The sequence below is a fragment of the Rhinolophus sinicus genome, linkage group LG10, assembly GCF_036562045.2.
Source record: "Rhinolophus sinicus isolate RSC01 linkage group LG10, ASM3656204v1, whole genome shotgun sequence".
NCBI lineage: Eukaryota > Metazoa > Chordata > Mammalia > Chiroptera > Rhinolophidae > Rhinolophus > Rhinolophus sinicus.
The window spans coordinates 26915499-27055760 of record NC_133759.1 but is presented as its reverse complement, the minus strand read 5'-3'; the positions used below and the strand labels follow the sequence as shown (position 1 = coordinate 27055760).

At 38.9% G+C, this 140262-nt stretch overlaps 2 protein-coding genes across 3 annotated transcripts; one reads left to right on the top strand and one right to left on the bottom strand.

The window, feature by feature from the left end:
- Positions 1-21031: 21031 nt before the first annotated feature.
- On the top strand, positions 21032-112428 carry KAT2B (lysine acetyltransferase 2B). 2 transcript variants are annotated; one of them, XM_074312789.1, is made up of 18 exons: positions 21032-21442; positions 49868-49994; positions 64021-64166; positions 67925-68017; positions 69336-69517; positions 76209-76400; positions 81443-81549; positions 85489-85614; positions 87926-88062; positions 90384-90592; positions 91648-91774; positions 97766-97876; positions 100343-100486; positions 104429-104543; positions 106035-106071; positions 106327-106390; positions 106489-106573; positions 110149-112428. In XM_074312789.1, exons 1-18 carry the CDS (start codon positions 21143-21145, stop codon positions 110340-110342), a joined length of 2496 nt encoding a protein of 831 aa, XP_074168890.1. In that variant the 5' UTR covers positions 21032-21142; the 3' UTR covers positions 110343-112428. The 2 variants fall into 2 exon arrangements, with proteins under 2 accessions (XP_074168890.1, XP_074168891.1); XM_074312790.1 differs by lacking the exon at positions 106489-106573 and having other exon boundaries at positions 110149-110287.
- Positions 112429-120122: 7694 nt separating this feature from the next.
- Positions 120123-134566, bottom strand: SGO1 (shugoshin 1). Its single transcript, XM_019726039.2, has 8 exons — positions 134263-134566; positions 132234-132382; positions 131954-132150; positions 126815-126888; positions 125089-125147; positions 123278-124087; positions 121167-121356; positions 120123-121054 (listed from the first exon to the last, which is right to left on the bottom strand). Exons 2-8 carry the CDS (start codon positions 132373-132375, stop codon positions 120937-120939), a joined length of 1590 nt encoding a protein of 529 aa, XP_019581598.2. The 5' UTR covers positions 132376-132382; positions 134263-134566; the 3' UTR covers positions 120123-120936.
- Between the last annotated feature and the right edge of the window lie 5696 nt (positions 134567-140262).

Here is a 140262-nt window from a genome sequence, read left to right as displayed (position 1 = left end):
CTGAAGACACCAGGCGGGTAAGACCTCCACACGAGGGGAGGAATTTGTAGTGCCATCCATATGTTCATAAAAAGGATTAAACAGGTCAGATGGAGCCCAGGAGAGTCCCATTACAGTGCCCAACCAGGGACCTAACCCTTTATCTAGCTAGGAATGGCATCATGAAACCTGAGAAGCTGACCTAGAAAAACACGATTGAGCGATATCAGCAAGGGGTCCAAGGTAAGTCCAAGGGAATAACCAGTTAGCTGGCAGAAGGAGAAATAGGTCACAGCAAAGGAAATGGACAGGTAAGTAGAGAAGTTGGGGAAGAAAATGGGTACTGGCACGGCTTTGAAGTTCTTCCGACCAAAATATATATCAAATATTTTTCATTGCTATTATTTCATAACATGCAGGTAAAGGATACAGTTTTTCTGAGGATGGATGAACTGTTGGGACAATATGTAAGGCACTCTAGTACTATGTTTTGACATTGATTCAATCCCTTATATCAGAACTTTGTTTTTCAGCACATGGGGGATAACCAAATTACAGCTCTTTCACATGGAGCCATGCTTAGAATGTAATACATCACTCATATGTTCGTTCATTCATTCATTCAACAAATACTTGAGTCTCTGCAATATACCAGGTACTGTTTTATTTGCTGGGGACACAACAGTGAACAAAACAGGAATGGACTGCAGTGAAGCTCATCTTCTGATACAAAAGACAAGACAAAAAAAGGAAATGTAAACATATAATATCAGAGGTAAGTACTATTATGAAAAATATAGTAGTCTCAGAGTATAGAGAAGAATGGAAGCCCTCTTTTATATAAGGTAGTCAAAGGAATATATCACTCTTCCATGTACATAGTCTAACAGGGAGCTGTTTCATTTGGTTACTAAGAAAATGGAGGAAACAAATATTGCAGATACAATTGTTCACTGACTAAATTTGTTATCCAATAAAAATGAAAAGGGGCCGGCCCTGTGGCTCAGGTGGTTAGAGCTCCATGCTCCTAACTACGAAGGCTGCCGGTTCGATTCCCACATGGGCCAGTGGGCTCTCAACCACAAGGTTACGGGTTCAACTCCTCGATTCCGCAAGGGATGGTGGGCTCCGCCCCCTGCAACTAAGATTGAACACAGCACCTTGAGCTGAGCTGCTGCTGAGCTCTCAGATGGCTCAGTTGGTTGGAGCGCATCCTCTCAACCACAAGGTTGCCAGTTCGATTCCTCGACTCCTGCAAGGGATGGTGGGCAGCGCCCCCTGCAACTAGAGAAAACGGCAAATGGACCTGGAGCTGAGCTGCGCCCTCCACAACTAAGACTGAAAGGACAACAACTTGAAGTTGAACAGCACCCTCCACAGCTAAGATTGAAAGGACAACAACTTGACTTGGGAGGAAAAAAAGCCTGGGAGTAAACACTGTTCCCCAATAAAGTCCTGTTCCCCTTCCCCAATAAAATCTTTAAAAAAAGAAGAAAATTTACCTGAAGGCACTATTCGTTTTCATTCCTTTGAAACTGTTCTCTTCCATTGCTCTCTTTACCACCTTTCCCCAGACTCTGATTCTCCAACGTGGGGCGTGATGGTAATGGCAGTAGTGGGGAGGTGGTGGTGATGGTGGTGATGGCCTTGGTGGGGATTCCACTTACTTGATAGCACAGCTCTCTGTGTGGAATGTTTGCTACATCACCTGGAACCTCAGTCAGAACTCACTTTGTGATTCTGAAGGCCTGTTAAGCGGTAAGGTCACAAATTGTATTAAGTAACAAACTTGTCTTTGAAATTTTTAAAGAAGGCTTATTCATTAAATATAAGCCTTATGCCTGCGTAATAGGGTAAAAACAAAATAAGGGGAGTGACTATCAAGTAAGTTTGTTTGTTTGTTTGTTTGTTTATTAAGTGTAGCACTTTCAAAATAGTGATTCCAGGAGGCTATCCTTAACATACAGACCACTTGCCTTCCAACTGTCTGTCTGTATATCTCAGGCCATTTCTCTAGGACACCCTCTCCTACCTGCCCTGTAGAATCTGCCCCTTCCATCTTGCTGTTCCAAGTCACTGCCTGAAAGTTATAGGCCTTTTTTGGACTGTCATTTTGTTTCTTGAGCCTGCCTTCACTCCTGGCCATTATCTTTAGTTCATAGATTCTTCATCTACCGCGGCATTCCACTCTCTCACCCCAGGCTAGATTAGAACTAGAGTCCTGGAGCAGCTTGCTTGCACAGTGAAGACGTCTGGACAAGCCCAAATGCTTACTGGTCATCTCCATGGGGATGGATCACTACCAACTCAAAATCAACATGTCCAAAACAGAACTCACTACCTTTCCTCCAGAATCTTCTCCCACCATTAATTGGATTAGGCTGGAAACTATATTTCCCAGAATCCCTTGCCTGTATGGTTCCGCAAGAAAGGAATTTGAAAGTGCGACATCTGAATGTCATCATGGATCAATGAGATGACCCCCAGAGGCAGAGATGCCTAGGGGGTTCCAGCTTGTCTTTGATCCCTCCACGCTGCATTCAGCTCTTCCTCCAGGCTGCAGGCAGGCCCTGCTGACCAACAGCAGCCTCAGATCCATCAGCAGATGCCTGCCTTTGGACCCACCAAGGCAATGGCTTCCTTTAGACTTCCCTATCAGCCATCCCTTCGTGGGCCTATTCCGGTGGCTGGACATCCTTGGCTTTTCAGACTGACTGGTTGTTGATTTCTCTGGTTCATCAACTCCTCTCCCCAGATGTCCAATTGCCCACCCAGCTCCTCCTACAAACTATGCATGTAAGGTCTAATTTCAACAGTGAATTTTTTTATTCCATAATTGCTAGGGTTCGGCTATATTGATTGAACCCTCGCTGAAACAGGCACCCCCCCCACCCTGTCCTCCCTTTCAGGATGTATACATTAATCATTAAGGTCCATCAGAGCTCTCTCTTCAATGTCCCTCTAATCAGCATGCAGCCTTCAGGCCAGATGGTATTTCGGGTAGTAGGAAAACCCCCTTATAGAAGTTAACCAGTGACTTAATGTCAACTTCTTTCCAGAGAGACAAAAGTATAGAAAACATACTCCGTATGAAATTCTTCCCAAGGGAGAAGGTGGGTGTATCTTAACATGGGTTCTCAGGAGCTTGTCTTCCAAAGTGTATTCGTTGTTTACCTATTAATTATTTTATTTATATTATTTTATGGACTTAAAAACATGTTGCGATTTTGTTTATTTGATACCCAATTAACGCATTCTCCTTTTTTAAGATTCAAACAGTAAAGAAGTATGCAGAAGAAAAGCAGACATCTCTCTTTCCCCAAGGGAACCACTGCCAAAAATTGGGTATGTATTGTTCTAGACTGTCTTCTATGGATTTTCATATATACATGAAAACATAGACACAATCTATTTTTAGATTTAGGTTTAATTTGCATACAGTCAACTGCACAAATTCTAAATGTATACCTTGATGGATTTTTATATAAGAATATACTTGTAGACTTCATTAAGCCTCCTGTATTTTAAAAAATAACGTGGCAACATAATCATAATATTATTTTGTAAATGTTATCTGTCACTAGTTTGGGGTAGAGATTTTTCAGGTTAGTGCCTATCAACCTACCCCATTCTTTTAAACTGCTGTATTATATTCCATAGTGAATGTAGAGATGTAACATATAATAGATTATGTAACCATTTACGTATAATGATGGAAATTATTTTTGTTTTAATAATTAACATTACAGTGAACATGAACACGTGTACTGGCCTCTTTGTACACATGCTGGTGCTTGTTGGATGTCCAAACCACAGAAAGTCTGCACACCGAGTGGAAGGAGAAAGGCCTTAGGGGCAGGCAGGCTGGACTCAAATCCCACCTTGCTGCTGACTTGCTGGTACTTTTAAATTTGTTAGCCCAGTTTGGGCCACAGTTTTGTCCACTGTAAAGTAGAAATAATAGTTACCTTGCTAGGTGGGTGTGAAATGAGAAACGTCTATCAAATATTGAGCTCGGGCCGGCCCGGTGGCTCAGGCGGTTGGAGCTCCGTGCTCCTAACTCCGAAGGCTGACGGTTCGATTCCCATATGGGCCAGTGAGCTCTCAACCACAAGGTTTGCCAGTTCAACTCCTTGAGTCCCGCAAGGGATGGTGGGCTGCGCCCCCTCCAACTAGCAACGGCAACAGGACCTGGAGCTGAGCTGCGCCCTCCACAACTAAGACTGAAAGAACAACAACTTGAAGCTGAATGGCACCCTTCACAACTAAGATTGAAAGGACAACAACTTGACTTGGAAAAAAAAAGTCCTGGAAGTACACACTGTTCCCCAATAAAGGCCTGTTCCCTTTCCCCAATAAAATATTTTCAAAAAATGTATGAGGAAAAATATTATATGAAAAATCCATAAAACTCTACCAAGAACATAAAAAAATATATGAATAAGGGTAAAGACTTACCTTGTTTTTGGATCGGAAAACTCAGTATTAGATAGATGTCAGCATAAAAGGGGGGAAGCAAACCAGCCATAGGGCAAAGATCTTTACAACAACACATCAGCTTGACAGAGTTTTTAAATCCAGAATATGTAAAAATATAAACAATGCAAACAAATCAATAATAGAAAACATTCCCTTCCCCCCCAAAGGCAGAAGACTTGAGAGACATTTCATAAGAGGAAATATGATTAATAACTATGAAAAATTATTACTCTACCTCAATAATAATCAGGAAGATGAAGATTTAAATCATAATTAATATTTCATATGAAATAGGCTAGCAATGGAGAGAGTATGCAAGCAACGCTGGGTTTTATGTAATATAATCATGAGAGTCGCTTTCACCTTTGAATAATGGATGTCCCATCACCTTTGCCATATTCTAATGGTGAGAAGCAAGTCACAGGTCCCACCCACTATCAAAGGGAGAGGATTTCACAAGGATGTGAAGACCAGAAGATGTGTGGTCATTGAGGGTCACCTTCTGCCACAAGGAGAATGAATAAATAAATTGTCATATATTCATACAATGAAATATGCCTCAGTGGAAATAACCACTCCAACTACCCACAACGTAGAAGAATATCAGGAAGTATATATTGATGGTAAAGAACTGCCAGTCTCAGGAGTTCATAGAGGAAGATTCCATTCATGTGAAGTACATAAACTTGCAAACTAAACAATACATTTTTAGGATGCAAATATATGTGATATGATGAATAAAAACAAGGTAGTGATAAACCAATATTATCCAAAAAAGCATTTATCTCAGAGAGATCAGGGAAATAAATGGAATTGAGATCTTCAAGGTAATACTCACTAGAAGATGGATACGTTATTCTTCATAATATAATATTTTGTATATACATTTAAAATGTTACTTTGTGCCTATTCACTATTGTAAAAATGAATAAGGCAGCATTGTTTACAGTGCTCAAAAATAAGTGGTTAGTTTATCAAACGAGTCATAAACACAATAGAATACTATAAAACCTATACAAACAATCGAATTTATTCATAAAGAAGTTGACTAAATGTTTGATAAAAAAGCCAACTGCAGAACAGCATAAATAGGATGAGCCCATTTATGTAAGATTGTATAGATGCATAAAGAAATAGCTTAGAAATATGTTTACCAAATTGCTAACCTTAGTTTTATCTTTGTAAGAGATTTTTACTTTCTTATTTTTGCTTTTATATAAAGATTTTAAAATGAGAATGTATCATTTCCCCCAAGTAATTGAGATATTTTCAAATTAAATAAATCTATGCCCTTTTTATATTTTTACATAAAAACATTCATGCATTTTTAAATTTAAAAAAATAAATCAATTTAAAAGAAAAGTCATAAAAAATTGTACTTGCTTCTTTTTAAAGTGGAAAAAATTAAGCAAGTAAGTGAACTCTGAAGTGAAAGTGTTCTTTTCCTCCTTCCTCAATCCATCATCCAGAGGTGGATTCACTGGATGACATGAATCCTTCCAGGTTGGAAAACAAGTTGATTATATTTCACATATTCTTATATAGATACTGTTCTATAATTTGCTTTTTCACTTAGCAATAATATTGTTGACACTGTTTCATTATCAGTTCATACAGATCTACCTTATTCTTTTTTAATTTTTTGTTTTTCTTATTTTTTTGTTTTGTGCATGTGTGTGTTTTTTGGACTACCTTATTCTTTTTTATATCCCATTATATCAGTATACAAAACATTATTTAATGTTCTCTGTATTGATGGACCTTTAGTTTGCAACAACAAAATCCTTGTGCATATATCCATAAGCGAAATTCCTAGTAGTGGAATTCCTCTGTCAATGACTGAGTTCATTTTGAATTTTTCAAATTTATTCAACAAAACTTTATTGAGGACATTCTCTGTGCCAGGCACTGTTTTTACCACTGGGGATTCCATGTGAAGAAAACAAATTCCTTCCTTCAAGGAGCACACACTTGCTCAAAATATTGCCCCCTATACCTTTTATACCAATTTGCACCATTTTTGAGTTTTATTTCCTCTATCTTGATTAATAATGAGAATAAAAGAAAAAAAATGGACTTTAGTGCTATTTATTTTGCATTTTAAATTAAGAGAGATTGATATTTTTACAAATATTTATAGGGCATCAGACTTTCTTTTCCCCTGAAACTGATGAATCAGGTACCCTTTTTTCCCTATTATGTTGTTGATCTTTATTTCACTGGTTAGGAAGCAATCTTCTATAATAAAGTAAACTTTTAACATATGTGTTACTTTTTTGTATTGTTAATTTTTTTAAATATGTATGCATAATTTCTCTGAAATCAATGAAAGTACTTAAAAAATATAAGTAGCCAATACAATATTGAAGGAGAGGAACAAAGTTGGAGGACTGACACTACCCAACATCAAGACTTAGTATAAAACTACAGTAATCAAGACAATGTGGAATTGGGAAAAGAATAGACAAATGGGTCAGTGGGACAAAATATGGAGCCTAGAAATAAACCTACATAGGTATAGTCAACTAATCTTTGACAAAGGAGCAAAAACAATTCAATGGAGAAAGGGTAATCTTTTCAACAAATGATATTATAACAACCGGATATCTTTATGTTTAAAAAGAAAAGAATCTAGGCATAGATATTACACTTTTCACAAAATTAACTCAAAATGGTTCAAATAGTAAATGCAAACCAAAAAACTATAAAACTTCTGAAAGGCAATATAAGAAAAAAACCTAGGTGACCTTGGGTTTGGTCATGACTTTTTAGACATAAAAGCACAATCCATGGAAGAAAATTTGTTAAATTGAACTTCATTAAAATTAAAAGCTTCTGCTCTGCAAAAGGTACTAATGGAATGAAAAGACAAGCCACAATTTGGGAGAAAATATTTGCAAAACACATATCTGACAAATGACTAGTATTCAAAATATACAAAGATTCTTAGAATTCAACCAAAAATATCTGCAAACAACACAGATTAAAAATAGGTATAAAATACCGTGTTTCCCTGAAAATAAGACCTAGCTGGACCATCAGCTCTAATGTGTCTTTTGGAGCAAAAGTTAATATAGGACCCGGTCATATTTTACTATAAGACTGGATCTAATCTAATCTAATCTAATCTAATCTAATCTAATCTAATCTAATCTAAAATAGTATAATATCGGGTCTTATATTAATTTTTGCTCCAAAAGACACATTAGAGCTGATGGTCCCGTAGGTCTTATTTTTGGGGAAACAGTATGAACAGACATTTACCAAAGAAAACAAACAAATGGCAAATGAGCATATGAAACGATGCTCAACGTCATAAATCGTTAGAGAATTATAAATTAAAAGAACAATGAGATACCACTAATACCTATTAAAATGGCTGAAGTCCAGAACACTGACACCATCAGATGCTGGAAAAGATGAAGAGCAGCAGGAACTCTCATTGCTGGTGGGAATTTAAAACGGTACAGCCACTTTGGAAGACAGCTTGGCAGTTTCTTACAAAACTAAACGTGTTTACTGTATGATCCAGTAATTACCATCCTTGATATTTACCCAAATGAGTTGAAAACTTGTGTTGACACAAAAACCTGCACATGAATGTTTAAAGCAGCTTTATTCATAATTGCCAAAACTTGGAAGCAACCAAGATGTGCTTCAGTAGATGAATGGATAAATAAACTTGGTATATTCATACAATGGAATATTATTCAGTGATAAAAAGAAATAAGCTGTCAGGCCATGAAAAGACATGGATGAATCTTAAATGCATATTGCTAAATGAAAGAAGTCAACAATATTATAACTATATATGGTTCTAGGTGAGTACTAGACTTATTGGGGGAAATCACTTCGTAAGTTATATAAAGGTCTAACCACTAGGCTATACACCTGAAACTAATATAATATTGAATATCAACTGTAGTTGAAAAAATTTTTTTAATTAAAAAAAAGAGATATAACAATATAAACATAAAAAAAAAAGCCAACCTGGAAAGGCTACATGTTGTATGAATCCAGCTACATGACATTCTGAACAAAGCAAAATTATGGAGGTAATAAAAGGATCAGTGGTAACCAAGAGTTGGGGGAGAGAGGGATGAATGTATGGAGCATAGGGGATTTCAGAGCAGTAAAACTATCCTGTTGATGACGTAATGGTGGATCATATTATACATTTGTCAAAACTCCTAGAATGTACAACACAAAGAATGAACTGTAATGTAAACTATGAATTTAGGTAATAATGTATCAATACTGGCTCATCAATTATAACAAATGTGCCACACTCATGCAGGATATTAATAATATGGAGGCAGGAGAGTGCCCGGTTAGCTCAGTTGGTTAGAGAGTAGTGCTGGTAGCACCAGGGTTGCTGCTGGATCCCCGCATGGGCCACTGTGAGCTGCGCCCTTAAAAAAAAAAAAAAAAAGAAAATGAAAAAAATGATAATATGGAGGGAAGGGAGTGAGGGGGCATATGGGAAATCTGTACTTTCTGCTCAATTTTTCTGTAATTCAAAAACTGCTCAGAAATATTTTATTATTTTTATTAGTTTATTAATTAAAATATGTATTTGTGTGTGTAAGTAGAAATATTCCAGGAAAACATCTTTTTGGAAGTGTATCCAATAATTTTATTTTCCTAATTCATGTCTAAAGCAAATAAACAGTAAAGATTGTAGGAAATTAGAAGATTAAGTATATTGGGAAGGCTGATAGTACAAAAGAAGAATTCTTTTCCTGTAAGATGGCTATATCAATTATTTAATTTATATATTGAGGTACTACAGGAGTAGGCACTAGACCTAAAGGCCAATGGCAGGTCTCTACCTTGAGGAGCTCAGTGTGATGGGAAAAATAGACCTATGCCTACAGATGCATTACTAGATAATAACAATGTCAGTGCTTACTATGTGCAGGAAATGGTTTCTAAGCATTCCATCCACATTATCTCACATCCATACAATGCTGCAAACAGACACTATTAACCCATTTAACAGACAAGGACACTGAAGCTCCGGATGGTGAGTTAACTTGCCTAGAGGAAGTGGCAGAGTACGGAATCAAGCTCAAGTGTGCTGACCAGCAAAATGGGTAACTTCTAGTATGCCAGGAACAGAGGTAAAATCAATTCATTTTGGAAGACGAGGACAATCAGTGATTCATATTGCTTCAGGAAGTAGGATTCTTACTACTGGAAACTTTTGAAGTTCAAATACATTCACCAATCTTTCATTTTCGCTCTTTTTGCCTTTTTCCTGTGGGAAGACATTCTTTGGCTTGTCCTTCTCCCAACTAAAGGTCAATTGACCTCATGTGGCTCAATGGAAAGGTGGCCCAACTACAAAAGGCTGCAAGTCAACCTCTCTAGTGGGCTGCCCTTGTTCAGCTTAAACCTGACCGTGAAATTCAAGTTTACCAGATGTTCTACAACAACTATGATCATAAAAGTTAAGGCCAAAAAAAAAAAAGAAGTTAAGGCAGTAGACAGCAGTCCCGTGGAAGAGAGTTATATTTAGTAGTCCTTTAGGATCTGTCTCAGGATATCACTGAGATTCTAGTACAGGCTGTTACTGTTTGAGGGCTTCTCAGCCTGCGGCGGAGAAAATGGAGTGGGTGGTTTGCTGACAGTTTTTATAAATACCCCAGTATTTATTTAATGGCAGAAACACACAGAACACACAGAGCATTAGAGGAAAGAACACAGCTTAGCTCCATTCATCCTCTGGGCCCTGGACCAAGCACTTCTAGTCTGTTCTGAGGATCTGCCTCTGGAGCCAGCTGCAGCCCTGTGGCTGGGGAAGTCACCTGCCTGCCTGCTGGAGGAGGAAGGAAGGAAGGAACAGGGAACAATGAACCATTTGTTAAAAGCCCATTTTTTTTGTTTAGTTTTGTTTTTTAAGTTAATTTTCTGATCCTATCATTCCTCTGCTTAAAACCTTTTGGTAACTCATCACTGCTTTTAGGATAAAGGTCAAAAGCCCTAATAATGCTGATGAGGCTCTGCCGAGTTTGCCTCTTCCGTCTCATCCCTCCCCACTCTCTTTTTCACTGAAGTTCCTCAAACATGTCTGCACACTGCCCACCTCAGGCCTATACATGCTATTTCCTCCCCCTTGAATGCTTTTCCCTTCACTGTCACTAATTCTAACTCATTCTTCATTGTCCAGCTAATCACATCTCTTCTTCAAGCTGAGCTGTTGCACCATCAGAAAGATATTTCCCAGTGCCTCACACGAATCCTCCAACCTTATCAAATACCATCACAACTCATACTTTTCATTTATTCAACTTTCTAATGATGTATTTGTATAATTATGTAATTCATGTTTCTCTCTCCGGTTCTGTCTTGCTAGCCGTTATAAACATTTTAACCCTAGAGCCAAGGCATAGACTTAACAGTAGCTATGCCTGCTATGTAAGAAGAGTTCTATCAATAAATACTGATTAAATAAATAAATGAACAAATGACATAAGTGTTTGAGCCCTTCAATATTTAGTTTTTAATAAGTGGAGTAAGAAAGATCCCAATTCTTTACCCTCTTCCTTAGTTCATAGCAGTGCCCCAGTCTGAAGATACATGTTTCAGAAGCTGGCCAATAGTAGGGCGAAGAGAAAGGAGAGTGGAGAATCAGAAACTCTTAGACTCTGCTGGGAGCTTGGCCACCAAGCAATCTGATCTTCTACAACTGTACCGTCCAATATGGCAGCCACTGGCTACATGTGCTATTTAAATTTAAACTCGTTCAAATTAAATACAATTAAAATTTCAGTTCATCAGTCTCAATGACCACATTTCACATGCTCAATGGCCACATGTGGTCAGGAGCTTCCATACTGGACAGTACCGATGTAGACCAGTTCTATTATCACAGAAAGTTCTATTGAATGGTGCTGCTCTAGACTAAAACATCTCATCTGTACAGAACATAGGATTCTCAAAAGGGTGAAAGAAGAAAGCCCACTTTCCCTTCCACTTTCAAATCAGGTGGTGGGGGAGAGAGACTCTGCATCCATTACAGTTACTGCCTCGATCACAGGTAACTCCAGGTGCTACAGCTAAAGGTTCTTCATCTGTAAACAGGACTCCTAGGTGCTCCTTATTGGGGCTCTTAGGAAGATTTAGTTACAACACATGTTCAGGCCCTGAGCTCTCAATAAATGTTAGTCACTCTCATTACCGGCTGAGAGTTCAAGTAGTAAAGAGCAAGAGAGACACTGGTGCAAGCTACTTAACTTCTCTGAGCCTTAAGTTCCTTATTGTGAAAATGGGAATAGTAACGTCAACATCCTAGTAAGGATTACATAGGATATTTTGCCAAAAGGGCTTAGTACAGTGCCTGACATCTACTAAGTACCGGAAAATTGTTGGCTATCCTTATTTTGTTGTTGTTGAATGCTGTAACAAACATGAGTTTCTCAAGAATCATCTCAGAAATTGGATTCCAGCTGTAAAAACTTTCCAGGTATGGGCCTGAAGATGTGTGGTTGTGGCCAGTAGAGCTAACTTCCTGAAACTTTCATTTGGTTTTACTGAGGGCTGGCAGCCCACCCTGTGAGCCCAACTGTAAGTAAGAGTCAGTTACATTTCTGAGATGCCCGTGACTTCTCACCAGGCCATGAAGCGCCTGATACAGGCTATGTGTCAGAATTCTACTAAAAAGTATTGGTCGTCGTAAACAACTGAACTTATTTTTTTGTTTTGTTTTTTTTTGTTGTTGTTGTTGGGGCAGGGGAACAGGACTTTACTGGGGAACAGTGTGTACTTCCAAGACTTTTTTTTCCAAGTCAAGTTGTTGTCCTTTCAATCTTAGTTGTGGAGGGCGCAGTTCAGCTCCAGGTCCAGTTGCCATTGCTAGTTACAGGGGGTGCAGCCCACCATCCCTTGCGGGACTCGAGGGATTGAACTGGCAACCTTGTGGTTGACAGCCCACTGGCCCATATGGGAATCGAATCGGCAGCCTTTGGAGTTAGGAGCATGGAGCTCTAACCGCCTGAGCCACCAGGCCGGCCCCAACAACTGAACTTTTATCAAAGTTTTCTAGTTGGACTCAACCAAATTCCTTTAATATCTCCTGTCAATTGTGCTAGCTCCAATGTTTTCTTCCAAATTTTAGACTTGTTTCCATCAGGCAACCAAATTCCAAACAGGATATGAATAGTTTGTCTTTGGAGGGTGGAGAGTAGGAAAGAAGGGAGGGAAATGATGTGTAATCTGATGTCAAGTTAAAAGCAAGAGAAGGAAAGTGGGGGTGGCAAAAAGGGATCACTAATATTTATTGAATACCCACCATTTACCAAATTATTTTTATTCTTTTCTTATTGACTTTCTTTTTTCTTCTTTTTCTAATTTTTAAAGTAATACATGTACATGGTCAAATGTAATTGCATTTAAAGAACACAAATTTTGAGTGTATTTTCATTCAAAAAATGTGAATGACAGTAAACGTAAAACGATTCAAAAATTAAACTTATTTTTTATGTTTTAAAAAATGTTATTTTCTAAAATATTGAAAAGGACTTTTCATCAAAATGAAAAGGCAAAACGAAGTTCTAGTTAATCACTATCAAATTTTTAGCTAAAGATATTAAAATAAGCTAAATATTTTATCATTTTGGAAAATTCAGTAAGGCTTTTAAGATAATTTTTAAAAACTGTTCACAGTCTTTACAGTCAATGTTCATCAATTTGCCAATGGAAAAAAAATAGTCACACTTCCCATATGCAATGTTTAGATCTATGTACATATAAATTTAAGGGTAAAATGAATTGTTTAATATTACAAAATGTTCCTCAGACCCTGTGCATGTCAGTGACTACTGTGCTAATTTATGAGGATCTTTAAAAGCATGAATTGGAACACAAAGAAAAGCAGGAAAATGGCTGCTTGGCACTCTGGGAAACAATACTTTGTTATGCAAGAATCTTTTGCATTCATGCTAAGAAGGAGTGTTTGACAAGTTAATTAATTTGTCTTTTCTCTTACCTAAGCATTCCTGCCACTCAAATCCTGCTCGCCTAAACGGTGCCTCTCTCAAATGCAAAACTTCTCTGTATTCTGATGCAGGCGCCTTCTGTTTTGAGGAACTAGGACCAGATACAAGGAAGTATGTCTCCCTAGGGCTTGAGACAGTTAAGCAGAAGGGTGAATGTCTAGGTGCACAGAATTGCCTTGTCTGTAGCTCATACCAAATGACAAGTGACGGAGATGCCCCCCTCACCCTGACTCTGCCTGTGAGTTTTTCTGACGTGAGTAACTTTCTAAACTATGGGTCCCAGAGTAAGGCCTCCTCTTACTCTGAGGCTAAGGGTAATAGTGCTTTAATAACTAAGTAAAGAACATGCAATCTTAAACTGGGTAAAAGACGTTTTAAAAGCATTGCCGTGATCTTCCAGTAGATTGAGGTATAAGGTCATGCTACAAGGCACTCCTTCTCCAAACGCTTAACACTGATGTTTTAAAAATGAAATACAAAGAGAAAATTTTAGTAAGATGGTGACTGCTGACTCACATTATCTCAGCAATTGGTTGAGATGTAACAGGGACTTAATTGTGAATGATAAGGACAATAGAACTGAAAAATCACATAGGACACTAGTATCTTCACAAACATGGGTTAGGCAAAGTGGTTTTAAATGGGACAAAAGAGTACTTAATGTTAATTGATAAATCAGACCAATAAAAGAGCTTCTGTTCATCAAAGGACAGTATTAGGAAAGTAAAGGTCAAGCTGCCCGCTAAGAAAATATTTGCAACACATATATCCATTATTGAAGGATTCAAATCCAAAATATAAATTGAAAATTTATCACAAATCAATAAGAAAAAGACCAGCTAATTTTAAAATGGGCAAAAGATTTAAACAGGCATTTATTTCACAAAAGAAGATATCCAAAATGCCAATAGGTAAATGAAAAAGAAAACCTTATTATGCATGTTGTAAATACTAATTAAAACCATAAAGAGATACCACTATACAACCACAAAAATGGTGAAAATTAAAGAGATTGACGATATCAGAGTTTGAGGAAGGTGTTCAGCACTGTCATTTTCATTCCTTGCAGATAGGTATAAAAGTTGGCACAATCACTTTGCAAAACTGGCACTGTGTATTGAATCGCAACATACACTTTTCCTATGATCCAGCACCTATACTCCTAGGTATATACACGGGAGAAATGAGTGCATATAACCATCAAAAGGCATCATAGTCATATTCATAGCAACTTTATTCACAGTAGTGAAAAACTGGAAATATTCATCAGTAAGAGAATGAATAAACTGTGGTATAGTCATATAATGCACTACTACACAACAATACAAGTAAGTGACATGGCTACATAGAACATGATGGATGTCATAAACTTAATGGTATTCAACAAGGGTCCATGCTGTATGAAGAACAGGCAAGACTAATTTATGATGAGAAAGCCAGAATAACAATTACCTTAGGGTACTGTCTAGAAAGGGGCAGAAGAAGCCCTCTTGGGTGTTGGTCATATTCTATGTATTGATCTGAATGTTGAATAGCTAAGTATATGCATATAAAAATTCATTGACCTGGACAATTAAAATTAGTGCACTTAACTAAACATTGTATCTTGGGGAAAAAAAAGTCTCTAAAGAAAAAAAAAGGATAAATATCCCAGAACAGGGAGACAAAGGAGTAAAAGCAGCTGAAAATACAAGCATGATGGACTCTGATTCTTATTCTTTTCTTTCTTTCCTTTTTTCTTTTGGTGTGAAAGAAACACAAATGTCTATTTTTTTAATTGACATAAAATACTATTTCAATGTAGTCATCATTTTTCTTTATAGATTTTCAAATAATATTAAACTCATCCTGACTAGATATTACACATTTGTTGCAAATGTTTCATTTTTGTAGGTTTAAGGCTTTTCCTAAATGGAAGACTAGGTAAGTAATGAATTAGATCTTCTCTGAAAGAACTACATACGAAAAGGCACGTTCAGCAAGAAAAAAGAAGCAAACCTAGATTGAAGGAGTATAGTACAAGAAATGGTGAGCATGGGAATTGTTCAAATATATTGGCAGAAGTGTTAAATATGTTAATTCACTATTTATTGCATGTTATGGACTGAATTGTGTCCCCTACCCCAAATTCAAACGTTGAATTCCTAAACCTTAGTACCTCAGATGTGATTATACTTGGAGATAGGGTCTTTAAAGAGGTAATTAAAATTAAATGAGGTCATATATAATTGGTGTCATTATATGAAGAGGCCATTAGGTCACAGGGACACACAGAGGGAAGACCACGTGAAGACATTGGAGGAAAATGGCCAACCCCACCAATACCTTGATCTTGGACTTGTAACATTCCAACTGTGAGGAAATAAATTTCTGCTACTTAAGCCATCCAGTTTCTGGTACTTTGTTATGGCATCCCCAGCAAACTAATATATTACAGTTACATAAGAAGTTGGTTTGTGTCATAAACAAAATGTAGAGTGAAACAGCAATAACAAGCAAGATGGGAGTGTTTGGTGGGTAGTTATAACAGGCTAATATCCTCTTGGTTTCCAGCCATGTAAGAGAAAGAAGTGTTCTTTTCCAGAACACTATACCTTGGCAAAGCTGAGTAGTTGCAATAGAGACTATGACCCACAAAGCCTAATCTACAATCTAGCCCTTTACAGTAAAGGTTCACCCAACCCTTCTCTACAGGGTTTATTTTTAAATGTTAAAAAACACGAGGAAGGAGGATACAAGGATACTTGGGAAATGAGATAAAGAGAGATATGAAGGAGGATTTCTTAACCTGATAATATATATATGAGATAAAGGGAGATATGAAGGATTTCTTAAACTAATTAATTACTAGTACATATAGCATATCTGGCTAATGATAACGAGAAAATTTGGTTAGTGAATATAGACATTATATCACTCACTGAACTTTTCTATGTGTTTGAAATATAACAATATACAGATTTTTGTGTGTTGGGAAAATATGTTACTATACACAAATATGTTTGTGCTTTGGGAAGATATCACGTTACTATAGTATAGTTCCCACGACAACTCATTCCTCTCGCCGTGCCTAACAACTGTACCGTACTACTTTTCATTTTTCTTCTTTGAGTTCTTTCCCCAAAGTGGTTGCTGATGTATAACACCTGTTTCATAAGTTGAAAACCCTGCTCTGAGCTTTGATTTTAGACCTAGAAGGTCAGCTGCTGCACTCAGCCAACCAGGATTTAAGATTAAGGATTGGAGGTAGTTGGCTTGCCCATCTAAGGGAACCCTAAACTTAGAAAACCTGTGCTGATAACATTTTTTTTCTAAATTTGTGAAATTATGTGTATGACCATTTTCACGGAGTTAGGGAATTAGAATCCCTCTTAGGATTTTTTAATAAAAACAATTATCTGGCACTAACAAGAATAAAATTCATGCTATTCAGATTGTTACAGAAAATCTAGGTCATATCAAAGTTTGGTTCTTTAGAAATTTTATTTTCTTCCATAATTTTCAAGATGCTTGAAGAGCTGGATACTCAGATATTGCTTTAGAAAAGCTGTCAGCCATTTAGCCTGAGTTCAGAAGAAAGGAGACTTCATTTCTTCTACTTACTTTCTACCTTCATTGTAAATGGTAGGTAGGCTGGTAAAACAAGTACATATGTTAGTATTTAAAACAAAACAATGGGGAAAAACCCTCTCTCTCTACAAGAGCAATGCTCAGCCAACACATTTAGGCCTATTATTTTTCTATTTTCCATGTTAAATATGGAAAATTGTTATTAACATGTTGCGTACGGATCACGAGAATCTTCGTTTTTCTGAGCGGATTTTTATGAGGGATTTAAACCCCGCCGTATGCAATGTGTTAACTGAAAATAAAAATGAATAAAGTAGCACTAAAGGTATTTTGGGCCAGCCATGCTGTTTGGGGGAGGGTTTCAGGCAGCAAAGCAAATGCAGAGGCCCTAAGGCTGGAAAGAGCTTCCTGAGTCTGGCAGGAGTATGTACTACCACATGGGGAGAAGGCCCAGGAGAGGTGGATCTTGCTAATCAGGTTATAGAGTTGAGATTGTATTTTAAGTGTTATGAGAAACCACTGGAAGGTTTCAAGCAGGGAATTATGGAATAAGCTTTGCATTTACAGTTTGAAACCTCTGTACAACTATGAAGGGGGGATTGTGGAAGAGCAAGTGTAAAATCACGGAGACCAGTTAGGAAGTCGCTGTCAGGAGTCAGGGCAAGAGATGATGGCCACGGAGACAGGTATGAAAAGATTGAAGATAGAGTTTACAGGTAGAAATGATGACTAGTGTTTATTGAAAACTTTCTTTGAGTGAGGAACTGGGGAATACAAAGTGAGAAAATAAGTTTTATTCTCAAGGGTGCCCAGTGGAAGGGAACTACTTTTAAGAATTTGCTGTACCAGAGAGTAAGGGGGGTGGGGGGTGGGAGATGAGGGTAAGGGGGATCAAATATATGGTGATGGAAGGAGAACTGACTCTGGGTGGTGAACACACAATGGGATTTATAGATGATGTAATACAGAATTGTACACCTGAAATCTATGTAATTTTACTAACAATTGTCACCCCAATAAATTTAAAAAATAAATTATAAAAAAAAAAAGAAAAAAAAGAATTTGCTGTGTGTCTCTAAATCTTTCTCTTGCGTTTGCATTTGTATATGCATTATTGAACACATACAGAATTGTGCTTATATGCCAATGAGTTTGTTTTTAACATAAATGATATTACACTGTACAGGGGTTCATTCAACAGTATTTCTTGGAGATCTAGCTATGCTGTTACATTTATATAAAGGTCATTCTTTGTAATCTCGTAATAGTATTAATACGCCAAAAGTAACCGCCAGTGGTCAACCTGACCCGTATAATTCCTACTCCCCATGCCCTTTATTTTGTAATTGTGGCTTCTCTTTACCTCAGTAACTTGTAAATACTTTGTAAATTAAAACATTGACTTTTATTTTCTGGGTACCCATTTCCTAAAAGGGCTCTGTACACAGGAGCTAAATACTCACAACAGCCTTGTTAGGAAGTCTCCGGAATCCTTTGCCCTTGAAATGTCCCTGCCTGGTGCTCATAACACACTTTGAATAAATAGCCCTGGAAACTCTAGGCCTTCAGCCTAAGGCAGTGTGTCATTTGGGTGCCCTGAGCAAGAAAATAATGAAAAACAATGTTCAGTAGATGTCACAAGCCATTCACTATTCAGACAGTGATGGTTTTCAGGGTGTATTGAAATGAGGTTGTTTTCTTCTTCAAACATTCTGCAAATAGCCTGCAATTTGAATTCTGGGAGTGGCTTTGGGAGAGGGAGGTGATGGGTGAGTTAATAGTAAAGCTGGGTTCCTCCCCGCCCCCAACATTTTATTATGGAAAATTTCAAACATACTGAAAATTTGGAAGAATTGCGCCGTGTGAACACTTCTATACCCACTATCTAAATACACTTAACATTTGACACTTCTTTATCATATATATGCTCATCTGTTTATTTGCCCATTCATAGATACATCGATCCATCTGATTTTCTTGATGCATTACAAAGTACATAGCAGATATCAGGGCACTGCATACCTAAACTTTCAGCATGAGAAACATTAAGTAGAAGTCAATATTTATGATGTTAAAAACATATTTGAGGGAAATTTATATCCAGAGAAATGCACAAATATCAAGTGGACCAGTCCATCAGTTTGACAAATGGCTTCATGTGGAACCCAAACCCCTATCAATATCTGCTAACATCACGATGTTAGATTTTGACCAGAGGATCACAGCCTTTAACACTCCCATCCTGCTTTGGCAAGAATGGCCAAAAAAAGAAAAGAAAACAAAACTGTAAAACACCTCAGCAGAGTAAGGCTAGAATAACAGTGGTAAAGTGAAGCACAGCAAGCTGGGAAAGGAAGCACCCAACCAACTCTTCTAATGGCACGGACCTGACAAGAGTTTGCCATTTCAGACCTTCAGATTGGACTCAGGGTGGGAGAGGATATTTCCTTTTGCCTTGTCTAATGTCACTGGTTAGATGTACAAACTTTGAAAACTTTTCCATTTTTACATATCACTCTGCATTAAAAATCAAAAGAATGTAGAGAATCTATAAAAAAGATAGAGAAAATTAACCGGCAAAAACAGGAATGGGAAGTGGGATATTTCCAGGGAAAAGCACATTCCTTAATATTTCTGGCTGGATTTGGGTGAGAATTATACAGCATGCAAAGAATTTGATAATATGCACATTATGACCCATATTACATAAAAATTATCACATTATGAAAGCAGGGCACTTGTGGAGGGTCCTGAGGAATAGCCCTGGGCTTTAAAAAACTGTTTTAGAAAGGCTGACCAAGGGTGCACAACGTTCAAATGAAAAAATGCAATGTTCATTCCACATTACTAAACACAACCCTCATTGTCATGGACAAGGAAAACGATAGTTTTCAACAGTTTAAACGGAGTTGATTTTTTTTTTTTTTTTAACTTTGAGGCCAAAATCAATACTCATTTTTCGGTGTGCTTAATTTTTTTCATGGTTAATATGCCTGCTGGTGGTATCAATTTTGAAAACTATGGAACATTATAGAAAAGAATATAGCAAGATTATCACCACACCATACCGAGATGAGCCCTAGTAACAAACTTGTTGTATTCAAACTTTCCCCACTGCGCAGTTTTCATTTTGACAGTGCTTTTAGATAACCGTGTGTGTGTGTGTGTGTGTTTTAACAACCAGCACTTTCAAACAAAAATTACAGAAATATTAAGTCTTTTTCTTCCTCTGGCCGATTGGACCCAGAATTTACTGCAGGAAGAAAGCGTTCTTAATTAAAAAGAAAAAAGTTGGACAGAAAAGTATTTAAAAAGAGAAACAGAAAACATTACGCCCTTATTTTGGTGAATTAGCAACAAAGAAAAGGATTAGCATAGACGGGTACTTTTTAAAAATATTTATTTTCCTCTGGCTCCCGCTAGGGTGGAGGAAGTTCTCTGTTCCGAGCGAGGGTGGAACAGAGTGGAAGAACAAATGACTGGGAGTCCCCCCCGCACCCTCGGCTTGGGAGTGCGGGGGTCAGCAACGGGGGCTGCTGAGAGAGGCGGCCAGCAGGTGCCTGGGCTCCAGCCCCCTACCTCCCCGCCCCCATCCATCACCCCCTCCCGAGCTTGGCCTCGCCCCCTGGCGGGTGAGCGCTAGGAGTAGAGGCGCGGGGGTGGGGGGTGCAAAACCCGCGGGCAGCGGGAAAGAGGCCGAGGGTGGGGGTGCTTCCCGGCTCTGGCATCGCCGAGAGGTTGGCACCGCCTGCTCGCACCCTCAGTCCGCAGCCCCGAGGAACATGTCCGCGGCCAGGGCTCACAGTAGAGCCCCGGGGAGGAGAACCGGGGGAGGGCGTGTGCAGTGGCGGCGGCGGCCGCGGAGCCGCTAGTCCCCTCCCTCCTGGGGGAGCAGCTGCCGCCGCCGCCACCATCAGCGCGCGGGCCGCGGCCGGAGCTAGCCGGGCGAGCGGCGCGCGCGGGGGCGGGCGGGGGCGGGGAGGGGGGTGGGCAAAGGGGGCGGGAGGGCGTGGGGGGAGGGTCTCGCTCTCCCTGAGACCAGAGCCCGAGAGGGAGACCCTGGCGGCGGCGGCGGCGCCTGACACTCGGCGCCTCCTGCGGTGCTGCGGGGCGGCATGTCCGAGGCTGGCGGGGCCGGGCCGGGTGGCGGTGGGGCAGGAGCCGGGGCTGGGCTCGGGGCGCTGCCCCCACAACCCCCCGCGCCACCCCCCGTGCCGCCGCAGGGCTCCCCGTTCGCCGCCGCCGCCGCCGGGGGCTCGGGCGCCTGCGGACCGGCGACGGCAGTGGCGGCGGCGGGCACGGCCGAAGGACCAGGAGGCGGCGGCTCGGCCCGAATCGCGGTGAAGAAGGCGCAACTGCGCTCCGCTCCGCGGGCCAAGAAACTGGAGAAACTCGGAGTGTACTCCGCCTGCAAGGTATTCGCTCGCCGCTCCCGGACCGCCGAAGGGGACTAGGGCCCAGCTCACGGGACCCCCGCCCCCTCCCCCTCCCGCCCGCGCCTCCCGCCTCCCGCCTCCCGCCTGGGGCCGCTGCACCGCGGAAGTGCTGTTGTCGCCCGCGCCCAATTAGCTGCTTCTCGGACAAGAGCGCTTTTGGGTTGGAAGAAGGGGGATCACCAAGACCGAGAGCTTTTCTTTCCTCCCATTTGGAAGGAGTAGCCTCTGTATCTGCGCTGCTGTGCTGCCCTGGGGCTTTGTTGCTCTGTAGGAGCTCGCCAGGGGTGCCTTCCCGGGAGTGGAGCAGTGCTCACTGTGTAACGAGCGCCCCAGGGCTAAGGAAACATCTTTTGGGGGAATCTGAGCACCCCCCTCTTCGCGCATCGTCTCCCTGTGCCCCATTGGGAGGAGCTGGAAGAAGGAGTGAGGGTGGAATGCGCTGCGGGACTCCCGGAGCGTTGGGAGATCGAAGGGGTGGAACGCACCGGGTGAGAAGGTGGGCACATCTCACGGCGAGGGTGCTGTAGCTTTGGGCTCCTTCCACTGAGGGTGGAGGCGCTGCGGCGTGAGGCGACAGCCCCATCATTATTGTGTTATTACTTGTTTAGTTAAAACGCTGTCCCAGCTGCTCGGGGTGTAAACAGGATTTGGCAAGGTGACAGCCCAGCGCGGCAGGCGCTGCTGCTCAGTTTGAGTACACACATTTCTTGCCATCCCCTCTCCGTCCTAGCTTTCGGCACCCCATAGTCCCTCAGCTGCAGATCCAGATGTGGGCGCCGTGCTCCCGCGGTGGCAGGATTGCCCGAGGCCGCAGGGCAGCCTGGCCCAGCGCTGTCAGCAGCGGCTTTGTTTTGACAGGGTGACAGCTGAAGGGGGCGGGGACTTGGCCTTGTCAGCTCCTGCGGCCTGTGGCTGAGGCAAGGAAGAGACACCCTCACACACTCACACACCTCTTATGTATTCCTCCCGCCTGCTGCAAACAGGGTCAAGTTCCCAGATTCCCACAACCGAGCTGCAGTGGCCAGTTCTGAATTTTGGTGTAAAGATTATTAATCCTGCCAGAACCTCTCTCCCCTGGTGATGTTGTTTTTAGTATTTACAGGAGCTTCTCAGCAGCGTTGGAGCGTCTGTGCTTACTGTTTTCCCACACCATTCACATCCTCTTGTACACGTTGAACGCCTGTTGAGTACCTGACACTGGTTCAATAAATACTTGTTGAGTGGATGTAGGATCTAGCCCAGTGTTTCTCGAACTTTAATGTGCATAGGACTCACCTGGGGAGCTGGTTGAAAATGATGATTCTAAATTAGTGGAATTGGGGTGGGGCTGAGAATCTGCATTTCTAACACATTCTTAGGTGGCTTGATGCTAGTTCACTGACGTCACTCCAAGTAGCAAGTCCCAAGTTCAGAACTGGACAGTATATTGGACTCTTTTGAATTCTGAAACTGTGAAATAATAATGCCATGTGGTTGGTATTTCTGAAGACGGAATGCAAAAAAGATAAAATGTGGAGTGTGCTTCTTAAGAAAGGTGAAGGGCCAGGAGTTGGTTATTAAGGGCTTTAGAGTAATGAAGAACAAAGTCAGTTACTCAGTGGGCTCGGAGTTTTGCAGCCAGAGTGGGCCCATATAGGGACTGTGTCCGCTTAGTGTTTCTGCCCTGCCTTTTTATTGGTTTTTCCATCATGAGCACCTTCTCTCCCTGTTGCCCGCTGTTGCTTTAATATCCAAAAACTTGCCTGAAGTTTTGGTCCTTTCTAAAACTTTGAGCCTTGCATTGATATTTTGGATCCTTTCAAATTTCCAAGAGTGAGATGTAGCACCTTTTGTAAGGTTTGTGACTTGAGTGTTTCATGTTCACATTCACAATCAAACTTATACGAAGCGAGAACCTCTTAATAAAGACCTCCCTTCCTGCTCCTGGGAGACTCTGAAAGTGTCACTTTGTATTTACTCATTTATTCAATAAATATTTAGAGAGGTCCCAACTGGGTGCCAGGCATTGTGCTGGATGCTGGGGCTATGACACCCAGAATTTATCCTTCTGGAGTTTGTGTGTGTGTGTGTGTGTGTGTGTGTGTGTGTATGTGTATGTCCCGTGCACACACATGTGTTGGGGGCCTGGGGAGGTGTGGGCAGGGAACCAATTACAATGAATTTAAAAAAGGAACTGCTTTCTTAGAGTGGTGTTGGAACTCAGAGCTGGCAATTCCTGGGCTGGAGCACTGTTGGGGTAGGAATGGCTTCCTGGAGGAAGTGTCAGTGGGTGCCAGGGAATCTTGGCAGAGCAGGGTGGGGTGAGGTGAAGCTTCTTGTAATGGAGAAACTGAAAGCAGATATGAAAACTTGGAGCTGTGCCAACAGGAGCTAGCGCTCCACTGGCTGGGGCAACCAGATTAGGGTGTGTGTGTGGCCAAGAGGGCATTGGGGAATCTAGGAATCTTAACACCTGGGGAGTGACATTATCTCAGATATGCTTTTTTTTTTTTTTTATACTGTGCTTGATTGGGTATGTGGGGTGCAAGAGAACAGAATCTGTGGTTCTTTCTTAGCTTGTCCGTACACTTCATGTAAGAAAGCCCAAAAGAACAGATTGCCCTTCCTTTTGGTACTGACCGGCCCCTTGACAAGTCGGAGAGAGTAGAGAGGTTAGGGAATGAAGAGCAACCTGGAAAGATGGGAAGTACTTTACTGGGCGCTATTGAAAGAAGAACAGGTCCCAGACCTGATAAAAGATCTGGCCTTTAAACTTCACAGGTGAAGCAGAAAACGAAGGGAGCTAGTTCACAGCCAGGGTGGTGCGCCACACCCTGGAGAGAAGAAAAAAAAAGAAACAAACTTGTTTTGCAGGATCCAGGGTAGAGTTCTTTGAACTGTGTGCTGGCAAAGATTGCTTCAGAGAGTCACTTGGCTGGCCTGTGACACAGCTAGAGTGATCATTAAAACTGTAGTCTGACCATGATTAACCTGTACTTAGGACCCTTTTGCTATCTCTGGCTCCTTTTCAGGGCCTTGGGTGCATGCTTCCTTTCTGCCTCAGGGCCTTTGCACACACTGTTCACTGTCACTGCTCTTCTCATCTCACTTTCAAATTAACTCCCCAGTCTTCTTGCAAATCTCAGACTCCTTGAATTTCCTTTACCAGCCTTACCATTATGTTTTCTAAACCCCTCTGTACTTACTTTTCCTTCTTGGTGCTTTTATCATAGTTTTAAATTGTGTGATTATTTGGTATGTGTTTGTCTCTTCGAATCTTCGACTAGATTCTAAGTGAAGTGGTTATTGAGTGAATGAGTGAATTGGAGAAGAAAGAAACTGAGGAAATGATTAGCTGTTAGGAGAGCAGTAGTGAGATTTTAGCTTGACTACTTCTTGACAATTGGTAGAGGGGATTTTTCAGTGAGGACAGTTTTAGGTATCTCACAGGTTTCCATAGGACTGGGTTTCAGTGTTAGAAAAGAAACCCGAAGTGAATGGATGAGTAGCCCAAATCCAAATCTCCTTGAATTAAAGTGTAATTTATCTATTAAAAAATCCCCCAAATCATTGGCTGACTCTTCTTAATGAAATAGGCTGTTTATACATGAGGGGAGGAAGTAGGTTGTAGTGGCCAAGAATACGTGCTTCAGCGTTCAGACTCACCGGAGTTCAAATTTCAGGATATCGAGCTGTGTGACCTTGGACAAGGACTTCACCTAAGCCTCCATTTCCTTGTCTGTAAAGTAGGAATAATAATGCTCCCCTCAGGGCAAAGCAGTGAGGATTTAAAATGGGCTAATGTGTATGCGGCATCCAGCAGGGTGTCTGGCCCCTGGTGAGCCCTCACAGCAGCTCAGAGTGGGGGATATACTTTTAACTTGGAAGTCAAGAACGTGGGACTTAGAGAGTGTCAAATCCCAGCCCTGCCACTTGTGTGATCTTGGACACAAGTCACTTAGTTATTCTTTGAGCCTTGATTAGTTCATTTATAAAATGGGGACCATGACTTGAACCTTGAAGTTAAAGGAGAGAAGATCCCCCAGAGTTTCTAGAACCTAAGAGTGCTGGCTGAACTGAATTGCCTGGTGCTTTACTCATTCATTGCCTGTCAGAGTCATTGGCCACGAAGCATTTATAGAAAACCCAGTTGCTTCGATTCTGGGCTGAGTGCCATACCTAGAGAGTTACATGGGCACAGGGCTATACAATTAGCCTTAATTTTAAAAAGAATGGTTTATAGTCTAGAAGTTAACACTGTAGAAATGTGCAGAATGTGGAGGCAGCAATGCCACCATGGGAGACAAAGTGTCCTGTGTTGGCCAAGGGCTGGTGAGTGGGGCACTAGAGCAAGGCTTAGAGTTGGGGAGTGCCCCCTACACCTTTGTATTTGTCATGTTACGCCTTCAGAGAGCAAATTTCTGTTTCAACTGTCAGCCTCTGGAGTAGTGACGCTCCCCTGAGCTGTTTTGCTCCCCCAGGGGGTATTTGGCAATGTCTGGAGACATGTTTGGTCCTTGTAATTGGGAGGAGGAGTGTGCTACTGGCAACTAGTGATTAGAGGCCAGGGATGTTGCTAAATATCCCATGATGCATAGGACAGCCCCCCACAACAAAGAATCATCTGGCCCGGAATGACAGCAGTGCCAAATTTAAGAAACCCTGCTTCAGAGGAAAATTGTGTTGTCCCATAATGCCATAAATAAATACATTGGCAGTAAAGGAAAAATTAATGCTTTTAATGTTAATTTGAATCTGAACACTCAAAATCTGAAGCATCTCACTTTGTGAAGCATGGGCATATTTTTAAACAGCTTTATTGTGGTATAAATTATAGATCATGAAACTGACAAACTTAAATGTATACTCAGTTGCTTTTGAGAAATGTATACAGTTGTGCATCCATTACCACAGTCCGGTTTTGTAACTCTTTTATCTCCTGCAGTGGGCACCATTTTTTTAAGGTGAGATTTTTGTATCAGTGAATTGTGGATTTGCAAACAGAAACAAAATTTTAAAAAATATCTTTTTGGAGATTCTTTAGATAAGTAGTATTGTTATAGCAAAGCACAAAACATGAAGGGGGTAAATAAAATGTTTTAAGAAAATCAGTCTTTAGCTACATAAGTCTTGTAGCATACAGTTATTTCAGTCATGTGTGGTGACTTCTCTAAAAGGCGGTATCATGGAGCCAACACACACAGGAAAAATGTTTCATTTGGCAGGCACAATACAAAAAGCCTGAGAGAAAGAGGAACAAATTTAATTCTGTTTCCTCATAAACTTTCAGGGAAGATGGAAATTCAAGCCTGCAAAAGCCTTCAGATTGCAATTTGCAGTTTTATGTAACTGAGAAAATAGTTTATAGGGCAAAATGGAACAAAATCTGCTGAGGACTGTTTTGTTTTAGAAACATGTGCTTGCAAATGACATTTGTGATGCAGAGCTGGTGGCTTTTGTTGTTGTTTTTTACCACTAAGATTTAAACCTAGTTACCACATTCTCAGGATTTATTCTGTGCCCATCAGGTAAATCCGTAGTGTTGGACCTGTTATAGGGAGTCTTGAGAGTAAAATACACAGTTTAATGTGAGGTACCTTGGAACAATCAGAACATCTGCTTCTCAGATGAAAGATCTGGAGACGCAGTACAGTGCCAAGATGGATTTCCAAAGCTCAGTGGCTTCTGATTGAGTTCATTTGTCTCTTCATGAGAGACAGGTAGCTATTTAGGAATAGTTGTCAGTGGTTTCCTACTCTTAATGGTTTCCTACTCCTAATCTGATTCAAACCCGAAGGTATCTGTGGCAGAATATCAAGCATGTGGACTACCTGGCAACCTGGTGAAAAACCTGGAGCATCCGCCCTCCTCTCTGCACCGGGTGCCTTGGGCACCGACTTAACTGCTTTGTGTTTCGGTTTCCTCTTTGGTGGAGTCAAGGCGTCACCTCATTGACCTCCTGTAAAGATGAAATAGTTTAGCTTCTGTGAAAGTTTTTGGAAGATAGGCATTTCACAGATGTCTATTTTATTTTTAACAACTTTCCATTGGTCTTAGCAGTTCGTATTTTGCTAAAGTGTTAGGCCTCATGTCACTTGATTCTTCTACCTGGGGCAAGAGAGAGGTAAGGAAGGTCATTTTACTAGCAGGGAACTGAGACCCAAAGGTTAAGCAATTTCCTCGAGCTGCAGTGGTTGCTCAGGGAGTCTCTTTCCAGTGCACCATTTTACATCCTCTTCCCAAAGTTTCTCATGCAGTGGAGGGGTTGCTGTTCCTCCAAATGGTTTACAGAGAGGATTTCATTTGTTTCAGACATTCTACTACTCTCACTTGATGTCTATTGTCCCCCTATTGAGAGGTATGTTCAAAGGCTTTTCTAGTTCATTGAAACCGTGCAGGCCATAAAGCAGACAAAATAAGCGTTCTTTATTACTGGCCCAGGGCAGACAGATGCATGCCCTCGATTGTTTTAAAGCTAACAATCTAGAGTGGTAACTATGCTGGCCCAGCACAATTTCCTGTAGGAAGGAAAGAAGATGAAAGAGATACCAAGTCAGGCTGAGAAGGTGCCAGATATGCCAGAGAGGGAAGGATTGACTGTCCGGGATGTTTAGAAGTCCCCAAACAGAGGACTGCATACATACCATAGCAGTATTTCAGCACGATCCAGAGGAAAGTCACTTCTTAACTTTTAATTGTATGAACAGAAAGTAAAGTGCTGAAATCCTAAATACTGTATATATAGCCCAATGATTTTTTCCCATATGCATGTATCCATGCACCTGCCACCCAGGGACAGCTATAGCGCCTTTGCAGCACCTCAGAGGGCTCCCTGGTGCCCCCTTCCCACCTCTGGTAACCCTTATTCTGACTTTATCACCAGAGGTTGGTTTTTGCCTTTCTTAAAGTTCCCGTAAATGGACTCACACCATATGAACTCTCTTGCATCTGGCTTCTGTCACTCAACGTGATGTCTGCGAGCCGCATCTCTGTTGTGGCGTATAGCAGTCGTGTGTAAAGATGCATTTTTTAAACTAAAAAACAAGTTCAAAGTTGTCACCCATTTTCACGATGGAAAGCATTGGATATGGACAGCTTTATAAAATGAACTTTAATTAGGCTTTTGAAAGAAAAGATGGGAATTTGAAATTCAGGTATACTGGGAAGAACCCACGGGGGCAGGAACGTGGACTAGAAATCAGGGAATGTGTACCTGGCCACGCAGATGCAGTCAAGGATTGTAATGGAGGCGAGGTGGACTGTTGGGGAGGTGGGTGCAGGAGGCCTGTGATGTCACAGACGGTGGAATGCCCGGTTTGCACAGTTCCTCTCCCATGGCGTCTGTATCGGTGAGTCCTTACTGGGAAATATGGGTGGGAAGTCCTGCTGTCACCCATCCTGGTTCTGAAAGAGGACTAGAGTTATACCCTGTGCCTTCGAGGCCACATAGAACCATACGTGTTGGGGGCTGTGGCAGGGTTCCTAGAAGACTGGCCAGAACCCAGTACATAAAGCTCCAGCGGACATTGATATTGGCAGCAATTCATCCATGAAACCTTGTACTAAATATATAAGATAAACATTGTTTAATGGAATCATATGGACCATCCACTTATAAATTAATCTTCATATATACATATATATGAAGGGATTTTAATCTTATTTACTCGTGGGTATCCATACACAGGGGTGTTATACCTATTGCCATGTATTCATTTAACATTTATTTCCATGGGCTGCTTTAGAAGATGTCTACTCAGGTAGCGCCTGTCCAAACTCTTTATGACAATTTGTCACCTAGTGGTAATTGAAATAGAAGTGAATCCTTTCTAATATTGAATTGCTTTCATCTCTGGCATCTCATTGGGCACACTGGTACCCCCTGCACTATACCTTTTCTTTTCCAAGTATTGGTGTGGCTTGTTGTTAAACCTTATTCCAATTTGTTTCCAAAGGCCCATTTCTCAGAGAAGCTTTCCTGACATCCCCTACCTCTTGGTCTAAAATAGCAGCACTCCATCACTCTATAATCTTACCTTGTTCTGCATTTGTCAGTACTTGGAAATGACATGTATATTTTAAATCATTTCTCGTCTGTTTCCTTTATGATAACAGAAGCTCCATGAAGCAGAGCCTTTTGGTTAATTCCCTGTCCCACAGGGGCCATGTCTTGCACATAGTAGGTACATATTTGTTGAGTAAATGGGCCATTTCATATTCACAGTGAATTTCATATTCGCTTTGTGAGATTGGAGGGAACAAAATCGTGTCTTAAAGATGAGGAAACCGAACCTCAGAGAGGTTGAGTAACTTACCCAAAGCCACGTGGTCAGCAGCAGGGAAGCCCTGAGCTGGGGGTGGAATAACATGGCCTGACTCTTACGAGATGTGTGGTTCTACTCAGGTCATGAGTACTTGTCTGATGGCGTGGACTTTTGCTATAAGATGGAGCAAGGAGAAGTCACACCCACTTTTAATCCTCTGAACAAATGATGTGAACTTCTGTGGCCACCATTTCCTGTTCCTCAAATGAGAATTACTAATAAATTCTCACAAGAGTATCATGAGCATTGTGCGACCAGTGAGTTGAAACCTATGAGCTGAGAAAAAGGCCCTACGATATATTCTAAAAGTCAGTTATGTCAGTGAACTAGAAACAAAAATCATCTATACAGTCAATTTTCTAGCTACTGTTTATGATTTTTGTTGCTTTGCTGCCTGCTTTAAACTAAGGGCTATGATAGGCTTTAATTTGTTCTTCGGTTTGCATCCAGAGGCCCAGACACAGGGCTTGTTTTTTAAATCAGGAGATGAATGCATTTATTTTGGAAAATAGTGTGAACAACATCTTGAATGATCCACTTGGAATGTTGTTTTGTTGTTGTTACACTGCCTAACCTTAGGAGAAGGCTTTGAGTCATCTCTTAAGTGACCTCAGGGAAAGACGTGTGGGACAGTTCCATGAATTCCACACCATCCTAACCAGTCCACATGCATTGTGTGCTCTCGGCCTGTGCAGAGGCTTCTGTTATGCAGCAGATTCTAGAAGTACAGAGATGAGACCTGAGTAATATAGTGCCTGATGGCAGCAGCTCTAATTTGCATCAGCTCTAACAAGCTGGTGTTGAAACTGGATGGCAGGATGCCACAGAAGTCAAGGTCAGCATACTTTGAAATAACGAAGTGAGTCATGTAACTCAGGATTTGCACGTACCCACAGGGCTACCTGACTAACCCCACCTCCAGTGAACACATCCACAAGTATTGGTTAAGGGTCTGTGCCCAGTTCTCTCCTAGGTGTGTGGTGAGTGACAAAGGGAAACAGAACTTCGCTAGAAGCCCCTCATCTTGCTGGAAGACAGATACAGAGGGAAAGAAAAATTAAAATGAATAATCAAGCATGAAGTCAATATACAGAGAAGCCCTTATGAGCTAGGGACAGGTAGAAGCGTAGGAGAGAGGCCTGGCCCGGTGGAGTGAACAGTACATGACAAAGCAGAGAAGCAAAACTGAAGGGAGCAAAACTTCAGAGTGGTTTAAATGTGGACCTGGGCAACAGATGGACCTGAGTTTGAATCCTGATGTGCTGCTTTCTTGCTGTGTGACCATGAGAGAGATTATTTAACCCTTTATGAGCCTCAGATTTCATAGCTGTAAAATGGAGATCGTGACGTTGTCAACTTTTCCCATTCATTCAGCAAATTTGTTACTGAACGTGCCAGGCGCTGATTTAGATCTGGGGATACAGTGACAGATGGGTCCTTACTCTTGCAGAGCTTGCTTTCTGGTAGCAGAAGCAGACAGTAAACAACAAAATAACAGAAAATGGTAAGTGCCACACAGAGAATGTAAACAGAGAAGTAAATGAGAGTGCCTGGGGAGCTCCTTCAGATGTGTGCCCAGAAAGGTCTTTCTGTGGAAGGGACAGTCTGGGGCCTGAATGATAATGAGAAGCCAAGGGGGAGGGTGCCAGGTGGGGATTGCAAAGACTTGGCCAGAGATGGCTTGGCATGTTCAAAGGCTGCCAGGCAACCATTGTGGCTAGATGGGGGTGTGCTGGGGGGTGAGTTTAGGAGATGAGGTGGAAGAGATCGATGGCGCCCAGATTGCCGAAGTGGAATTTTCACAATGAAATGATCTGACCTTCAGTTCTCATCAGTTCTGACAAATGCATATCATGATAGTACATTTTCATTGCCCCACAAAGTTCCTAACTGCTCCTTGCCATTCAAATCCCTCTCCTCTAGAAGCAACCACTGAGCTAAATGTGTGTCACCACAGGTTAGTTTTGACATGCTAGAGTTTCATATAAATGATACTACATGGTACATACTCCTCTTCTTTCAATCAGGATCGTAGTTTTGAGATTCATCCTGTTGTTGCATGTATCAGTAGTAAATTTCTTTTTATTGCTGAGTATTCCACTGTATGGATGTACCACAGTTTGTTTATCCGTTCATCTGTTCTGGATGTCGGTGTTCTTTCTAATGGATTCAGATTTGATTTGCATTTTAAAGCATTCCCTTTGGCTATTCTGGGAAAAACAAAGTGTACAATCAGAAAGAGTAGAAAAAGAGGGCCAATGGGAGTTACTGCTATCTAGGTGTAAGTGTATAGTGGTCGCTTGGCTGAGGGTGGTGGCAGTGGAAGGTTATCTTATGAGTGTAGCGGCAGCAGGGCTTGGTGTGTCGTGGGGTGAGGGTGGCATGTGAGAGAAGACAGAAATGAACCTAAGGTCTAGGTTGTTGGTCTGAGGAACTGAGAGGATCCTGGTTCCATTTTCCTAGTTGGGGAAGACCATGGGAGAGGCAGGTGTGGGGTGGATGAGAACCAAGAGTCCTTTTGGGGATGTGTTAAATTAGGTATGCCTCTTCGTAGTCATGTGTTGTTTTGATAATAAAATGAGGTCATCCATTTAGCCGTTTGCTATAGTATCTGGAACATTCTAAATGCTCAACAAGTGGTAGCTACTGTTACAGTTAAAAGCAGTGCTGAGTCATAATTATGAAGCTTACTAAAGAGACTAGCTAAATTGGAGAAAAAGGAAGAATGAGTAAACAGGAATAGTAGGAGATAGGACCCACTGGATAAGGAAGAAATCAGTTTCTAGGTCTTGAATTTCAGGTAGAAAATTTTGAACTGAATCCACTTGGTAATAGTGACTCTTTGCGTTTTAAGGAGGAGGAGACACAAGACATTTTGAGTGCTAGCAGGAGCTCTAGGGTTTGGCTACTTGCTCTTTTGCTAGCTGGGTGAACTCAGGCAAGCTACACACCCCTCCTCTCTAACCCTTGAATTACTTGTCCTGTTGGGTCGTGGGGAGGGGAAAATAAGATGATGTAGGCTAAAAAATTGTGTTGGAAAGTATCAGACAGAAATGCTCCACATTTATTAAATGGCTTCAGAGTGTAGGGTGATGTGTTAGACAGTGGGTGTTAGGTGCAGGGTTGGGAGTGGGAGTGTATTGCAAGTGGGGAGGAAGCTGTTTTCATTTAACTGGCCATTAAGGGCCGGACCTGGGGCCCTGATAGGGAGAATGGACAGGGTATAAATCTGTGGGAGACTTTGAAAGAAGAATCAGATGGCCTAGGGTGAGAGCATTGAATGCAGATGAATTGAGCCCCAGGATCTGGGAAAAAGGTAATGGCGGTGGAGAGAATAGGATAGTTGAAGTGGGGGTGGTGGAGTTGAAGGCAAGCCTTCATGTAAAACTCATTGGGTAGACATGCCAGACGTAGGCCGTTGGGAATGTGGGCTGGAAGTTCTGTTTTGCAGGTTGGGCTGGTTATGTGGATTTACAAGTCATCAGCCCAGATAATGACCGATACCACGTGATCCTGAGCTGTCCAAGGAAGCAACATACATGGTGCTGTTTATTTTGCTCATCCTGGTTGACCTGATGCCAAAACAACAGGCTGAAGAGTGAAAAATTCTGTCAGTCAGCGGGTTGTCTGGGCTGCTCAGTGCCAGCCAGTTTGACAAATCTTTCCACTGTGCCGAAGACTGAGCTGACTGCTCTGGCAAGTTCACCGATCAAGTCTTGAGGTTGGATGTGTACATTAAAAGAGATTCCAGAAATTGTGTTGGATTTAGGGTTCTGGGACACCAGTTTCCTGGCCTGGTATCACTCAGGACCTCTTGAGGCCCTTTCAGGGGTGGTTCATGTGTTTGGGTTTCGTCCTGAAGAGGTGACTCAGACGTAATGAAGGGTCTGGCCCACATTTAGGGCATTTGGTAGCACTGGAGTCATTCTAGCATCTTCTGAGACAATGTCTGAGGGTCCTGGGCCTTTACTTCAGTCAGACCTGATTATTTAGCACAAAGAGGGCAGCAGTTCCTTATTCAACTTGAGCACAGGCTTCTTCCAGACGCTGATGTCCTGATGGGTTTCTGTTGATTTTGAGGTTGGGCTAATCTTGGAGAGGGTAGAAGAAAAGCCCTTGAATAGGGTGTTTATCCCTGGGTTATTTCTTCATGATATGGTTCCAATCTCCTTCAGTGTCCTTGACCACTCCTTCAGCATTTGTTTTTGCGGTTCCTTGTGGCTTTCCAGACCAAAATGGCACTCTTAATTGAGGTGTTCAGAGACTCCTGCTACTGAATTACCTTACCGGTTATCTTTTTTCCCCTTGTAGTTCTGTTTTCACTTTCAATTCCAGGCAAATTTGATCTCCTGAGGTAAGGCCCCCTCTCTCACTCCCACTTTCTTCTTTTTCACTTGTGCCCAAAGTTCCCAGATTTTTAAAGTCCCAGTTTCAACTCATAGCTTTATGATTGATGTCTGCTCGCCTTCCATATACAACTTAACTGTGTGACCTGAAGTGTTATCACACTGTGGAGAAGGAAAAAGGGGTTTTGTCCCTGCAAGGATTACTTAACCGTTTCCGTTTAAGTGGTATGTGGAAAGCTAAAGCTAATGTAGGGAGGGGAGAGCAGTATTGGCACCCACATCCGTCAGACCATTTTTTTCCCCTTCAAATCTTTGCTACTTAAAAGTGTGGTCCTCACGTGAGAGCTTGTTAGAAATACAGAATCTCAGGCCTGGACCTACTGATTCAGAATCTTCATTTTCACAAGATTTCCTAGGTGATTCCTGCGTGGATTAAAATTGAGCAGCAGCCCCGCTCCAAATCACAAGAGCAGTAGTCAGACTGCTTCCAAAGCAGTTCACTTCCAAAGGGAAAATTGGTTAGGATCACAACTCCACACAGCAGACTCCAGGTGGTGGTGTGGTTTGAAAAGAGGATTCAAAGATTTTTTTTCCCTTCCCCTGCATAATATATGCGCACCATCAAGAGGGAAGTTCAGACAGTCCATAGCAGTAGCAAATGAAAATGTCAACCCTTTTACTCTCCTCCTCCCCATCCCCAGCCTTTTTAATCATTTCCAGAAATTGTCCTTCTCCCCTCCCTCACCCTCCCGATCTGTAGCTTACATTTTACGCTACAGCTCAAGGAGGGGAACTAGAGTCATGGCACAGAAATCCACTTTAGATTTCAAGTAGGCTCCGATGAATTTGTGAATGTGCCAGAAAGTTGGATGTCATCAAGCCAAAGGTGTTGAGAGAGCGAGACCAAAAGCAACACCCTCAACAGGGCCTTATTATTAGCAAGTTTTAATTGTTTCAAACTCCACCAATTTTAAAAACAGGGCAACCTACTTAGTGACTCACTTATTCTTGTCATTTGCTGTTTCTCTTTCATGGAGACAAATTCTGATAGCGGAGGTGTGGACACCTAAACACTGTAACTTCTTTTACTCTTTTAGATCAGAAAAGGACAGGTGGTGCCTGCCATGTGCCCGTCTTTTTTTTTTTTTAAATTCCCCCAAATGTAACTTTTTAATCTCTTTAATTTTAAGGAGAAAATAACTCAATTTTGGGATACGCTTTGGGACCACTTTACAGAAAACCCATATTTGTAGTGATATTTAGTTACTTGCTGTTCTTGCTGTTTTAAAGAAAAGCTTTATTGAGCTGTAATTTGTATGTCATAAAATTCTCTGTTTTTAAGGGTACAATTCAATATTTTTTTAGGAAATCGACTGAGTTGTACAATCATCATTGCAATTTGTCTTTAGAAGTTTCCCATCGCCCCAAAAAGATCCTTGTGTCTGTTCATGGTCAACCCCATTTGCTCCCCCAGCCTGTTAATCTTTCTATCTCTATAAATCTGCCTTTTCTGGACATTGATATAAATGGAATTATACAATATGTGGTCTTTTGTGACTGGCTTCTTACACTTACATTCTGTTTTTGAGGTTCATCCAAGTTGTAGCGTACATCAGCATCTCATTCTTTTTTATTGCCAAGTAATATTCCAGTGTAAGGTTATGCCACATTTTGTTTATGTATTCAGCAGTTGATGGAAATTTGGGTTATTTCCCTGGTTAGCTAACATGAATAATGTTGCTGTGGATATTTGTGTGCAATCTTTGTGTGGATATACGTATGAGGTCTGACAATTAAGTTCGTGAACTAATCCTAGAAAAAGTGCTACATACCTCATTGCTGAATATCACTGCGGTCACCTTCGAAGTACTCCCCTTGGGAAGCTGTGCACCGATGCCAGTGTCTAGTTCACCTTTCAAAGCAATTTTAGAACCCTTTTTCTGGAATGGCCATCAGAGCTGTCATTGCATTACTCTTCATGTCCTGAATGTCATCAAAATATCTTCCTTTCAATATTTCCTTTATCTTTGGGTAAAGAAAGAAGTCATTGGGGGTCAGATCAGGTGAGTAGGGAGGGTGTTCCAATACAGTTATTTGTTTACTGGCTAAAAACTCCCTCACAGACAGTGCCGTGTGAGCTGGTGCATTGTCGTGATGCAAGAGCCATGAATTGTTGGCAAAAAGTTCAGGTCGTCAACTTTTTCACGCAGCCTTTTCAGCACTTGCAAATAGTAAGCTTGGTTAACTGTTTGTCCAGTTGGTACAAATTCATAATGCATAATCCCTCATATCAAAGAAAGGTTGAGAACATCATTACAAGAAGTTCTCAAACTTATTAATAATTGTCAGACTTCATGTTACCATTTCTCTAGGAATGTTAGATACTAGGAATGGGTTTGATGAGTCATGTGGTAAATTTATGTTTAATTTTGAAAAACATTTTTTATTTTTAATTGTGGTAAAATACATATCACATAAAATTTACCATCTTAACTATTTTTTAAGGGTACAGTTCAGTAGCATTAAGTAATTCATATTGTTGTGTAATCATTACCACCATCTATCCACAGAACTCTTTTCGTTTTGCAAAACTAAAACTATCCATTCACCAGTATCTCCCCATTTCTCTCTGCTCTCAACTCCTGCAACCACCATTCTATTATCCTTGGGTTTCTTTATTTTAACTTAAAAAAATTTTTTTAAAAGTCAAAGTTGACGATCAGTATTATTTTCTACTAGTTTCAGGTGTGCAGCATAGTAGTTAGTCATGATTCTACTTTCTCTATGATTTGACTACCCTAGGTACTTAATATAAGTAATCTCATACAGTATTTGTCCTTTTGTGACTGGTTTATTTCACTTAGCATAATGTCCTCATGGTTCATCGATGTTGTAGCATGTGTCAGAATTTCCTTTCTTTTTAAGTGTGAATAATATTCCATTGTATGCATATACTACGTTTTGTTTATCCATTCATCTGTTGATGGCCCCTTGGGTTACTTCTACCTTTTGGTTGTTGTAAAAAATGTTTCTGTTAACATGTGTGTGCAACTATCTCTTCAAGTTCCTGCTTTCAATTCTTTTGGTTGTATACCCAGAAGAGGATCATATTACTAGATCATATGGTAATTCTATTTAAAAAATTTTGAGGAACCATCGTATACTGTCTTCTACAGTGACTGCGCCATTTTGCATTCCCACCAAGATTGCACAAGGATCCCAATTTCTCCACATCCTCACCAACACTTGTTTTCTGTGTTTGATAATAGCCATCCTATTTGTGTGAGTGGTGTCTCATTGTGGTTTCGATTTGCATTTCCCTAGTGATTAGGGATGTTGAACATCTTTTCCTGTGCTTATTGGCCATTTGTATGTCTTTGAAGAAGTGCCTGTTCATCAATTGCCTGTTACTTTACCAGGTTGTTTATTTTTTCTTAAGTTGTAGGAGTTATTTATTGATTCCGGATCTTAACCCCTTATCAGATAGTTGATTTGTAAATATTTTCTCTCATTTTGTATGTTGCTTTTTCACTCTGTTGATTGTGTTCTTTGATGCACAGAAGTTTTTAATTTTGATTGTCCAGTTTACATATTTTTTCTTTTGTTGTTTGTCATTTTGGTGTCATACACCAAGAAATCATCGCCAGATCAATGCCATGAAGCTTTCCCCCCCATGTTTTCTTCTAAGAGTTTTATAGTTTTATGTTTTATGTTTAAGGCTTTGATCTATTTGGAGTTAATTTTTGTATACGATATTAAGGCAAGGCTCCAGCATCTTAATTCTTTTGCCTGCGAATATCCAGTTTCTCCAGCATTGTTTGTTGAAAAGACTCCCCTTCCTCCATCGAATGGTCTTGGCACCCTTGTGGAAAATCATTTGACCATATGTGTTAGGGTTTATTTTGGGGCTGTGTATTCTATTCCACTGGTCTATATTTAACTTTTTGAGGCACTGCCAAACTGTTTATTAAAGTGTCTGCGCCATTTTACACCCTGTCCAGCAACTTACAAGGATTCCCATTCCTCCACATCCTTGACAGCACTTGTTACTGCCGTGTTTCCCTGAAAATAAGACCTAGCCGGACCATCAGCTCTAACGTGTCTTTTGGAGCAAAAATTAATATAAGACCCAGTATTATATTATATTATACTATACCGGTTTTATTTTACCAGAGTAAGACCGGGTCTTATATAAATTTTTGTTCCAAAAGACACATTAGAGCTGATGGTCTGGCTAGGTCTTGTTTTCGGGGAAACATGGTATCTGCTGTTTTGATTATAGCCATCCTCATGGGTGTGAAGTTGTATCTCATGGTTTTGGTCTTTGACTTTTAAACATTCTGCCTCTGTCCAACCTGGAGCAGAGAGGTAGTAAAAGAGAGTGAGGACCTCCCCTCACACAACCACAGGACCAATTATCTGCCTACATTCAGTCCTGCCGTGTAGACTGAATATGCTCAGGCAAGTCTCTTCCCATCTTAGATCCTCAGAATCTTAGGTCTTCTGAATAATGGACATAATTAATAGTTTCCTCACACAGGGTAAGATAAGAACAAGTAGACAGTGTCTTTTTCATTTTAGGTGCTTAATAAATGTTGAATTCAGTTTTATTCCTTGCATTTCTAATCAGTGTGTTCTTGCTATGGGACATTCCTGTCACTGATTGAAGTTTTTTAGCAAATAGGACTTTCCAGTATTTTAAGCATTGACAATCTTGTTAGACAGCTTGGCTGTCTTTCTCCTGTTCCTTTGGATGTCACCCAAACATCTTCACACCCGTCTTACTCATCAACACTGAGTGAACTGCGAGCGCCCTCCTCCCTCGTTTGTCATCTGGGTCATGATCACTGTTTCTCCAGTTTAGCTTCCTTCTCCTCATCCATCCTGGCTGTTGCGTCCTATGACAAAGTTGATTGCGTTCTCTTGACCTCTAACCTTGGATTCTGTTGGGGCATAAACATTTTTATCGTAGCCCCATCAAAAGCAATGCAGTGGCCTTTTTTTTTTGTGGTTCTGCCACGTCTGCAGAGACTTGCTCTTGGGGGAGATGAAGTCATCTGGGCAGCTTTCTCCTTGTGCCTGGGTTGCTAGTTTCTGCAGTAATTAGCTTGGCAGCGCCCTCCCTAAAAGGCTGTCCTTCCGCTGGTACTTTGTTAAAGCTGCAAGACCAATCCCCTTGGGTGTTCCCTTAGGCAGCAGCTGTCTTGCCTAATTAAGGCCCGAAGTGGGAAAGGTGTTTTGAAGGAGACCTCTTTATCTCAGAGAACAGTGGAGGAGTCTGAGCATCTGGAAGGGAGATATGAAGGCCAAGGCAGAGGGCATGGTGGCAGCAGCTTGGAACACTTGGCAGAAAATGCTTTGCTGGCAGTCAGGATACTGTTTGAATGCTTTCTAAAGGACTAAGTATGTCCTCTTTAGTCAATAGGATAATAAGTCCCACACACATTAAGAATTTAACTCAGGTTTTGATGTGTCCCATTGGTGCAGGTACACACTTAGGAAGTACTTTTCATATCCTACCCCCAAAACATTCTAAAACTAGCAATCAGAGCCGAAAGGACTTCCAGATATCTCAATGGGTGTAACTTGAACGACTTACAATCACTCAGAAACTGTTGGGACTATGCTGTGCCTAAGCTGTTAGGGTCCATAGTGAAGACTTGGGTTTTGGGGGTGGGTTCCTTTTAAACTCTAGTGCAGCAAAGACCAATAGAAATACAGTGTGAGCCACATATATAACTTAACATTTTCTGATAGCCACACGTGTTAGTTTCCTAGGGCAACCATAACAGATATTCACAAACAGTTTTTCCAGGACCCATCTGATTAAGCCACAGAAAGTTCCTGTATTCACAGTTTTGGAGGCCAGAGGTCTGCAATCCAGGTGTCATGCTCCCTCTGAAGGCTCTGGGAAGACTCCTTCCTGGCCAGTTCCCAGCATCTGGTGGTTCCTGGCAGTCGTGGTGTTCCTTGGTTTGTAGATGTATCATATCACCCCAGTCTCTGCTGCTGTGTTTACATGGCTGTCTCCCTGTGTGTCTGTGACTTGGTGTCCAAATCTCCCACTCCTTTCTCTTATAAAAGCACCAGTTATTGGTTTTAGGGCCCAGTCTAAATCTAGGATAATTTTATCTGAAGAAGCCTAAATAATCATATCTATTTCCAAATAAGGCCCCAGATGGACATTCTGAGGTTTCAGGTAGACATGAAAATTGGGGGACACTATTCAACCCACTACACATTATAAAACATGAGAAAAAACAATAATTTCATTAATTTTGATGTTTTGTTTAACCTAATGTCATTATAACATGTAATCACTGTAAAAGAATTTTTATTTATTTTTTTAATTGGGGAATATTGAGGAACAGGGTGTTTTTCCAGGACCCATCAGCTTCAAGTCAAATCATTGTTTTCTATTTATTTATTTATTTACTTATTTATTTATTTATTTATTTATTTATTTTTTATTATTTTTTAAATTTTATTAGTTTCAGGTGCACAAGACAAAGCAATACTTAGACATTTATCATTTATATCCCTCACACTGTGTGAATCCCCCTCCCCCCATCTACTATCCCTCTGACATGACACAGAGCCATTACATTTCCACTGTCTCTATTCCTAATGCTGTACTCTGCTTCTTGTAAGTATATACATAATATATATGCATAGATATATATAGAGATACATATATAGATAGAGATATAAAATTATAGTTGGCATTCATTATTGTTCAGCTTCAGGTGTACAGTGCAGAGATCAGGCATCTACATCATCCCTGAGGTGGAAAATCATTGTTTTCAATCTAGTTGTGGAGGGCACAGCTCACTGGCCCATGTGAGACTTGAACCGGCGACCTTGGTGTTATGAGCTCTGCTCTCTAACCATGGAGCCAACCGGCTTCCCCCAAGAATTTTTAATGAGATATTTTAATTTAATGTGTTTTATTTTGGTACGAAGTCTTTGAAATCTAGTGTGTATTTTACACTTACAACGCATCTCAACCTGGATGTGCCACCTTTCAAAGATGCGATATCCACATGTGGCTGTCTGCCATGTATTTGCCAGCACAGCTGGAATCCTGTGTGGGTGACAACGCTTTTATACTTCTCAGTATTTTGCCCTATGTTTTCTTCCTCTGTCCCTTCCTCCCTTCCTTCATCCTCCTCTTTGCTTTCAGGGCATTTCCTATTTATTTGGGTAAAGTCTCAGTCATTCTGAGAAAAAGAAATAAAAATCTACTTTGTAAAAGCTACCAGGGTCCCAAGACTCATTGGAGGAAGCAAAGTTAGCCAGTTTTGAAAGAAAAGTTCTTTATTCAGTTACGTTTTGAAGCAGCAGTGTTATTGTTGGTAGAATTCATCAAGCACTTCAATCACAAGTGGCTTAAATAAGTGTGTTTAATATTTGGGATGCAATATTTTTATTGAGTAAGGGAAATGCAAGACTTTATTATTACAAATCTCCCTGCCATGAGATTTGTGGCCCACTGATTTATCCGTCCCCATGAATACTGCCATTATTTTAAGTTAAGACAAGAAGTGACAAACTTCTTTCTGGGCCAGTTGCTGTTAAGTCTGTTGCAATGATGAAGTTAAGCTTATATCTTTAAAAATCTGTATTGTGTCTCCAAGAATTGCAAGCTTGTTATTTTTTGGCTTGAACCTCAATGAGGGGTAGGGGGCTTTATAAGCAGACCCACAGGGAGAAACGTTTTGTATCCTTGAATTCTTAAATGTGGTTTGTGATAAGGATGAGGTTTCCACCATCCATTCCACTAACTGATTTAGCTGAGCCTCTGTTGCTGTCATTGGAATTTTGCTGGAATTTTCCCCTCAGATGAATTAATGTTAAAGAAAATTAGCAAGCAACCCATGCATATGAAGATCATAGAGAAGGACATATAAAGTACAATGTGAATGTCCCTTCCCCTACCCCACCCTTGCTTGCCATAAGAATGTGTCTATCCAGTTTCTCTACATAACCACATACTTATATATGTAAATTACTTATTCACGTACTTAAAAAACAATTAGATTATGCTGTGTATTTCTGCAGTTTGCTTTTCTGCCGTTCACTGAGACCTAGAGAGGCTGCATGTCTGTACAAATAGCCTTATTCTTGATAAAGTTGACATAATATTCTGTGGCACCAATCTACATAATTTAATACATTCTCTTATTGATAAAATTTTAGATTACTTTTTTCTTTTGCGCTAATAAATGTTGCACAAATATCATTGAGCACATGTGATTATTTCTATAGAAGAGCTTCTTAGTAGTACAATGGGACCAAAGGGCCTGAACATTCCAGTCTGGCTTCCGAAAGGCTGTACCAGTGTCTCTTCCCACACATGGGAGGTATATGAGGGTGTGTGTTTCTTTAGATCGTGGTCAACATTAGATATTATCAGTGTCAACCTTTCATTTTTATTTTTGCCCATCTAATTAGTATAAGAAAATATCTCACAGGACTTCTAATTTTTCATTTCTCCATTACTAGTTATTCTGACCATTTTGTATAGGTTTATTTGCCATTAGCATTCATTTTTCTTTGAATCACCTGGATTTGCCTTTTTTTTCTGTTACACTATTCCTTTTTCTTATTGTCTCATAGATGATTTTTAAATATTCCAGGTATTGATATATATGTCGTAAGTATATATTCACTCAACTGATCTGATTTACAAAATTTATAGATTAATTTGAGAATTGATACCTTTACAATGTGAAGTCTTCCTATCGAGAACAATGCTTATTTTTAATTTATTCAGTCTTTAGTAGAAAGTTGTGGTTTTCTGTACATAGGTCTTACTCATCTTCTTCAAGATTTAAGTATTTATGACTTTTGCTATTAGGATTTTTTTTTTTCCCCTGTTACATTTTGTAGGTGGTTATTGCTGGTACGGAGAAAAAACAGTTTTGTATGTTGATCTTATATGCAACCGATTGATTTCTTTGTTAGTTTTGACAATCTCTAAGAACTGCTTACCAATTTTTATACTTAGCATGAAAAACTCTGTAAAATGCTTTATGAATATTTTTTATACCAATTACATGTTGAAATGACACTTTGGACATTTTATGTTACATAAATTACTGAAATGATTTCACCTGTTTCTTTTTTAAAATTTGGCTGCTAGAAAAGTGAAAATATTATATGTGGTCCACATTATATTTATGTTGGACAGTATGATCCAGTTCTTCAGAGTTAACTAGAACTTTCCTATAAAACCATCTTGACCTGAGACCTTTTAGGAGTAGAGTTTTTACTACTTTTTCATTTTCTTCTAGGGTTGTTAGAAAACTTTACTACTTACTAAATCAGTTTTGATAATTTTTATTATCTTGGGATATCATTTGTTTCACCCAGTTTTTCAAATTTATTGTCATAAAGTTCTAGAGTGCTATTCGTAAAATATAATAAATGTATAGTTTTCTCTGCCTTTTCACTCTTTTTGCCTGTGATTTCTTTTTTCCTTGTTAGACTTGTCAAGAGTTTGTTTATTTTAATGGTCTTTTCGAAAACCAACCATTGGTTATAGTGGCTGGGTATATAATTTTGTTTGTTATTTATTTCCTTAATTTTTACAGTAATTCCTTTTGTCTATTTTCCTTGAGTTTATCTTATTCTTTTTCTATACTATTGAGTTGAATGATTAGTTCATTTATTTTTAATCTTTCTGTTTTTCCCATAAATCTTTCAGGGGTGTATGTTTTCCTTTAAGTGTTGCTTTGATCGTATCCCATATTGGATATATTTTGTTCTCACTGGATGATTGTGTATTTGTAACTTGGCTGTCTCTTTTTCATTCTTCTTTGTTACAAAAATCTCCACTGAGATCACTCGGTGAGCCTTTTGAGTGACTTCCCACTGCTATCACCTATAGTGGGAATGGAGCCAATTCTTTCTGTCAGTAGCATAACTTTAAATTTTGTTAGCTACCCAGTCATTTGTTTAATAAGTGCTGTGGCCTGTTTCATACTGATTGGGGCCAGGTGTATCCTCCGGCTATTTCAGTGTCTGTATCCTTTTCAAGTCCTTGCTTTAAAGTAGTCACTGGCATAGTTCATCATGACTTATAAAGCCCTTCTCCCCTGCTCACCCTTTACCTAACAGGGCAGTCCTAGCATATTATCAATGCCATCATCATCTTTATCACTACTTCCATTTATGCAGCACCTACCCACATTCATTATTTAATGCTCCAGCAGTCTTGTGTGACGGTTATTTTTATACCCATTTTATAGATTGGGAAGCTTGGAGAAGTTAAGCGATTCATCCAGGGTTCACATAGTTAGGAAATGTTGGAGCTAAGATTTGAAACTATGTGTGTATAACTGCAAGGCCTACTCTCTTGTCCGTGTCACTGGTACTGTATACTGTCACCTGCGTCCCTACTACCAACTTCCACCTAAGCTGAGACATTTTGCTGACCATGACTTTGCTTCCATTCCTTCTCCTGTTGCTGCTATGGGTTGAGGGCAAGGTGTTGAAGGAAAGTAGAGAAAGGGAACAAGCCTTTGCATGTGTGCTCAGAAAGGACCCCTTTCCCAGAGTCTCTTGCCAGTCTCTTGTGAGGGAGGATCGCCTCCGGCTTCGTATCTCCCTGTCCTCCTGCCCCTTTTCTCTACCCTGGCTTCTTTGCTTCTTCAGAGTCTGAGGAAGGCAGTATATTCTGAAAGAACATTCTAGTTCTTAGGCTTCGCTGCAAGAAAATCTGGTCTCTTTCCACAAAGTTATTTGGGAAAATTTCCAGGAATGTATTTGCTAAGCGGAGCTTCAGGAGGAATAGGTATGCCTCACCTCTTTGATTCAATTCCAAAGTCTTATCTATTCTAGGCCAAAGGTTCTCAACCTTTTGTTTTTAACTTAGGTTGAATTTTTAAGATAAATATCATAGCTAAAAAAGGCATAACTAAATTTTATTTATAATACAATGGTTTAGTGATAATTTTAGAATTTTAAACTACACGTATTCTTCTATCCCCTTCACAAAAATCCTAGAAAAGTCGGACATAGGGAAGGAGTTAGCTCCCTTCTTTTCCCCGCTGTCATACTGCTTCCGGTGAGCACCACCAGTCTCATCACATAAAAATACTCTAAAGGAAGTACATGCCTACATATTTAACTGTACGTGAGGCAAGTGGTAAAAGGTGTGTTCAGAAGCGTGCACATACTACTTTCTTCTGAAATGAACTGCTTTTCCCCCCCTCTCATGACCCTCATATGTTTAGATCTTCCCGACATGCCCGTTAGCATGTTTATTTATTTATGTATTTATTTTTTATTGGGGAATATTGGGGAACAGTGTTTTCTCCAGGACCCATCAGCTCCAAGTCTTTGTCCTTCAGTCTAGTTGTGGAGGGAGCAGTGCAGTTGCCGTTTTCAATCTTTAGTTGTAGGGGGTGCAGCCCAGTATCCCATGCGGGAATTGAACCTGCAATCTTGATGTTGAGAGCTCGCCCTCTAACCAACTGAGCCACCTGCCATCCATGGTTTTTTTTGTTTTTTTAATTGCAGTAATATTGGTTTATAACATTATGTAAGTTTCAGGTGTACAACATAATTTGTATCTGTGTACACTATAGTGTGCTCACCACCAAAAGTCTATAGTGTCCACCCATCACCATAGGTTTGACCCCCTTTACGCATTTTGTCCTCCCCCTTCCAGCAATCTCTTGTTCCTGTCTGTAAGTTTATTTTTGTTTTATTTTCTTTTTTGTTTGTTTGGTTTATATTCCACAATGAGTGAAATCATATGATTTTTATCCTTTTCCACCTGACTTGTTTTACTTAGCATAATACCTTCTGTCCATCCTATTGTTGCAAATGGCAATATTTCATCTTTTTTATGGCCGAGTAGTATTCCATTGTTTAGCTATGCTACATCTTCTTTATTCATCAGTTGGTAAGACACTAAGGTTCTTCCCATGTCTTGGCTGTTGTAAATAGTGCTGCAGTGAACATAAGCATGCATACCTTTTTGAATTAGTGTTTTCATGTTTTTTCGGATAAATACCCAGAGGGTGGAAACAAAACAAAAAGGCAACCAACCAAATGGGAAAAGAAGATATTTGCAAATGCTATTTCCAGTAAGGGCTAATATCCAAAATATATTTAAAAAAACTCCTACAACTCAACAACAAAAATCAAACAACTTGATTATAAAAATGGGCAGAGGATCTAAATAGACATTTTTCCCGGGAAGACATACATATGGCCAATGGACACGTGAAAAGATGTTCAATATGTTTAATTATTAGGGAAATGCAAATTGAAGCCACAGTGAGATGTCACCTCATGCCTGTTAGAGTGGCTACGGTATTATCAAAAACACAAGGAAAAAATAAATGTTGGAGAGCATTGGAGAAAACGGAACCCTTATACACTGTTGGTGGGATTGTAAATTGGTGTAGCCACTGTGGAAAACAGTATGTAAGTTCCTCAAAATATTGAGAATAAAACTACCATATGATCCAGCACATTGTTTTTATAATGGATCCATTATTAGTATCCTTCTTTCAGATCAGAGATACGCAACTGTGGCTACACATTGGAATCACTAACTTAAAAAAAAAATGCTGGTGCCTGTGACCTGTCCTCAGAGATTCTGATATAATTGGTCTGGGGTCAGGTGTGTGTATTGAGCTTTAACGAGCTCCCTAGTAATTCCAGTGTGTCTCTAAGGTTGAGAATCACTGGGGTAGATTTTCATTTCTGCACAGATTTCTTGTGTCCTCCATACCTGGTCCTCTAATTGACATGTAGTAGGTGCTCAGTTAGTGTTTTAAGAATAAGTAGGTAGATGAGATGAGAAGTGCATGAGATAGTAGGAGAAATTCATGTTTTGTTTATTATTTTCTGTTTCTTCCCTATGCATTCTTCCCACCCACCCTCCCAATGCAGAGAAAACACTCCCCATTAGCATTGTCTTCTGAGATAATACAGTCCTTACACTGAAAAGCAGTGGTTTGGTTCCATAAGTATCCACTCCAACCAAGCACAGTACTGAGAGATTTCTTAGTTGTGGATGCAGACCTTTGAACCAAAAATGGTGTTTTCTCAAGGTTGGTGGCCATTCCTATAGAAGAACAGTAAGTATATAGGCCAGCTTTTGGATTCATTCAGAGCAAGTTGGCTTCTTCCACTTCCCTGTAATGAAGGAACTTCATACTTAACTAGGTCACTGTCTCTGTGAGAAACTGGAATTACAGTGCTGGCTATGGTTGATGTTATTCTAGTCCATACAGAGTTCCTGACGGTTTTACTTCCTGCCTATAGACAGCCTGCCACAGGAGACTTGAGCTGTGGTTGCTAATGTGCCAGAAGCAAAATCCATTACATTTGTCAAAAGCTAAAGTAGTTACCGAGGCAAATGAGGACAGACTCCTAAACCACATGATTCTTTGGAGTTTTGAACTTTAGTCGTTACCCACTTGACCACTAACCCTCAAGTAAATCTTGGGCCTTAATAAGTAATGAAACCCTTGACTTGGCATCTTGATGGTAATTTTAAGGAGACTCCTGTGTTCTTTTGGTGGGCCTTGGTGAAGGTATTCCTGTTCCTTTTCATCTATATATCAAAAAGATTGGAAAGTTCTGGATTGTATTAGTCATTGTTGTACTTTGCTGTGTAATAGAATGCATAGTTTCTCTTTCTCTAACCAAAGGCCTTTTTGGAAAGGGCAGCTGGATCAGAACAACTGCTCAGAAAAGCCAGCAAGAAGCTTTAGAAGTCCCTTGAAGTAGCTGTTCCAATATTAGGAGAGGAGTAGCCCACAATGGGGCTGGTTTCCTCCAACCCTACAAGTATTTTAGGGATGCTTTCTTGGGTGCAAGTTCTCATGAGTGTCTTTTCTCAAGAACGTGTCCTCTGAAACCTTTCCAATCTCTGAAGAGGTGGGTGGCTTATTGCAGAGAATTTTAAGGCCTGGTTCAGTTTTGTAACAGAGCAGTGGGAGGGTAATAGGTCCTGCCTGATGTCTGGCTAAACAAGAGGGTCACTTGAGCTACTCACTAGGGTTGTGCTGTTGTGGATGCTGATGTAAGTTCCTTCTTTTGGTTCTGTCTTTTCCATGTTCACTGTGATGAAATATGAAATGCAGTCAGGTTGGGCTTGCCAGACTCATAGGGCCCTCTGTAAAGGACTTAGGTTCTAAAACAGATTTTTCTTCCTCCACCTTGACCCTTCTTGCCTTGACAGTTATTGTTTCTTCTCTTACTTTTTGTACATGCACACACACTTCAGAAATTGTCCCTGTTGTGAAGAATTTTTGGTATGCGGTTACGGCAGCAGCCATTCTGGTGTGTTCTAGAAATCAGGTTTCTCCTAACTTCCGCCATCTGGTACATGGCAGAGCTTGGGGGATTGGGTTGTAGGTGTGGGGAAGCCTAAGCAGGGAGAAAAGACCTATGAGGGAACCGAAGATCTAACACAAAGCCCAAGCACAAAAATCTGTGCAATTTGTTTTATAGACAAGTGCTGTCCAGTAGAAGTATAATGTGAACCATATGTGTAATTAAATGTTCTGGTTGCCACGTTAAAAAAGTAAAAAGATACAGGTCAAATGAATTTTAATATCTTTTATTTAACTCTATATATCTAAAATACTAACGTTGCCGCATGTAATTATGGAAATTATTGAGATTTTATTTTTGCACTAGTCTAATAAATCTGGTATGTATTTTACAGCTACAGTACATTTTAGTTTGAACTAGCCACGTTTCAAGTGCTCAATAGCCATATGTGGTAGTGGCTGCCATATTGGACAGTGTATATGGAAGACTCTCACCCCGAATAAATCAGGTTATGTTACATGTTATTCTAATGATTTTCTGGTTTCCCAGCCATGGCAGATTTGAAGCAATAAATAAATGGCGAGAGTAGTTGAGTGGTAAAGGATACCAGGGAATGGGCAGAAGAATTGTAAGTGGCTGGTGTCATTCAGTGCAAGCATGATAGCCTCCCAATCCTTGTGACCCCAGAAGTATGCAACGTAGTAGCTTGGCAGAGTGAAAATAATCGGTATCTTTGCATGCGTGTGCTCTACTTCATAATCTGAGTCACCACAAAAAGGCTACATAATAGTCATGGTTCTCTAAGAAGGCAGGGAAATGTGAAGAGTTTGTGGAAAAAGTAGGAAGATTTCTAGCAAGTGTTGCTAAAATAACAGTGTTCTAGTCCAGGAAACTTGGGAAGTAGACACAGGTATAAATCCCAGACTACAAGACGAGGCCCTCTTCATTTCTAAAGCTGGGAGGCCACAAAGGAGGAGCCTGCAAGTGTGGCTTCAACTGGGAGTGTTCTTTTTCGTGTCCTTAAGATTACTAACTTCTTCATTTCTGCGGCTTTCCCTTCTGGTCCACGGACGGGCAAGGCTCACCTGTGGCCTGGGCCCCAGCTGTGTTCCAGGGACCTCGGGAGTCTGACTTGCCGCTTTGGGGAGCTTTCTGGACGGACATTCCTCTCCATGGACATTTACGTGGGGCAGCGGGACCAAAGTGTGTGGGCCTGCATTACTCAGATTCCAGCCAGCAGAACAAACAACATAACAGAAACCCAAATGGCCAAATCAGACACCCTCTTGGCCTTTTCTCTGTTGTTGTTTCGTCTGCATATGTAGAAAATTATAAAGTCAGGAGCAGGGAGAGTAATGGCCATAGAACTAGTGTGTATTGTTCTCATGTAAAACATTCAGTCCATTGATGCCTGTTACATAATTTTGTCTCTCTCTTTATTTCTTTTTTAGGCCGAGGAGTCTTGTAAATGTAATGGCTGGAAAAACCCCAACCCTTCTCCCACTCCCCCCAGAGCTGATCTGCAGCAAATAATTGTCAGTCTGACAGAATCCTGCCGGAGTTGTAGCCATGCCCTAGGTGAGTTCCTAAATCTTCAAGGCAACTCCAATGATGTCATTATTGCCTGAAAGTTCTAACTTACATGAATTCCGTGGGTTAAACCAATTTGCACACTATTTACCTCTATATGAGGCAACAACAAAAGAGTCTCTTTACTTTCATGAATTTGCTGGGGAGGGCTTCATTTGAGAGACAAACCCTATGCTGTTTGCACTGACTCCCCCCTTTCCCCAAGAGCTGGGTTGAACTGGGGGATTTCTAACTAAGATGAACCATGGACAGCTGAGCTAGTTAGAATAATGTGTAACATGTCCTGATTCATTTTGATGGGGGCCTAAGGGTCTGTGAACCCCCCAAACCCCGAAGGTTGAAACCTCAACCAACTGATTCATTGTCTTATTTTTATTATTATTTTATTATGCCTTGAACTTTTTCGAAATGCTTCATTTTATTTTCATACTCTTTAGTTTCTTGCATCTGGTAGCTCTTTCTTCATGGGGGTCATGTTCAGTAAATGTTTGCTTATGTTTTCTCTTTCAACTTTATCTGTCCCTGCAAGATAATCATTGTCACTCTGGCAGGATAGACTGCCAGAGTTACTCAACTCAACTATGCTCATGTGTTCTTGTCCTGATAGTAGTTTTAAGATAAATATTTTTTTAAAAATTGTGTTTTGTTTGAGTAGATAAACGTTAATGGGTAATTAGTTCCCCTAGATATTAAAATTCTATATATTTATAAAAAGTTCATAAAGGATCTTGGGAAGATTATACTTAATTTTTTGCCTTTATCCAGTCTCCCAGAGAATGTCTTTATGTCCCGTATTGCAAGGGCATCATACTTAACTGGGCAGAATATTTTAACTAAAGTGGCTTTTTCCATCTGACCATTTATTAAGTGGGTGTCTTCGTTTTGCCATCGTCTTGCTCACAGGCTTCCAGCTGACATCAGATGGTGTAGCATCAGCCTTCAAGGTCAGCATGGTGTTAGGCTGAGTCTGAGGTTTCATTTTGTACTCAGCTGGAGAGTATTTCAATACTTCAGAGCAAAAAAAAATAGTGTGATCTTCCCAGGAAGTTACTGTACTGGAGTAACCTTCTGAAAAAGGAAATAGAGAACGTTGATCTCACAAAAGAAATAAACACACTGATGATTACATCATGGTGTTGATTTTAACTGGTATGTAAAGTAATGTAAGTTCTGATTTTTGAAGCAGCCAGTGTAAGGCAAAGATTTTGAAAGTTACAGAAACACCTTTGCTTGTAAGTTACTTTTTTCCCACTTGATCCCTTTATGATTGCCTCAGGAAATATGATGCAATAAAAGGTACAAGCACTCCTTAAGCACTGGGCTTGAACTGTATTGGGTATTGATTTGGAAAATCCAATTATCCTACACAGTTAACATTTAAAAACAGCCTTCTTAGCTGAGCAGCATGTCTCCATTCTGAGCATGTAAACACACATGAATACCCAAAGGCAGAAACAGCCTTTTACAAAGAAAAGCCAACTTTCTTCCCTTTTATATTTCTTAACAGGCTTTGAAAACATATGCCTTTATTGGACGATACATAATTGAGAATGGGGAAAGAAGGTACCTACCGTTGATCTGGCAAATCTATCCCAAAAATTTAGCCTTATATAGAAGTTAAGTGCCTTCAAATGAGCTAATAGAACAGTTATTATAGACTTACTTATTCATGATATTAAAAACCTGGAAACTCCTCTTAAACTTCCCAATGTAAGAGATAATTGGTTGAATTATGAAAATCTACGTTGAAATTTAATACGGCCATTAAAAAAGATATGTTTTCCAACATGGAAAGATACTTCATGTGAAAAAGCAGCTCATAAAGCAGCTTAATTGGAGGTTTTATAATTTAGGAATTACAGTACCTGCCAGCCCAAGTTCAAATCCTGGCTCTACAAATGGTAGCTCAGAGTTGGAGCGTCTTATTTAATTTGCCTGGACCTCAGTATTCTCCATTCAAAAATGGAGTTAATAGTATCTACCTCTTAGGATTGTTGTGAGGATGAAATGAGATAACACACGTAAAAATTTTAGAACAGTGCCTGGCAAATCAATGCATTATTATGAGCTCTTCTTGTTGTTAGTATTACCTACTCTTCTGGTTCTTTCACTTCGAACAACAGATACGAATTCCGTGTAGTTTAACTAAGAAAACTGTGTTTATAAGAAGGGTACTGCTAGCTCCCAGAAACAGAAAACAAATGGAAACCCAGTTTCAGTCTGATCTGAGGATCAGCTGCAGGAATTCATGGGCCTTCTGTCCTGGACATGGCCGCCCGATGAATCTGTTTTAATGGCCTCCGTCCCTGTGAGTATTGATTCAGGATTTAAATCCCCCGAGAAGGGGATCTGATTGTCCTGTCACATGCCCAACCTCTCAGCATGTCACCTTCAAGGAGAACTACATGAAAGTTAATCATTCTCAAATGCAGGAACAGCATCAGGAGTATAATCTCATTTTCTTAGCTCAGAAAATATGGCATATTTTAAGATATATAAACAGAAGATCAGGAAGGATGTATTTAGAGTTTCTGACAGCGATTTTCTCAGGGTTTGGGGGTTTATAGGTGTTTTAAAAATATTTTTTCCCTTCTTTTCTCCCTCTTTCCCCCTCAAGCCCTCTTCATTCTGCTTTTTAAAAATTGAAATGTCTGCACCTTTTCAAGTACTCTTGGGATTATTTCCAGAATGCCATGATGTCTTAGTATCAAGGGTGTTGAGAACCATTTTTTTAGAGATTACGCTTGCTCCCACCTATCCCTTCACCCCCCTTTACTTATTTATTTATTGAAATGTCAAATGACATTTATTAAACGTTTAAGGTGATACTGAAAGGGAGAAAAGTTACGAGCGTTTCAAGTAAATTCGCTAAATAATAAAATCCATTTTTTATTCCAAAACTTAGTTACAGTGTAACTAAGATAAATGTTTTGAATATGATTTCAAACATTTCTTACCACTATCTCACGTTGTTGTGTTCATGTATATTATTTTTCTCAATTCTCTTTTTACACTTTATTTATTTTGGACATTCAGTATTATTTTGTGTGCACATAGTGGTTAGACATTTATATAATTATTTAAGAAGTGATCCCCCTGACTAAGTCTAGTACCCACCTGACCCCGCACCCCGTTTAAAAAATCTTTTTATTATAGAAAGTTTCAAATATATGTAAAGTGGAAAAAATAGTTTAATAAACCACCTTCTACCCATCACGTGGCTTTAACAATTATTAACATTTGCCACCCCCACCCCCCCTTTTATTTGCCAGAGTATTTTAAGCAAGTTCAGGCATCTTTCATGCAGATTACTTCTTAAGGATTACCAACAAAGTAGAGATTGGGGTCAAGGGAATTCTGTCAAGCTTCATTCAAGCCTGAGTTCTCCAGTACTTTTCAATTTGGGTCTGCTGGTCTGTTTTCACAGTTACTGTTCTGAACATGGTTAACTTAGTTACCAGTAATCATATACATGTGTCAATATGTAACATTGCTGGATTTGTCAAAATAAAACATTCAGACTTATCAATTGTGATGATATCTATTCTATTGACTTGTTGTTGAGCATCTTTTGGCTCAGTGGTACATGTTCTTTAGACAGTGAACTCTGGTTTCCTGTGGTCTCCTGACAGTTACTTCTATCCCAGGAGTCCTTGGCCTTCCATCATTTGATACTCTTCTGTGTCTCTTGGGTACAAAACACAGGACTGATGACAGTCTGATCAAGTGGAAAGACCATTCAACTGGGAGTTAGGAAATAAGAATTCTAGGCGTGGCTCATCAGTTTACCAAGTCCCTTAACCTCTTTGTAGTTCAATATCTTCATCCACAGAATGAAATGGTTAGTTTAGACCTATTGTCTAATGTTATAGCTGCTTGATACATGTGGCTAATGAGCACTTGAAATGTAGCCACTCCAAATTGAGATGTGCTATAGTGTAAAATACACGTGAGATTTTGAAACCTTAGTATGGAAAAAAACAGATACCGTATTAATATTGATTACATGCTGAAATATTTCGGATATATTGTGTCAATAAAATTTATTACAATTAATTTCACCTGGTTTTTAAACCTAAAATACATGTACGGCTTACATTGTATTTCTAGTGCATAGTGCTGGCCTAGAATATTCTAGTTCATTTTCTGAAATTATTTGACATTTGGGATTGGTACAGTTAAATTCATTTACAAAAATTTGACCAAACATTTCAAGAAAGCATTTCAGTTGGCCCAAATATTTCTCCTTATTTTTATTATTAATAAAAACTCCTTTTGCGACTGCTTATTTAACTAACAACCTGCTTTTATGACCAGGAAAGGAGTAAACACACCCTTGTGATCAAAACAGTTGGATTTTTATTGTAATTTTTTTGGGTCCATTGTTGTGAACTGTGCCAGAACTTACTGATTATTAAATTTGACTAGCGGTAATTTTTTTACAGTTTTATGTAGGTTTTTGATTATTTTTCAATGCCATCAGTTTTTTCTGACATATACAAATATATATATGATATATGTATTCTTTTTTTTTTTTTTTAAACATTTTATTGGGGAAGAGGAACAGGACTTTATTGGGGAATAGTGTGTACTTCCAGGACTTTTTTCCAAGTCAAGTTGTGTCTTTTCAATCTTAGTTGTGGAGGGTGCTGTTCAGCTTCAAGTTGTCCTTTCAGTCTTATTTGTGGAGGGCACAGCTCAGCTCCAGGTCCAGTTGCCGTTGCTAGTTGCAGGGGGCACAGCCCACCATCCCTTGTGGGAGTCAAACCGGCAACCTTGTGGTTGAGAGCCCACTGGCCCTGATATATGTATTCTTAATATACACATTATATATACACAGATATGATAGATAACATTACAAGAGTGGAAATTGCAATTCTTTATTATTATGGTTACTTCTGCTTGCTTACTTGCTTATTTACAGTAGAAACTTTCCAAGGAAAGTAAAGAGCTAGCATTGATTAGCTAGCATTGATTACACCGGACCTTATTTCTTGAATAGTATGAAGTATGAAGGGACTGCCGCTATTTTTCTCATGGACTGTTTCAAACATTTAGATCATAGGCAGATCATGTGACCCAACACCTTTTCTTTGGCCTTATCACGTTTGCATAGACCTCTGCCACTTAATCACCCCCTGGTTCCCATTTACGCATGTACTGTGCAGAAGCCAAATGACCTGGTACTCAGCCAGCACACTCACACAGCCACCTGAGTCAGCATATTTCTCTTGGCTGGGTGTCCTCTGTTCTCCTAATACCGCCTTTTATACACAGGTTTCAGAGTTGTCAGGAACTGTGAGCTTGGTACAGCAGCAGTTAAGGGGATAATAAACCTGTTAATATTTTTCCTGCTTGGTATACGTCGCTTTTCCCTACCTTCCTCTAGTCATGAAGTCCTGTTGGTTTTCCTTCCGTGAGCTTCCCTCAAGCACTGCCCCAATTCAGGCTTGTTCTCTGTATTTGGCTGTTTCTGCACCAGCTCCTGGAGAACCTCTCTCCATTCTGGTGTGCCCAGCTTCGCAAGGAAGTAGCGATCTAATCTGATCACATTCTCCTGCTTAACCTCTCTGAGCTTCCCATTCTCAGAATGAAGTCCGACGTTAGCTCAGTGTGAGGGATCCTTCAGGCCTCGACTGTCTAGCTTTATCCCCCACTTCCCTGCTCGACTGTCCAGCTTTGACCCCCACTTCCCCACTCTATGTCCTCTCTGAAGTTCTTTGCACTTTCTCCCATCTCTGCTTCAGATGTGGAGGCTCACACCACCTGCAATGCCTGTCCTTCATCTTCCGCCAGGGGAATCCTACTCACCTTCAAGGTTCTACTACTATAGAACTTGGTAGAGAGAATAAAGGCCTTCTTGGAGCTCGATTGCAGTGTTTCTTCTTGGATGAGTGTAATTGCCTATACCCTCGTTGGTTTTCTATATTGGACTGAGACGAATGCCTGACTTTCTCTAGTTCCTAATATGGTTAGCTCCTTGGGTTTATTTCTTCATTGATAAATATTCATTAAATGCAGTAGTACTAAAAAGGTGGCTGGTTTGCATTTATTTGCAGAGGAGCTTTCCTAGTTTGTCCTCTATACTGCACTGGCCAACACAGTAGCCACTAGCCACGTGTGGCTGCTGGGCACTGGAGATGTACTAGCTAGAACTGAAATGTGCTGCAAGTAGAAAATACATACAGGTGTTGAAGAGTTAGTATGACAAAAGAATGTTAAATGTTAGTATTTTTTTATATTGAATACATGTTGAAATGAATAATCTGATATATATGTACATATATATAAATAATTAGGTTAAATAAGATGTATTGATAAAATTTCACCTATATCTTTTACCTTTTTTTAAAGTGGCTGCTAGAATATTTAAATGGATGTAGGTGGCTTGCATTGTATTTCCATTGGACTGCACTCATCTAAAGGGCTCTTGCTCTTCAGTTCCTCTTTTTCTCCATTCCAGAGTTGAGATTACAAAAGATGAAACCATTTTTTAAACCTAGAAGCCTTTTGCACATAGTGCAAAAGGTTTCGTTGAGGGAATTTGTTTTACCTCTTTTTTGCATTGACCTCAAATTCCCATGAACGAAAAACGTGTTTGAACAGCTTACAAATCCTATGAATGTCGTGCCGTTTGCTTTCCAGTCACAAGGAGCAGAGACATGTTAGCTGCCTGCCCAGCTGCTGCCTGTTCACCCTGCAGGGCCTGGAGGCCTGGCAGGCTGTCCTCAAGAGAAGTGCATGCCAGTGATAGTGGAGCCAGAGCTTAGGGAGGGGCACAGCACACCGTGACAATGTACTTCCTGTTCCCAGCGAGGCAACAGCTGCACCATGGTTCTTGGCAGCAGGCTTTTGGTGGTTGACTCTGGCACCCTGGGTATTTGCAAGTCTGACACAGCACAGAGAGGTGCCAAGGTACACCCTCCTAGAGAGATGTAAAGACAGAAAAGCCCCCCTCAGTCCTCGGACTCACACCTTCCCTTCGCTTCTCCGTCCTCCACACAAGACCAGCAGGAGTGAGCTTTCCTGCCCAGTCAAGCGTTGGCCATTTTTGAGTACCTTTATCAATGCTTTGTACCCGGGTTTTGGAAGACTATTTGAAATGAAAGTAGGATAGTTTACATTTGACTCAAATTCCAGGTGGAAGGAAGACTTCAAAAAAAATTGTTTTTTTAATTTGGAAATAATTTCAGACTTACAGAAAAGTCATGAGAATAGTAATGAAGAATATCCAGTATATTTTTTCCCTAGATTTACCTATGGCTAATACTTTTCCCTATTTGCTTTGTCATTTGCTCTCATGTATACAGCGGGTGCCCAAAAAATGTATACACATTTTAAGAAAGGAATAAAATGGTATTGAAATTGTAATACTCAATATATACTGATAACAAAAGATGAATACGAATCATGTGTATACATTTTTTTTGGCACCCCCAGTACATACAAATACACACACATATACAGACAGGCTTATATATATGGTATGTATGAGTCTGTCTGTATACGTGTGTGTATTTGTATGTATATATTTGTTTTTCGTGGACTATGTGAGAATAAGTTGCATATACATCATGACCTCTTTCTTCTAAATGCTTAAGTATGTATTTCCTAAAAAGTAAGGATATTCTTTTATATAACCTCAGGTCAGTTACCAACTGCATTAAATTTTAACATTAATGTGTAATACTTTAATCTACTGTTTGATTCCAGTTTTTTCAGTTGACCCAGTTTTATCAGTAGCATATTTTCCTCTCATTAAGCATCTAGTCTGGAATCACATATGTATTTAGTTATTACATGAAAGGAAGACACAGTTTGCCTATGCTACTCACACTCAAAAGTTCTGACATCAACTGTGTGGGTTTTTCCACACCAGCAGTTCTTCAGCTCTCCAGTGGACACTGAGTGGATGTCCTATGATTTAACTCAATTCTAACATTAACTGCCTGAAGTTAGTAGTACACAGACCCCACAGGTTAAGGGCTCAGTCTCTCTCCTTTTCCTCACTTCAGATGCCAGTTGCAAATCCAAGTTGTTATCTGGGCTTCTGACTGACCCGCTATAAATTGGAGGTTCCCATGACCCTTCCTGAAGTTCGATAATTTTCTAGAGTGGCTCACAGAACTCAGGAGAACAGTTTACTTACTAGATGGCCAGTTTATTATGAAAGGATGCAACTCAGAATAGCCAGATGGAAGAGATGCATAGAGCATAGAGCAAGGTGTGGGGGAAGGGTGCCATGGAGCTTCTGTGCCTCTCCAAATGCGTCCCCTCCCAGCACCCCTACATGTTCACTAACCCTGAAGCTCTCTGAACCCCTTCAGTGAGGGTTTTTATGGAGGCCTTATTACGAAGGCACGTTTGATTAAATCATTGTCTACTAGTGATTAACTCAACCTCTAGACCCTCTCCCCTTCTGGAGGTGGAGTGGATGGGCTGAAAATTCCAACTCTCTAATCAGTTGTTTGGTTCCTCTGGCAACCAGCCTCCCATCCTTAGGGGTTTCCAAAAGTCACCTCATTAACATAAACTCAGGCTCGGTTGAAAGGGACTTGTTACCAATAACAAAAGACACTCCTTTCACCTTTCTTGCTCTTATTACTTGTGAAATTCCACCAGTGTTTGAAACACTGTGCCAGGAAAGGGAATGAAGACCAAATATGTATTTGTTCTTTTGTATCACAATATCACAGCGGGTCTCTTTAGTCTCCTAACCTGGAACAGTTCCTCAGCCTTTTTTTTTTTTTTGGTCTTTTACGACTTTGACATTTTGGTGGAAGGATGTTTTAAATTTTAAAAACAAACCTTTTAAAGAACTGGAAGAAAATACATTTTTCTTTCGTTTCGTTTTTTCTTCTTTGCAAGCAAGACCTTAAAGATATGCCAGCCATAGATTTGGCTTTCTAAAAAATTTAAAATTCATATACAACTAAACCAACCAAAAAACCCCAACAAAATCCAGGAGCATTGGCAATGAATATGACAGACAATAAAGCTCTTTCAAGGCAATAAGAAAAAGACCAACATCCTAAAAAAGCAGGCAGAGGACATGAATCGGCAGAACAAATACAGATAGCCAGGAACGTGACAAACCAACAACTCAGGGCAGCCCAGTGAATGCAAATCAGAACAGTGGGGGAGCACATTAATTTTTTGAAACATTGAGGAAGTTACTGTGAGTGATTCTCTACTGTTGGCAAGAGTGGGGAGAGGGGTATTCTGTCCTACTGCTGATAAGTGTGCGTGGATGCAAACTGTATGGGGTGGGGATTAGGGAGCACATATCAAAGCTTTAAGTAACAATGACTTAGTATTATGAGTCTGTGGCAGATTAATTGCTATTGATTTGTGCATTGGAGTTTACAGATTTTTATTTCATTTTATTTTAAAAAATTTAATAATATACTTGCAGACTTACATGGGGAAGAAGAAAGTCTCCTCCACCCTCCTAGGTTCTTTCAGCTGGTCTAATAATTAAATCCACACGAGCCAAATTAACAAGAGAAAAGAACCAAATTTAATTATATGAGTATGCATGGGAACCCCACATGAGTACATGAGAGAGTCAGAGACCCTATATGCCTGAGAGGTTCCAAGACAGAAAGGGAAAATGAAAAGGGAAAATGAGGTATATATGACATTCTGATAAGGCACCTGGGGCTTCAGAAGGGAGGAAAATCATAGCAGGACAATAAGAAGAGCAGATGTTCAGTAATTAGTAGTTTGCCCTTCCCTAAAGATAGGTTAAAAAAAGTTATTTCTAGCGATAACTCATTATGGGCAAGGCCCCTAATTTAAATTCTTTAAGTGAGAGGAAGAAGTTTTCTCCTGAGCCCATTGCCTTCAGCTCAAAATAATTCACATGTCAAAGAGCAACATTTGGGGGGAGGGGCCTGTTCTAAACCCGTATATTTGTAAATAATAGAGGCATATCTCTTTAAGAAAACATACTTTTAAATAATTGAATGGAACTTATTTACATCAGAAAAGCTTTAAAAAAAGATTAAGAGAAGGGTTTCTTTCAATAATGAGTGACCCTTTTGGGTTAAATGTGAGTTGATTATCAGTATAGTAAATGGTTTAACTTTGCAGTGAAGTTTGATGTGGCTTGGTGTTGGTTGTGGGCTCCTGAGTAGATCCTCTCTAAGTAAGCCCTGATCAGCAGCCACAAAGAGTCAGGAGCCGTCTTCAGATGTGGGGCTGTTGGGGGCAATGGCATTTTGGGAAGACTACCATGGCAGTGGAGAGAATAGTTCGGGGGCTGTTTTGGTACCGTAGGGCTTGAGATCCCAATGACCACAAAGTTAGGAGTGGGGAAAAGTGATGATTCTGAGACAAAGTGAGCAAACTCAGCTGAATCTGGTGACTGGTAATAAGTGGAAGGTAGAGAATAATGAAGGAATGAATGTTGGCCCCTTGGCAGAAACGGGGCTGGCAAGAGGGAGTCACCATTTTGAGAAGGGCCATGAGTTTTAATCTGAGAGTCAAGTGTGCCATGATGGTGGTCCACCCATGATGTTGGGATGGGAAGGCAGTGAGGTGGGGTGTGGGGAAGATCTGAGCTTGAGGAGAGTTGGGCTGACATAGGCATTTGATGAGAGGGAAAAACTGAGAGAAGCTCAGAGACTGAAAAGGAGTCTTGGTCAAAAGGAGCCCATAGTGGGAGACTGTGGGAACATGACAGCCCAAAGACTAAGTATTTATAGTGTAGTTATAACTGCCCTTGTCTGCCTTTCTTATCACAGGAAAGGGTTTTTTTTTCTCTCTCTGCCCCCGCCTCCAGCAGCTTGTCCAGAGCTTCTTTTTTCCTTCTCAGGCAAGTGGTTCACTCTCTCTAGTTTCATCTGATCTTCCCTTACCCTATCCATTCTAGGAAGCTTAACCCTTTCCACACGGTGTCATCCTTCTGCCTCTGTATGTCCCCTTCCACCCCGCGCTATCTTGCCTTCATTCTCAGAGGAAAAGATACTCTCCTCTGCTGTAACAGTTACCCTCGTTTGTCCAGCGGAGCCTCGCCCTTCCTCTTTTCTGGGAAGCTTGCTGTTTCGTTTACATTTCACCCCATGTCCAGCTCCTTATTCCTTTGTACTTTGGGTTACACAGAGAGCTTTGAAGAGAGATCACGGACTTCCTCACGGGCAGAGTCACAGGGAAATTAATCTTCTCAGGTCTCGCTTCTTAAGCATTTTAATTTTTATCTGGTCTACTTTTAAAAATTTGTGAGAAGATGGTTCCAGACAGCGGTTTTGAAACCATGGAGTTCCAACAAGGAAAGGAGATGCCCCTCTCCCTCCAGCCTTCTGAAAATAGGAGTTTCCACGTCTGTTTCAGAGCAACTCTTTTCTAATGCTGATTAAGAATTCATTTGGGTAAAGTGTTTTGTGGGTTAAAAAAAAAAAAGAGCCTCTGGTTTCAACCATAAATCATGGCATGTTCCTCTATGAGTGAAACCCACTATATGTTAGGTAGAGCATTTCATATTCTGGAGAATCAGAAGGAATTTATGTTATATTGTAGACTGATTGCTTTCATAGCTTATCACTGGAAAGAGATGAAAACATTGCAAGGTAAAAATAGTCTTAAATTATTTCCGTAAATAAGTGACATAAAAATCTTGACCCAATTGTCTCCAGAATGAGGGCTGTCTCCCAAAGGCTTCAAACTGACCTCAATGACAATTTTGCACAGTTTTCAGAAAAAAAAAAGATCTGGCAAATGTACTACTTAAAAGGAAGTCAAATTTCAGGCATCTTTTAGAAAGTGGTGAAGCTACATATTGTATAGCCACGTGTGAAGTAATAGATTTGAATATTAATTTTTATGTTTACACAAACATTTGTAATTTTTCTGTGATGTAAGGTATTTATGCTCTTAGCAGCAGTTTAGTCAATTACTCCTTTTCCATTTGATAATATAATAATACATTGTTGGCATTTTCAGGTTTAGATGTGTCATTAGATTCATTGTATAATACCCAAGGCAGACAGATCACCAAATTTCCTTCCTCCTTCTTACCTTTTAAAAATGCTCTCTAGGGGTGCACACGCATGTACCTGTAAGTGTGTGCTCATGCACACTCATCACGAGGGTCCCATGACTCTGCCTTTCCATTACTTTTCTGCATTAGAAAGAAATTTAACCTGGGTGGCCTCTGCACCTCTAATTTTAACCCCATTGACCTGGCTTCCTCATGGACCTTTGGAAGGCCCACTTTCTTGTTTTTTAATCCTCTTAACTCTGAAATTGCTTTTGATCAGATACCTTAGTTTGAGCTCCCTCAGAAGCAGACTGCAAGGCAGGGATTTGAATGCAAGTAATTTATTTGGGAATAAAATGAGTGGAAAAGCGACATGAGGAGGAAAAAAAAAGGTGGTCCATAAAGGGTGAGTTACCAAGCCACTTCCCAGAATGAACTGGTACTTCATTCTGTGGAGGGAAATGGGGAAGCGGGTATAGCACACTTACTGTACAGTTATTCCACCCACGGGGTAGGTAGTCTTTGGTTGATGGCTGCTCTTGAGGGGCAGGTGGGTGGCAGAGCAGAGTAGAGTGACAGGAAAAGGCCTAATATGGAATAATGGAGCTGCTGGTAGCTGGAAGCCTGGCAGTGTGCCTTGAAGTGGTAGGAAAGGAATATGTATAAGGTACCAGCAGCATTTTCTCTCCCAGGCTCCTGATTGAGCTTCGTGGTTTAGTGACAAGAGCACGATGGTTTCTGTAGTAGACTGACGCGTGCTGACACCTAGCAAGTATTCTTCAATAACCTACAGTTCCATCTCCCTTTAAAAAGGCAAGGAAAAGCTTCTCACTCTTGTACACATTTCAGTCTTTCTTTAAAGATCGTCTCAAGCACTTGTGTGTTCAAGCCTTTTTAAGCCAGTCAACCAAGAACTACCCCTAAGAGGATCGCTCCGCAAGTGCTGTCTCCCGTTATGCAGCAAGCGTAGTGATACCTAGGTGCTGGGGATACAGAAATGAGACATGATCCCGGCCCAGAGGAGCTCGTGGGCTGGTGGGTGGTTGGCTATTGGATGGCTTACCTTGACAGTCCTTTTCAAGTGAGAAAGGAAGTGCATCAACCAATCATTAAAAAGAAAAGTTTGTGGGTACATTAGAATTTGGGTCAAACAGTCTTCATGTTCAGACCCTGGTTCTTCCTTGTTGACTCAGTGACATTGGATGAAACAGCATTCAGTCTCTCTGAGCCTCAGTTTCCTCAGCTGTAAAATGGGATTATTAATACCTCCTTCTTGGGATTGTTTGAGGATTAAATGAGATAACCTTGAAAAATGGACTGGATATAGGTAGAAGAGAGGACAGGGACATGCGGGAGAAGAAGGTGAATGGATAGGTTACTTAACTATCCGTAAGACAGTAGAACAAAGGTAGGAAAAGTGGGTTTGGGGGCTTGACCATGGAGGATGTTGGATCTCAAGCTCCAATAGGAACTTGGCTGCAGAGACATTGAGGTATCAGCGTGTCTCAGAAAGGCTGAGATTAGGGCCTTCATTCAGCCTTTACACTAATAGCTATTCTTGGCTAACCGAGTTATTCACAGTAACTAGAACTAAACTTTTAGGGAGCTTGGTTTTATGCCCCGCTGAACCACAGACCCATAAATCCTGGAGACCACAGAACCCTCTTGACGTGGTAGAGAATTTGCCTCTATGGAAACATATAAAAGTTTAATGCTGTTGTGACCTGACTTGGTGCCAACAAGTTCTGGATGTTAAATTATACATTAGTATTAGAATACATGAGCTACTGATCCATTTTTGGTGTTGGATGGAGAAGCTTAGGCTCAACAATGTGGCAATCTCTTAATTGTAAGTCAGTTTTATGAGGAAGGCTTAAATCTTACAGGGGTTCAGAAATTTCCTCTATTTACAATACAATCTAATGGGTTGGTGTTCCGGAGGGTTTGTGAGAGAGAACCTTCCATTTTGAAATTGAGAATGTTTGTGATTTCCAACTAACCTTCCACATATGTTCCTTTGGTCTTTGTCTTAAGCTGCTCATGTTTCCCACTTGGAGAATGTGTCAGAAGAAGAAATGAACAGACTCCTGGGAATAGTCCTGGATGTGGAATATCTCTTCACCTGTGTCCACAAGGAAGAGGATGCAGATACTAAACAAGTCTATTTCTACCTTTTCAAGGTGCGACTTTAACATTTTAAAAGGCTTTTCTTCTTTCTGTCATTGTTCAGATGTGCTCAGTGTTTGTACTCCAGGGCACGGGTGGGCAGGCTCTCAGCTCATGGTATGTCTACCCTCAGCGTTTGCCGAAGCATGCGTTTCTTCATGAGGGAGTCTCTGAAATGACGCACCGTATGTTGAACACATCACTGTCTTTGAGAGCCTTCATACTTGTTTTCAGAGTTGAATATCTTTACTTGCTTATGCTTACGGATTTCTTTCCATGCACCCATCCATTCATCCATCCAGAAATATTTCTTGCACACCTGCTCCGTGCATGGCACTCATGTAGGCATGAGGGATAGATCCGTGCCTTCATGGAGTTTACATTTCATTAGAAGAGGCAGACAACCAACAAGTAAATAATATATTTGCAGGTGGTGCTAAGTGCTGTGAAGACAAACAAAGTAGGGTAAGTGGAATCAGAATGGCAGGGATGGTAGTGGGTGGGGGGACGTGGTAATGAGGAAGGCAGTTAGGAAAGGCTTCTCTGAGGAGATGACAGACAGTTGAGCAGAAAATGGAGAGGGGGGGATAGGAGCCATCCCTGAGAAGGGCTGTAGGAAGAGCCTGCCAGGTGGCGGAAAGAGTAGGCATCTGGGCCGTGCAGCAAGTGAGCTTGATGTGATGTGGGAACAGCAAGGAGGCCAGCTGGTGGAGCCCAGTGAGCAAGGGGGAGGGGGTGGGAGGAGTTTGCTTGGGGGGTGGTGGTGCTACGGCCTTGACTCTTACACTTCAAGGGGGAGGAATCGAGAATTTCCAAATTTGCTTTGGCATCTTAACCACTGTTCCCTGTGTCTCATTGACACCAGTCACTGATTATTGCTACCAGTCCCCATAACTATCTCTACCTCAGCTCCATTTGGGTCATGTCACCACCCATTCCATGGATGGACATCTCCCCAAGCTTCTGATAGGAGTGATGACTGACAGGTCTGAGGGGGAAACGTAATGGTAGGAACCCATAGAAGAACTGCAGGTTTCCAAAAATAGATTCACAAAGGAGGCTGACAGAAGGAATAATGAAAAAAAAAAAATGTCCTGCTATTGAGGGCACTGTTAATTATGTTATAGTGTATAACCCTTATATGGATCTTTAAAAACAAAAACAAAAAGCAAAACACTCCGCTCAGAGCTTACAGCTAGGAAAAGTTTGCCTCTTCTAATGAGCGCTGTGCTTCCTTTTATATGACAGGGATAGAGAAATTTTCCATTGTGTTCCCTCTTTGGCTTTGGCTGCTAGGAATCTGGGTGCAAATTTTGTGTCCGATTCCTATAGCTTTTTTTTTCTTCTTTTTTTTGGGGGTCAGAATTTATGTGGTACATAATTTCCCCTTCTCCCTTTTTATTAACTTAAAAAAATTGTATTATTGGGGGTTTTGGGGGGTAAATAGAGTATGCTAGGAGTGGGAGGGAGAAGTATATTTTTAAACTTTGGGGGTCGTGATAGTAACTCTAAAATGGTTAATGGAGGGCAGAAAGAGAGTGAAGAAGACAGAGAGAGAGAGAGAGAGAGAGAGAGAGAGAAGAGAATATGAACAACTGGATTCCACACAGCTGTTAATAGGCACTGGACTACTCCAGGTGACAACTTGTTGACATGGTTGTGAGGCCTGAGTCATCCACATTGAACCCTGGCAGGTTCATACTTTTTAGAGTTTCTTTGGAAAAAGATCTTAGTTGAAGAAAAACAACATCTGCATGACTGCAGCTATTATTTGTCTTGGAACTAAGCTCCCTGGCAGTCCCCCTCCACCCTGTTGGAAGTGAAGGTGGTGTCAAGGTTTCCATCCTGTTAGCCTCCTCTTGGTTCTGTTTATAACCAGCCATATAGGCCAGAAAGCACTGCTCTGCTCTGAAGTACATTTTCTCTCTCTCTCTTATCTCCCTTATCTTTAACATTGCAAATAAATTTGCTGGGGGGTTGGGGGGGAATCCAAAATATTCAGCACTGTCCCTCTTCCCTCCCCCCAAAATCATTCTTTGGGCAAATCAGTTCTAAATCATCCATTTCTTAGTTTTTAAAAAAGCAGTTCATAGCCTGTATCTCCTATGTCTCAATCATTGAATTAAAATGAAGTATACATTTTAGTAGCATTTAAAAAACTTCAGGCTTAGATGTTAAAAATACACTCAGTGAAAAGCTGCTTTCTAAAATCTCCCTGTATCCTACTGCCTGTAAATGTGTCTCTGGTGCCCAACTATGTGGGTTTGAATCCAGCTTTATCACTTACTAAATGTGACCCTGGGCAAGTTATTTCCCGTTTCCTTATCTGTAAAATACTGACAATAATAGCACCTACCTCAAAAGGTTGTTACGAGTATTCAATGAGATAATACATGTAAAGAACTACAAAGAGTACCTGTCAAAAGTAAGGAAGCAAATGCTTGCTGCTATTACTAACTTTTTTTGTATGCTTATCCCAGCTCCATCCTTTTGTAGATGAAGGATCTGAGATCCCACATCTCCCTAATCCATCAGTTTATCTCCAAATTGAAACCTCCAGTGGGCCAAGTTCCCAAATGGTCTTATTTTAACTGGGTAAAAAAACTAGGCCACCAGAATTATTTGTATTTATATTTTATGATTAATCTTTATCCTTACGATCACATACAATGATTTACTTCTTTTTGTGAAGCTGGGCATAATACATTGACAGGATCAACAAATGTCCCGTGCTGATAATTTACATGACACCCCTAGAGGGAACCGAGGCCCTTGCAAGACACACCCAGTGGGGACACGTGGTTTATCTTCAATCTTGGGGGGGTCATCTATCTCCATTAACTCCTGGGAGAGTGGCTGCCATGTTTTGTTTCTATTGAAAGGGTAGTCAGTGGAGAAAAGAGGGAAAAAAGTAACAGGGTCCTATGTCAGCTGGCCCACATATAAAGGTTACAGAAGATTCAAGCAAAGATGGATGGTAAAGAATTTCAATATTAAATTTATTAGGTCCTGATTAATGGCTCTGTGTTCTTTTTTTCTCTGATATTTGCTCTTTGAGGGCTTCAAATCCCAGTGGCAGGGATTAAGAGCAGTGTTTTGTTTTGTGGGTATTGAGATGCCAGCCACTTGGCCTGCATTCTGTGGATGGAGAGGAAATGAAAAAGACCGCCACAGTGAAAGTTGCCAATTGAGAGCCCTGCAAAATTCCTTCCCAAAGAGCTCGGGCCCTAGATTGTGCGTATGACACGCAGCTGCTCACAGATGGTACCCCGCCCACCCCACTCCCCCACCTCATTTGTGCACAATGGAACTCTTGCCTTTGAGGGGCTTGAATAACACTCTCTAGAGTGTCAGCACACCTGCACTGGTCTACATGGGCACGTGCAAAGTGTGCACAGTGGATCCCAGGCCTCTGGGCCAGAAACAGAGCAGGGAGAGGGGAAAGTGAGTAGGCTAGGTGTCTGGTGGTCACTGCTGGGTGCGCTAGGCTGCCCAGAATGTGAAAGTTGTCTAGCTCCTCACAGCTCTGGTTATGGGCTGAGGGCAAACTTGGGTTACCTGGTAGGCACCCTGGCAGTCAGTCCTTATTGATTTAAGGATTTATTTACATGTAGTTGAGATAAGTAGAATAAGGTGACCTCCCTTCAAAAGGCTGTGTGTGTGTGTGTGTGTGTGAGAGAGAGAGAGAGAGAGAGAGAGAGAGAGAGAGAGAGAGAGAGAGAAAGAGAAAGATATTGATTGATTTTTTTTTTTTTAAATGATTTCTTTGCAGCTCTTGAGAAAGTCTATTTTGCAAAGAGGAAAACCTGTGGTTGAAGGCTCTTTGGAGAAGAAACCCCCTTTTGAAAAACCTAGTATTGAACAGGTAAAAAGAAAAAAGAGAAGCCCTTTTTCTCTTGCTATAAGGCTGAACAAACCTTCTAAACTTCCTTTTACGTCTCTGTAAACATCTTTCTTCCATCCTCTTTACCAAGTCTGTAGAAATTGTCTTGGACCTTTTAGTTCAGAAGTGAATACTTAATTTAATAAATGATCTAGTTTATGTCTTTTAGGGTTGCTGTATACTCAGAATTCATTGTGTATTTGAGAAAGAAAAAAATAAGTAGAACATGTAGTTCGTAAGAAGGCATGAAATGTGCTTTTCTTGGTGTTGATATTTTAAAATTAAGTCTTTGTCCTTTTGTTTGGCACTGTTTGAAAAAGCCTATTGAGGTGAGGGAATTCAGTAGCAGTGTGAAAAATGTTGTAAGTCCAGCAAAAACACAAAAAAGAAATGAGATTTTGTATCTGAAAATTGACTTCTTGCTCCATTATGATTCCTGGAAATAAGCCGACTTACTGGGGAATCTGTTGACATGTATAGACTTTTTCTGTTAGATGTTGTCAGTATCTCATCAACATCCCTTTTTAGCTTATCATTGTGGGGCTGAATAAATCTCAGGTACTCTTGACTGAGTTTCTTGATGAGAATGATTACAGAAGACATGATATCAGAGTCCTTGCAAATAAGAAGTTTTATCTATGTTCAGAAGAAGAAATTTTATTTTGTCTCTAAAAACCCTATTAAGTAAGAATGCATTGTTCATTTACTGGAAATTAGATTAGATGGGAGAGTTATGCAGAAAGATTAAATTAATTCACAGATTCTTTCAAAAGCTCATAATTTGGAATAAGAACTTTTTGTGGTGAGCTTGCTGAAACTGAGAGTGACAGTAAAGAGTTTAAATTCTAATGGAGTGTAAGTTCAGCAGAAGCCATGCTAGTAGCTTTCTGATTACAGTTTGCTAATGTAAAAACATAATATTTATTCAAGAACCTCATTTTATGTGAGCTACTGTGTAGATAGTACAGCAATCATTATTTTGCAAAATAGTTATACTTTATTATTTAAGGGGTTTTGACCTTTTCAGTCTGTGATTTTGATTTTCTCTTTAAAGCTTCGGAATTGCAGCAGGCTTAGACTCGCAACTCACAGCCTCTCTGTCTTGTCACTTTTCATCCACTATGATCTGAGGCATGATTCCCTCTGGGCATTCCTATTTTCTCATAGCGAAAAGGAAGAGATTTTTGTGACTAGAGAAATGGCTTTTGCTAATAAGCCACTAATGGTGCCAACTGTGTGGGTATTCAGAATGAGTGTGATTACATAGCTACATGACTAAACTACTTTCCCTTCTTTTAAGGGTGTGAATAACTTTGTACAGTACAAATTTAGTCACCTGCCATCCAAAGAAAGGCAAACAATCGTTGAGTTGGCAAAAATGTTCCTAAACCGCATCAACTATTGGCATCTGGAAGCACCATCTCAACGAAGACTGCGCTCTCCCAGTGAGGATATTTCTGGGTACAAAGAGAACTACACAAGGTAATCATGTGAACAGTTGTTCCCTTTGGCCACATAGAGCACGGTGCAGGCATACAGTTGCTACTTGTCTCTGTAAGCAGAGGGTTGCCCAGTTATCATGGCGACTCCATCAATTCAGAGAGAACGTCTCTATAATTTAACTCTCCAGACTCCTTCCTGTTAATATTAATACTTTTCACTAATATGATGTTTTGGGGAGCGAGGGAGACCTGTACTAGCCAATGTGATAATTCCTAACCACATGTGGCTGTTGAGTACTTGAAATGTGGCTAGTATTAATTCAGATGTCTAAGATTGTACAAAAGAAAAGAATGTAAAATATTTCATTAATAGTTTTTTATGTTGACTACATGTTAAAATGATAATATTTTGGACATATTAGATTCAGTAAAATATAGTAATTTTACTTGTTTTTACTTTTTTAATGTGATGACTGGAAAATTTTAAATTACATATGTAGCTTACATTGTATTTCTGTTGAACATCACTGATCTACATAACTACACCGTGATTCTGTAATTATTATATAAAGACCTCACTCATTAAAAAAAAAAAAGAAAATGACCACAAATATAATAGTGTTAAAACATTTTTTTAAAAAAAGGAAGATCACCCTAGTTCCCCAGCACCATGATGGAACTAATATTATACATATTGTCTTCCAGTCTTCACCCCTTTAAGTGAATATTTTACATTAGTTAGAATGAAAGAAAAATAACAGAATTTGCATTCTTTTTTGTCCCCCCCACTTAACATCACATCAAACATTTTACTGGTTACATCACAGTCTGTTGAGTTGATGTATCATAATTTACCTAACCGTTTCTCTATTGATGGCCATCAAACTGCAAATATTCTTGGGTTGCACATATATTTTTTTCCAAAGTGGGAATTTATATTTATTGCTTATGAACTGCAGAATAATAAAATTGACTTTAAAAATCTTAAACATCTCCCATACAAACTAGAATGACCTACATGTATTTTCATTTAAGTGAGAAAGTGACTAGGACTATCCATTCTATTTATCTTTTTAATACTTTACCCATATGTTTTGTAGGCACATCAAGATTGCTTCAGGGGGTACTATGAGTGTGTGTGTGTGTGTGTGTGTGTGTGTGTGTATACACACACACATATGTCTGATTTAAAGTAGGCAGTGTGTTTTGAGAGCCTGTAAAGACCACTTGTACACAGGTTATTTTCTATAATAACAGTGGACATGTAGAAGTGTGTGTAGTTTAAGATAAGCTTTCCTCTCTGATCACTGTCTTGATTTCATGAGGAATACCCCCGTTTCTTCTCCTACCCCTTTTACAGTATATGCAATTTGAGTTTTAAAGTATTTTCTCTTAATTATTGACTTTTAAGGGAGTTACAGATTTCTTCAAAATCAGTTTTTTAAATGGTATCTCCTTTTTACAGCTTCATGTCAGACTTTTACATTAACAGTAGTTCCTATATGGTAACTTGTTTATAGTAATAGTTGAGATAATAAATCTCTCCAAAATAAGTATCTTTGAACCCCATCTGTGAACGATTGACAAAGCCAAACCCCTGAAAGTATTTGCCACTCTTAACAGAGGAAAAATTTTCATCAAGAAGGAGAATTAAATGTGAAGTTGCATAGGAGACATTACTGTATTTTAGAAAGCAGAATAGAAGTACTACGTAGCACTCGGCATTTACCAAGAAATGGGTTGAACCTATGTGTAAATACGTAAGGAGTAGTAAAAACAGAAATCGAGCTTTGGAATGAGCGATGGGTTTGAATTGTGGCTCCATCCCTCCCTAGTTCTGTGTTCTTTAGACCATCACTTCACCTCCTTGACCTTCAGTTTCTTCCTCTGTCCAAGCCTCATGCGTGTTGTGGGTGTTCCATGAGGTGGTTTGTGCCTCGTGTCTGGCACACCCAGCAGGTGCCGGGAAGGTGCTAGTCATCATTTCCCTCCCACACACGTTCTTCTCTAAAACTCAGTCACTGCCAACATGGAATGCTTAAGCTAGAGCATGGACAGTTGAATGAACGTGTACTTATTGGAATATCTGTTTAGAAACTAAGATAATGAGGAGTAGAAAGACAGCATCAGAGTCCTTTCCAGCCAAGCATCCTGAGTCAACAGCTGACGGCAGAGGAGTGGAGTTGCACAAGGTGAAGAGAAACCTGCTGAGAGACTGAAATGAATATGCCTTGATGCGTTCTGAAACCTGCTGATTTCTAGGTGGAATGTAGACCAAGAGTCTCTGTTAATAATAAATAAGGAAATGAAGGTAGACAACACCGCCCCTGCTTCCCCACCATCACGCCATGTTGATGAAGAAAGGGAAGTAGAAACAACCTGTGAAAATTATGAGAAACGGTAATTGTTTCAGAGTAAAACCTCGCTGTCATGACCACTTGGATTTAAAAACCACATACCACTGCAACATGGTGTCTCACTGATATTAATCTCCTCAAAAATGGGTAATATTACAGGCTGCAGGCACCACTAGACTTTATCTTGATGTGTAAGTGAGCCTCAGGACCCGTAACGCTGGTTCAGCATATAATTTACAGCAGTTGGAGCTATTAGAACAAAGGGGCCGAAAGCTTCTGGAGCACACATCAGCATAAAAATGGGGTGAAATAGGATTCTCTGTGGAAAAGACTGGACTTAGTAAAATGATTATGTTCATTACAGAGCTAACCTTTGAAGCTTTATCCAGTAAGAAATTAAATGCAGATTGAACAGTAGAACTGCTTAAATAACTTACACTCTCTGCTCTGAATAAAGGAAAAATATAAATGTTTTATGTATTGAAAATGTTTGACATATTAATGTTAACATACTTAATATTAATAATTAATATAAGTATGTGTTAAATATACATTATATATATATACATCCCCCAGAAATCACTAGTTTTAGGAAAAAAACTGGAAAAATATTTTGAAGTTCCCTAAATTTCATGATAGTGCACTAATATAAATCCATGAAGAAGTAACCTGATAATAAAGTGTCAGAGGAATATGACCTCTTAAAACACATCTGACCAACAGAATTTGCTGAAGGAAAGTGGCAAATAATTAATCTTATTAGATTCTGAGTTGTGAAGAACACTTGAAAGTTAATGTCACCCTGTATTGGGGAGATGTTTCAAAATACAGGGCAAGTTAGATATAAATGAGTTGATTTTGGTGAAACAGTTTTATGTAACCATTGTTCGATGAAATATAGCCAGCCACCATGCTTATTGAGAATTCATAATTAGGCATGTGAGTCTAGGACAGAACAGGAAGCATGGAAAGAGCAGTGGACTAGGGGATAGGAGACATAGCTTCTAATCTGGACTCTGTAGTAACTAACCTTTAGTTTAGGTGAGGTCACTTAATTCCCGAAAATCTTAGGACTTTCCAGCAAGTGTGAAGGATGACATGGTCTTCTGATCTCAAGCTCTCCAATTCTATTCATATTTGAAAAAAAGCAAGGTGGTTGCAAATCATCATAATACTATAAGAAATCTGAGAGAGGTATTTGAACAAACAGTAAATTGCATACACATGCCATCTCTGTTAGGCATGCAGAAATGAAAGAACTAGCCTTTCACTTCTTTTTAGCAGACCTGAAACCAGTCATTTAGATAAAATCTTTTTCTACAGTTAAGTTTTTGAAGGAATGTGTGTGCAGAGACAAGGTACACAAATTCCCATTTTCTTCTTTCCATCTCACTACATGAAATGAACCGTGTGTCATTTATTCAAATAGCACCGAAAAACCACATTTTGATTCAGTCTCTGTATTATCAAACCATGTACTTTACAGCTTTATAAGATAAGATTAATTTGGAAATAAAAACAAAACTAAGAATAAACTGAAGTCTATAAAAAATTCTCAAGGAAATGAAAAGAAACTTATTTTTTGAAAAATTTTACTAGATAATAATATATGCCGCCCTTCTCTATCCTGGGAAGATTAAATGACCTATTAAGCACTTTCAGATAACATTTTATGATTTTTATGATAATATTTATAACTTTCCATTGCTATAGCAGAACTAACATTAGTCTTAAGTAGAGTCTCAGTCATCTGTGACCCATTCACAGATGGAAATATTCTTTAGACTCAAAATCAGCCCTGCCGAATAGATACATAATGTGAGTCCTATATGTAATTTAAAATTTTCTAGTAGCCATGTATTAAAATGCAAATAGACCTAGGACATTCATTTTAATGTTTGATTTTACCAAGTATATAAAAATATCATTTTGTTGTATAATCAATATGAAAAATTATTAATGTTGTATTTTTATTTTGTTTTATTTTTGTACTAAGTCTTCCCAATCCAGTGTGTATATTAATTACACTTATAGCACATCTTATTCATTCACTAAATTTTACGTGGTTGAAGCTAAATGGAGTCCTACTAAAACAAAGTTGTGCTTAATGGAAAAATATTTCACACTGTGTCCATTTAAAAATAAATATTTAATTAAAATGAAGTAACATTAAAAATTAAGCTCCTTGGTTGTACTCGCCACATTTCATGTGCTCAGTAGTTAACATGTGGCTGGTGGCTGCTGTTCCAGCACAGTCCCATCAGCATAAACAGCTTTATTGGACAGTACTGGTCTGAATCATTAAAACCTTACATCTTCCATTGCGGAAGATTGGACATGTTTTAATATGAAATCTTACAAATAGCCTTGGGAGAGTCTAAGTCTTATGAAACTGAATTTCTGATGATTGAGGTTTGTGACTGTTTAACTCTTTCACTTGTAGTTTCATAATTAGTTACTTGGGAGCTGGCCTCCCTTCAGCTCCAGATAGTCTCTTAATTTCGTAAGTGGCCACAGACTAACATTCCTCAAATATTGGTCTTCGAAGGTGATGCTCTTCTACATGAAGTGCCCTGTGAATTACAAAATAAATGCACTTTCTAGCTTTTTCTGCAACCAGGAGCATTGTTTCTGACCTGACAAGATAACAGCATAACACCTAAGATGCCCATTTTGGTAATGGAGTCATAAAATGAGATTTGGGTGTAAATTATTACGACAGAGAATTTGAGAGAAGAATAGAAACAATAGCAGGATTTTAAGGTTAATTTTGAATCTAAGCAGATGGACTAACACTTAGGAAAGTTTTCTTTTCCAAAGATGAAACACCATCACCACCACACACACGGGAAATACGAAGTAATACAGAATAAGAAAAAAAAAGCCGGGGTGGCTGGTTAGCTCTGTTGGTTAGAGGGTGGTGCTGGTAGCACCAAGGTTTCCAGTTTGATCCCCACATGGGCCATTGTGAGCTGCGTCCTCCTTAAAAAAAAAAAAAAAGCCAATAGCATGAGTAAATTAATATTGTTTCACTCTTTATTAAGGGGTTAAAAGTTCCTGGGGAGCTTCTCATAGCTGCTTGGGCACAGGAGAGCCCTTCCCTCCACCTTAAAGGAGATCAGGAAAACACACAGGGAGAGAGGTTTTAAGTTTTAGACAGCAGGCCTGTCATGGAAGAGGATGTTTGGATCTGCTTCCTGGGAATGAGGATCTGTGCAGTGAAGCTTCAGAGCCTTCTCTGGTCTGGTGCTGCAATCTCTGCCGTGTCCCCCCCTCCCCCACCCCCACCCCGTAAATTCATGTGGCTAGGAATTTGAGACCTTGGAGCTCCCGAAGACCAAGAAGAAAGAGGGTCGATTTTGAAAATAGCTTCTGTGGGCAGAACGAGCTTTCCAAACTGTATGCCCTACATAGCCAGTGTACCCCAGAACTGTGGTCAGATCTCAAGAAAGCCCTTGGTTTCCCTCTGGGTCTGGGCACTCCTCCAGCTTAGTGCAATGCCGGAGTGCATGTTTGACTCTGAGTCTGAGTCACTGAAAATGTACCTAAGCGACAGATGGTGGACCTTATTACTTCCTGCGTTTTGACTGAGTTTTGAAGTCTTGAAGATCTTTATCTTCCCACCAAAGCTTCAAGGGTATGTTGAGTGCTGTGTAGGCATTTTAAAGAAACCTTAAATTTTGCTCAGAGGACTAGATGGTGGAATTCTTTTTTAAAATTTATTGTTATATTTCAATTACAGTTGGCATTAATATTTTATATTAGTTTCAGGTGTACAGCATAATGGTTAGATGTTTACATGATTTGTGAAGTGATCCCCCCCCCCCCCCCGTAAGTCTAGTGCTAGATGGTGGCATTCTGATTCTTTTACAAAAGGGACTTCCTTAGCTTTTCCTTTAATTTCTTCTTTTATTTAAACTATCAGTGATCTGCCAGAAACTGAAATTGCATTATGCACTTTCTATATAATATATAATGCTCATAACAACCCAATGAAGTAGGTATTATTGCTGTCGCCATTTTATAAGTAAGGAAACGGAGATTTAAGAACATAATTAAATCCCCAATGTCATGCAGCCAGTTAAGTGGCAAAACAGGGTTTGGATCCCAGGGCTATCTCGACTACAGGACTCAATGCACGATACTACAGAATGGAAGGGACAGTTTTCATCGAACTGGACCCCAGTGGTTGTACAAGGGCGAGCTAATCTAATTGCCAAGTTTCTCTAGCTGGTTGGGTGTGATACCACTGTTTGTCACTGCAACCCTACTTTCCTCTGCTGTGGTTAATGGTATGAGAGCAGCCCCAGTTGGATATTTCAGATGATCTGGGGGTTCAGAGATACTGATGGTGCTTGTCTCGTCTTGTCACAGGTGGCTGTGTTACTGCAACGTGCCACAGTTTTGTGATAGCCTGCCTCGGTATGAAACCACGCAGGTGTTTGGGAGAACACTGCTTCGCTCTGTCTTCACCGTTATGAGACGACAGCTCCTGGAACAAGCAAGACAGGAAAAAGACAAACTGCCACTTGAGAAACGAACTCTAATCCTCACCCATTTCCCAAAGTAAGGGACCACTCTTGCAGATCTTTGTTTCCTGTGGGGGTTTGAGATTGGTAAATTCATGCCAAAGCCTGCATGCATCAATAACAAAATCAGGAATGACAGGAGATACATCCCAGGAAGGAGGAAGAAAAGATGGCTCCTTCTCAGCCATCTTTTCAAGTCCTCTTGGGTACTGGACAGTCCATCTATTATTTGAATTTGTGTTGACTGCAGTTACAGCTCCCTTAGCCCTCCCCCCTCCCACCTGGGTGTCATTGAGTCTCATAGAATGGGAGTGGTGCTTTGTTTTGTGTATTCAGCTGCCAGGAAGCTAGAGGGGGATGGGGGGAATGTGCAGAGCAGTTTCCATTTACTCAGAAGTGCAAGAGAACTCAAGTAGCTGGTTTTTTCCATCCCAGATGTACAACCCTTTCTACAACTGGTGAATGGCTCCTGCCTCAGCTACAGTAGGCCTGCCCCCTCACTGTTTGTAAACTGCATCCCAAGAACAGGGCTGGACAGGAAGAGAGAGGCCTCCTTCAGAATGCTCTTTGTACCTCTACGCTTAGTTTCTTGTACGATACACATACTCTTGCGCACCTTGCTTCTTGCTTTTGCCAGAGCTCCAACATGTAGATGTTTAAATGTTTTTCAAATGAAAGCCATGTGTCAAAGGAATAGGAAGTTGTAGTGTTGCACCATTGACCTTGGAAATGCTTTTTCAGTCTGAGAACCACGTATTTAAGCTAAGAGTCTGGCTGCTGGTGAGAGGGGCTGAGTGTGCAGTTGATGACTTGTCGTGAGCTATGACAGCAAGACATGAATGAGACAGTTTATTTTGTGGGTGTCATTCTGCCTAGAGCAGCACTTGATGGGGAAGGTTAGAAGTTATAATATGAAAAGGCTTTCTATGCGTGATAGAGCCTTCCGTCCCCATGCCATTGAGAACTGCTAGTGAAGAAAAGAGAGGAGGCATTATATTCTTGGACCAAAGATGGATGAAACCCTGTTTTAGTTAAGAAACTAGGTTTTTATTATTAAGTTAGTATTACCGGATTACCTAATTTGTGTCTCAAGAAAGATCATTTTAATTTTAAAAAATAAGTTAGGTCCAAAACAACAACAAAAATGGTTTCCGGATAGAAATGGACTGGAAATTCCTTTGTGATTTAACACGAATCCTAAGCGTTAGGTAGAGCCTTTCATGGGTAATTCTGATGAGCTTTCGCTGAATTTATAATCTTCGTACATAAATCCTCACATCCTGATTTTCTGTGCTTTCTTGAGGAAACCAATACCTGCGACTGAGGCATGACACAAATATTTTGGCTTTCTCCAGGGAGAAAGACTCAAAAGCACTTATCTACAGTTTGGATGTTGCCCCTGAAGGGTTGTGAACTCTGGGCATGCTCATGTATTTCATGGCTGCTTTCTAACTGGTCTAACTTCCTTTCCTTAGAGAGTAAAGCTGTCTTCTTACTTATTTCTCTATTACATTTGTCACATAAGCAGCATTTTATCTTTTCAGATTACAGTTGTCATTCTGTCTCTAAGCCAAGGGACAAAGGATCCCCCTTACGTTTGATCGTGCTTAAAGAGAAATTTTAATTACCTTGCATATTAACAATTTTTTTCCCCCACAGCAAATGTATTTCGCTTCTTGCAGATATTTGCTAATTATAGTGTGTTTTGTTCCTTCAACCCAGAGTTCTGGCATGCTTATGCTATTGAGCTAAAAAAGTCAATGCTGCTTTCTTTTCTTCTCTGTTACTAATGGTAGGGTAAAACTACCACCCACTTCTCCTTTTAAATCCCTTTTCATGGTCTAGGACAACATTTGAGGCTGTTAGGGATTTATACCTACAGGTTTGGCAGCAGAATCACATACATAGAGGGTGCCAAAAAAATGTATACATGTTTTCATAAAGGAAAAACCTATTACAATTTTAATACTCAATACATACCGATAACAAAAGATGAGTACAAGTCACATCCGACTTCTGCAATTACAAGAGGTGCTCAAAGTGGTTACCATCAGTGTCCAGACAGTTCTGATTATGGTGAACTCGTACTTGAGCAATGTTGACCAAAGTGTCCATTTGTATCGCTGCGCACACTGTTTTTCAGTTTCTTCACACAGTACCATGTGTCTCAAACTTATCATGAATGCATGCAATCGTTAGGTGTGTTGGAGTACTGACGCCTCCATTATTGTTGTACTTTCACAACGTTCTCGAATTTCAAATACCACTTCAAAATGGTCTTGTGCTCCTGGACCGACAACTGTGCTTCTGCCATTTTCTTTGACTGTCCTGCCTGTCGCATGGTGATGCTCGCATTCATTTGATTAACACCATCTTTTGAAGAAACATCATACTACGCATTGCTACTGTAGTTCAATTCAACTTCGAAAAGTAATACATAGATAGCATCTCTTAAAATATGTGTACATTTTTTTTTGGCACCCCCGGTATTGAAGCCTGAGGTGCTCTTGGGCACTGTTGCAAAATGTGAGTTGCATCACACAGTGAGGTCTCTGTGGTTCTCAGAGGCATTTTCGGGGCTTACGTCCTTATCTGCCTCCTCTTCATATGTTGCCCTTTCTTCCACTTGGCTTTAACTTGTGCCTTTTCCCCCATCCACCGACTTAAAAGGTTGTTGTTAAAAAGGTTTAATATCCACATTTCATTCTAAAAATGATAAATGTGCATGTCGATGAAAATTTGGTTAAAAAGCAAAACACCAGCTATAGCCCTACCACTCTGAACTATCTTTGGTGCTTTTAGATATTTCTATTTTTTCTCCATGCAGTGTGTTCTTTCATTCTACCTATAATTTTGTATCTTGTGTATATAAAACAAGTACTTTTTCATGTCCATTATGTGAGACTGTTCTTTATTAAAATGAAATAACTATATGTATACACATATATAACACATAATTATTTCCCTAAATTATTAATGGAATTCTTCTTTGGTGAGTCTCTAGCAGAGCTTTGTGAAGAGTGTTCTGATTATATAATTATTATTAAAGAAGAAGAAGAGGAAAGCAAATTTACTTCCATGGTAAAGGGCAGGTGGGGAAAGCTTGAGGGCTGTGTAAAGGAAGGGCAGGGTCTGCTTAGGAAAATGCATCAAGAACCTTCTCTCTCAGCAAGATCAGAGTATGATCTCAGTAAGGATTTTACCTCTTATGTCTGTCCATCTCTCTGTGTTTGTTAAGAAACATACTGAAGTGTTTTAAAACATACTTTAATGGTGGCTTGCTGAGCAAGAAGTGACTGATGCGTTTTCTATAAGCCATGAAATGAATTACACTGGTGAGTGCGGGTAGGTATTCACTCAAATGGTACCTTGTTCTTAAATCTTCGATGAGCAGCAAGTCAGAAGACCCTCAGGACCTTTTCCCACATGTTTTCACTTGTGAGAAATCAACCTCTCCCTCCTCTGAAGCCATGTAAAATCTTGCAGGCATTGATAAATGAGAAGAATAGTGGTACGTTTAGTAACAGTGATGATGATGATAATACAGATCTTTGAACAATTATCCAAAACCTTGGTACTAGATATGTTTCACAATTCAAAATTTTAAAAATTTCATAAAGGTAGTATAACACATGTACCTTGTACCATATCCCACAGCTGCAGGGGTGGGGGCAATTCCCCAAATCAAATCCATTTATAATTATAAGGACTATAATAGTCTTATGTATGTTAAGGTCAGATTTTTGTTGCAAAATGGGCTATGGAAAATCTTTTTTTAAGGGCTTTTGGATTTTACTGTTTCAGAGAAGGGATAGCGGACTTATAATAGCTAACCTTTATTGCATCGTTGCAGTGTAAACGTCATGAGGGTCAGGTGGTGGTTTTGTTCACCCTGTCCTGCCAGAACCTAATACAGTGCCTGGCATGTGGTAAGCGTTCAATCACTATTTATTGAATGAATGAACAGAGCACCTGCCAAGGGTCAGGCATGCACAATAGCTTATCCCTCACTACCACTCGATGCAAAAATTAATGTTGATGTTTCCATTTTATAGAAGAGGAAAGTTAAGAACTCATTTCAAGAATATGCAAATTATAAGTGGTGAGCTTCGCAAGTGGATTGTAGAGCCCAAGATCTTAGCCATTGTTCTGTGCTTCTCCACTAGAATTAATGGGCCTTAAAAAAGAGGCTTGCAGGAAGATATTCCGGTACCAGAAGTGCAGATTTGTGTTGGTATTTTAACCATAGATCTTCAATTTTGGCGTACATAAGAACTGTCTAAGGTACTTACCAAATTTAGTTACCCAGGCCCATTCTCACAGGCTGATTCAGTAAGCCTAAGTGGAGTTTGGGTAGCTGTATTTCAAGACCAAGGTCTCCAGGTAATTTCTATGGGCCCTCAAAACTTGAGATCCATTTGGTTTACAACATGACAGAAAAGTATAACTTAATTAATCACTGGTTCAAACTTGGCCCCGAGTTTACTAGTTGAGGGACTTTGTACCAGTTAGTTAACCTCTCCATGCCTTAAGTTTTTTCATCTGTGAAGTTATGAAGATCAAGAGAGTTCAAATACATCAATCACTTAGAACAATGTCTGTCATAGAGTAAGAGCTACATGTGTATGTAATAAATAAAAATAAAACATGTAACACATTGGGTTGATGTGAGGATTCAATGAGGTCTTAGAACAGCGCAGGTACATAGCAAGCACTTGATAAAAGTTAGCAACTTTTGTTATAATAATGATAATGATGATGATAGCTACCTGGAGGGCTGAAATCTTTCTCAGACTCACGGAGAAGGACTCAGTAGAATGCATTTCCATTGATATAATGCTCTATGTTGTGTCAATCTATGCAGAGGCAGAAGAAAATAAATTTGTAGAAATGCATTTTTGTATTTGAATACACCAGGGCTGCCCAACTAAATCATCCTTTGAGTCATAATTTACTAGCATATTTCTGAGTTGTAGGTAAGATGCTGATTCAGGTTATTGCCCTAGATGGTTAGGGCTTTTGTCCTTCTGGTAGTATATTAGTTTTTGATCTCACTGTTGCTTTTACTCTTGTGTCTAGGTTCCTGTCCATGTTAGAAGAAGAAGTTTATAGTCAAAACTCTCCCATCTGGGATCAGGATTTTCTCACAGCCTCTTCCAGAACCAGCCAGCTAGGAATCCAAACAGGTAAATGTCTTTTTGCATAAATAAGAGAACAACCAGGAAGTGTTCACTTTGTAGCTCACTCTGCATTTAGTTGTGCTTTTCATCAAGAAATTGAAGACTGGAGCCAGTAAGAAGTAAACACTCCAGCAAATTTTGTGTCTGCACCTCTATTAATGAGGAAAGCAGGTGCAAATCAAACAGAAAAAACCACCACTACTGCTCCTACTATTGGGTTTGCTTAGCCTGCATGTTACAGTTTTATGGGAGGTGTAAAGTACCACGCAGCTCAGCTCTGTAGTCAAATGCTGACTCTTTTTAAAGACACGTATAGTTTCAGTCAGGGCCAGATAGGCCTAGGAATCAAGTCTCAATCTGGTTTCTGAATCCATGTCTGTTTTATGCACCAAGTTACTGTCATGGATAATGATAGATGGCGAGTGGAGGACAGCAGTCTTGAGTCTCAGGGCATGAAGAACTTCGCAGCGGGGCCAGATGCCCTGGCTGTTGCCTTGAGTCAGACAGTGATAGCACCTGGCATTTTGTGAGGACGGAAGACATGTGACTTCTGGAGTCACACCGATCCCAGAGAGATGATCTGAATTCCTGCCTTTGACACTAGGAGGATTCGGAGAAGTTTGGCAGGAGGTACCAAAGCAGTCATTTATATGTGGCCCTGGGGAAAGACGAAAATGAAGAATTTGGTTGTCAGTTTTTAGTAGATGTAGCTCAATGTGTAATACGGGGACTTGTCAGTATCGCCTCCAGCAAAGGTGATTTTCTTCTTGCTTTAAAAAAAAAAAAAATTTGCACGCAATGAAAGTTACCCTTTTTGGTATATGGGTCTGTGAATTTTGACAAACACATATAGTTGTGTAATGACCACTACCTTAAAAATAGTGGACAGTTGCATCACCCCAGAAAATTCTGTTGTACCCCTGTGTAGCCCATTTATTGCCCTACCCCCAGCCCTGGCAATCACTGATTCTTTTTTCCTATAGTTTTTTTTTTTGCCTTTTCTAGAATTTCATATGAATGGAATCATATAGTGCATAGCTTTTTGAGTCTAGCTTCTTTGACTCAGCATAATGCATTTGAGAAGGTGATTAAATTTTTTTTTTCTTTCATCTAGAGCCCACGTTTGGATGTAAATATAACTAAAGTCTTACAAAGCAAAGTACTTAGGGAATGAGGTATTTTGGTTTGGGTCAAACCCTTTTTTTTGAATTCTTGTTACCAAAAACATGTCAAAAAAATCTTTGCGTGTTTTTTTATTTTTTTACCCTTAGGTCATAGAATATAATTTCTTGTCTGTCTGGTCCCAAACCTGCAGAGCTTTGGGGCCCATCTATGCATGTAACATGCTCCATGCTCCCTCCAGCCTCGCGTTTACTCGAGTTCTCTGTGGTGACTGGGCTTAACCCCCATATGGTTCTCTGTCCCAGTGCTGTTCATGTTACCTTTGTGTTGATCTCAGCTAGCATTGTTCCCACAAACTCTTTCCTGATTCTTCCTGTGCTTTCTAGCAAGTACTGGAACTCCTTTCTTCCAGACTTTCACAGACCTTTACTATATTCTGTTCTTGGTTCTCAAACTTGGTTGCTCAATAGCATCACCCACAGTGACTTAAAATGATACTGATGCCAATCCCTTCCCAAGTGAGGGTGATGTAATTTGCCTAGGTTATGGCCTGGACGGTCAGACTTTTAAAAGTTGCCCACGTGATTCTGAGATGCAGCAATGTTTGAGAGCTGCTGTGTCACAGAACACCTCATGCTATCCTAGCCACATTTTTTCCTGTACATTGTCTCTATCTTATGAGTGTGACTTCTGGATGGTCAGAGACCCAATTTTGCCCTAATAATAGTGAATAGTGCCATTATGTGCTTACCCATGAAGTTTGCTTCATATCTTTAAGCCTCAGCACAAATCCTGGGAAGTTGCTATTATTATCCCCTTAAAATAGATGAGAAATAGAAGCTCACAGAGGGGCAACAAGTTGCCCAAGATCAGATCTCATTAAATGATGGAACTGTGTTTTATACTCAGGTCTGTGTAATTCCTAACTACGATGCCACATGATAAGCCAGAGCTCTAACTACTGCGTGTGGGGCTCTGCTGTGCAGGAAAATGCTTATAGAAAGGAGGAGTGAAGAACACAGTTTCCTCCTTCAGGCAGGGGGACACCAAAGCTATTCAGCAGGGTCAACTTAGTTCTTTTCTGGAGAGGATTTCTTTCTGTGTGAAAACTCCCGATCTCCTCCTCCTCAAAATGCTTCCCAGTCTGTTCGACTTCCAGCTCATTACCTGTGTCATCGCACAGGATGGAGAAGATGGAGGTTGTCTCTGACCCTCTGGGAATTTCATGTTTATTTCTGTGGGTAAGGTTGTGACCCAGTTAAGCTGGATTGTACTCTTCAGTATTACCTGAAGCCGTCAGAAGCAGGCTGTCTTCTCCTGTTCTGTAATTGCAGTGTGTTCTCTGGGGAGAAAGAAGAGGGTAATCATCGACTTAATTGGCACGTCTGCACGTCCATGCAACTGTGCTAAATGACATTCATAATGATGGCTCTGAAGTTATGCAAGATGCTCTTTGTGTAGAATCACTCCTTGTACTTTGAAATTCTGGAGGCCTGTCTGCTGGAAGGAAAACCACGTAGCCTGGCACTTTGGCACATTCTGATTCTTCACATACCGATTGCCATTCAGTTAGGAGTGCTGTAGGTTAGCGTGTCTCTGTTGCTTGGTTTTCTCATTCTGTCACTTTCTTGGCTGCTGGGAATGTCCTCTGTGACTGAACTGTGGCTGTACTGAAACATGGATGAACATTGTCTCTGAGCATCTGTCTGCACGGCCATGCTATGTCATATATGTGACCAATGGCACTGAGAAAGTCTGTATCCCTCATTAACTCATCAGCTACAGATCAGCAGCACATTAGCAAAGCCACGTCCTAAATTCCTTACAATGGCTTAAGACAAAATGTTTTTGCTTGGAAAGACTCTCGAACTTACAAAAGAGTTGTAAGAATAGGACAAAGAAATCCTGTGTATTACATGTCCTTTCCCCAGATTCACCAAGTGTTAACATTATGCCATACTTGCTTTATTATCCCTTCCCTCTCTCCCTTCCTCTCTCCCTTCTTCCCTCCTTCCTTCCCTCCATATCTCCCTGCCTTCTTCCCTCCCTCTATATCGATTGATCGATCTATTTTTTTCCTAAACTATTTGGAAGTTGCAAACATCATGACCAACTACTGTGGATATCTCCCAAGAACAAGGACATTCTCTTACTTAACCGTATAGTTATCAAAGTAAGAAATTTTAACAGTGATGCGATATTATTATTTAATTCATAGGCTATTGTCCGTTTTTGCCTCTTACCTCTGTTGTGTGGTTTATAGCAATTTTTGCATCATGTCAGGAGGCACATAATGTTGGTCTCTCCCATTATTGTTGGTGTTAAGTTTGATCACTTGGTTAAGGTCCTGTTCAGAAGGTTTCTCCACTGCAACGTTACCATTTTTCCTTTTGTAAATCAAAAAGTACTTTTGTGGGGAGATACTCTGAGGCTGTCCTGCCTTCATTAAAATTATACTCACAAGGTTTAGGCTGGACAGATGAGTCTTCCCTGAATCAATTATTACATGTTGGCTTCCGAAAATTTTTTTCTAACATCCATCATTCCTTCTTTATTAAGTTGTTGGCATTTTCCTTTAAGGAAGAGCTTTACCTTCTCTCCATTGATTGATTGATTTTTATCAATCTGGCCTCAGATATTCCATTCAGTGGGTTAAATCCATTACTATCTTTATTATAATGCTCACATTGACCCCATTTCTTTTATTTTAAAGTTGACTTTTTTGTGGTGTTGAGCAGCAATGGGATGGTCTCATGTGCACTTGGTTCCTTATTGCATAAGAAAGGACTCATCTAATACTTTCTTTTCCCTTTATTGGGGCAGTCATCAATCCACCTCCTGTGGCTGGGACAATTTCATACAATTCAACCTCGTCTTCCCTTGAGCAGCCGAATGGAGGAAGCACCAGTCCTTCCTGCAAAGGTTCTTCTGGGCTTGAGGCAAACCCAGGTAAGCTCTTAGGGGGCATAATAGAGAGCTGTGAATTGCCCTAGAAGCTCTATTATAATCTGAGGAGTGCCAGAGGTAGACTTAGACCAATTACAGACTGTGCATGTCCAGGATTTCAATGGCTGGAAATCACTTTGAGCTATATTGGTTAGTTACAGCTGTGTAACAAACCAACCCAAAATGCAGAGTCTTGAAACCATAATCATTTATTATCATTGCTCACTCACTCTGTGTGTTGCCTGGTCGGTGGCTGATCTTAGCTGCCTCGTTCAGTCTTGGCTGGGCTTGCTCATGAGTTCTTCCTGGTGGGGCTCTGTTCTGGACGTGGCAAGAACGCTTAAGTTGAAGTATCTCTGTTCCACATATTTCTCATCCTCCTCCTGGGATCACTGGGCCTCTTTTCCTTTTCTTGGAACAGAATATGTCTTTATGATGATAGCAGAAGCACCAGAAAACAAGCAGAAATACAGTTTCTTGAAGCCTAGGCTGAGAACTGATATGGCATCATTCCTGCCTCTTTTTGTCATCTAAAGCAAATCATGTAGTCAGACTCAGAGTCAAGGGGTGAAGAAATGTACTCCTTTTGTGGGAAGAACTGCAGAGTCACGTGGCAAAGAGTGTGGATCCTAGGAGGGTAAAGAATTTGGTCATGAGTGTAATCTGTCACATGGGCAAAAACATCTCAATTCTGAAGGCGTTTTACAGTTACAGAATGTTTTGAAGAATGCATTTCTGTCCATAGGCTTGACATCAGACAAATCTTAGGTATGACGAAGTTTGACATTAAAGAAGCGTTTGACACAAAAGAGAGGGAGAAGAGGATTTTTATATGAAGCAGCAAATATTCAGCACAGATGTAGCCTCAGATGCTTTTTTCTTCTAAGAGTTTATGTGAGCCAAGCTGATGACCGGCTGGGAAGCAGGATCTCGGATGCTCCCTCAGATGCTTTCTTACTATAACACTATTAGCAGTCTGTCAAGTTTGGGGCTTATTAGGTATAAACCTCAGCTACAGAATAAATAGTTCACAGAATTACTCTTGGGGAATCATGGAATTTGAAGGTTTGTTGAGCAAATGACTGCAAACATTTTCACTCCTTCAACAAATAAAAGAGTTAGTTATTAAAGCAAGAACTCAACAAAGTCCATTTAGTAAGTAACATGTAATACTTCTGGAAGATCTCATATGGACAAGCTACTTTACATTGCTCTTCTCCTTTTTAATTAAAGAGAATGAGATTGCTATATGGAAACGTTATTCGTGGGATTCACACCTGAAGAATCAATTAGATTGGAAATTCTAAAATTTTAAAAACTTAATTGTAAAAATAAATACGTTTTATGACTAAAAAAAAAAAAAAAAAAAAAAAAAGGAAAAATCAAACCAAACTAGAAAAAACAAAAAGCCACCATATAATCTAATGAGGAAAGTGGAAGAATGTTCTCCTTGTCTTCGCCTGGCCTTTCCCAGCATGTGACATGTAGAGAACGGCAATGCTCACTTTGTGAGGCATCATCTTAAGGCACAAAAGCATTGTGAGAGATAAACGGAGTCGTTTTATAATGAAAAAATTAGATTTACCAGCAAAATAAAACAGCCCACTAGTGTATTTCAAATATTTATGGACATATACGCATAACATACATACACACACAGATACATACGTATATACGGATGTGAAACAGAGGATTAGCAGAACTACATGGAGCAATAAATAAACCAACGGTTGGAAACTTGGAGAAGCATCTCAGTAATTTGTAGTCTAAGCAGATGAAACTATCAGTACAATATAAAAGCCCTGAAAGCATGATCAACAAGCCTAATCTAATGGATGTATAGCGATCATTATTTCTAAAATTTGGAAAATACACATTCTTTCTAAGAAGGCACTACACATTTATAAATAATTGGTCATGTTTTAGGCCATAAAACAAGTTTCAAACAATGTTGACAGCTTGGTGTTTCATGGACTCTTTTCTATAAACACCAACGGACTAAATTAGAGATTAATAACCAGTGATAGCTAGAATCACTGCTTGCATTTGTATATGAAGAAATTAATGCCTTAATGACTTACATATCAAGTTCAAAAATTATTACAGAGAATAGAAAAGACTCAGTGAATTTATGGTTGGCAGTTGTTGTGATGTCCTCTCACCTTCAACTGCCACCGCTTCCCTGGGTAAACGGAGAGTTCACTTTCGTATCCATTAGTGTTATTAGAAAATTGGTTGGATCAGTTGACATGTGTTATCTCCTTTGTGTTTATAAAATGATCCATTGCTTGCCCTTTTATTTTGATTATTACAGGAGAAAAGAGGAAAATGAATGACACTCATGTATTGGAAGAGGCCAAGAAACCCCGAGTTATGGGGGATATTCCAATGGAATTAATCGATGAGGTGATGTCTACCATCACGGACCCTGCGGCAATGCTGGGACCAGAGGTCAGCAGGGTGAACCTGGGCAGCCGGCTGTAGACTTCTTCTTCTCCTCCCCTGGTCACTCCAGTTGTCAGAAATGGGGATGGTGTCACGGAGAGTGAGCATGTCTGCTACCCTGGTTTGCATTTCACCTGGTGAGGAGGGCAGGAAAAGCTGGTGGGGAGGTGATTCCACTTGATGAATATCACATCACAGGGAAGCATGCTTATAATCTCACAAAGGTGAAGGCATCCTCCTCCCTCAACTTTTTATCTTAGAAAATTTAAACCCTGACAAATGTTGCAGAAATTCCACAATAAAGATCCATTGACTCTTTATTTAGATTCACCATTTGTTAACATTATGCTGTATTCACTTTCCTTCTGTCCCTTTGTCTCTCTCCTTCTCTCTTTTGTGAACCATTTGGAACCATTTCAGAATTAAATGCAAATGTGGTAACATTTCACCCCTAACTATCTTTGCTTGTGTTGCTTAAGACTAAGACTGTTCTTTTATATTACCACAATGTAGCGACCACTATCAGAAAATTTAGCTAGGTTACAATATTGTCTAACATATGAGTAGGCAAGCTATAGCCAAATCTGGCCCACTGGGTGTTTTTGTAAATAAAGTTTTATTGAAACATCTTGTCTATGTCTGCCTTGCCCTACAAGAGCAGATTTGAGTAATTGAGACAGGTTGTATGGCCCACAAAGGCTAAAACATTTGTTATCTGGCCTTTAACAGAAAAGTTTGCCATGGCCTAATATATAGCCCATATCCAAATCTCCATATATCCAAATTATGTCCTTGATAACATTTGTTGCTGTCTTTGGAAGAGACCGGTCAGGGATCATGCATTGCATTTAGTTCTTATCCCTTCATTTCTTTAGTCTCCATTAATCTGATACAGTTTCCCAGCCCTTTTATGGTTTTTTATGGCAGTGCCATTGTTGAAGAGTCCTGGTCACTAGTTTTTCATTATGTCTCTCTGGACATTGGACTTGTCTGTTTCCTCATGATTAGATTAGATTCAAGTAAAGCATTTTTGGGAGAAGTACTGCTGTTATCTCATGCATTGCATCCAGGGGCAGGGCAGTTTCAGGCATTTTTGGCAGTTTCTAGGAAATCAGGAAATAGCTTGGAGATTATTTTGCAAAACATTTTTTTTAATGTTTTGAGTGTTGCGCTGATAGATGAAAGTATCAATTTTTGATTTGTCATGTTTCCTTGGATGTTTATGATATTGAGGATAATTCAGAGAACTGGAATGTTGTAAGAGAGAGATCTCATTATAAAATTGTCCTTTCCATTTCCTTCTAGATACTGAGTCCTAGGGACTAAGGCTAGTACCTTTTGTATACTTGTCTGTCAGAGATTTAGTTCCTTCACAGATTAGCTTAACTCAGTTTTTTTTTAGCTCTAAAATGTAGATGTAATCACACACATCAAAATGTGTTGGGTGGATTTAGTAGTGTCTGCAGCTGGCTTGTACTGGTGCGCACAAGGTAGTTGTTCCATTTTCAGGAATTTTGTGAGCCGGTTGTTAAATATGTTGGTAGCTTGAAATTGACCACAGTGGTACTTGGTGACCTGGGCAGCCAGCTGTGAACCCATGATATGAGCAAGTGCTACCAGTCAGGGCTTTCTTTCCTGGCGACCTGCTTGTTGAACATGTCCCTGCACACTGGTGGATTAAATAGGAAGGGCAGCAGAAAGTGCTGGTACAACACTGTGGTGCCATGGAGGAGAGGGGGTCAACAGACAATCTTGTGGAAAGAAAACTGTCTTCCAAAAATGAGTGCGAAGAGAATATAAGTGTGACTACCACTGTTGGTCCTGTGGTGAGAATTTGGGGTCTGTCATCCCGAAGGTCCTATAAAGCTCATCCAGATGGGTTTCCTCTAAACCAGGGGTTGGCAAACTACAGCCCACAAGCCAAATCAGTGTACCCTTCCCTCTTTAAATAAAGTTTTAGTGGAACACTACTACATCCATTCATTTATGTATTGTCTGTGGCTGCTTTGACAGTACAACACTTAACTAGTTGCCACAGAGACCTTATGACTTGCAAAGTCTAAATTACTTACTATCTGGCCCTTTACAGAAAAGTTAGGTGACTCTTAATCTACACCAAATATCCATGTACATGTATAACACTCTGATCTCTCAAAATGCTTTACCTACCATTTCTACGTTTTCATAACTTATGTGTGTTGTTTGGGACCCTGAAAATCCACAAGTGTAATACCTTATTAGAAAAAAGAACAGCAGTGTTGATACGTTCTATCTGCACTGCCTTAAGATAAGAGCTCTGTAATTTTTTTCCGTCTTCTGCATCCCAGACCAATTTTCTGTCAGCACATTCGGCCAGGGATGAGGCAGCCAGGATGGAAGAGCGCAGGGGCGTGATTGAATTTCACGTGGTCGGCAATTCCCTGAACCAGAAACCCAATAAGAAGATCCTGATGTGGCTGGTCGGGCTCCAGAACGTGTTCTCCCATCAGCTGCCCCGAATGCCAAAAGAGTACATCACACGGCTTGTCTTTGACCCGTAAGTGGTGCATTGCTCTTCCTTTTTTATTTCCTTTTAAAATGAAAGAGGAACTACTCAGAACATGAAAGTCAGCTGTTGCCACCCACCAAACCTGCAGCTTCTTGTCACACGGTGAATACAGAGCTACATTAATATAATTGCCATGTCTAAAAGCATTAAGATGAATTTTTCAACAATTCGTAGATTTTTTTTGGTTAATAATAATGAAGCTTTTTTCTTAATAATAACAAAGTATTTTAAGTTGCTGATGACCATGCTGTGCTTCATTCATTATAGCAATGTAAGAATATAAAAGAAGATTGTCCCACTTTTTTCATAGTCAAAGAAAGCATTCTTGATTTTGGAGTCTTAACTAGGTGCCACTGTTGCCCAGGTCTATGAGCCCTGGGAATATTTTGGGATATCGGACAGGTAAACTTTGAAAATCTATTGCTTAAAAACAAACAACCCCTGCCCCCCAAAATACTGAACATCTCTAATTTGTATATTTTAAACGTAGCTCAAAAGCCTATGTGGACTGTGATCCATGCTCATGCCGTGAAATGTCAGAGTGACATTTTAGACTGGAGGTCTGACAGGATTCTATAATGCAGGTTTTGGCAAATTGTGCATGTGCATTTTCTGTTCTTTTCCATCATGTTTCTGTAATATTTCTGAGTAAGACTAATCTTCAGAAAGATATGCTATGTTTGTCCATGACTTTGTGTGCTGTCCACGATTCCCCCTATCACGGGTCCTTTGGCATTGGGTGAACCCCTGTTCCAGTACTCTGGACCGTGCACTCTGTTCTTGATTTGTAAACCTCAGACACTCCTTAGGTGGCTAGCATCTTGTTCTGGTGGAAGCTCTGATAAAAAGTTGTGCAGGCAAGCTTGCTCTAAATAGTTCACATTAAATTAAAGGATGGTCTAGTGAGATTGTGGCTAAGTAAAGGAGGTTTCCATAGAAATTCAAGAAAAACATCACCTTCCTTCCTGGTTGGTTAGTAATGAACACCCCAAAAAGTGTATAACCAAGATAGATAAAACTTTGATATAATCTTATTCTTTCAGGAAACACAAAACCCTTGCTTTAATTAAAGATGGCCGTGTTATTGGTGGTATCTGTTTCCGTATGTTCCCATCCCAAGGATTCACCGAGATTGTTTTCTGTGCTGTAACCTCCAATGAGCAAGTCAAGGTAAGGGTAACTCAAGGTCTTAGAAGAAAGCAGAATGTGGTGCTTCTCACTAAAGCTGCAGAACTTGAGAAGGTGTCTCTGTGTCATGTCAAAGGTTCCAAGAAGGTTCAAAGTGGCGTTTAGAACTTTCTGAGAAGAATCCTTTCACTCTCAGTGTACGCATATGTGTGCGAAGACAGTAAATGGTTCCCCACACCAATAGGTCAGGTTTACCAAGGCTTTGCTGATTCGTGGGGCAAGGTACAGGGACATTGCACAGCCCCAAATGCAATTCGAGTATAGTCTATGGCAAGTGAAGAAGGGGTGTTTGAAACTAAATTGCAGTGTTCATTGTTAGTTTACACATGCACACAGATACACACACACACATCTCCTGACACTGAAGCACCAGAAAGGATGGGGAGTGATGTGAATTAGAAATAATTCAGCTGGCTTTCACTTCAGAAAGATTTTTTATGACCTTGTCCCTAAAGTGGGGCAGGGACGAAAGAAACTCTGTAATGGAAGTTATGAAAAATTTGAAATTTATGACTCATTTTCCAAAGTATCCATGCAAGGTTTGGAATGTAGTGTGTTTTAGAGGTCAGTTTGTGTGGCCAGTTTACCTTCCCAGTTATTCTTGGCATTGCTCCCTTCCTCCCCAGGAACTGTGGCTGTTTCATTGATATCACAGTTGGTATCGCAGCCTGACTGGAATAAACTAGACTCTCACTTGGCAGAAAGAACTCTGATCTAGATCGTGTTGTGTTCTACTCTGCTGCCCTTAGGAAAATGGAAGCAAGAAGTATATCTTTAGAGTATTATTCATTTGGTATTTGGGGAGCCCTAAAGAGGATCGTGCAAAAATACAGTTGGTGGTGGAAAGATAAGCAGCTCAGGATTCCATGGCTGCTGAGAAAAATCGTGGGTACCTGTCTCAATTTGGACCACCCACATTTCAGGGGCTCACTGGGCACATGTGGCCAGTGGCTCCTGTGTTGCACAGTGCAGGTCTAGGGACGTTGTTGCCTCCTGCAGCTACAAAGAAGCAATGCCATTTACAAAGATGGAAAATAAGTCACTGGAAGGAATCATTCATTCTCTGTTGGAGGGCCCCAGCTAGTGGTGTGGGTACTTTTGCTTTCATTTCCAACTTTGGTCACGGTGCCAGTTATAGCCAGTGAAATTGTTTATTCTCATGAAGCACAAATGTGGCCTTTTGGCTTTGATTCATAATCCTAAGCATCAAAGGGCAAACAAAATTCATCAGTTTTACATCCGTCATTCTGGCGGGGGGCAAAGTGAGGGCCCAGATTTTCTTGAAACTGACCTCTGGCTCCTTTTTAAGGAATTCTGACAGGGTGTCTTTAGATGGTGCTGTTGTTGTATTTATCACTTTTTAATTTCCCTCTAGCCAAAGTGAGAAACAATTCCAAATGTCCAAACTTGAGGAACTTATTTAAAAAGAAAGTTTTGTTTGGCTTTTCATCGGGAGAAAAGCTGGAAAATGTGTCCTTGGTTTATAATTTCAGAAAAAGATTGCATAATTTGTTTTCAAAGAAAGTCACCAAGCACCTTGTCTGGAAAGGTTGATTAAGGTTGACTTGGACACTTGCAGGGATACCAGAGGAAACTAAAGGGATTTAATATGAATTGGGTGCTTTGTTTATTACTTTCCAGAAGGGCACATTTTTTTTCTTCTTTCCCCCCAAACCATGTAATTTTCTAAAGACTTGAAGGAAGGTGGCCAAACATCACAAACTCAGTAGGAAGAACTAGGAAAAAAATCGTTTTTTGTAAGTGACTGAAAACGGTAGTTTTAGAAAATGAAGAGTATTCTTTCAAAACTGAATAGAGTGGATGAGTTTGGTGGAAGCCAGTACTGCTAGTACCTATTTATGAAAACAGCAAGTTCGTAAGTGGAGGTTTAAAATTTTTATTTAACATATTAAAACTCTTGGCTAAATAATACTTTAAAATCTGTATCTACTCATTTTGGAGTATCACACAACAAAATTGCTGTGAATGCTTTAAGTAAGATTTGTATGTGAATTTGTCTTGCTCAAAGTACACACAAGATAACATTTGAGAATTTACTTGAATTTCTTCAACCGGTTTTAGAATATCTTGTCAACTAAGAATTATTTGGATTTGATACTATATTGCAACTTTAAAGTTATATACCAAATACTTGCTTACCATAATAAACATTTAAACATTGAAGTTACCAGATGGATTTGGAAAAGAATCCTTTTGGTGGCTATTAAAAATAAAGGCATATAAACAAGGGAAATAGTTCTGGGGTGAAAAATCTAAACATTTGCTTATAATAGCTTAATGTTGTTAATGCCTCTTTAACCAAAGAAACATTTAAGCTACCACTGTTGCCAATCACAATACTTAACAGAGAGGATTCAAGTTAAAAGACGCAGCCCTTACTCTCAAGCAACTTGGAATATGGAAAATTTCATTGGAGAGGTGACAAATTAATGGCCACCGATAAAAAATATGTAGATTTTGAGAAGCTATTTATAAATGAACCATTATTATTGTTCTTGAGTAAATCACTGGATTGTGGATAAACTGGAGAAAACATATTTGTATTAATTCTTAACAAGATGGTGTATGTAACAAAAGCCTAGCCGTCTTCTATCATCCACATCTACGTTAAAGTGAGTTTCAATAGAAGACCCATTTTTACTAATTTCTAGAAATTACGGTTTCTATAGCCAACCCTTCTCTTTTCTTCAGTTTTTATTTTTTTATTTTTTATAAAAATAATTTTAAATTACATAGGTCACACACACATACATTTTCAGATAAAACAAAAATCCCACTGCCTCTTCCCCCTGCCGTTCCACTATTGTCAGCTTGGTGTGCATCCTTCCAGTTGCTTCTCTACTGATTTACATACATGGAAATGTACCTGTATGTAAGAGGTGACTATGTGTTTTATTGTTGTTATTTACATAAATAGAATTCATACTGTGTGTACTTAAAAATGTACTTTCCATTATGTCTTAGGGATCTTTTCAATGTTAGTGCATGTATGTAGTTATTTACATTTATATTTAGATCAACTAAAATTTAATAAAATTTAAAATTCAGTTTCTTAGTCACTCTAGTACTCAATTGTCACACGTAACGAATGGCTACCATATTGGATAGCATAGGAAAGGAACATTTTCATCACTGTAGGAATTTCTATTAAACAGTACTAATATAGAGCTATATTATTTTTTTTGTATATAGTATTTTATAATGTAGATGCACCATAATTTATGTAATCATTTCCCTGTTGACATTTATGTTTTTTTCTACCACAAACTGCTCTGTTTGGAAATGTTTTTGTAAAAATTGAGAAGTAGATTTGCTGCATGAATAAATGTGGCCACTCTAAATTAAAGAAAAAATTTCCAGATTGCCCTTTTAAATGGACTTACCAATTTACATTTTCACCAGTGATATTGGAGAGTACCATCCATGTTGCCCCATCCTTACTGATATTGGCTGGGTACCATCAACCTTAAAGATATTTGCATACTGTTGAGTGAAATGTTGCATCTCCTGATGGAGTGCTTTGATTACTAATGTGGCCTCATATCATTTTTATATTTGTTGGTAATGTTTATTGCTTGTTCCTTTCCTTTGACAATTATTCTTTTAGGCTCTCTCTCTTTTTCTTGTATCGATCCTATAGAAGATATTTATATATTATTGATATTAAATCTTTATAATATATTTTGCAATTATAGCCCCCCATTTGTCATTTGCCTTTTGTTTATGGTATCTTAAATTGCTTGTAATAGCTTTAAGCAATTTTAACATTTGAAGTAGTCTACTTAGTAATCAGTGCTTTCCTTTATGCTTTTGCATTTTGTATTTTCTTCAAGAAGGCCTTTTCTACTCCTAGGATATAAACCCACTTTTCCATATCTTTCTTTTCTTTCTTTTTTTTTTTTTAAGATTTTATTGGGGAAGGGGAACAAGACTTTATTGGGGGAACAGTGTGTACTTCCAGGACTTTTTTTTTTTTCCCCAAGTCAAGTTGTTGTCCTTTCATTCTTAGTTGTGGAGGATGCCATTCAGCTTCAAGTTGTTGTCCTTTCAGTCTTAGTTGTGGAGGGCGCAGCTCAGCTCCAGGTCCAGTTGCTGTTGCTAGTTGCAGGGGGCGCAGCCCACCATCCCTTGCGGGAGTCAAACGGCAACCTTGTGGTTGAGAAGACATGCTCCAACCAACTGAGCCATCCTGGAGGCAGCTCAGCTCAAGGTGCTGTGTTCAATTTTAGTTGCAGGGGGCGTAGCCCACCATCCCTTCTGGGACTCGAGGAGTTGAACCGGCAACCTTGTGGTTGAGAGCCCACTGGCCCATGTGGGAATCGAACCGGCAGCCTTCGGAGTTAGGAGCATGGAGCTCTAACCACCTGAGCCACTAGGCCGGCCCCTCTATATCTTTTTATAATTCTTTTGTATAGGTTTATTTTTCCTTACATTTAGATTTCCAATCCATCTACTTACCTTATTTTCTATTTGGCAAACTCTTTTAAGGTCTAGCTTAAACATTTTCTTTTACTTTTTATATTCCCTCTCTTCCCCTTAATTATCTTCTAGCATTTTTTTCTATTATAGGTACAGATGCATCACTCTGTACCAGTGCTGTGCAATAGAATACATTTTGAGCCTCAAATGCAAGCCACATGTGTAATTTTAAAACTTCCAGTAGCCATATTTAAAAAAGTGAAAAGAAACAGGTGCCATTAATTTTGATATTTTAAATTTAACCTGATATGTCCAAAATATTGTCATTTCAACATGTAATAAGTATAACATGTTACTAGTGAGAATTTTTTTCCTGATGTGCATTTTGCACTCTAGTACATCTCAATTTGGACTAGTCACATTTTAGTTGCTGAAAAGCCATGTGTTGATAGCACAGCTCTATAGTGTAATTATGTTTTATATGTTTATCTTCCCCACTTAACTATCTTCATCTCAGAGAGAGAGGTATTTCATTCATCCTTTTATTCACGTTTTATTCAAACTCACAATATATTAGTATGTTTGGGAAAAGCTAAAATGTCCTTGGGTAGCATTAAAAGAAGAATAATTTCCAGAAGAGGGAGACTTCCAGCTTCACATGGGATAGACAGTTAGATCAAATGACTTCCAAAGCTCTTTCTCTTCTTGAGGTACTACAGTTTCATGAGATCATACCTGTTTGAATTCTTTAGAAAAGTGTGTCACCAAATTCTAAAGTATTCATGTGAATATAATTTGTATCTGGATGCTTGGATTTACTTTCACCTAATTTTATGAGGTTCTAAAACAATCACTTTAAATTTATAGGGTTTTTTCCTAAGCTTTATACATCACTGAAAAACCTAGTGATTGCATTTTGTTTTCCATATTCCATTTATTTATTCAACTATCTGTAGTTACTTTGTAATGTGTTCTGGCTCACTCAGAGATTCTGGGCTTCTTAGACCTTGTTTGGAAAGGTCTGATAAGACCAAGTTGAAAATCCTATGTATGTGATGAGATAGCTGAAGGATTGCTGATTTGCACTGTACAGCAGTCTCTTGGGATTAGTCACCATTCTAGTAAAGATTAGCACTTTTCATTTACATTGCTCTTTTCATCTCAGGTTCTCAAATACTTTAAAGATAAGCAGAAATTCATAATCCATATTTACTCCAAAAACTTCTTTATTAATATTCAGCAAGTAATCTTAAGGATTGAACTAGGAGCTAGTAGTCTTTGTGTGTTATTTTCAAAGAACCAGAAACTTGTATTTTAAATAATTATTATATCTCTATTCAAGGATTTTGAATTTTTTGGTTTTGTAGCTCATTTTCAAAGTTCAGAAATGCAAGAAAGGGGGTTAGTATTTTATTGGTAAAACATATTAAAGTACAAACATTTTAATTTGCTAACATTTCCCAGTGAATTTGTAGGACTTTCTTTTCTTCAGAACCTAATAATGTGTTTGTCTGCATACTAACTTTCACATAGGGCTATGGAACACACCTGATGAATCATTTGAAAGAATACCATATAAAACATGACATCCTGAACTTCCTCACATATGCTGATGAATATGCAATTGGATATTTCAAGAAACAGGTAGGTTTTCCCTGTGCAGCCCTGTTCTGCCTTTCCTTTTTAAAATATACACTCAGGTAGCCTTCATCCAAATAGGTACCCCCCCACCCCGATATTTTCTACTTATAAGAAGGACATACATTTATTTTGTAAGCTTTAAGCCATAGTAAACTTCAGACTGGATTTGAGGGCATGACCAGCACATAGTAAGTACTAAATAAATATTTGTTGAGTGAATGAATGAATGTCATCTATAAATGAAGTAGAATATTGCATCCTGACATTCTAAATTATGATATCCCAGGCTAAGGAGAAATTCCCAGTGCTGGGTGAGTAGAGTTCTCCATGTATGAGAGAAACACGTTCAGTCTGTAGAAGGCCAGCAGAGAGGAAATTCGGACATTTAGGAAGAGCTCCAGACAATCCTGGGTCGACAGCACACAGCAGACTGGGAGCTTGGCTGCCATCTCAGTCCTTTCTGACCAGAAGTTTTCAGCTCATCTTTTTAAGGATTATTCTTTGGTTGCATATTTTTTAAATTTTGGAAAATGTAGTGAAGCACAAAGAAAAAAAGGAAAAATGGCTTGTAATTCTATCAACCCAGAGAAATTTACTATTGATGTTTTGACATATGCCCGTCTACTGTTTTTTTCTCTGTGCGTGTGTTTGTGAGTGTGTGTATATAAATATAAAAATTGGCTCATACTGTAATTTAATCACTTGCCTTTTTACTTAATATATTCTGATTTCTTTTTTCATATGATTTTTGATGATTCTCTGGAATTTTGTTGTATAAATAGAAAACTATTAAACCAATACCACATTTTGGGGACATTTAGGTATTTCTTGTATGTAAGTATACATATGTGAGTTTGTGTGTGTGCATGTGCGTTTGTGTTACCCTCATCTATCGTAATTTGGTTAGAATAAATGTCTAGAAGTAGAGTTGCTTTCAGACAGATTTAAGGTTTTGTTATACATTGCCAAATACTGTAACAGTTTCTTTTCTTGTCAGCAGTATGTGGGGGTCTCAGGAAAGTAGTTGGTAGTTGAAAAAAAATTTTTTTTTTACCCCTTTCCTAGGTAACAAATTGTGTATGTTTGCATTTATTTGGTCATTGTTAGGTTTCACTTGTTTTTCTTTGTTCATTGACCCTTTGTGTTTCTTTTTCTTTTTTTTTGAATTGCCAATTCATTGTATTTTGCCTCTTTTTCTATTAAAATACTTATTTTTACATTGGTTTATCAAAACTCTTTGTATATAAAGATATTAACCTTTTATGATTTTTTTCCTTCTGCTTGTCTCTTGTTTCAACATTGCTTATGGCTTTTTCTTTAATACGTAGAATTTTAAAGATTTTATTACATAAATTCTATTAACTTTTTTTTTTTTTCAAATATACGTCCTTATATGACTAGAAAACTTTCCAATGTCACATAATTAATCTCCTATTTGTTTTTTTCTCATTCTTGGGATGTTTGTGGCTTTTATAATCAAACTCATCAGACAGTGGGATTATTTCACTGAAAGCTTGAGAATCAGCTTTCCTAGGCTGTAACTACATTGCAAAGCATGAAATCTCAGTCACGGTTCTTAAATGACTTGTCTGTAGTGGGTGCTCTTTGTGGATGATGGCAATAATTGCTTGGAAAGTAAGTTTTTGCTGGAAGAGGAGGCAGGAAGCTGCTCGTGATAGTTCTGAAGCCCCAGTCATTTTCTGGAAAAAACTGAAATAGGCACTGTAAGGAAAATTATGTTTATATTATAAATATATGAATATATACCCAGTAGCACTATGTTTTTACAGCTTAAATTATGTAAATGAGTGTATTGCAAAGCATTAATGTCACTGAAACAACCACACATTCTAATGGTCTGGAAGTTTTCTGCCTGTAAAGTTTGGGGTTTCATTTTCTCAACATCAGGATTCTAATTGCTGTATTTTTTCACAAACTTTTCTTTCAAAATTTAGATCATTAATTATTGATTTGTTGAGAATCCTTTCCCACTTTGGGAGCAAATGTGCAATTTAATGCAAAATTAAACCTAATTTTTATTTAACAGTCATTTCTGTTTTAAAAACATTTAATGTTGTATTTTACTAGGATTACTTTTTTATGTTGTCTTGCTTCCTATTTGCACAGTTTGATTTTTGCTGTTTATGAACTTTTTTTTAAAATTTATTTTTTAAATTTATTTAAGTGACAATTAGTAAAATTACATAGATTTCAGGTGTACAATTCTGTATTATATCATCTATAAATCCCATTGTGTGTTCACCACCCAGAGTCAGTTCTCCTTCCATCACCATATATTTGATCTGTTTATGAACTTGTAGAAATAGCATGCTAATGCTTGCCAAAATAATATGATAGGAACTTGAAAAAAACATAGCTTGATGCTGAGCGCAGTGCCTAGCACATAGTTAGCACTCAGTAGATATTTGATGTGCAGTGCCCATATGAATGAATTTATTTGCTTTGCAGGGTTTCTCCAAAGAAATTAAAATACCTAAAACCAAATATGTTGGCTATATCAAGGATTATGAAGGAGCCACTTTAATGGGATGTGAGCTAAATCCACGGATCCCATACACAGAATTTTCTGTCATCATTAAGAAGCAGAAGGAGGTGAGTTCTTGACTGACTTACGTTCCCTCTATACAGGCCGGTCTTAGTTGGGGTGAGTAGCCTATCACTGGACTGCGTGTATCTATCTACTGGGTGTCGTGATCTCAGTGTGCTGTGGTTTGTCTAGATTTCTTCTTTGAAGGCATCCTCGATCTATCTCCTCTCTAGGTCACCGTTCCTAAGAGTGTCGACACTTGTTAAATTGGTATAAAATACAAAACTTGGAAAATATGATGGCTCATCTGGCCTCAAGCGTCCTTCCCAAACTTGTCTCTTTACTTTCCTCTCTAAACTGTTCTCCAGAGGTCATTACTGACGCGTTCACGCTCTTGCTTGGTGTTTTCATCTGTTAGCCACCTCCCTCTCCCAACAAATACACAAGTTGAACCACTTTAGCCCGTGTTCCTTCTCTAGCACTAGTTTGATCCATCCATTAGAATTTCAATTATTTATTATCATCTCAGATAGACATTTATCTTAGTGTGTATTAATCGCTCCTTTTACTCGGCAAGTTCTGAAGGCTTACATTTCTGGGTGTTAAAGTGACTGGTTATCTAATATAAGGGTGAAGTCTTTTACGCATATGAACTAAAAGGGAAGCAGTAAAGGGAAAGGTTCATAGATTTGACTACACAGCAATTTTACATTTCTCTAAGACAGGAAAAATAACATATAATGAACATCATTGGGGAGTGCACAGAGGCCATTTAATAAATGAATGAACTTTGCGTGTTAAGCCTGGGATGACCTCCTTGTTCCCTTAGTCCATTGGAGGTCAAATACTGGGCGTTTGCACCTGTGTCATCCCACATCAATTCTGCTTTATACTTTTGTTATTCAGTCTAGCCCACTTTTCTCCAGAGGTAACTTCTAGAAGTTCTGTCTTAAACCTGCCTTTGTTTTCTAGTTTCTACAAATGTCCCTTAATCTCAGTTCTTAGTTATGTGTCAGATATCACCATCACCAGTATTACAGACACAGTTTACAAAGTGGCTGGTGCATAGTAGGTGCTTGATAAGTATTTTCCTTTTACTTGGAAGTGGCTCACGTTTGTGCTTATGCTTCTTAGGGAAGTGAGCAAAAGGCATTTTTTTTTTTTTTTTAACTTAGAAAATAAAACCAACCTTTGTTGTTTCTTGGTCAAAATGTCAGCCTCAGAGAGAATTCCAAATAGGGTACTTGGAGAGTTAATAAAAGCACAGCAGGCTCCTCTCTCTGTCTGTCTCTGAAGAGCTAGCTTTCTTCATTGTTCTCTTTGGGGCTTAATGAGAAGGTCTGAATTCAGCAGCTCATTGTTCCGCATTAGAGGCTGCTGGCTCGCCAAAGCCATCACAGCGCTGTCAGCTGCTCTTCCCTCATTCCTCCTCCCAGCAGCACCAGCTCATCTCCACAATGTAAGCTCAGAGCAGGATATCCCTGATGGGGTCTGCAAATTCACATAGCTCAGATCTGTTGACTCTTCCTCCAAAAAGGGGAAAGCCATAAGCACAGAGCTAATAAAAGCAGTCAGTCTTTGAGAAGGCAAACCTCCTTTCCCCTTCCTTTCTCCTCTCTCCTGGGCTCTCTTTTCCCTCTCTCCTCGCCTTCCCTCTTTACCTCCAGCACTCTGTAACATGTTGAATGGATGATGAAGGATGATGTGATCCTACTTCTTTTAAAGGGATCTGAAGTCACCGTAATAAAATATTTAGATTCACAATGTATCTTCTTCCACAGAATTCAAATACTTTTTACAAGTATCATTTATTCCAACCTTGAGAACCCCCTTGAGGAAGGTGGGGACTGTTGGCGGTAGCAAACAAATTCTAAATAATATAGAGGACTTTCCTACCCCCTAAAAGCATAAAGAGCAGCATACGTTGTGCTTGAGGATAGTGGAGATGGAGAGAGAAACCTAGTGCAGTTGGACAGGTGGCACAGAGAATGGAGAGCTCAGTGCTATTTTGTGAGTGGTGGGATCCATAGGGCCCTAGCGTCATCTGGGATGGCTCTGTGGGAGATGGGTTTCGAACTGGACAGCCTGGTCGGGTAATCAGCATGAGCAAAGACTTGGAGTCCAAGTAGATTCATGGGCACGTGAATAGCTAGGACCACTGGTGGGTGTCTAGTGAAAGCCACTATTAGAGAAAAGTGTGAATGGGCTATGAGCTGGCAGAATTGGGTGTATATGTGTGTGTGCATGTGTGTGCATATGTGTGCAGGCGAGGTGGGAGGGATAATTTAAAATCTTAATCCACATAATGAGACTACAAAGGGACTGGGTTGAGAGGAGCCAGAGTCAGGGTGAGGCACAGCAGTGAAACTTTTTGTAAGAAGACATGTTAAGACTTGGTGACACATTCAAGATAGGGGAGTCTTCCCAAATTTTCTGTTTGGGAAGACTGATAGCAATGGACTGACAGATGGACTTGAGGAGAGAAAGATGATGACACAGTGAGGAAGTAAAGACATTTTCTGGGGAGGTGAAAAGGTTGGAACATAAGTAAAATGTTTCCTTTCTCCAAAGTGAGGCACAGAGGTTAGGAAGCCTCCCATTCCCGTTGGCAGTCACTCACCAGGAACCCACCCACCTTCAAGGTGTTGTATGGAAACTACCTGGTGGGTCATCACATTGGAGAATCCCTTGGGAAGGGGGAAATAACTTTTCAAATTATATTTTCTGAAGGCATTCATTTAAGAGATTGCCCTTGGGAGTCTTTTTTAAAAAAGGCTTGTACTTATAAATAAATAAAAGGAAGCATCCATCTAGATTTGCCCTAAGTGGCAGCCGCTAGTGACCTGGGGCTACTGAGTATTTGATTTATGGTAGTCCAAATTGAGATGTGGTATAAGAATAAAATACATTCCAATTTTGAAGACCTAGTATGAACAAAAGAATGTAAAATATTTCATAATTTTTCTATTGATTATATACTGCAATGATAATATTTTGGATATATTGGATTAAATAAAAATATATTGTTAAAGTCAATTTCACCTGCTTTTAGTTTTTAAAGAAAATGTGGCTACTGGAAAATTTTAAATTACATGAGTAGTTTATATTTCCGTTGGACAGCACTGAACAAGATTTACAGGAATCTGCTTTTACTAGTCTCATTCATTTTATGAAGTTCTTTTAAGATCAAACAGTTGGGAACTAGAATTTTTTTTCATTGTTTTATTTTGTGAATTTAGTGATTTAATGATTGTTATTATTCCCCACCCCCCACCCCAAATGGTTATATCAGTTATGACATGGTAAATTTTTCTTTTTGTTGTTGTTGTTTGTTTTCTTTCTTTAAAGGGAAAACTTCACTGTTTTGGAAATAATTACCTTAGTATATCAGGAATTATTTTATAAAAGAAACACACCTCTCAAAATTCCCTCACATCATGGTTGTGATGCCTTAACAGACAACTCCTTAGAGCTGCTTTTTAGATGCAAATAGCATAGGTTGGGGATCCAGACTCGAAAAATGTGACTAGTAAGGCCATTCTCCCAGGCTTTGGGGACTTTCTGAGGCCTGCTCTTTTGCCCCTTCAGTCAGAAGGGAACAGGTCCTAGTCATGGGAATTGGAGAGGTTCTGACGCATGTCTGGGTAGCAGGTGCTCAGCTGCTTTACTGTAGTTCTGGCAGAGACTCCTCGAAGAAGCAGGGCAAAATAATTGGATCTCATGCTAAAGAGGACAGCGGGCTCTCGGGGCAGGGCGTTCTCTCAATATTGGATTTTCTGATGGCAGGGGACAAGTATTCAAAGAAGGCTGTGTGAATGACACTGAGGGCTTGGTTTGCGTAATACCATGTTTTCATGTCTTACCTGTTAAATGGCATTCACCTTTTTCTCCCTTTTGGTTTCCTAAACGCTTTATTTTCTTAGGAAAATGACTCCTTAGGTTGGCGGACTTAAGCTGTAGCCATCAACTTCTGTCTCTGAACACATTTTTTTTGGTCTGCTTTACAGATCATTAAAAAGCTGATCGAAAGAAAACAAGCCCAGATTCGAAAAGTCTACCCTGGCCTTTCGTGTTTTAAAGATGGAGTTCGACAGATTCCGATAGAAAGCATTCCTGGAATTAGTATGTATAGATCTTCTTTTAAAAACAAAATCTTTTAGTAATGCCACCAGATGTGTTTGAAACAATTACTAGAGTGCAGTGCTTTGAAAAGTTATTGCCCTCCCTGGCTCCATTTGTGGTATGTCTAGTCTTTTAAGAAGGCAGCAAATGCTTTCCTTTTATATCTTTTCTCTACTTCCCAATGCAACAAACCAGAGAGAGCTTAGATGATCCCTTTTTGTAGCTCTTAGTATCCATCATTTATTGAGATCCTGCTATTGGTAGCTCAGTGCTAGGTACCACCCTCATGTGATCTTGAAAGTAGGGGAATTCTACTTTTACAAATGGGGAAATTGAGTCTCAGATTGGCTAAGTCCTTTAACCTTACTGTCACATGGCCAGTAACTGTCAGAATTAGAAGCAGCCCGATTCTGATCTCCTCCAAACATCTTGCTTGTTCACTCCATGTCTCATTGCCATCTTGGTTGTAACCGACATACGTCTGTGCTTGACTGAACTAGTTTTCCCAGACTTCTACGACAGTGACTGGAAATCATATAATTTGTTTCAAGTTTCCTAGTTTACAGTAGTTTTCCCAAGGGTTCTTATCTGTATGTTAGTGGTAAATTGCATTGGGTTAAAACATACAAAGTAGCTGTTTGTGTAGATCAAAAGCGATCAAATATTGGCACTTTCATTTGGTTTAAGTCCAGGATCTTCTGGTACATTGAAGATTTAAAAAGCAAAACAAAATCAAACAAACTGAAAGTTTCCAGAAAAAAACACACAAGACTTTGTTTCTTCATTAAAAAATTTACTCTATAGCAGATCTTGATTTCACTGCCAGACCCAGAAATTTTACTTTCCCGTATTATCCCTATTAATGGTTTAATAGCTACCATATCACTGCATGCCAGTTTGTGGATAACATCACCTAATGTTTAGAGTTCTGTTTTATAGATTGATAAACTGAGATGCAAAAGGTTAAATAACATATTTATTTAAGTTATTATAGGATAAGTTAGCTTTTACAGAGAGCAAGGAATATAATCCAGGTCTATTGGACTCCAGGCTTTGTTTTCTTTCTGTTACATTAAACCATCTTACATTACAAGCAGGGTCTTCGCCAAATAAAATAGAGACCAGGACAGAGTTTGTTCTAACCAAAAATAACATCTTAACTCTTTCACATGGTAATTGGCAAAGAAATGTGACTTTGAGTTTAAGAAATACATGTGCCCACAATACTGGACGTATTTATTTTTTATGCTTTCCTTTGAAAGGTTGAAGTTCCTTTAAAAAAACACTAACATGTAGAGCAGTGTTGTCAGTGTTGGAAATGTGTCCTTTTGTTAGCTGTATAAGGAGGTAACTACAGTTAATTTCAGTCTTTTCTCAGAAATAGACTTATTGAGGCATGGCTGTAATTGATTGCATTTTTGATAAGTATTAACTGTTATTCTCTTGACCAAAAGCAGTTCTCATTCAGTGTTTAATTTCGTTGACGTATAGGAGAGACAGGCTGGAAACCGAGTGGAAAAGAGAAAAGGTAAGTAGGATGGGCAAGAGGATATTAATGGGAGTGATTCCCCCCCCGCCCCCCGCACCCCCGCCAGCAACTTAGAGAAAGTGGGCAAACTGATTGTAATCACCAATACAACACTTGTTGGGTTTCAATTTTCATTAATAACTTCTGGAATAATTCCTGTTTTAGGTTTTTATAAAAATGAGCTGAATAGGAATCAACTAGCAAGAGGGTAAAACACTAATCCTTGTTCCTTGTGTTCACTCTTTTCCTTTCAAGTAAAGAACCCAAAGACCCTGACCAGCTTTACAGCACGCTCAAGAGCATCCTCCAGCAGGTGAAGGTGGGTGTTTTCTTTTCATTCACCTCATGCAAATATTTTGAAATGATTTCCCACATGGAATTTCCATATTAGAGACCTTACTTTTTTCTTTACCCAAGAGCCATCAAAGCGCTTGGCCCTTCATGGAACCCGTGAAGAGAACAGAAGCTCCGGGATATTATGAAGTTATAAGGTTCCCCATGGGTAATGCCATTAACCTTTTCTAAGTATAGATTTAAAACTCTGTGGATGGCGGTGTGGGGGACAAATGGTTGCTGAGGTTGATCCCTACTCTGCCGTAGTAGGGTAGGGTGTGTATGATGGGCAGTGGGATTCCATGTACCCGTGGAGGGCAGTGCTGTCAGAGCAGGGTGACAAAGGGAAAGTGGGTGGCTGTGTTCATGAGTGGCATTCTGCAGCTGTCTTTGGGAGCCTCTACACCAACAACACGAGATGCAGAAAGCCCAGCGGGGGACTGCAGACAGCACGAGATAAGAACACTGGTTCTTTGGACATGATTTTGCTTATGTTCTTCCTGTTGGGTTGCAAATGGAAAAACATCATGTTGTCCTTTTGATATATTTTGAGTCTGTCTGAGAATTTTTGAAGGCAATATAGAAGAAGTTAGATAAGGCTGCTTGCCTGCTCTACTTTCAGGGGAAATTGTAGTTAATGCAGTCCTGGATTTTTCATGCTCTTGATACTATTACTGTCACTCCTTATTCCTATTTTGAGCTTTGTCCCAAATCCAAAACCAAACAACGAAAAAGTGCCTTTAGAAATGTAGACTTGGGGAACTTGCAGCTGTGCCTGCACTATATTAAAATGAATGATTAATTGAATCAATTGAAAATCCCCAAATTAAACAAATTTGGCATGGTGCTGATGACAGACAGCTAGCTGAGGTGTTTTCTTTTCAATTGGTTGTGTGGCCGTTTTTTGTTTTGTTTTGGAGAGAGCCTGGGTCTTCTGTCCCTTTTCTACCTGTCATCTATTCCTGGTACTAAGAAAGGATTAAAATGTAGAAGGAAGAATGAAAGGGAGCCATTGGCTCCCTGATAACAGTTATTTTTAGATGTTTTCTTTGGCATTCATTTTCACATGAATGTTTTATACAGTCATCATAACCGGTGGTAGGTACTCCTTAACATGGACACACATCCATATGCTTTTCTTCCCCTTTTGTCTCTGCCTTGCTATTACACGAAAACCAAAGTGAGGGTTGACAGAGTCTAGAATGGAAGGGTGATTTGGGAATCAGTATTTCCCGTGATATAAAACGTATGTCGAAACCCTTTATGTCCATTTCCAAACTTAACTGACCTTTGCATTCTCATCTCCTGGACCATATCACCTACTTGTGAAACCCTCCTGGGAAAGTTGTATGCGTTTGGGGAGAATGATTCTCTTCCCGCCCCCGTCTCCTGCACTCTGAAGACCTGCGTTGGTAGGTGTAGCGGCCCCTGTCAGTCATAGCCTACTCACAGCCTGCTTTCTGGAAGTCATTTGCTTGGTGCCATCTGAGAAGGGTGTGAGCCTCTCCACTTGGATACCACTTGTGTGTATAGCTGAGTGCCACACACACAAAATCTGAGGTGTGTACCTGACGAAGTTGATTAAAACAGGAAACGGTGCTCTTTAGTGGAGCTAAAAAGATTTGTTGGGATGCCTTTAGATGCTGGGTGAAACGTGTAGTCTTGCCCTTACGATGGTCATGTGTCTGAGGACAAGATTGACAAATCTGTAATTTGACTTTCCTCATGACCTTCTTGGCTTTTTCCAAAAACATTTCTTCTCTTTCCCCTGTGCCCTAAAAAAACTCTTCTAAATGAATGAGATGTAACCTGTTTTATTGAGGAACACTGTCTGAGCAGTCTGGCCTAAACGTGTCTTCTTACCACGCATGGATTGCTAGGCAGGGTTTTCCAATTTATCCAGAATTCCCAAGTGGGTGTGTGGGGGAAGGAAAATAAAACAACTCAATGGTATCTCCATATTTGGTATCACTGATGTTTAATCATCTTTTTTAACCCATGCCATTTGGTCGATTGAAAGAATATAAGAAGGCTAGAGGAAGAAAGATATTGTCTATCACTTTAGACTAGAAAGGAAATATGCAAAATTGGTTGTAATTAATCAGAAAGGTCCAAACACTTTTATGATTCTTGTTTCGTTTCTGATATATTTTAGGTTCTTCCGATTACTTCTTACCCTTTCCCTTCTAAAACAGAGTTTGAAAAGCTTTCGGATAAACTTCTTTGTGTCAAGTTTCATTCCATCACCCCCCTCCCCCCTTACTTTTCTTTTTTGGGTAACACGTCTCTTTGTTCCAAAATGTTTTAAATATTTTATGTGGCAGCATATATTAAGTGGTAGGCATTTAGGTAGAAGGAAGGTAGACATCTGATTTTACCTCGAGAAGCAGAATTTCATTTCTCTTTCTTCATTAAATGAGAGGACATCTTCATCTGTTCAGTCACACTTAGGTGAGACACTTACTGGGGTCTTTTGTGAGCCTTTGTGTATCTTAACACTTTACAATTTTTCTGTCCCTCCAAACTATTTCAGTTCGAGAAGAAAGTTGACGGTTGAACTCACAGATGTGATGACATACCTCTTAATTGAGTTGGCTTTAGTCAAAGGAAATAGGCAGAAGCAGATATTTTCCATTTTTTGTTTGGTGACTTGTGGGAGGTTAGGCTTTTGATGCAAATGAAGTTCTTCCCATTTTGAGATGTTGCACATAAATTTATTTATCTTATTAAATGATAATCCCAATGTATTTGGTTATAAATTTCCTTCCCTCTGGAAAATTTGATAATATAGTGGGAATTTGGGCTATTGATATTCAAAACTATTTCTTTAGTAATTTTGACTTATTTTTTCATGCATAGTTAATATAATTTTTAATGATAGAATCAGACTTAAGAGACAACTAGGGACCTATAAATAGACAATGTTAATAAGTTAATGTTAATAAGTAGAAGATGTGAGCATCTTTTAATCCGCATGGAATTCTTTAAATTAATCCTGAGACTGAAAATTAAAGAAGCCCCATTGTATTCTTACACGTTTATATGAAACATTGTTTTCATTTGTAAAAATAATACCATTGAATGCAAGTAGATGTATTGGGAACCTATTCTTTTTACAATAGTCTCACAAGGCTTATTTGCTTTAGAAAGTAGGTTATTAAGTAAAGTTTGTCATTCTTAGGTTATTGATGGATGATGAAACTAAAATCATTTGAACCATTTTATCTGCAAGGTCACTGTTGTATTTGCAGATGTACTCCTGATCAGTTTTTCTAGTTCTGTCTCTACAACAATACCTGTGACTTTAGTGAAACTAACACAGTTTGATTGTTTTGATTTAAGTAATGAAATGATTCAGTACAAAGGTTCCACGTGTTCTCCTCATGTAGAATGAGCCTCTTCATTCACAATTCCGAATGAATAGCTAACAGTACTTAGTTTATCACACTTAGGTATCACTGCTAATCTACTTAGCTTCTTGTGCTGAATAGGGGATTCGGCCAGATGACTAATAATGGTCCCCTCAATGTTAAAATGCTGTGACTTTATACAAGAAACACAAAAGAAAGAACATAAGATTTAAGAACTGTTTTCCCTGATCATATGAATTTTTCTTAAACAAAGGCATTGGGATGGTAAAAATGTAATCAAATCGATGACACAGATTTCTTTTCCAATCTCACTTTTGTCAGCTAATGTGTAAAAGGAGTCAAAGATTGCTAATATTTCTTTTTTCCTGTGCAGATCTGAAAACCATGAGCGAACGCCTCAAGAATAGGTACTACGTGTCTAAGAAATTGTTCATGGCTGACTTACAGCGAGTCTTTACCAATTGCAAAGAGTACAACCCCCCTGAGAGTGAATACTACAAATGTGCCAATATCCTGGAGAAATTCTTCTTCAGTAAAATTAAGGAAGCTGGATTAATTGACAAGTGATTTTTCCCCCCTCTGCTTCTTAGAAACTCATCAGTGTGCCTAAAGCAAGGTGGTTTAGTTTTACAAAAAATTGGACATAATGTATTGAAGATATTTGTAAATGTAATAATTAGCACTTTTGAAAAACAGAAAACCTCCTCTTAGCTTTTCAGATATGTATTTAAATTGAAGTCATAGAACATTTTTTATTTTATGAAATAGATTTTAATCTATTTACTACTATTCATGTAAATTTTCTATGGCATGTCTATTAACTGAATAGTCAATAATAGATGACCAGAGGTTTCCTCAAAACCTGTACATGAGGAAATCGCACATAGTACCAAGATTTGGGGGAATCCAGAAAATTTCAGACCGTGAATGTTTCCATTTTTTCCTAATGGAATGTGAGAGTTTATTTTTATTTTTTTCTGAAGGACTTTAAGGAAGGAATACATGATAAAAAGCCCGTAAAAGGTGAAATATGTGATGTTTGAAGTCTCATTGTAGACTTTTTATATGTATATTTTAAAAACACTCATCTAGATGAGGTGCTTTGAGCAGTTCTGAAAAAAATGCAGTTCCAGAAAAGCAACTGCTTCAATTCCTAAGGAAGAAATTCTAAATAATGCAAACTTTTTTATAAGCCTCTGGGTTTTGATAATTCTGTCTACCTACAACAAACTTGTGAGTACACAACCACTATTTTAATAATTATTTTCTCTACACAAATGTGGAATGTTTTATTTGACTTTGCTTATGCAGGCCATAAGTTCCAGAAGGCAATTTCCTGGGCCACAAAGGCATAAATTTGAAAACACTTGAAACTGAATCAACATACTTTAATAGGAAAAGAGGTATATTCTATATATGTATCAAATATGGTGAACCCTTGTTCTAATAAATAAGGATTTTTTTTCTCCTTTTCTATGATACACACCACCTCAGTCATAATGTATATGTGGATATTTTTCCTTTTGCCTCTCTAGATTATGTATATTCATTATCTAAGGTGAATTAAATTACCAGCAAGATCTGCTGTCAGTATTTTCACATCGACATTGGTTTATAGACCCAGGGTAATATCCCACTAAAATCCATCCTACAACCTTATTAACCTGTTGTAGGATTCCAGTTTAGTGCTTGGATTTATTTCTTGATTAACACTACATAGAAAAGTGGGACATCTGCCATCCCAACTCTGGGAGAACCAACTAATATAAAACAAATGAAGGCCACCTTGATGGTCTTGACACTAATTTTTATGATACAAATTTATAAACTGATTTTTGTAAAGGACTAGCTTTTAAAAGTGTATTTAACTTGATGTTTTCTATCAGCATAAGTGAATTAAGATGATCATTTAATAGTCATTAAAAACAGTTGCCAGAGATAATCTGCATGAAGGAAAAAGAACCTGCAAATGGCTATTAAGTTGGAAGTATTGTTTTTAATATGTAAGAGATATTCAGAATGCTCACACTGAAAAATGCCTCAACTTTTTTAAGTATAAGAAACCACCTTGAGTGGCATCTAGATTTCTAATGAAGAATGATGATACAGTTTGGATTAAGTACGTGTTTCCCCAAAAATAAGACCTAGCTGGATAATCAGCTCTCATGTATCTTTTGGAGCAAAAATTAATATAAGACCTGGTCTTATTTTACTGTAATATAAGACCGGGTCTTATATAACGTAAGACCCGGTCTTATATTTATTTTTGCTCCAAAAGACGCTTTACAGCTGATTGTCCTGCTAGGTCTTATTTTTGGGGAAACATGGTATCTCAGACTGGTTTTAAACAGTGCTTTGTACTGGATCTGCCGAAGCATCTGTCCAGCTTGATATCCTGTGAAAGTTTATTTCCTGGGTAGACATTCTTATAGAGTATTGTCTTTAAAATCAGATTGTCTCTTCTATATTGAAAGCATTTTTATGTTTTCTAATTTAAAAATTAATATTTTCTTATAGATATTGTGCAATAAAGCTGAAGTAGGATGTGTGGTTTTTGCAAATGCTTTAACAGCTGATAAAATTTTACATTTGTAAAATTAATATATTGTACTGGTACAAAATAGTTTTAAATTATATTTTGAAAAGCTCTCAACCTGGTGGTGTGTTTTCTTCTAGCAATTTGATTTTAACAGGGAAAATGTATGATCTGTTTGATGACCATCGATTACATCTTTAACTCTTAGTTCTTAAGCAATTTGTTGAAGATGTTTAGAATTGTTGCATTTGTAGGAAGTTTCATAAAAATCCACAGTGCATCAATGAGTGGTTTTCAAGAGGAGAGACACTGTATCTGTGTCTGTTGAGTTGTCCATTGCGTCTTGCCCACTGTCATTCAGTAAACAAAGAAAAAAAATACACCTGAAGAAGTGTTACTTGGTTTAGAAATTAAAAGTGCTTTTTCCCCCCCTCCAGTTTTTCTACTTTGTATCTGTGAAACACATGAATGTCCTGTAAGAAAGTCCTTGGGTTCGATTGATGTCAGCTGTTTTAGAGTTGAATAGAGTACACACTTGGTTCATAATAAGTTTGTGAGCAAGCTCTAATTCAAATCTTTTTTTCCACAGACTGCTATTAAGTGTGCCAGCACTACTGCTGCTTAGCACACTCACATACTTGCACAATTGTAGCTCTGTGTACATCTCAGCATCTCTCCTATATAGTTTTTAATATTTTACAAAGATAAGTTGCCAGCTTTTAAGACTTAAATCTATTACTGGAAATGAAATGTAAACCATGTGACAAGGTAACATGTGAATTCAGAGGTAAGAGATTAATATGAGGTTGGGTGAAGGTTGATGATGTGTTGTGGGAATCAGGTTGGAGAGGGTCGTGGAGCACCGTGGTAAGGAGTCTGGGCTTTAGTAATAGGCTCACAAAAGCTACTGTAGGTAAAAAACGATCAAAGGTACATACATTTTCATGGGGAGATCAGACATTGAACAAGTAATTACAACTGTTAAAAGTGTTACAGTGGGAGGTGGAGCTTATAGTGGTGGCACCAAGGGTGGCTTCATCAATATACAAGTTAAATTAAAAAGATACTTGTCACGCATATGTAGCTTTAAGAAGTTTCCTAGGCACTCCCTGGGTTCCCTTCCCCAATCTCACAAAAGTCACCGTCACAGGGTCCAGTCTATAGGGAAATTCTGGAGCTTCCATTGGTATAGTGCTAAGAGACCATAAGAAGGAAAGCACAATCTGGGAAGTGGGAGCTTAGGGAAAGCTTCCCAGAGGAAATGACTTTTAAGCTAGTGCTGAAAGATGAATGGGCATTGACTAAGGCACAATTTGGAGAAAGGAAGGCAGGGACAGTACCGGCTGAGAAATCCATGAAGCAGTAAAGAATCATAAAATTGAGAGAACCAATAGGACAGAAGTGGTAGAGCAAAGAGGAATGGTGTGAAATGGTATAGTGCCATAATAGGCCATATTGAGAATACTGGATTTTATTTTAAGGGAAATAGGAAATGGCTGGTAAGCTGAACAAATTTTGTGTCCTGTGAAGGACGAGCTCACAAAAAATTAGGAAACAGAGCAAACAAATCATAATCAAAAGTCAGCAGACCCAACAAGTACCAAGTTGAGATGCCTAATGTGAGAAAACACCAATACTCCAAAAGAAAAGAAGTGCTTATAATTGTTAAAAACAGCAAAACATTAAGTGACAGGTTAAATAGGCAATGATACAGCCAAGGATAGAATGAGCGACCTGGAATATAGAACTAATGGAATGAAACAGAAAGAACATAGAGGCAAATAAATAGAAAAAAGGAATTAAGAGACAGAAGATTGGCTATAAACAATGTGAATTCCATTAGGACAGAATATTTATGTTGCTCACTGAGGTATCCCAAATGCCTAGAACAGTGCCTGAAACAGTTGGTGCCGAATTGTAAAGTAAAAGTCCAATAATGTTAGAAGTTGTATAAGGAGAGTGGGAAAAGGTAATGCTTAACAAACTAAGAACTTTTTTTACAATCAATAAAAGACGTGGATATTTATAGTCAGTGAATCCCAAGGAGAATACTGACTTCCACTTCTGCCCATGAAGGAGTAACTACTACAGTGCTTGTCACCCATTATAAGTGAGAAAATTGGACTCAGTATTAATATATTAATAAACTCTTTCCAGAAATTGGACAATAGGTCTTACAGGGCTCTGATCCCAGAAAGAAGGAGAAACAACAGAGTGAGACGTATGTTCCGCCTATATTTCTTTCTAAGACAGTTTCAGAATTGTGGCCAAAGGAGGGGGAATCCAAACAGAGTCCAGTACTACTGAGTTGAGAAGATACTGAGGTTTCGAGGAAGCTAGAATTTGCTAGTAGAGTAATGGAAAAGGAGCTATGCACAGAGAGCGCTCCAGAATTCTGCTTCGGCTTCTCTGAGTCTTAGTTGAATACTAATCTGCACATCTGTAGGGTGAAACTTCATGAAGCTAGGGAAAGCACCGTGGCAGGGTAAAGAGTAATTACAGGGAATGGTACGCTGAACAACTCTCAGAGCTTGTACAGGGCTGGGAATCATTTGTACACCCAGCCCCCAGCAGCCAGAGTGGGCAGACCTTGTTTAAATGCGTGGGACATTCAGTGGAGACCTTAGCTGTGTCCTATCTTAGTACTGGGGCTAAAGGAGCCCTCGAGTAAAAGCTACCCTAGACCTGCTTCCAAAAGCCTGAAACCAAACCTAAAAAGGATTAAGCTGATGTCCAAGTAACTTAATTGCTTGACCAAAGCTCAAAACTCTTTAAAGGAATACAACAAAATGTAGTTTATAAAAATGTTAAATTCTCAATGTACAGTATCCAGTAAAAAGTTACAAGATAATGTGATGCAGGAAAGATACATAACTAAAAGAAAAATTGACCAATAAAAACTAATCCAGATACGAAAGATAATGGAATTAGCAGGCAAGGATATTAAAACTATTTATTTATTTATTTGAAAGCATTATTATTTTTAATTTTATTGGAGAATATTGGGGGACAGTGTGTTTCTCCAGGGCCCATCAGCTCCACGTTGTCCTGCAATCTAGTTGTGGAGGGTACAGCTTACTGGCCCATGTGGGAATCGAACTGACAACCCTGTTATTAAGAGCTCACGCTATAACCAACTGAGCCATCTGGTCGCCCCTAAAACACTTTTTATAAACATCAGTATGCTCAAGGATATAAAGAAAACATGAGTAGAATGAAGAGGAAAATAGAAGATATATATAAAAAGAACCAAATGCAGTTTCCAGAGGTGAACAATTGACTGGATGGGATCAATAGAAGATTTGACAAAGCAGAAGAAAATATAAGTAAAATTGAAGATATGGCAATAGAAGCGATCCAAAATGAAGCATAAAGGGAAAAGACAAAGTCACAAGTAAAATTATAAAACATCTTGAACTAAATGAAAGTGAAAACAACATATTAATATTTGTAGGATGCAGCCAATACAGTGTTTAAGAGGAAAATTATACCATTAAAATACTCATATTAAAATAAGAGAGGTCTTAATTCAGCCTATCTTAAGAAAAAGAGCAAATTAAACCCAAAGTAGAAGGAGGAATATGAAGGAGTACAAATCAATGAAATAGGAAATGAGCAAAAAAAGAGAAATCAGTGAAATAACCAGGTCTTTAAAAAATGGATAAACTTAGAAGAAAAAAGAAAGCATAAATCACGAATATCAGGAATGAAAGAGGACATAGCTAGAGCTTGCATGCAAGGTATTAAAAGGATAAGGGGATATTATAAACATGCCAAGTCATTTGATAGATAAAATGGGAAAAGACCTCATGTGACACAAATTAGCAAAACTGACTAAAGAAGAAATATAAAACCTAAACATCCCTATATCAATTAAAGAAACTAAATTCATAATGAAAAACTTTTCAAAGAAAACTCAAGGCACAGATGGCTTCACTAGTCTTTCAGACATTTAAGGAAAAAAGTAGTATTAATCCTACACAAACTGAGAAAACAGGTGTTTTGCAAAAAATGTTTTATGAGACCAGTATTGTTAACCTGATACTAAAGCCAGAAAAAAAAAAAAAATTACAAGAAAACTATTAAACCAATAATCCTTTCATAGATGTGAAAACCTTTACCAAATGATTAGCAAATGGAATTCAGCAATATATAAAAAAGAATAGATTATGATCAAGTGGGATTTATCTCATTAAGTCAAGGAGGCTTTAACATAGGAAATCCATTAATGTAACTAACGATATGAACAAAATAAAGGAGAAAAAAGTTCACCTCAATAGATACATGTAAAGCATTTGACAAAATTCAACACCCATTTATGATTTATGGAAAAAAACTCACAGCAAACAATCCAATGAAACTTTCTCAATATGATAAGTGTTATCAGTAGAAACGTACAGCCAACATCATAGTAATGCTGGATACCATGTGCTCCCAAGGTTGAGACTAAGGCAAAGATGTCTACTCTCATCACTTCTCAACATGATAGCAGAGGTTCCAGTTGGCGCAATAAGGCAAGGAAAGGCATACAAGTAGGACAGAAATGAACTGTATTTATAGACTATAAGATCATGGACATAAAAATATTCTAAGGAATCTACAAAAGTACTAGAACTAGTGAGTGAATTTACTAGGATCTATGTATGAAAATCAATTGCATTTCTATAAACTAGAAGGAAATGAGTGAAAATGAATTTTAAAAATACATTTATAGTAAGTCAATATTAAATGCTTAGGATATATTAATAAAATGAGCAAAAATTAGACTGACAAAACTTCTCAACAGCAAAATAAAGACCATAAGAAAATTAAATGCTGGGGGTATTCAACAATCTACTGAGGGCAAAATTTAATTTCTGGAAAAAAACCTGAGAATTTGACTGTCATCAAAATGACATAAAAGATGTACTTCAGAACCTTGGACTTCGGAAAAGTCAAGTATACAAGGTAAGCCATTTAAGGATGATCACTTAAAAAACAACTCTATCAATCTAGAGGTAAACAGTAAGAAAAATAAAATGGCAAAGTAGATAGCACGAAATAGTTGATAGAAATAAATTATAGCACTTATCACAATCAATGTAAATGGATTGAATTTACTAGATAAAGATGACAATTCAGTTTGGACTAAAAAAACCAAAATTTAATATGCTTCTTAAAGAGACATCTAAAACATCAACATAGGAAGAAGGCTTAAAGAAATGAAAAAGAAAAATGATATGCCGTGTTTCCCCAAAAATAAGACCTAGCCGGACAATCAGCTCTAATGCATCTTTGGGAGCAAAAATTAATATAAGACCCGGTCATATTTTACTATAAGACCAGGATTTTACTATAAGACTGGGTCTTATATGGTCTTACATTAATTGTTGCTCCCAAAGATGCATTAGAGCTGATTGTCTGGCTAATAACTAAATGCAGGTAAATATTAACTACATATAAGTTGCCTTAGCTGTATCAGACTTTAAGATATAATAGAAAACCATTATAAGGGAAAAATGGAGTGAATACAATAGTTACAAAAGCAACAATTCACTAGGAAATAAAATGAACAAATCAAAAAATAATGTATTATTATACTTTTAGTAAATAAGAGAACCAGACAAAATTGGTAAAGATAAAAATTTGAAAATTGTAACATTGCACTCAATTAGAGAATTTATATTTTTCTCAAGTACAAAAGCAAGTACAACTAGGCAATAAAGTTTAACATAACTACAGATAGTATAGGTTTGAAAAATATTTTTAAATATTATAAATAACTCAAGCCATTATATAAAAGATGAAATATACAATTCCTGAGAAAAAGGTAAACAGAATCAAGAAGAATTAGAGAACCTGTTAGACTTATTAAACTAAGACAGAAATTTCCCCACAAAAGCACATGGTAAATGGTTTTAATGGCAAGTGCTACCACACCTTCTATAGGTACAATTTGTTCCATAGAGCAAAAAGAGAAAGTATTTTCAACTTATTTTTGAGGCTATTCTTGCTACCCAAAATATAAGATGTATATGGGATAGGATATAGGCAAATTTTACTTAGAAGATAGAGGATACTAATATTTAAAACTCCCAAACATTGACATTATAAACAAGGTATAAAGAAAGAAAAGGTAGAAACTAAGGAAAGATAGTTATAATCCATGTAAATAAAGACAAGGAATGGTATCTAGAATATATAAAGAACCCATACTATTTAGTAAGAAAAAGACATTCTAATAGAAAAGTGGGAGAAAGATATAACAAGCAATTCACAGAAGGAATGAGAATGACCAATAAACACTTGAATTCTCACAAGCAATTAATACGATAAAATCGTGTAAGTAATTAAAAGAAAGAAACCATTTCATACTCATTTGCTTGGCTAATTTTAATGTTCAGTAACACCAAGTGATAGTATGTGGGGAAACTGGAAACATGAATTGCTGTTAGAGTAATATATTCCTTGTGTGAGAATTGGTACAACCACTTTAGAGAGCCACTCCACTTCTAGGTATCAACTTCATGGAAACTTACGTGTGTACGAGGACTGATTTATAATAATGAAAAAGTAGAGGCAAATTATATCCCAAAAGAATAAGTGATTTATTTACATAACAAAATACTGTACAACGAAGAAAATAGCCTACATCTGCCAACATGGAAAAATCTGAAAAACAATGTTGCATTAAAAGTCAGTTGCAAAAAGAGACATACAACATAACATTCACATTAAATGTTAACATACAAAACAATTCTTAATAGTCTATGGATAAACGCTACAGCAAGAATACAGAAATATTAAAAGTACAAAAATACACATTTAGAATAATGATTATTTTGAAGATGAAGGTAAAGATCAAAGCAAGCCCAGAAAATGTCAGGAGAAAGATTTATAAAGTAAAATAAAGGCAGTAAATGGTCTAGAGCAGGAGTTGGCAAACTTTTCCCATAAAGGGCTGGAGAGTTAAGTATTGTTAGGCTTTGCAAGCCAAAGGTAAAAATCAAAGATACTACGTAAGTATTTTACTGGGGTTCAAATTGAATGTTTTCTATCATCAAAATTGATACCAATTGTTAGATTTTCAGCCCAAACATTCAGAAACATGAAAAACCAATTGTAGCTTGCAGACCATGCAAAAGCAGACAGACGGCTGTATTTGGCCCATTGGCTATAGTTTGACCACTGCTGGCTTAGAGCAGCATTGTCCAGTAGACCTTTCTGTGGTGATGGAAATAGTCTATATCTGCATTGACCCCAAAATGGTAACTTCTAGCCATATGTGGCTATTGAGCATTTGAATTGTGGCTCCTATGACCGAGAAATTTTAAATTGTATTTAATCTTAATTAAACCTAGCTGTTCTAGAGTGTTTTGTTTTTATGAATTTAAAGAACAGGTGGAAAGGGAGTGGTTGAACAAACAAACCGGAAAAATAAGAGATTGTGACGGGAGAGTAGGAGACATGAATCAGTGATTCCATCAGGAATAAAAGAATTTTGGCTGATGAATAGGATTTTGGGTGTGATTGATAACAGAATGCAGAAAGATACACAGTTAAGAAAATCTGAGGTCCGGATTGGATGAGTCCCCCGGTTAAATAGAATTTGTTGATCATGGACCTGAAGTGTCCGCAATGAAAAGCTGAAAGAAAGAAGTGTTAGGTTGAGAGTATGGTGGGGCGGCTAAGAGTTTCATGGCAGTGACAATAGAGAAGACCAAGGTGTGGGGACAAAAATGTCTAAGACGGGTGATAACAGTGAAGGCTAGAGAGTAAGACAACCAGATGCATACTCTGATATTTAAAGAATAGAAGAAAAACACAAGCACTATCTTATACAAACTTTATTGCTCTTTAAAACTGAATAAACTACAGTGCTTTAAAGGTATGCAAGTATTGCTTCGAAATTTGAGAACTGAACTGATTCCCTCTCATTAGTTGATCAAAAATACAACAAAAACTTTGGCACTCAGACATTTAACATTTGAGGTTTTGGACTAAATAAGGAACTATCTTCAAAGTCCATGACATAATTTGTGATTTTGCTGATCACTTTGAACAATATACACCTAGAGCTTGGGGTTTAGAGTTAGTTACTTACCCAGTCACTCAGCTTAAGCCACCATCAGTTCTCTAATCATGATCTCATACACATTTTTATCTAAAAAATTAAATATAGCGATGGTATAAGGGATCCACAAACAATAGGGTATACCCTACTGTGAATGTCAAGAATTTATTTTATTCAAATACATAAGGAGTTTCAAAAGATCCTCAGCCTGTCTTCAAAAATCATTCATTCTAGCATTCCCCACTTAAAGGAAAAAGAAAAATGCCAGAGGTTTATAATTAAAACATCTTAATTTGAATAATTACTAATTTCCAAGATACAGTTTGACTAAAATTAAGGTTTTTAGGCAGTATAAGAAATCTATTAACAGTGCGCAAGTCCAGTTATTTATATTTAAAAGAAAGAGGAAAAAAATCACAAAATACAGTTTTGAAGAAATGTTCATGATCTAGAGTCCTGTCAACAGAATATTCTATGGCAATAGTTCAACACCCTTGTGTAGTAGCTTATGGATGCTCTTGGAGCATTATAAGTGGGTGTAGGATGAGTTTAAACAGCATCCGACAACTGCTTCATTCTATTTGCTTCATACATTTTTTTTTAGAACTGCGTCTGGAATCCTTTTTTTGCTTGAAAACAGGTGAATTCAAGAAACACAAATCTGTAAAAGGGTCCCCTCTTCTCAGTTTCCTATAAAGGTAAAAAGAGACTGTTAGCATCCCAATACTAACCTTAGTCTTCAGTATAAAGTTACTGTAAAATGTGCCAGTGAAAGGTGAGTTCCCACAAATTAAATACTTACGAACTAAGCGTGGGTTCCTTGTAGTTCACACTAGCTGTGCACCTACGCTTAGGCAGAGACACTGCTGGGCTTTCTTTATTCTTTTTTGGAGGTAGAGAAAGTTTTCTGATTTGCACTACAGGATGCAAGGAGACATTGGTGATATCCTTCAGGCTAAACTGAGGTGACTGGTGAGTTTCAGGTAATGCACCTACAAAAACAGCTTTTACTGAATATGGTTCCAAAAAAAAACACCACCAACAAACCATAGGAAATAAAATTGTATGCAATTACACATCCTAAATATATACAAAATCCAGCACTTTATAAGATTTTTTTTAACCTGTTCATTTTTTCACCCCAGATAACATTGAAATATTAATTATTGTAGATGTGGAAAATTGACACAAGTTTACTAAAACTTAAAATTGTTAGAAATTAAAAAAGGATTAATTTTCTAGGATAGCTTGGGCATAATGAATTAAACTATAGAATTTCATTTTAGTCACATCTTGCTCTTTAGAATCATCAAAACCATCTCTTTCAGTACGAAAGTTTATCAAGTGGCTCCCTATAGTCTTATAATGCTACTTAAACTCATTCTATTAATACATGAGCATTCTAAACCATAGCCTCTGTGTAAACCAGGAAAAAGGGGGTTCCCTCTAGTAAAGCTAGTAGGTTCAAGTTACCCAGTGTTTTTCCTGTCATAAGCAAATTATTCTACTTTGGAGCTACATCTATATTGGGAGACAGGTGCCCAGCACAGAGTAAGGTCACTGCAAGACAAACAATTTCTTCAAATAGCTTTAAAAAGCAAATCATTCCACAAGAAAAAATTGTAACTGTAAAATGACTATTTAACAACCATGTTCTCCGGGGTTATCTGAGTTTCAAATACTCTTTTTTGTCTCCACATAAGCATACTATATTACACAAATTATTCCAACGTTACGAAAAGTATGGTTAAGCAAGAACATCAGTTGCTATGTTCTGGAACAATGCTTCTCAAACTTGAATGTATATACAAACCCCCGAGGAACTTGTCTTTAAAAAGATGCAGATTCTAATTCAAGGGTGTGGGGGAACAGCCTTAGATTCTGCAATTCTACAAAGTTTCCAGGTAATGCCGATGCTGCTGGTCCAGGGACAATACCCTGAGTAGCACTGTTTTAGAATGGACTTTTTTTTTCTTTTAAAAACTTAGGAAGTTTTCAAGTATACACAGAGATGGAGGCAACAGTATAATGAATCCACAGTTACCTAGCTTCAGTAATTATCAAAATTTTGCCAATCTTGTTTGCTTTACTCTAACATCATTATAACATATTACCACCTAACTAGTTGACCCTGGAAAGTCATTTAACTCTGGCTTTAGTGTCCTGATACCTACACTTCAGAGTTGTTCCTAGTAGGATTAAATGAAATATGACAAAATTTTGAGACTGCTACAGCCTGACTGTATATGTTGGTTTTACCATACTAATGAAAATTCCCAGATGAGTATCTTTGTGGGCAGGTGCAGGCGGTATCACCAGCCTCTGAACCATGCTGACTTTTGCTCTAACAAAAGATTTTCTAAGCCACAGTTTTCAGATGTTTTGCAAATGTCTTACAAAAGAATACTAAGCCTGTCAATTGAGGGAAGAGTTTTTTGGTCTTATTAGGCGACCTTCACTAAGTAGAAAATGACCTAAAATCATGGTTCCTGTCAAATTGAATATAAAACAAAGCCATTATAGTGACAAGTCACTGGATTCAAGCTGGATTTCATTTTCAAGGGGACATTACAGGTGAGTGTATAAAAGATATTTTAACTCAGCCTAACTCCACAGTTTATTCCTCACCTTGGAAGCCTTCCTTTACTGAAAGTAAAAATGGTTTCTCCTTAACAAGTAGTATTTGTTCTTAAAGAGGATTTAAATTAGCTGAAAGCAGGTCAGAACAACACAACTGTGATTTCTACCCTCAGTGCCCCACTATTTAATCAGACTGCTGTTACTTCCCTCAGAGACAGATGGTAAGTCTCTAACCTCCCCCAGAGAAACAGATGGCAAATGCAGTATATAAGCATCGGGAGTGATCATTTATCATAAACATTGAAAGTGCAGGCAAACAAGTAGATCACTTACTGGTAGGAGTTTCTGTTGGCTGAACACCCTCGGTCTCTTTTTCATTCCTACATTTTAGAGTTCTTTTAGATCGAGGCCTGGTGACTGGGCTCCTATTTGATTCGGAAAGACCTTGAATGTCCTTGCAAGTGGGCAAATAGAGGTCATCAGAATCATCTCCTGAATCACTTGATTCACAGATGCTCACTTCAGAGTCACTGCTATTTTCTTCTCTCTCAGAATCGTTGCTCATTTTTTGTCGGAAAGGAGTGAGGTGAACACCCTCTTCTGAATTAAAATTGTAAGCATCACCAGAAGTGACAAAATCGTCCAACTTCTTTTTGGAAACTGTTTTTTTATTTTTACTTTTTCTCTCTTTATACTTAGATACAGATTTTGATTTTATCCTGTTAGCTTTTCTTTTCTCTTCTCTTTTTCTTCTTTGTGCATCTCTACACTTAATTTTAGTTTGTTCAGATTTATATTCTAAAGAAATGTCTTCTTTTGTTTTAGATCTTCCTTGGTGAATCAGCTTTGGTGATAAGTTAATTTGATCTTTGTTCCATTGACAAACATTTTGTCCGACATTTTCAGACACGTGCATGTTTACTAGTGGGTCTATAGATGGAATTGTTTCCAATTCAAAAGACTGTTCTGATAAATGACTGATTTCAAAATTATCCAAAGTACTGAATTCGCATAAATCATTAAAATGTTTCTTTAAATTGCGACGGAGAGATACAGTTCTAGGTAAGACATTATCAGTAGATTTATGTTCGTCTGAATCCAAATCAAATCCCAGTCTGTCTTGAGGGATAGTAGGTATTTGCTCTGAGAATTTAAAAAGTAAATGAGAAAAATAGTTTTACTCTATGGAAATTTTAATTTCAAGAATCTTAGAATTCAAAGTTAAAAATAGAATAAAGGAAACCATTCTGTAGTTTCCCCATATTTAAGTAAATAAAAATCTGGGGCACTTCATATTACCATCTATTTATTTGGCATTGATCACTTGCTGGCTTATATCTGATCCGTGATAGAATCTTACATAACTTTAAAAAATATTCTAACTTGGGTTTTATGTGCTCCTGGTTTAAAGATAACTAGTAGTCTATATGTATCTTATGTGTACAGGATACAGGATTCCAAAGTAGGACAAATACACCAAGAAAGTGATGGGAGCTAAGTTGTTCTTTAAAAAATGAGTAAAATGGGACAATTGGAAAACCTTTCAGGTAAGAAATATAATCTGTATTTTCAATAAAAGTGAGGATACTTGGTTTAGCTTAGTTGAACTCTATCCCTGCTTCAAGCTTAGTTCAAGTAGAGAGGATTGATATTGGAATACAGGGACATACCAATTTAAAAGTAGAAGGGGATCATTTTGGAGGTCAGCTTTGAGTTTAAATCCTAACTCTTACCATCTGGGCTACTTCTTATGAGATACTTTCCTTCTTTGAGTCTTTGAGTAAAATGGGACCCTATAATCCAAGGTTGTTCTGAAGCTTAAGTGTACCTATATTCCAAGGTGGTTGTGAAGGTTGAGACTATATATGTAAAATGCCTAACATAGAGCTTGACACAGTCTGGCTCAGTAAATTGTAGCCACAGTTGTAGCCAAGGTTTCTGATTATAGATTTTGCAAAATAAACGGATGTATTTTAAATCTCTTATTATTCTGTATAAAATAAATAGATTTGCTGTGGGTAGAAGCATACCAGGGAAGCAGATTTGAAAAGTGAAAAGGAAAATTGGAAATTTGAATTATGTTACTTGTTCTCAAAGATCTCATCTTGCCCGTAATCATATTCTCAGATTTTCACTTGAATTACCTTGCATTTGGAATGATTCTCCTTGTCCTGGAAGGTGATCTTCCTGAAGAGGAACTTGCCTTAGAAAATACCATTGAAAAAACAGAAATTTATTTAACAATTACGCAATAACAATAAATGTAAGATTTTTTTCTTAAAATTAAGATTTTTTCTTTCCGTCAGTATTATTTCATAATTCCATTCTAAATTAATACATCTGTTCTATTTCAAAGGAAACCAAAACACATTTATACTGATTACATGGAGGCTGATTTGTTACGACTGACATTCAACTCCTACTAGAATACCTTAACATATCAAACTGGACAGTTCCTCCTTAAAAATATGCCATAACTCGTAATTTCATTTAACTGGAAAACTAGCCAATCAGAATTATTTATAAAATACATTAAGGAAATGTAGTTTGATTATTCAGCTCTTTAGGAGTCTGCTTTATTATCAGCTAAGTTGTAATTTTTTTGATGGTAAATGCTTTTATGGTGCTTAACTACTGATTCCTCTGAAGTAAACACTTCATTTTTTTAAAAAAACATGTCCTCCTTTGGTTCATGGAAAAAGAAATTTTCTTTATGTTCTAATACTATTACTGGTTGTTTCATTTTAATTATTTTATTTTTAAGACTTCTTTAAAATTTTCACCTCTAGACATCAAAATTTAAATAGTTTTAGGTAAAAGAGTCATGGGAATCAACTAATTACGATTTTAGAAATCTTATAAAAACTCAATTACCTCATCTTACTTTTTGCCTATTACATAAATTTTTTGTCAAATCGTCAAAGTTCAACAGTTTTAAAACTATTCATGGTTAAAATTAATATGGAGATAGAAATCATATTTGCGATTACTTCTGAGAGGAAGGGGGCATACACTCAAAAGGGATCTGAGGGAATGGCTTATGGCAGTTGTTCCTACTAGAGGACGATTATATCCCCCCAGGGGATATTTGTCAATGTCTGGAAACATTTCTGGTTCTCATAACTGGGGGAGAGGAGTGCTACTAGCATTTGTGGGTAGAGGCCAATGATGCTGCTAAATATCCCACAATGCTTAGGACAGCTCTCTACAACAAAGAATGATTTGGCCCAAATGTCAAAGTGTTAAGACTGCGAAGGCCGAGGTAGAGTGATGTCAGTGCTCTATGTCTTAATTGAGGTTTCGGTCCACAGGTATATACATTAATCAAACTCATTGAACTGTATAATAAACACCTGTGCATTTTACTGTATGTAATTATATCTCAATAACTCATCAGCAAACAGTACACTTGATCCGAGAGAAGGGCAAAAGTGTACATGGGATCTGATTGTATTTAAGAATAAACTGGTTCAGGAAGACAGTGTGACAGTGGTGTTCAATATGTTTTATTATATTTCTTTTCTAAATCAGACTATTTGTAGTACTAGCAAAATACCATCATTTGAATAACCAATCCTTCTTAGAATGAAAATTTGATACAAGAAAAGTATAACTGAAGTGAATATTTTAAAATTCTAGAAAAGCTTCTTATTCCTAAGACATCAAAACAGTAACTAAATATAAGAAGGTTTTGGCTTGGCTATATACAACAGAATTTCAAAATATCAAATATTCTTAAATACGTTCTCAGTAGGGAGAACATCAGACTCTAAATATGAGTCAATATGATGCAAATATTCTTTTATAAATGGATCACAGAATTAAATCTTTCTTGGTATTAATAATCATAATAATGAATTTGATACTAACGGTAAATCCTTCACAAATAAATCCCCAGAGTTGTCACTATTGGAGTCCATTCCACAAGGATATACTTCATGGTTCTGTTAATATATTAAAACAAAGAAAACACTGGTAAAACGGAAATATTTGTAACAAAGCATTCATTTATTCAATAAAAAACACTTACTGACAGGCTACCATGTTGCCAGGCACTGTTCTGGGAACTGGGTCTAGTAGCAAAAAAGAGATTAAGTCCTGCCCTCTTAAAGCTTACATTCTAGCATAGGGAGAGAAACTTTCAAAAAGGAAAAGATATATACCGGGGGTGCCAAAAAATGTATACAAGTGGATACTTTGGTCAATGTTGCTCAAGCAGTAGTTCGCTGTAATCAGAAGTGTCTGGACACTGATGATAACCACTTTGAGCACCTCTTGTAATTGCAGAAGTCAAACGTGTCTTGTGTTCATCTTTTGTTATGGGTATATATAGAGTATTACAGTTTTAAGTTTTCCTTTCTTAAAATGTGTATACATTTTTTGACACCCTGCATATGTATCTGTATCTATATATCTATATCATTTCAGTAGTGTTAAGTGCTATGAAGGAAATACTCAGGATGAAGTGACAGAGAGTAACTGAGGTAGAGGGTTCTTTTAGATAGGGCGACTTTCATCTGAAATCTGAACAATGCAAAGGAGCCAGGCATTGAAAGAGCAGGGGGAAGAGAAAACTGGAAATAGCAAATATAAAAGTCATGATGTAGGGAAAATCTTGCTGTGTTTAGAAAAGAAAGGCCATTGTGGCTGGAACATAGTCACTGAAAAGAACAGGAGATGTGCATGCAGAGGCCAGAAAACATAGGGCCTTGAGAGCCATGAGTTTGGATTTTAGTCTAAGTGTGATGGAAAGTCACTTAAATATTAAGCAGGGAATAAAATGATCTAAATTTTAAAAAGATCAGTCTGGCCACTGTGTGAGACATGGATTGAAAAGAGCCAAGGGCAGGTGTTAGGAAGGCACAGTAAATCAAGGAAGACATGATATTAGACAGGACTGGAATCCTGTGGCTATGGAGGTGAAGCTGAGTCGATCTTGAGATAACAAAGTGTGCTCAGATTGAATAGGAGTGGAGGTGGGGACAAGGAGAGGGTAGCCTCTTAAGGTTTTGACTTTAGCAAATGGGTAGGCTGTTTTACTGAGACGCATAACAGAGGAATGTAGAAGTACACAATATGTTTGGGAGGAGGAAAAGAGAGTTGTGTTTTGTACAAAATATGTTTGAGATCCTTTATAAATATTTAAGTGGATATATGAAGCAGTAGCTCTCTCTCTTTTTCTGTGTGTGTGTGTCTTTAGGTCTTGACCGATAAATTTGGAAGTTACCAGCAGATAGACTGTATTTAAAGCTATAGGAGAGGATAAGATACAAAGTGTGATCACAAAACACAATGAATGTTTAAATAAAAAAAAATTTATTACTGTAAAAGACACATTGCCATTAATCCCCCTCAAAATACACCCCATCTCTTCAAACACACTTATCCCAACATTCTTTCCTCTTTCTGAAGCAGTTCTGGAAGTCTTCTTTTATGAATTTCTCTAGTTGCGCTGTCATGTCTGCTTGGATGTCATGAATTGATTCAAAACGTTTTCCTTTCATGGTCATTTTGACTTTGGGGAAGAGCCAGAAGTCACACAGTACCAGATCCGGTGAATAAGGTGATGAGGATACACTATAATGTTTTTATTTGACAGAAATTGCAGTACCAGAAGCAATATGTGATGTGGAATATTGTCATTATGGAGGATAAAGTAAAGACACTCAGAAAGAAGACTTCCAGAACTGTTTCAGAAAGTGACAGGAACCATGGTATAAGAGTGTTCAAGGGGGCCGGCCTGGTGGCTCAGGCAGTTGGAGCTCCGTGCTCCTAACTCCGAAGGCTGACGGTTTGATTCCCACATGGGCCAGTGGGCTCTCAACCACAAGGTTGCCAGTTCAACTCCTCGAGTCCTGCAAGGGATGGTGGGCTGTGCCCCCTGCAACTAGCAATGGCAACTGGACCTGGAGCTGAGCTGCGCCCTCCTCAACTAAGACTGACTGAAAGGACAACAACTTGAAGCTGAACGGCACCCTCCAAAACTAAGATTAAAGGACACCTTGACTTGGGGAAGAAAAAAAGTCCTGGAAGTACACACTGTTCCCCAATAAAATCCTTAAAAAAGAAAAAAAAAGAAAAAAAGTGTTCAAAGTGAGGGGGATTAATGGCAATGTGTCTTTTACTGTAATACATTTTTTTAAATTAAACATTCACTATATCTTTTGATCACACCTCGTAAGATGGATCTAAGACAACTGACATTTAAAAGTAAAGAAGCCAGCAAAAGAGACAGATATGGAACAGTCAGAAAGGTAGAAAGAAAACTAGGAGAATATGGCGGTGAGAAAGGTAAGAGATCAAAGTATTTCCAGCAAGGCGTAAATCCTGTGTTGTATATTAATTACTTCAAGGTCAAAAAGAAAGAAGTGACCACTGAATATGGCAACATGGAATTTTCGGTGACTTTGACACACATTGACAATTAAATGGCATGGGTAAAGGCCCGGTAAGAGTTCAAAAGTGAATGGAAGCTGAGGAAATGAACACAGTAAGTGCTCAGTTCTCTTTGGATAAGTTCTGCTGGGAACAGAAGCACAGAAATGAGCATGGAGAGATACGAGATCAGGAGAGATTTCATTTATTTTCTTTTCCTCTTAAGGTTGAGGATTCTAAAGCACTTTTGTATGATAACTAGAATGATTCAGCAGAGAGGGAGATACATGTTGGAAGAGAGCATAAACTTTCAGGAGCCAAGTCCTAGCGGAGATGAAAAGAAGGGAATTGTGTTCGCTTCGGCAGCACATATACTAAAATTGGAAAAGAAGGGAATTGATGCGTAAGAGGAGGGCCTGGACTTAGGAACAGGGACACTTCTGTCACTGCAACAAGAGGGAAGATAGAGAACACAAATATAGATAAAGGCAGATTTGCAGGCTTGTATTAGGAAGCTGAGAGTTCTAGTCTGATTCCTTAGAAAGCACTGTAATTCATTTCAGTTGTTTTTTGATATTTGTTGCACATATAATATGCTAATGTTATAATGAATAGGTTAAAATTGGTCATCAGAAACAAAATGACTAGAAATTTAATCCTGAAAATTTATTATCAGTATAGCTAATGTTCTAAAACTAGTATTATTACTGAAGGTAAATAAAGGAGACTATTTAACTACAGAGTGATATAATTTAAAAAGATTATTAAAAAGATCCATTGTAAAATTCAGGGACTCAAAGGCTATTAGAAATTAATTTCGGATTAATCTTTATAAGCTAACAATTGGTAGGCAAGAAAAACGTTCTTCTTATTAATCCATTTTAAGCTTCTCCATCACTGCTAAATTGACTTGATAAATATGGAAGTATGAGTGTAGAGAGATGGTTGAGAATGAGTGACATATGCAACAAGTATATGGCAGAAAACAAACTTTGATGTTGTAAATGTAAGAACACTTTTGCCCAGCAACTAACAACATGTTTTCACAAATACTCAAGTCATCAATAAATATCAGAAGGCCTGCAATAACAATTTCCCCCCCACTGTTTTTGTTATTATCTTATTGGGTACTTAACGTTACACTATTCTATGTGTGTTTTCAGCAAAAACTTGGGAAAGGGAAGAGGAAGATTCACATGTCTCTGGAGGGATTTTTTTCCCCTCACCGGTTGACCAAACAAGGAAAAGGACAAAATTAGGAAAGATTACATTCTGAAAGCAAATTATTTTTTAAAATAATCTAACCCTCACATGAAGGTAAAGAAATCATATCTAATCTTTATAGAGACTATTTTCTACCACACTGTATATGTATATATTGCGTATATGTGAGTATACATATGTATGTTTATTACACATATAAGCATATGTATGTATATACACACACACACAACACATTCTATGTATCATATATAGAAAAAATATGGAGTCACCTTAGTTGCAGGGAAGCAAGAACTCTTTCACTGACTTCTCCTATCAACAGAGAGGTGACTAATTTTCTGAAGTCCATATCCCTCCCCTAATAACTATGGCCTGGCTTTCTCCTCTGGTCTCCTACAACATAACTGTCTTCCTGGCATAGCAAACTAATGGACACCTGGGAAGAAAGTAAACTGTTCTGTTAACACCTGACATTCAGCACTGCTTTTCTCTTTCTCTGTCTGCCCCATGAGTTTCCCTGGCAATGACTTCTGGGAAAAGGAAAGGAGAAATTAGCTTATCATTACGCTTCTCATCATTAGTGTGCAATGAGACACAAAGAATATCCTAAAACAAGCTTTCTCCACGTCTGTTATATTTTGTCTGGCTCTTCTATACAGCATCAGACTCAAGCCGAATCAGATTAAAATGTGGACAGCAAAATGTTCAGGACATTTCTTGTTTGGGAGTTTAATGTACAGTCTTCTTTATTTAGTCCTCTAGTAGGTAAAAATGATTCTCTAAAAAGCACTTAAATTCTTCCTACTCCCAAATTAAGGTCGTTCTTATAAAAACTCCACTGGATGTAGCAAAACTACATAGAAAAGCTAAGATTTATAGCACTGATTAAAACTTTTGGACTAATCTCCTTCAACTACCACTCTTAGACTTTTAGTTTAGTTGTCCTATCTTTGATTCACTTAGCTCAACATTCAAAAGGACCAGCAGTGCAAAAGGCTAACCTATTTCTTCTCTACCTTGTCTTGCTACCATGTTTCCCCGAAAATAATACCAGGTCTTATATTAATTTTTGCTCCAAAAGATACAGTAAGGGCTTATGTTCAGGGAATGTCATACTGAAAAATCTTGCTAGGGCTTATTTTCCAGTTAAGTCTTATTTTCGGGGAAACATGGTACATGCTTTCAAAACCAAGTTACACAGGTACAAGTCTCAATCACCTATATGCCTGAAGCGTTCTTAACTGCCCACACACAATAGCTGTGCTGGAGCACTGAAGAAAGATGTTTTGATCAATTATAACAGATCAGTAATTAAATCATATAATTGATCTATTTCATAGATTTACAATTGATCTACTAATTCGTAGCTTTAACAATTTTTCCTAAGAAATTCAGCCTCTGTAATGAAAATACCTGAGTAGGTTCTTCTGTTTGTTGTGAAGTAAGTTTTTCTTTCAATGCATATAACTGACATGTGAGGTAGTAACATTCTTTTCTCAGCTGTAGGATGATGTCTTGGGCTTCTCTTACTTTGGATTTTTCATTTTCCAAAGCTAAAACTAACATTCTGTTGTTGTCTTGGTAGTTTTTTAGCAGTGTAGAAGTGTTAGCTAAAAGAGGATAAAAAATATTTTATTAGTTATTAAATCTAAACTTTAAAAAGTGATGCAAAAGGACAACATGAAAATCTTACTGATTATTTGGCACGGCGCAGCCATAAAAGACTTTCGTTTGCCAATCTCTGCCAAGTTTTTATTCCTTTTTTCTTTCATTCGTTTCTTTATATCTTCAAGACTATCTTGAAAGGACTTTTTGAGGATCCTTTCCTTGGCCATCTTCTGCCTAGGAATTTAAAACAATAAACATAATATCATCAAACATAAAAGAAGATCGAAAACACAGGCTATTCATAAGGAATGATTAAATAGAGACTTAGTAACTGAAGAATTAGCACAAAGTACATAGCTAACCTAGTAATAATCTAGATTTTACAGCTTTTAAATCTCAGTATTTTTGGCATATCATCCTCCTCAGGTACTTCATTGGGAAGGTCTAATAAATATGGATTTCCAACCCAAAGACTATTGTATGCTACTTATTTATTCTTTAACAAATACTCATTGGGGGCTTAACTATATAGTAGGTACTACGGGAAAAGCTTAAAATTGCATTTTGATATTATTTATGTTTCCTTCAGGCAATGTTTATGACCAACTTTTAGTGTTTATTAGGTTTATAGCATTAGTTTAGAGGCAATCATATATCTGGGCTTTGTTTTCCAGTTTTTCTCTATATTACTAATTTATCAGATTAGGTCACCTGAATACTTGTCTCCTCTTCCACACTCTTTTAACCCAATTATTACTTCAGATATGCACACACGCTCTGGAAAGTCAAAGTGATCTTCTGAGGTTTAAACTATGTAGGACTATATATAATTTTAACAAGCTGTTATAACAATGATAGAGTTAGAACCAGCAGGAACTGGGGCACAGGAAAACATCAGTTTTCTCAAAGTTATTCTAAAACTCTGGTCTGCTAACTCCCAGTACATGATGAATATAGTAAACCAGACTAAGTAATGATTGTTTTACACACAGTTAAAAGAAGCGAAGCATGCAATGACAGTGGAATACACTATTCAGTATATTAATAAGTCTACTCAAATCTTTCACTGCTGCAAATCAGATGTGCCTCAGTATTCTGCTACTAAGCCTGTCAAACTACTTTTCAGGAACATTGTATACCCTGGATTGCACTTTGTGGATCTTAAAATTGCAAAAACATAATTGTTTCCTACAACAATCTATGTAGATGGTTTTCACTACAAAGGCTACGTTCATAATCTCTTAGTCAAATATTTTCCTGAACCTTACATTTTTTTGAGTATTTCTCCAGTCCTTACTTATTTCCCTCTGTGCAGTGTCTGAGGTCTTAAATATAGATATTGTAGGTCTCATTTAAATATTTCCTTTATTTCCTAGTATAGATACAATATTTACTGGGATGTTTCCCGTAGAGCAAACACAACTATTTTTAATGCATTAATGTAAAGTGGGTTGTATAAAACAATTTAATCAACTTAAAATCATAAAATACTGCTATTACATTTAATCAACTTAAAATCACAAAAGACATTTGCCATATCATTAGTTTTATTTCCTGTGTAGGCCGATGGTGCTAACAGGGAGTGGGGTGGAGAGAACGAATGAAAACAGGTCAAGGTGCGGGATGACAGTCTCGCTCTGTATAGTATTTGGGTAAGGGGTCTGGATTCAAAAGAACCTAGACTATCTGATCTCTGTTACAATTCTTTGATCATTCCAGCCCCTGAGGCAGCCAGGTAGGTCCCTGGGCAGCACCGGCTTCTCCATGGTAACCGAGAAAGCCAAAGGGGAGAGCGTCAACGGTACTGCGCTGCACAAAGAGCTGCCAGTTTGGGCGCCCTTAGGTTGAGCCTGGCGTCTAACCACCGTAAATGCTTTATTTACACATCACTTAATTCACACAATTCTAGAAGGCAGGAGAGGAGGTTCGGGTTCCCATTTATTTAACAGAAGAGGAAATTAGATCATCGGAAAGCGCGGGTCGGGTGGCTGAGCAAAGAGAAAGGCACCCGGTCGGTCCGACTCGACAGCCTGAGCTTTTGGACACCAAACTTAGAGCGACAGAAAGACCCCTGAGGAAAGAAGAACATGGGTCACGATACGCCAGATCCACACCTGAAAATCCTGCGGCCTCTTTCTCCGAGGGGCTCCAGGAAAGCCAGGAGGCGGGGGAGAGGGGGTGCGTAGCCGGAAAAGGGCCAGGAGATCCGCCTCCCACAGGTACGTCCACAACGATATCTTGGCCACCACTTCTGCTGCAGCTGTCGCCCTCTTCCTCACATCCCAAGGCTGCGTGAAACTGTCCGGCTGAGTGTGCTCGGTGCTCCCACCCTCCGGGTCTAAGGCACGGTCTCCCGTTACCCGCCTACTACTGCGACCACATTCGAAATTCGCCGCCGCGATCACCCATTGGCTGGCTAGGAGGCGGTCACGTGAGGCATCGGCGCAGCCACACACGCAGGCGGAGTCCCGCCCCACCGGGCGTCCTCACGTGACACACACTAGCCGAGACTCCACATCCGGGTATATTTCGGGCCCCGTCCCGGAGGGCGGAGCCCGTAGTCAGCCCGTGTGGGTGTGGTGACACGCCTCCGCTCCGAGTAGTTGGCTTGTAGAGGTGGAGCCACTCCCAGTCCTGCGAGGGGTGGGTATTTTAGGGCGTCGAAAAGCTTCCTGTTTTTTTAGTTTTAGCTTTCCGTCTTCGAGGTTGTGCTCAAGGGTTCCCTCTTGTGAGAATAATCTCTTTGGTTGGTTGCCCGCCCAAGCAGTGAACCTGCTGCACAGAGGCAGATTTTAGGGATATTAAAACCAAAATAGGCAGCAAATTTTGGATTAACGGGATATTACTAGGTTAAGTTGCAGATACCTGAAATATTCAGCTCCGGGTTCTTTCTCTTTGCCCGGCTACCTCGGGCTCTTTAACCCTAAGGAAATGGTACCAGCAGCATCCATCCAATTAACGGACCCAGAAGCCTGGGGACTCCTTATTGATTATTCCCGCTTAGCCTTTCCGCATCCATTTAACCACCCAATCCTGTCAGTTCTGCTTTCTAAGTATTTCTCACATCCAAACCTCACTATTTTCCATCCTCTAATCCAGCCAACTACCTGATCTCTTTATGAGCTGCACAGGTACGAACTCTGACTGCACACTCCGCTCCCTTCTGTTTTTCATAGACTGATATTTTGGCAATGCAGATACGATTGACTGTGAAATTCTTCAATTATGGCTCTCCTCTGCATTTAACTCCCACAGGTGTTTGATGCTTAAAGAACCCCATGTTTCCACCGCTTCTGAATTTTCTTTCTTTTCATTGTAATTCCTCTTGCTGCTTTTGCCCAGGCTGTTAATGTTTGTGAAGAAGTCTTTTCCTCCCCACCCCGGCCCCACTTACCATCCATGCTGCCCGTTTCATTGTAGAGGTGAATTCCAGAAGTCTTATCCGCAAAGCCCCCTTAGTACCTTGCTTTGTACTCTCTTAGTGCCGTGTACTTTCCCCCTTGGTACTCCTTGTGGCACTGATATGTCACTCATTGCCTGTTTATTCAAGTGGCATAAAGGTAGCAGCTAGTCTGTTCATACTTAAATATTCATCTGTTTAGCAATTTGAAGTAAATCAATAAATATTCACGGGGACAATGAAACAATAGATTGAAACCTAAGCAAGTGCTTTGAATTTAGGATTCAATTTATTATAAAGTTGTTGTTTATAAAGATAACTGACATTTACATCCTCACTCTAGTCTCAGCCTCAGGTCTTCCTAGTTTATGTAGAAGAGATTAGAACATCCTTCTCCAGCCCATAATTTGTTCTCCAAATGTCATCCACCAGATTACCTCTATGAGTCCTCAGATTACTGTTGCTGGGCAGTGCAGCTCACATGTGCAAAGGCATCAGGAAGCAAGGAGCAGAGAGGTGTTTTAATTACTTGAGGTTAGAGGCCATGAAGTGGAAAGCGAGAGCACCGCTAGATTCATGGGCATGCGACCTAGGCTCAGAAAGGCCCTGCACTTGCCATCATGAAATGCTGAAGAATTTATCTTTGAGCTTGTGACTTGTAAGTGAAAACTGATGAGACAATGGAGCATGCATATGACCATGTGAGGTATGTATAATATGTATGTCCCCCCCTGTCTCTTGCTGTCTCATTGCCATGCAGTGTTTAGAATGCTCACTAAATGGCTTTCATGACACGCGCACTTTGTGCTTGGGGCCCTGTATTCAGAAGGGCTTCACACTTGGTTTAATGTTCTGTGGCCTTCTTGAAATTCTTCACAATTTTATCTTCGAACAGTATACTCATTTTGAATCTCATTGAACTTTCATGCTTCTTAGCCAAAAGAGACTATTAAAAAAAAAATCTATTCTGAGATTCTTTATTACTAGACAATTTTAAGAAACTAAAGTTGACTTTATGGAGCCAATAAAGCCCCTTGGATATTAGCAAAACTTTAACCGAGGTATTATATCTAAAGATGTGCCTAAAGTCATTATTCTTGCTATACTTATTTAAATAACCAGGGCAAATTTAATGAGACTAGACTTATTTTGCAAGCAAATTAATGTGACTGTGAATATCTTTGTTAAAAATGGGGTGACTGTAGAGAGAACAATTGTATTTCAATAGAAAACTATTGTGTACCCAATATTAGAATCTAGTCCTGTTTACTGCTTTTGAGGTTTTGTTATCTACCTGCAAACTGGATTGGGTCCTGAATTCTTCTGGTTTCCTCTGATATCTGGCTACAGCTCTTCAAACTAACATTTCCATTTTTCTCCTACCCTCTGACTTACAATCATTAAACACTAAACTGTCCTTTCCCCCCAACCCTAGCTAGCTAACGGGGGACAAATAGATAGAAACTCCAGAGACATCGCCACAACAGATCATATATGCACCATCTTCATGTCTACTTCTGTGTAGGCCACTCAGCGAGTTCACCAGAACACCCTGACATCATCAGACATTCAAACTGCAAGCCAGGAAATTGATCACATCGAGACTGTCATTCTGCCACCTAAAGATGCTTCAAGCTCAAATCTAGAAAATTTCTCGACTGACTGTCCTTTAGACTCAGAAACTAATTTATAATGTGCTCCAACTATTAACCTTTGGTTTTCTTTTGTTTCCTTAGAAATACCTCTTATTAAATACCTGATTGCTCACACCATATGGAGACCTACTTAGATGGAAGCTCATCTGCAATACCACCTCTTGAAGGTACGTGTGTATAGGGGGAAAAAAAAAAAAATAAAATAAAATATATATATATATATATATATATATATATATATATACACACACATATAGGGTTTGGTACAATCTGTGGTTTCAGGCATCCGCTGGGGGTCTTGAAATGTATCCCCCGGAAAAGGAGGACTACTATACTTTAAAAAAAGGAATCCATAGTAGAAGACACTTAAAACAATTTGAGACATGTAGTGATAATCATCACAATAGTATGTGGTTATTCCTCTTATTTCTTTTCTGAAGCATGTTATTCGTTCAAATGTTGGGAATTACTTATTGCTATGGTTTGAATGTTGGTGTTTTCCCCCAAATTTACATGTTATAATCCTAATGCCCAATGTGGTAGTGGCAGGAGGTGGGGTCTTTCGGCGGTGTTTAAGTCATGAAGGCAGAGCCCTCATGAATGGGATTGATTGATGCTCTCATAGAAGAGATCCCACAGAGCTCAGCTCCCTAGCCCCTTCCACCATGTTAGGACACAGTAAGAAGTTATCTTCTATGAACCAGGAAGCCCTCACTAAACACTGAATCTGCCAACACCATGGTCATAGGATTCCCCGCCTCGAGAACTGTGAGAAATAAATTTCTGTCGTTTATAAGCCACCTAGACGACGGTATTTTGTTATAGTGGCCTGGATGAACTAACACACTTATTAAATAGAGAAATAATTCATAGCACACTGATAGTATTCTATAAGTAAAGAGGAAAAGGTATACATAGGTCTTAGTCTAGTTGGGAAAACAAGGGACACCGCTGTGGAAAGTTATGAAACAATTGTTTAATAACTAAGAATGCTAATGACCTAAGATAAAGAAATGAGTATTGCCAAGTGAGAATTAGAACATGAACGTATTAGTTAAGGAAATCAAGGCGATGGAGTGACTTTAACGATTTTTATTCATTCATAGCACAAATGTATTTTTAAACACTAAGACAGAGACTGCTCTTACCCTTCTGTTATCCCTTCGCTTTTAATGATAGAACCTCTATATTGTTGGTATAGCAGTTGTGCTTAGCTACAATGGATATTTCAAATGTCCCTTTCATAGGAATGGTTAATGTGAGTGGAATGCCTTGTATGGGGAACTGTGTAAATTCTGGGACATATTTTCTTAAGTGTGGAGCTTAAGGGTCTAAATCCTAAACAAGCTATAGCAAAAAAAGTTTCATCTTTCATGCCATATTTCATCATGCTGTAATTACTTGTTTCAATGTCTGTCTTTCCTAAAATGTGTAAGCTCTGAGGACAGGGGCTGTATCTGTCTTATTCTATATTGGATCCCAGAAGAGAAACACAGCAAATATTTGTTGCTTGAATGAATGAATGAAGCAATGACTGTTGAACTTCGTATTGAGAAGGATTCTGTACTCAGGATTTAGTATTGTACTCAGGGGAAATCATGTTATTGTCAATTAACTGGGACTGTCATAGTTATGCCATAAGGAAAGGGATACTCACATGCCAGAGATGTGTCATTTTTATTAAAACTTTATGTTATAAACACAGATCACTACTAATGTGCTATTTTATTGCTGTTTAATTTTGTGTTATGTGTTGATACAATGAACTAGTAAGTGCACACATACACACACACACACACACCTATATCTATCTGCATATATACACATATTTCTAGGATGACAAGGTCATCCTAGAAAAAGTGCTACATACCTCATTGTTGAATATCACTATGGTCACCTTCAAACTACTCCCTTTGGGAAGCTATGCACTAATGCCAGCACCTAGTCCACCCTTCAAAGCAATTTTGGAACTCTTTTTCTGGAATGGCCATCGAGCTGTCGTCATATTACCCTTGATGTCCTGAATGTCATCAAAATGTCTTCCTTTCAATATTTCCTTTATCTTTGGGTAAAAAAAGAAGTCATTGGGGGCCAGATCAGGTCAGTAAGGAGGGTGTTCCAATACAGTTATTTGTTTACTGGCTAAAAACTCCCTCACAGATAGTGCCGTGCGAGCTGGTGCATTGTCGTGATGCAAGAGCCATGAATTGTTGGCGAAAAGTTCAGGTCATCTAACTTTTTCACGCAGCCTTTTTTGCACTTCCAAATATTAGGTTGGTGCAAAAGTAATTGCGGTTTAAAAGCTTAAAAATAATTGCAAAAACCACAATTTGTTTTGTAGCAATCTAATAAATGTAAAATTACAGTTCTGATAAGTGTGATGAAAAAGTGAACACATTGCTGGGAGAGAATGTAATAGGACGATTGTACCCAGGTGACTACACAAGGGCAATCTGGAAAGGATCCTCTGATGTAACAACAAGTGGGCTGAGATCTGGCAAAAGGTAAGGAAAACCTTATTTGTGAATGTAGAATGGGACCTAATTGCCCTGTCATATGACTTCCTCCAGTAGTGCTTGGCTGATTGATTGCAGGTGTGGAAAAAGGAAGAGCCTGGATGGATGTAGGTCTGGGAGAGAAGGGCCAGGGTTGACAGTAGAGTATTGGGAAGAGTGTTATTGATATGAAGATTCATGCAATCTAAAGTGGATAAATCAATAAGTAAAAAAAAAAAAAAAAAAAAAAAGATAGGGGATTAGGACTGATAGATTGAGAAAAAATAGAGGCATTTATAAACTTGAAGCTCTGATGAGGTTAATAATACAAATTAGAAAGGGAAGCTGTTGTTATAAGACCCTGGGTTGTTTGAAAAGGAGATTTTTGGGGGTGGAGAAGTTGCAGGAAATGAAAAAGGTCAAGGTGTTACCATGGGAGTAATGGCTACGGTAAAAATGAAGGATCTTGGAGGTGAAGTCAGGGACCTCTGAGGTCAGTTATTCGGTTAGTTTTCTGTGTAGACAGTGAGATCCCCCAGCATTTTTTTAAGGCACAGTTTTGGA

What these genes read in the sequence shown, in the direction of transcription:
- KAT2B (XM_074312789.1), top strand. Translation starts at nt 21,143, where the DNA reads ATGTCCGAGGCTGGCGGGGCCGGGCCGGGTGGCGGTGGGGCAGGAGCC. An exon ending in GAGTGTACTCCGCCTGCAAG is followed by an intron (nt 21,443 to 49,867) that starts GTATTCGCTCGC and finishes TTTCTTTTTTAG; the next exon opens with GCCGAGGAGTCTTGTAAATG. An exon ending in CCAGCTAGGAATCCAAACAG is followed by an intron (nt 81,550 to 85,488) that starts GTAAATGTCTTT and finishes TTATTGGGGCAG; the next exon opens with TCATCAATCCACCTCCTGTG.
- SGO1 (XM_019726039.2), bottom strand. Translation starts at nt 132,375, where the DNA reads ATGGCCAAGGAAAGGATCCTCAAAAAGTCCTTTCAAGATAGTCTTGAA. An exon ending in AAACAGAAGAACCTACTCAG is followed by an intron (nt 126,889 to 131,953) that starts GTATTTTCATTA and finishes ATATATTAACAG; the next exon opens with AACCATGAAGTATATCCTTG. An exon ending in GCCAACAGAAACTCCTACCA is followed by an intron (nt 121,357 to 123,277) that starts GTAAGTGATCTA and finishes CTGTTTTTGTAG; the next exon opens with GTGCATTACCTGAAACTCAC.